This window comes from Limanda limanda, chromosome 16, assembly GCF_963576545.1.
Source record: "Limanda limanda chromosome 16, fLimLim1.1, whole genome shotgun sequence".
NCBI classification, from domain to species: Eukaryota; Metazoa; Chordata; class Actinopteri; order Pleuronectiformes; family Pleuronectidae; genus Limanda; species Limanda limanda.
Genome location: NC_083651.1, coordinates 7683044 through 7800409, shown reverse-complemented (window position 1 = coordinate 7800409; position 117366 = coordinate 7683044). Strand labels below are relative to the sequence as shown.

The 117366-nt window shown below is 40.7% G+C and overlaps 2 protein-coding genes across 2 annotated transcripts; both read left to right on the top strand.

Moving 5' to 3' along the window:
- The first annotated feature begins 35773 nt into the window (after positions 1 to 35773).
- On the top strand, positions 35774 to 60755 carry wars2 (tryptophanyl tRNA synthetase 2, mitochondrial). Its single transcript, XM_061088977.1, has 6 exons — positions 35774 to 35820; positions 49762 to 50022; positions 52857 to 52937; positions 54282 to 54364; positions 56825 to 56943; positions 59804 to 60755. Exons 2-6 carry the CDS (start codon positions 49957 to 49959, stop codon positions 60250 to 60252), a joined length of 798 nt encoding a protein of 265 aa, XP_060944960.1. The 5' UTR covers positions 35774 to 35820; positions 49762 to 49956; the 3' UTR covers positions 60253 to 60755.
- Positions 60756 to 66446: 5691 nt separating this feature from the next.
- On the top strand, positions 66447 to 101723 carry tbx15 (T-box transcription factor 15). The gene is made up of 8 exons (XM_061089067.1): positions 66447 to 66633; positions 72979 to 73189; positions 76406 to 76507; positions 84222 to 84393; positions 90427 to 90594; positions 91030 to 91094; positions 97460 to 97557; positions 100891 to 101723. The coding sequence occupies exons 1-8, from the start codon at positions 66447 to 66449 to the stop codon at positions 101721 to 101723; spliced, it is 1836 nt and encodes a 611-aa protein (XP_060945050.1).
- The last annotated feature ends 15643 nt before the right edge of the window (positions 101724 to 117366 follow it).

Here is a 117366-nt window from a genome sequence, read left to right as displayed (position 1 = left end):
GAAACAAACCGGGCACAACTTCCGGTTTTTAAAAAAAGTTTCCGGTTGTATTTTTTGTAACTAATAAGAGTTTTGCAGTTTGTGGTTGATACCTTTTTGTTTATAAAAGTCATTCGATTTGTTTAAACTTCAAAGATATTGGGTTGAAGTTATAAGTGAAATAGAGAGAATTTTTCATAATAATATAGGAATGGACCCCATATCCCTGATTCCAGGTCTCCCAAGTGACTGTTTAAAAATTGCAGTCAACAAAAGATTGTTTTTATGATATATTTTAACATTTGCGGCTAGGAAAAATATTCTTTTGCAGTGGATCAGTGACAAAGTCCCTTCTGTCTGTGGTTGGCGCAAAATAATTTTTGAACTGATCCCTTTAGAATATCTTACCAACGTCATACATCACAGTGTAGATCAGTTGTACAGAGTGTGGCGCCCATTTTTGGACTATATCGGTCCAGACCTTTCATCCACCCTATTAAAAGGACTGCTGTGGACTTGAACGACATTAGTGTACTGTGAGATTCAACACCTCTTGTATCATGCCACATGTTCATCCCTCATGTAAGAGCTGTCATGTATGTTTTGTGTTTGTTTTGTTTTGTGTCTAGTTTTGTAGACACTGTTTGTTTGTTGAATGGAAACAAAAAGAACTGCAATAAAAACAATGAAAAAAACAAAAAAAAAGTCATTCGATTTGTTTAAAGATGATTTATTTTGTGACATGTAAAGACGACATTGTAAACTTATTTTTGTTTCAAGCCCTGGTTTTGCAGATAAATTTGTATGAGTTAGTAATTAAGCCCAGTGGGAGGGGCTAAAGGTTTAAAAGGGCAGCTTCAAGCTCTTGAGGGGTGAGTCTGAATCCAGTTACGGAGAAGGTAACGTCAGAGCTCATGAGAGCATTAGACAAGAGTTTTTCCTCTCAGTTTGATTTAAAATGATTTTGTTTTGTAGTTCTTGTAAATGTCCACAAGCACCTTGGAGAGCCGGTTGAAAATAAATTGAAAACAACACTTTTTTGACTACGCCTGTGTTTTCACAATCTTTGAGGAGTTTTTAAGAGACACAATTGATACACCGATGGGTATAGTGTTCAATGGCTTTAGTGTCGTCACACCTGGCTGTGAGCGATTCGCAGCACAATAAGATAAGTGTGAGAACCAGTGAACAGTTTAGCAAGGGCTCGGGTCCGCTGGTATCTGATACGTCTGAAATTCACTCAACTATAGCTCCAGTGAATCAGTCCAGATTAAACACAAGAAAATAGAAAAATATAGATACTTTTTTTTGCTCTGTCTCCAAATGTCAGACTTGTCAAACAGACTTGTGAACTTGGACAGGTGTTTTGAGGGTCTTGACATATATATAACACCGATGTCCTGAGCTTTGATATCACAAGCTTGTTATGTTAGGGTTCCCATGCAAGTGATGGATAGATGGCGATGTCACAGTGTCTCCGCTCGCCGTGGACGCAACAAAACGCCCTGAGAAGTTGTTCAAGCGTTTTAAAACAGCAGTGGGGTGCAGTGATTCTAAATTAGATTCTCTCGCTCTTATTTCGTTACAGCGCTTGAATTGAATTTTCCCTTTGTAAATGCAATATCTTTGGTAACAAAACCTGGCTTCTTGAGAGACGTCTGTCTTTCAGTGTGTGTGTGTGTGTGTGTCTGAATTCATGTGTTTTATTTTGGCTTTCACACAAAGGGCTGTGAAGGTGGAGCCAAGGGCTAAATCTGACGAGCTGGACCTCCGCGGGGAGGTGTGGGTGTTACCTGGAACCGAAAGGAGGTGCAAATTGTGTTAATCCACAGCTGGCCTGGATGCCTGACACCACAGAGTTAGATCTGGCTCTGGGGCCGCCGTGTTGGATGTGCTGGACGTTCAGCTGAGTGGAAAACCTCTTCCACATGCCGGCCGAGGCTCTACCCTCGGGCAGCAGCCCAGCACGCCGCAGCACATGTGTGTTGAATTGCCAAGGTGTTATCATGCCCTGGCGAGGCTCTGAGCTCCTCCACCTCTGTCTTTCCCAGGTTTATTATCAGACTAAATACAGACTGGGACATGGGTCGCAAATCCACGCAGGCTTTCATTGGACTCTGCAGCGAGGCCCAGTCTGATGGCTGTCCATCATAGAGCTGCAGGTTTTTTTTTGTGGTTATGCAGGGTTTTTTTGCAGGAAAAACAGCAAAGGAATGTTAGGAGAAAAGGCGTTTGCTGCTGGGGGCCACACTCAATTTAAAACAGTTCTTAGCAGGTTTTCTCCCACAATAGTTAAAGCAAAGGAGCAATACAACTTCAGAGAAGAGTAAATAGGTTAAACAGCGAAAAACAATAGGTTGAAAGGGGCCAAAGATAAGAGCTGTTTGTTTCAGACACTGGATTATCTGACTCGAGGGTCTCAGGATAGATGGTGAGTTATTTTGACTCCCACAAGACAAAAAGCTAAATATTCTTCAATTGTGTTTAACGCAATCAAATTTTAGGACCTTCTTAATATTTTGAAGGCATTTTTTTTTTATCTGATGTGTTTAAAGATATGTAAATAATTAAATCAGATAGAAATCTAAAAAACATAACAATCTTAAATTAAACTAATGTGTATTCAAAATAAGAAACGAGAAGCAGTGAAAAACACCACACAGACTGGAGTTTCAATGGCTGATATAAAAATGATGGTTCGTTAAAAAACTGTTGAAGATTAGATAAATACAATTCTGAGGTAAAACATTTTAAATAGAAACTTCTGAGCTCTTTAAAAATTAGAGGTGAAATTAATTGTTGTGTCTGTGATAGCTTAAACACATAAACCTATTATATTTAAGTAAACTTATGTGGAGTTGTAAAGAAACAACAAGACGTTTGTTGTAATTATCAACTGGCTGTGTGGATTTTGTTCCAAAATTTACAATTTTGATATAAATATTGTCGTTATTTTATAATTTTGAGTTCCGATATTTCATTTTATTTTTGGATTTTTTTAAAATTTGAACTATATTGTGTCAGTATCTAATGTACATACAAGAACTCTAGATATGTTGTACAACTAAAAATCTTAAAAAAATATAAAAATAAAATAGTAAAATCCTGAAAATGCACATGTATTTCAGTGTGTATGTGTTTCTGTACTTTTTGGATTTTGAGTTATTTTTCTTTCAGATGAAATACTTAAAATGAGAAGAAAAAAGGCCAAGGACTTTCTGAAGCTACGATCGTAAATCCATTCAGGACATTTAATAAACTTTTATGGGTTTATGAGTTTCTATTTTCGGAGTGTGTATTTGCAGTTGTGTGTGTCAGTGCTCGGCTCCGAGCACCGAAACGAAGGCAAAGGAGTGAACACATCAGTGGCTGTAAATGTCATGTAGCAGCTGAGTGATGGATGTCCAGAGCATTTGATGTCTGGGAGAGATCTGAGCATAACTCACAGTTTGCAGTCACGCCATATCACACTCTTATGATTCAATCCATGGACGCTTTGCTCACATCTACCGAGGGGCGGTGGTGTTGTGTGAACGTTCTTTTTGTGCTCGGTTTGAACGAGGGAGGGGCACATCAGGATTTGAGTGAAGGATTCATTCCTCCCTGATGTGTGCTTGAAGCTGCGAAAACTCCACGGTGACGACTGTGAACTCTGTGGGAGCATTGAGACATTAAAACCTTCACTGCACATGCACACCACTTCCTCTACACTTTTCCTTTTTCTGTAGTTTGTTTAAGTTTGGCTTTTCTGCGGTGGGAGTCAGAGTGTTCTCTTCACTCAGGTGTGCTCTGATAGTTTGGAGTCCTGTCCGGTGACGTTACATTAGAGGAACTCGACTTCTTCAAAAATGCAAACGCACGTTCCCACGCACACGTCAGAGCACGAGTCACGTGTTATCCAGGAAACGGGTTAGTTGGACGTGACATGAGACAGGAAGTAGAACGACACGTGGAAAACCAGTTGGTGTGATGAGAGGAGACATTTAACTGATTTCAATCAACTTTTATTTCATTTTCAACATGTTTTCTCCGAGCACGACGAGAAACTTAACCCTGACTTTGTTATTTCAGTTGCTTAGATGTGAAGTTTTCGTGATCTCACCCAAAATGTGGCTGCGTTTGAAGACTGTGCACTAGGCTGTTCCATTTCAAAGGCTCTTCCAAATGCATCCTTCCAGCAACGAAGGCTCCCATGGACAGACCCTCCCTGGCCAGATCTCTCCTAGGATTTATTGAACTTTGTTGACAAACTAGCAGTGTCCCAATTCAAGTTTTTTCAGCCCCTTGGTTCGGTTGAGTTGAAGCTAGCAGTCGAGCACTGGACGTCTTGTTTCATGATAAATACTGGGAGATATTGGGCGGTGGAGGATCCTCCATTAGCCGCATGCCGCTGTGATGCAATCAATCCTCCAATGCAGCCTCCACAGGATGCAGACCCGGAATTGAGATACCGCGATTATTTTTCAAAAACGTTCTTGGTATGTCCCACTGCACCTCCTATGGTAGAGCATCTCAATTCGGTTTGGCCTCTGCTGCCCGTGATTTGTGGGTTGTCCAATTTCACCAGGCTGCATTTGACGTGTGATGAGGGCGTGAAGATGTGTTTATTGAAATGATACCTAAATGGAATTTGATGTTGAAGTTGGATTAGCATTTTATTTATTTATTTATTTGCCTTTATTTCAGATGCAACGATTCCACTAAAGGGAAACATCTGCTCTCGTCCGATCGGTGGATTTCAAATTTAAAACCACTTTTGAGGGAGAAAAGCCTTATTGTGAAAATAAGGGTCTATTTGACTCATTTTTAATTTTGACTGTATTTCGTCGCTGTAAATTGTTCAGCGGAGCAACAACCATGACGATGCAAATCTGTGTCTGATTATTTACTGTTGAAACTTCCCGAGAAGTTAAATTACATGTTGATCCCACAGTGGGAGATGTTTTATTATTATTATTATTATTATTATTATTATTATTATTATTATTATTATTATTATTATTATTATTATTATTATTATTATTATTATGTCAGAAAGATGCTATTAATTATTTTCTGATAATAATGTATTTTCATGTAAAGACATGTACCAACCTCATCTAAATAAAAAACGTATCTGAGAAAACTGCATGGTGTTGGCTTGTACTTCATATGTGTGTGTGTGTGTTTTTTTTTTCATCAATTGCCATAAAGTGTGAAATCGGATAAATTATCACTTAATCATTTTGCAAGAAAAAAACACTAACTGACATTCAAATACATTTTTTGTCAGCCACTGTTCATCATGAGAGGGAGATTAGTTTTGTCGTTTAACGTCCAGAGGAGCAGAGTTTTGAAAGGTTTGCAAATCTGTGGCGACAAACGGTGAAAAGTCGAGACAGTTGCCGGATCTTCATTTGTGTTGTTGGAGTTAACTGTCATTTCTAGTTGACAATGAAAGAGATTATTTTTTGTTAATCCCACTAGTGCACGGTAACATTATAGCCTGAGGGGGTTGTGTGTGCGTGTGTGTGTTTCACTCAGTGCTTTATTTGACTGACAGCAATTACCAATTATTTCAATTTCGACGGTCAACACATCAAACGTTATTAATTTGACAACTTAAGTGGCTTCGTCGTGATCTTATCTCTGGGTTTTCCTCACAAGAACATTCAAGACCAGTTGGTAGTAAACTATCAACACCCAGGGGATGTACTGTAAACGTGCATCTGCCAAACGTCCCAGATGAGGACCAGATCCAGTTGATATGTGTTGGCTTCAGTTTTAACCATAGAGCCAATTTAATAATGACTTCAAGTGGACAAAGATGGCAAGGTTTTATTTCTGCAGTTAATCGAGAGCTCCTTGTTTTTTCTTCATCAGATACTGTGCTGATGTTTTTCATGAGCAATAAATCTCCACTTCAGTTATAAAGATCTGTGACTGGTCCTCTTAGCAAGAGTTGGGACTTCATGTCGGGAGATAAAACAAGAACTAGAGATTCAAACTGTATATATAAGTAGGGTTTCAAAATTCCGGCAATATTCAAAGTTGGAAACTTTCCATGGGAATTAACGGGAATTAACAGGAATATACGGGAATTAACGGGAATTAACGGGAATAAACTGGAAATGTTGTGGGTAATTTATACTAACTGTATTTACCTTGTCATATACAGACATAAATATAAACATTTTGTTTTGTCATAGGATGATTTGAGCCCTGAGGAAACTTTGGGCACTTGACTATATGCTTCTGCATCGTTGTGTCATTCTTAACATAGGTCTTTGCACAGTATTTGCAAATGTACACAGCCTTTCCTTCTACATTGGATGGGGTGAAATGTCTCCACATGAGATAGTGCACGTGGCATTGTTCTGTAGAATAAGATGAGTAAAAAGTTTGTAAAAAAACACTAATGCAATGCCAGAGATATAAATAGTAAGCCAAACAATTGGAATAGTCTGTAAAAATATTTTACAATTGATGGATAAATGAATGGAAATAGGCTAGATGAACAGATGAACAATCCTCAATAAGCATGCTAATATATTTTCCCCAGTAAAATCATCGAAAACTTACCGGAAAGTTTCCGGAAATTTACCGGAATCTTTCCGCCCCTTTGCAACCCTATATATAAGTATAAGTAAGTATTTTATGAAATCTATCCGAATTGAGCAAATGCTATTTCTTGTTTTCCTGCCATGCTACAGTTTGTATTTAAACTTTCCTTGCTAATGCTTCGCCTATAAAATATTGTCCTATCTCCCATTAGAGGTTTGAATTGACAGGTAATAAGACATGAGCTGTTTTCAAACATACAAAGATTCCCATTTCCTGGGCATTTTCTAGAGTTTGTCTTCCACAAATGAAGAACGCAGCAGGAAACTGAGTGATACAGTGTTTTTATTGAGAATGGGTAGAATAGTTACTAACAATGGAATACAATGGAAATTGAAACGATTTTTAAACCAATGATAAATAGCACCTCTCGAAACACAAGCTGCTTTCCAAGTTAAATATGACAAATTGAAGGTGAACAAAAGCAAAGAATAACAAACCATTTAAAAGATCAAACAGAGGCACAGATAGAGATACAAAATAATAAAGACGTGAAAAGAGTAATCACAAGATAAAACAAAATACTTAAATTGTTCAAATAGATGAGAAGAACAGAACTGGGAAAAGCACAGCTATAAAAATGTGTCAGCCTTTATCATCAAAAGCTCTCGTATCTCTTTTTCTTTTCGCGTTTACATCTTCATCTGCCTCCATAACGTGTATGGCTCCACTTTTTCATCCCGGGATATTTGTTTAATTCCAGTTTCACGTCTATCGTGTGTTAGGAACGTCATCAACTCACCCACCTGCTTGTTTTCTGGACATTATCCTGATGGATATTTTACAAGGGGACTGGCAGGAAAAGTTCTGGAAAAGTCCAGAGCAACTGACTCAGACATTTGCATTCTCACATATACCCACAGATATGGAATCACTGTTGAAAGGAACGTGTCTGATAACAGATGCAGAGAGTGACTCTTGTCCTTCAGCTGCAGAGACTGTTTGCATGTGTGCTGTTGTCTCTATGTTTCTCTTCGACTTTCAGCAAAACACTCTGCAGAATAATCACTTGTGTTTTTCCTGAGAGGAAATAATGGATGATAAAAAGCAAACACTTTGAAGTTTGTGGGGGTTTCACTTGTGTCATATAACCCGCTTCAAACTTTGTATCCTCACGCCTGGATCTGTGAACCCCTTTACTGGGGTGAATGCTTGAACTTGCCTTGGGGACACAAAGACTTTATGAAAATAAAAAGACACATAAAAAACACATAAAACTCATGGTGTGCAGCTATTCTATTTAATAATATGTAATAAATACTCCGGAATGATTCTTTCTGATCATTGAAAATCTAGCGAGCTTTGATTTAATGCCTCTCTGAAATAAGAATGCTCTCCAGCCCGCCCTCTCAACCGCTTTCTTTTCTCTTCCCACATCTTCTCATTCATTCCATAGCCTGTTGCCTCAAGACTCTTCATGCGTCCTTGGGGCTCATTTGGAAAACTTCACGTCCAATCAGTCACTGCGGAAATGCGAATCCACTGTGACATTTTCTCTAATCAGCTCTCTCCGAGCCTCGCCATCCTGCTCTTGGACATTATGCAAATCACAACGCAATAACCTGGCCAATTAGAATCAAACCGAACTCCTCACTCATCCCCGTCGTCTTTTTTTGGTTCCTTCTCGAGGGGAAGAAGAGGATATCACAGTACAAGGGATGAAGCAATGCTGACATTCAAAGTGCTTGTGTGTATCTGGTACATACGTGTGGACTCTCTGACCTGCACCAGTGCTAGGCTGAAAACTGGGAAGGTGAATAGGGACAGGCAGGTACGCTCATCTGTTGGTGGACACCTGAAGGCATATTCCCGAAGGAACATGAACACAAATACAAATAACCCTTACACCAATGGATAAATATATAGTTCTTGCTGTTTTTCAGTTTTAAGATTTGCAGCTGCCAGAGATTAGGCTTTGGATACAAATGTTTTATAACGTCTATCTCAAAGTGGTCTGGGATTTAACAGTTGAAACCTACGTATAATTTTTATTTTATATTCTGAAGCACAAGTCGAAGGAACTGTCCATCATTTAAGGTCTGGTTTGTTTCAGGGGTTTTACAACACTGGGATTGGTTTCGTGATTTTAAATCCAAGGCTTAAGGATATGAGATAATTGAAAATTTGGACGAACAACCCTTTAGAAAAAAGGACACACAATTACATTCAGGTGAAAAATGACAGAATAATATGCATTGAAGTATTTTATAAGCAAGTTTGAACTTTCCCTGCCAGCTCCAACACTGTTTTAAAGCACATTTGGCAGGATGAGGTTTGATCTCTAGTGAAAATGTTTTCCAGTACCAAACTGAGAAGCCAATATTTGCTGATGTTGCTTAAACAAAGACGTTTATGTCATTTTTTTTTTTGCAATGTTTACATCTGGAGTTACGGAAAACCTTTGAAAAACTGAAACAAATCAATAAAATGGTAAATTCAGTGAGAAATCACAATTTAAACACTCAAATCTGATATGTTTGTTTTGACAAATGCCAAAATTAGCTGAAGCTTTTGGCAAGTTGTGAAACAGTTTCAACCCAAGTGTGTGGTTTGAATTTTACTAAATCATTTCTCTTTTAATTCTAATTATGTTGTATTATTACTAATACACTGTCTTTTTCCCAACACTGCCACATTGGGAGAATGACTTCCAGCAGACTGCAGGTCTATTAAAAAACTCAAACTCAAGCACTTTAATGCTGTTACTAATTATCTGTGGATGTAAGAGGGAAAAAACTATAAATATTACAGCTGAGAATATAATCAGTATAATCAATTCCTCGTGGAATCGCACACAACATTACTCAGTTGAGGGGAAAGAGTAAAACAGTTTGGCCAAATCCTCTCCATTACTGAAGTGATGGAGGAGCCACACGCCTCATTGAGGAGAATCAATTAAGGGTTTGTGGAAATTAGTCAAGAATGGTGGAAGCCACAACACGATGTGCGGAAAATTAGTCTGTAATATCAACACACATACGTGTCAGGCAGACAGAGAGTCGAGGAAGCTTAAGATTTCTAAACTCTGGAGCCTGCGTGTGTTAAACGGCAGAAGGCATTAATCTCCTCCCTGGTCCTCGCCTTCGTCGGACCGCCGCGCCGCTCTAATCTGTCGCAGGACGGACACGCTTGATGAAAATCAGACACCTGATTTGTGTCAGCTGCAAGCAAAGAGAGGCAGTCACCATCGCCATCTCTCAGAGTCCAATCAATCCGAAGACAACTGGAGAAGTATATTTAGCTCAAAGAGCCGAGCAGCAAGTAAATATTTTTACTGGATTTTTCCATCTAATGATATGCAGCAGATGTGGAACGAGGCGAGAGGGATGGGAATCACTTCACTGACTGACTGTGCCCCTGCCAATACGAAGGCAGCGAGAGACAATAGTAGACTTTCAAGTTCGCATTAAAGAGGTTAAAGGTTAAATATGTTTTACTGGGATTCTCGTCTGTATGAACTCAAGTTCCTTCATCCTCAAATAACTGGGTTTTACAAGTAAAAGTCCACAGTTGTTTGTTTCAAATCTGGGCTTTTGATTTTTTGGTTTGGCAGCAGGAACTGAGGATTTGTAATGGATTATAGTCCGTATGCTAAACTCTCATTTTCCCCCTCTGATGAAAACTGGACAAATTGTGGGCTTTTGGGGAAAGTTTGCATGAGCACACATGTGATTCTCTTTGCATGCATGTGTGTGTGTGTGTGTGTGTGTGTGTGTGTGTGTGTGTGTGTCAGTCAAAACAAGGTCTCTGAATCTCCCCTCCGGCCATCAGGAAAAGTTGTCAGTCACCTCGTCTTTTAATTCCAAAAAGATGAGTGCTCACATGCTAAGGCGACGCCCACCTAGCCACAGGCTCTGCCTCTGAAGCCTGTTGGTTTTCCCCTCGCCCCAAAATATGGAAACAGCGTGAAGGGCACAAAACGGCTTATCTACCAAATGAAAAGTGGCGCCACATTAGTTTTACACATTTTCAGTTTGATTCAACAAAGCATTAAATCCATAAATATAAGCTGTATCAGATATCATGTCAAACCATGATCGTAGTGTATTTTTAGTTTGATTGTGTGTGAGTGTGTGTGTGTGTGTGTGTGTGTGTGTGTGTGTGTGTGTGTGTGTGTGTGTGTGTGTGTGTGTGTGTGTGTGTGTGTGTGTGTGTGTGTGTGTGTGTGTGTGTGTGTGTGTGTGTGTGTGTGTGTGGGGGTGGCAACCCTCGAGGGATGAAGTGAGATGATGGTTGTGCTGTAACGACTCTGGGGTGTTTCATTTAAGAGTATCCACTATTAGAAACCGTTTAATCCAATACAGAGGGCTGGAATTTGACTTTATTGAAAACATCTAATGCAAAACAGATTTCTACACATTTTTTGCAGTGATTTGATCAAACCCTCCTGCTAACGTCGTCTAAAAATTCTGTTACAGGTAAAACAGGTCTGAAATAAAGTTATTTACATTATTTAACCTCATTGGCAGAATTTCTAGTTTCAAAATGAGACAAAATCTTTCGATAATATGATTTTCATTTTTTGCAGCATCAGGGAAAACATCCAAACCAGGAATTCGGACTCAGTCTCGCATATAAACGTTTGCTCCAGCGCCAGAACTACAACTGTGTGGGAACCAGCAGAGAGTGGAGGGCCCACTCTGCCACGTCGACCCCAGATTACTGATTCTCTTCTCTTCTCTACTCTTATCATCTCATTATTATATACCAACCAACTGTTCATCCCTTTACTGGCTATACTAGCCCCATGCACGGACTTTACCAACACATATTCTTATATATTTATATATTTATATATGTATATATTTTTTGTTGTTTTATATATATATATATATATATGTTTTATTGTACTTTCCACCCCAGCAGCACATGAACACTTCCCTACTGGACACTGACACTATCACATCATTGCATTCCATTCCTGTATCTGTAAATATGTTCTCCGTATGTGATTTTTGTATGTATGTCAGTGAGGTGTTTAAGTGTTAACTGTATAAGCTACTGGATGATCTGAATTTCCGTCGGGATTAATAAAGTATCCATCTATCTCTATCTATCTACAGTAAATTAAATCTAATTATCTTTTCATTTGAATATTAATCATCATCCCAACCTGGGTTTAAACCAAACTAGAAAAAGGTGAGATACATCCTTCTTTTACACGCTTCTCTTTACAATAAAAACCGAATATCTGACAACAAAACTGAAAAACCGAACCTCACTGACGCACTCAGATTTGAAGTTTGCCAAAACACTTTTCAGGAGGAGATAGAGAGTGAGAACAGGACGGTGCTGACAGATTTATATGCTCAAGAGGGATGTTGTAGACTCCTTCTCTTCCTGCCCGCTCTTATCTGATAGTACCTGTTACGTGGTCTTTGGTTTCCTCCTGCCATCTGCAGTAGGATGCCCCCAACTGGCCACCTGGTGTCTCCACTGACAGGTGAGGACAAAAACCCTGCAGAGAGAGAGGCTTTGCACGTGGCATCAGGTTTAACAAGCTGTCACCAGGGTTTAGAGGATGGAGGGATGATGGAGAGTTTAAATGCATGTGTGTGCGAGTGTACCCGAATGTACTGTAGCATGTGTATGAGTGTATGTGTGTGTGTGTGTGTGTGTTTGTGTGTGCGGGATGCAGCAGAAACACAGGAGGCGCCTGGACCTGTTTCCAGTTAAAAGCAGAAGCCCCCACAACAAAGGTTCTGGCCGGGGGAGTCGTAACGAGGAGAATATCATTTTTCTTTGGCCTCTCTGATCTGCCATTCTTACGTTTCACTTTCAAAGCTCTGCTTGCTGGCACAAGTCCTCAGCTCCGCATCTCTTGATGGAAAGAAGGAACATTGCCCTCCTCATGCCTCTTCCCTTATTCCAAAAAACGAGAGAGAAGAGGGAAAAAAAGGCCAAACAACCCGTCTTGCTTGGCACGGCTGATAAAAGCTGCACGGTTGTGTTGGGAGGAATAGTTCTCTGTCAGTCCGGCTCTGACGAGATCTCGCAGTAATCCTCCGACAGGCTGTTTAAGACTTGTGGTTTCCTGGTGAATCCCTCTTCAGGACTTCCCTTCCCTCTGCCCACGGAGAGAAAAAAACGCAGGAGATGCCCATGAGCAAGGTGGATCGTGCAGGAACTGCTTGTGAGGAGACTGTGGCTGCAATGAGGCGTGTTAACATTTAATGATTGTGAAATAAAACAATACAAGCAGTGCTCAGGACGATTTTGGCGATGGCTCATGTAAAAGAACAACTTCTGTCCCAAGACACCGTCCTGCTTAATAAAAGACAGATGCAACACAGAAATGACAGATCTGTCCACAGCCCTGCTCTTCAAAGATGTATTTAAAGTGCTCTAATCAAAATACAAAAATCGTAAAGAAGGATTTTTGCGAACTCTGGCTTTCTACCTTTATACGCAGAATTTTTGTTATTCTTTCATTTCCAAATCAACAGTTTGCTGGAAATCGCTCAGTCGCGACTCTACACGTACAAACGCCCCTTATTATGCCTTTAAAAAGTATTCACAAATCATCACGACTCCGCCACAATAAAAGCTTTGATCAATGCGTCTGTCAACGAGAAAATCTGGGTTACATGTTCCCAAAAAATGTTTTATTTGGGCCCAAACAGAAGAAGAAATTGTTCCGTTCATTTGGCTTCAGTTTGCCTCTGAGCAAAGCATTTAACCCAACGTGGTGCAGCAGCGTGATAGTGTGAGAAAACAACTGTAAAATGTATCTAGTGGGTGAAATGGCTGTTTATAATGTTGATATTGTAGCAATGACCCAATGGAGGTAGGGTTTTTTCTGATTGTTTTATGGATTATTCAAAACTGAACAGATTTCCACGAAAGTTGGTGGAAGGACGGCATTTGGGCCAAGAATGCATCACCCATTACGCTGTGAGCTACAGTTTGAAGCCTTGACTTTGGCGCCATCTTGGTTTTTTGAAACCAGAAGTAACCACATTTGGAGGAGCAGGGGGGTGGAGCCCTGACTGAGAGCTGAGGACAAGGCCTACCTACACATGCAACATGCAAGCATTGGATGGTATAGTAGCTGTCAATCACATTGTATCCATGTCACAATGCCTAAGGTGCTTTATGGTCTATTTGACACTAATTTGGACCATAATTTAAAAAAATGAACATCATGCATCATTCCTAAGAACTTTAAGAACTTTTAAAACCAGTAGAGTCACCCTCTGCTGGTCATTTGAGAGAGTAAAATGTAATTTTAGAAACGTGGAAAGAGCACAATACATCTTGGTGTCAATCGGGACAATATGTTTTTTTCTTTTTTTCTTGTTTTTTTACATAAACCATCAGGACAGATGTAACCAGCAGGTTTTGATGGAAACTTTGAGTCTCTTATTAACTATCAGGCCACCTTGTTGCAGTAAAACACCAGGCAGGCTCTGTAAGTACAGTTGTATCATACATAATGTGTGGGCCATTGAGCTTCTTTTGAATGTTCACGTCTCTCATGTGTTGACCAGATCCGTGAATTTGACTTGATGCCTGCGGCGTGGTGGGGGAGGGGCTCTATATTATTCATTGAGCTGATATTTATGGACGGAAGGAAAGCGGCTTTGATAGAGCGTCTCACAAGCGTTCTCAAGATGAAATGTACTCATGTCCCTGACCTCTCGCCGCCTCCCCTCTTCATCTCATCATCTTTGTTTCCCATCAAACAATGTGTATGCGCATGCGTGTGTGAGAACAGAGAGAGCGACGAAAAATCTCTGCTCCATTAAAATGTTAAGAGGCTAAAAGTCCCCATTGAACTGCCTTGTAAAATACTTATGGGACAGTGATTTAATTATCGTATACGTTCAAGAGGTGTGATGTGGATGTTTGCTCAAAAGGATCAACCAAGGGTGCAGAAAGCACAGAGTGGTTTTATTTTCATTTTAAGTTTACTTTTTCTGTCATATGGGAGCTTCCTGTAGGCTATTTCACATCATTGTAATGTTCTGTTGGACAATGTTTTGATGTGGAGACTAAGATTTGAAAAAGATTCAGCCATGTGCTGTTGTTATTGTTGAAGTCCTCACATATGTATGCCACAAAGAAGCCAGTGTTGCCTGTGTGCCAGGTGTCTGAGTGACGGGTCCTCCTCGACGGGAGCCGGTCCAGCCTCGGAGGCTTCAGGCAGAAGTGCTGTGGCTTTCTCTCTGTTTTATCCACAGATGTAGCCTTCAAACATGTTCCACATTTTACTGCTCCGCCAATGAGGAGCCAGGTATATAACCACAAAACTGTCCCCTAGAGGAAATGTTTGGAAGTTCTGCTGTAAGTCATTCGTTAGAAGATCGTAGAAATATATACAACACATTACTATCACATTTTTAACTTCTGCTCAGAAATGTTGACTTGTAGTGCTCTGCTGGCACGGCTAAATGGTGAAACTACAACCTCGGACTTTGCCACGATGCATTCTATAAGAACAGTTGTGCTGTCTAGTAACTGATTATTAACATTGATTAAGATACATTTATTTGTCCCAAACACATGCACAGACATGCACAAGCACACTCATGCAAGGAGGGAAATTTAACCTCTGCTTTTAACCCATCTGGTTCAGGACACACAGAGCAGTGGGCAGCCATGTACGGCACCCGGGGAGCAGATGTTGGGGGAGTAAGGTGCCTTGCTCAGGGGCACTAGACAGGGTAGGGAGAATCCCCTTGGATTTTTGGACAGATCAATCCAGGTTCGTCTTTTTGTTGTTTCTCCGTGGAGTCGAACCAGAGACCTTTTCTGCCCATAATCCAAGTTTCTGCCACTAGTCCACCGCCTCTCCAGCTTGACTGTAGCCTAAATAAAGATGGACTGCATGATAGCTACCCCAAAAACAACGGGCGAGTTGCAGAATAGATAAACTCCGGTAGGTAGTTCTTATCAGACTGAAAGAGACTTCATGATTGACATGTGAAATTGATTTCCAAATGGTTGGGTAGAACTTCGATATCGCGGCTACACTCCCTTACATCATGATTTACCATCCATCTTCATCTATAGTCATTGATCATTACCTGAAAATGCACAACACAGAATGCAGCTACTCCATCCATTGACAGGATAGGTATTTTTGAAAGTTTGGAAAAGCTTGTGAGTAGATTAGCCTTGTGTTAATGTTGCCTTATCAAACTGTAGTGGAGTCAAGTTTCTATCCAGCTAACCACCACATTTAATTAGTTTACTAATTACTCTCTTGTCATAGACAGAAATGCTTGAGGGGTCAATTGATTCCATTTCATATCAGTGCTTTAAGTGCAGAGATCAGAGTTTCATGTGGATATCTTAGTTAAACAAAATGACTGGATAAGGGTAAAGGGAAAAAAAGGAAGGCAATAAAACCTTGAAATTTGACTTATGTAATTAACCTGTAATTAAGAATTTGTTGGGGTATAGTGTAAGTTGCCAGATACAGTTGTTGTATTGGCCCCATTGTTCAAACTTGGCAACCATGAGGCCTCTTGTGGCCTTTAGAATCCGGCAGTTGTTTGCCAAGATAAAGTTCCCTTCTCTTAACTCCAAATGCAGCAATACATTATTTTTATTCTAATCATTTATATATTTTTCAAACAAGGTTTAGATCAGACAAGACTAGCTACAGTTTATTTTCTCACTCCCTTAAGAAAGGTTACGCTAACAACCTGAGTTAATACACAGAATTAAGGAAATTATCATTCTGGTCTATTAAAATCTTTTCACATCACTCTAAGAAAAACAAACACCAGTATATCCCACCATTAACATGGACGTCTGTACGGAATTCTCTGTCTGCCGAGTGAAACAAAATAAAACCAGCTGGTGCTGTGGACTTCAAAATGATGCTTTGTATCAACACACTGTTGCATATCACTCTGAGCTGCATGGTATAACACTGCTGTACACACTTACAGCTGAGTTTATGGTCGAGCCTTGTGATGTTATCCTGGCTTTTTTCTCCACATCATCTCTTTATCCACGTTTGCATCTCAGTTTGAGGTTTTTATAGCAGAGCTCGCAAAAGTGTCAGATGCTGCATCACCGCCCACCTCTCTCAAAAAAATCACACATCTTGACCTTTTTTCTTCTTCTGCAGTTCTTTTAGCTGCACAGACGCCCCGATATCCATCCATCTGTGGAGCAGGTTGAGATTCAGGGCACTGTGTTACATGAGGAACATCAATCTGCCTCAGAAGTCTGCTCCACATGTGCAGAAGATGTATTGGGTGCTGTTTATATGTGGGCATGCATTATGAATAATATTAGGTGAGTGTCGGTGTGTGAAAGAACGATATGATTTGATGCAAACTGCAACATGTGCAATCCCCACACACACATATTTACACCTGTAATAGGTTACTGACCAGAAACTCACAGATATTTCTCCTTAAAGCACAATTATCTTTCATAGTTTTTCTTCCCTCCAGTGTTTTTTTGTGAATGTAAAAGTCCTGCCTCAAACTACTTAAGACCCATTTGAATTGCATAATGCACGGCTAGCAAGTACTTTTAAATACCCCCCCCCCTCCCCCCGAACAATGAGAGTTAAGGCCGACATTTCCTGGACCTGTCAGAAGTGGTTGACCAATCACAACAGAGGGGATGGCCAATCAGAGCAGACTGGGCTTTATCAGGAGGAGGGCCTTAAAGAACCAGGATCTGAAACCAAGTGTTTGAGACAGAGGCTGAAAAGAGGAGCTGCAGCAATGGACAGTCCGAGGAAAGTGATGTGTTGAATATGGGCAGAATAAGTCTTTAACAACATTGATACTGAATAAATATAACTGGTAATGCAGTGATGGAAATTTTTCAAGTAGATAATTTTTAACAATGCCATTCATTGCTCATATCTATACACAATCATATCTTTTTTTATTTTATTGATTTAATTTCCCCTCAAATTGTGCTGTGAAGCTCATGTTATAACTGTATTTCTTATTATTTGTTTTTGATAGTAAGATGATTATGTTTGCCTGTTTTCTTAAGTAGCAGCGTTCAACACATTAGGCTTGGACTTCCAATCTCACAGGCTCTCAGTTACTTGGCCATCCAAACAGATGGACTAAATACAAAGAAAGTCCTGCAGCACACAAAGTTGGTAAAGAAACGTATTTTAACAGATGTCCAGAAGTCATTTGGATTTGATCCTTCAATATCTTATCCTGGTTCGTCTCCCTCCATTAAAAAAAAACAAATCCAAAATTCTTTGGATCATTAAAAGTCTTATAACAGTAGTAAAGTAAAATAACATCATCCTCCTTCACACCTTCTTCGTAACTCATTCAGACTCTTCCCAATAGCTTTTCAGTATAAATTCCCCCTGGACACAACAGTGAATGATTTACAGTAAGTATTATGCAATTATATTATGTCCAAAATGACCATAATTTTCTCCTTTTAATTCCAACTTGGCTTTACTGTGTGCACTGTGTTTGATATTAGCATGTCATTACAGAAACTTCGGCACATTGTTTCAAGAACCGGCATCTTCTTTCTCTCTGTCAGCATAAAGGCATCCAATTAACAAACTCGAGTATAATTCAAACCAGGAGGGAGGTCAATCCCAACTCATTTACGCTGCTAAGGAGCCAGTGTGAGAATTCCTGGTTCCCACCGGTAGGAGAAAAAAAAAATCTCGTCCTGGTCACTGAGAGATCAATGCAATTGAAGCTGGCACCTCGCACTCAGAGGGAGCTCCACGGGGAAGGAGGCCCAGCCCCGGGCGGTCCGCTGCCAGCCGAGGTGAGGGATCAGGAGGGAAAGGAGACATGGCAGCTCTACTTCCTCTTGGCTCGGCTGGGGCGGCCAAATTAGAGAGAAAGCAGAGCCTTGCATCATCTGTCATATACTCTTCTCATCTCTCACTCTTTTTGTCTTCTTTATCTCTCCATCTCTTCAATCCGTTGCAGCGGCACTCCCTCTTCCTCCTGTTCGCCTTCTACTGGATTACAGTGCCGAAATATAATCCAGATGATGGCTAACCACAGATCACTGGAGAGCAGAGGGAGCCAGCCAGAAATCAACATGCCTGATAATCAGTGTGTTTCTGCGTGTGTGTGTGTGTGTGTGTGTGTGTGTGTGTGTATGTGTGTGAGTGTCTTGATTACGCTGCTCTCCACAGATTGGTTTGATGATCATGGAGGAACTCTGACAGGTCGAACCTCTAGCACTGGGTTGCGGAGTCGTGGACAGTTTCCAGGTTTGTTTTTTCTCCCCTGACTCGAAACTTGATTTGTCTCCATTTCTTCTATTTATGACATTTCAGTTCAATTTTATTAATTGAATTTGTTGTTGACATTTTGTACCTATTCGATAGATGTGGTGTTCTCCCTTCTTTTATATTGTGGTTCTTACTTATAAAATTGGTTTTGAAGTGAATTGAAAGCAGAACGCGATTTGTCTGGCGATAGTCATTGTTTTATTATAATGTATTTTTTTTTATTCTGGAATTTGGTTTTAGATTTGTCACACACACACACACACACACACACACACACACACACACACACACACACACACACACACACACACACACACACACACACACACACACACACAGCTACAGTATAAAGATGGCAGCGTATAAGTGGTACATGAGTGGGTCTGACATGCAATCAGACTGAATTACTAAGTGAGAAAAGCAGGCAACTACTCAGGGGCCCCAAACCTCCCGGGGCCCTAAAAGCCAGCAGATTTTTTTGTAATTTGATTACTTGCAAATTTGTCAGGGACTGTGCACAACTAAAGTGCAATATTAACAGATCCCTGCATTATTATACTGTATGGTCAAAATGTTTTCCTAAAATACCCCTACATAATTTTCCAGACGAGACACATGTCGACCAATCACGAGTCAGTGTCAGTTGTCAATCATGACTTTTCTCCCTATTTCTATAGCATCAAATAACATATTATATACTAGAAAAATAAACACTTGAATCAGTGTGATAATGAAAATACCTTAAATGACAGAAGTTATCTTTGAGAAAAAATGTATTAAACGTGTACTTCAAAAGGGAATATGACCTATACTGCAGCCAGTCAGCTGTTTTGGGGAAACAGTGTCTATTTCACTAAACTAAAATATTTTTGAAGATTTTGTCTCCACCAGGAATCGGTAAGTTTGAGGCCGAAAGCCGCAGACAGTTTAAAAACATTTAGGAACAAATGAATGCATTTCTGGTTTTGCCATTTTCATTGGTTAGTTGACAAAAACAGAAACGCAAAATAGCAGCAGCTTGAAGCTTTATAGAAGCACGTTCTTCTGTCTTCCTTTCACTCTCTCTTCCTGCCACACAGGACCTTTAAGAGCTTTCACACAGAGGACAGTGCAGGCTCTCCCTCTTCCTCTCCTGCTGCAATATATACGTGTTTTAAAGCCTAATAAATACTGATCCGGCCTGTTTCCTCTCTCTCTCACTGCACACACAGCCGAGGAGCTCCTCTCTGCGGGTCTGGTTTCAATTTCTGGAAAATGAAGAGGTTGTGAGACGCAGAGAGGGGGGGAAAAAAATACTCCCTCCTTGTAAATCCATTATTGTTGAGGATATATCAGAAATCCAGCTTTAATAGCAGTGTTTGTGTAGGATCTGCTCACAATCCCCCACGACATAATCCTACTCGGTGACCGAGGCTTAGCTGCACAAATAAATACGGTAATGGATCCCCTCACATACAGCAACGAGAGGAGGCAAAGAATGAGGCACACTCCGGCCCAATCTTTTCCAGATGGCACCAATAGATCACATTATTTACATCGGCTGTGTTCAGGTTCCCAAGGCAACGCTCCTCTGTTTTACAATCGTTTGGTTCAATGACCCGAATCCTCTCTGTATTTATTCTTTTCTTATCCCGGGTCTTGATTAGCGCAGAAGATGGATCTCTTTCTTTGGAAGAGGACGCTACTGATGCACAGATGTGGTGTCACTCCAGAGCACCTTCTCCAGAGGATAAACCTACCGTCTCCCACCTCGCCCCATATGGGTTTCCTTATGATATTCAATCCTCGAGCTGGGTTTGCATTATGCACTGATCAACGCGCATCGTTTCCATTAGCGGTGCTCGCTCCCCTTCGTTCACCCGTGACCTGCGGTGCAGTATTTGGGACTCATTACTCCACGGCTCTCTCGGTGCGGTTATGGGTGGTTTGCTTCGTTCATGACCCTTAATTGTTTCTCCTTGTCTTTTCTGCTCAAAGATGAACAGCTGTGTGGATGAGGATGTTTGCTGCAAGATCTCCCCGGCAGGCGGAGACGTCTACACAAGAAAACAATAAACAATGCTTGTATACGCCAGTTTCGGTTTGTGAGTTTGTAACATCCTCTTTTCAGCCATTATGCTATCAAGAGACCAGGGAACGTATACGGACAAGCTGTGGTGACATAAAAACAGACCAATACTTCAGGGACAGCAGGATCTCACACTGAGCAAAAGAGGTCAAAGGACGTACGACAGACAGATACGTTTTCATTGCTGGTAGCAGGGAGGGGGTTCCGCTGAGGATTTCAGCTGCCAGAAGTATCTCTAGCTTGTTCATCAGCTGTGGAGTCTGGATACAGCATCTCTGAAGCCCTGGAAAAAAAAAACAGCTTGAATGTTTTTGCCCCTTTTTCTGACCTGTCTTGTAGTCGATTGCGTAGATCGCTTGCGTAGATCTCCCTGCGTCTGCCAAACGTCACTGTCTTCTTCATCTGGCCGGGAGTCAACTCTTCTTCAGGCCCGATTCTTTCCATTTCAGTGAGCACGGAAGAAAAAAAAACAACAAAGAGGTTGGAGGATGTTAAGATCTGGCAGTTCTCCATAGTCTGGGTTTGCCTAAGTACAGTTTGTTGCTGTGTTGCTGCCAGTTACACTGTGTGTGTGTGTGTGTGTGTGTGTGTGTGTGTCTGTGTGTTTTGGTTATAAACACACAAAGGATTTGACTGATATGGGTTTGTGAATAGTTCTTTTAAATCAACTTATTTGCCAAAATTACCGTTAATTGCAAGGAATCGTCCATATTTTGAAATTTGATAACACCAAAAATACTCTATGGTTCTTCCCAAGAGTTGTTTTCTAATCGAGGTCGATAATTCAGTATTTTTCTGTGCTATATTTATACCAATATTATCCAGTAGGATTGTTAAATGAAAATATTGTTTGCTTTTCTATTGCAGCAGATAACTCAGAACAGCATATACCTCTGCCAGGGCCTCTCATTCCCCTTAAATTTAATCAAGCAAATTTCACAAACACTTAGATACCAGATCACTTAATATTCCAGTTTTTTTTTCATCAGGTTCCATGATTTACTTTCTGAGAAATCTGAGAAAATGTGGAAAATAGCAATGTATTGAAGAAAGTGAACAAATTCCTGATCCAGGTCTGCACCTTTAAGTTATTGATAATCCATTCAGTAGTTTTTGTGTATCCTGCTGAACAACAACATGACCATTGAAACATTCTAATAAAAGGAAAACAGAGAGCATGAATGAAGCCATCATCAAAAAAACATTTAAGAAGCATGTGCCTCGTGTTTGGAAAGACAATATACAGTATTTATTAAAACAAATAATGACATGAGCATAATAAGCTTTAGTTGGGATAAACATTATTGATCCATGAAGAGTAAGACTGTACAATAAAGGATAATTAGCTTTCAACCTTCAAATATATTGAGCTCCTCTGGGCTCAGACCACACTCACCATGTTGACTGTTGATGAATTAACAGAAGGACATTTGTGTAGTTTGCAGATACACAAAATCACCGTCCAGCACACAAGCAAATATGCATCACTTGCCACCTTGCAGCTGGAACACACACATACTGAGTGATGAGCCAGTGATGAACTCCCCTAAACTGGACTTCCCCCCCCCCCCCCGCTCTCTCCTGGAGAAGTGTACTCTGACTGCATGTGTTCGATTCCCGGCCTCTGACCTGTGCTGTCATTTTTCTCCCCCACTGCACACATTCTTCTCTTTGTGGCGATAAAAACTGATCAAACGTTGCCAAGAAGTGGCTTCCCACAGTCCCCCACTTCCACAAGTACCTCAATTAAAACAACAACAAAGAGCAGTTGCTGCACATTGTTTGTTCTGGAGCTGCCTGACAGGAATAAATCTCTCGTCCTTCAGTGACAGATCGCTGCACGATTCAGGCAAATATATGAAGTGACTGCGAGCCGATGTAAGCAGAGGAAGACGAGGAGGAGGAAGCTGGAAATGTAATTATAATTAACGTGGGTGGGAGGCCGGTGAGTACGGACAGTAAGCAGAGGCACGTCAGTCGGCTCCTGGATGGTTATGGGTGTGAATCCCTTGTTGCAGAGGCAGCTGAATAAACCCGGCAGAGGAACATTATGTTGAAGCAGCAGAGTAACTCATTAACCTTTCGAATACTCCCGGTGTTCTTCTGTTTGCTGCACATGTAAACATTTATGGTCACAGTAGCTATTTGTCATGTAACCATTGGATTTGGTTACATCCTAGAATAGCTGCCGTACAACAGTCGCTGAGGGAGAAATGAAAAAGTACGACGCTGTAGCTCGGAGTTGAGCGTGAAGACCTGCAGTGGGAGTGTCGCTCGGGAGAGAAGAGAGACTGAAATAAGAGGAAGCTCCCGCTGGATGGTCTATAATTTCACAGATGAAGAGCGTCTCTGTGTCACACCATCTCTTCTTAATCATGTATCTGCTCATAAACATGTCTGCTGGGAAGCACTGGTGTCTCCTCTCGTGGCAGCGGGGCATTACTCAAGTCTTTTCACGTCGTAGGATGTTGTTTCCAGATGGAACCAGGAGGAAAATACGGCAAACTCAGAAATAACTTTATAATTTCACATCCCGTACAGCTAGTTGGCCCCCGCCTGAGGTACACACTGAGACGTGTCATTGTACGTAGATGCAAAAAGTTATTTAAGATGCAGCATTCAACCCTGCAGTGCAGACAACAGCTGATTCTCCAGTTTGGAGGTTGACATATCACTGGCTGAGCAAATGGCCTGTTTCAAACAAGACTGTTTAAAATAGGTGCTGCACTCGTAGAACAAAATACAGAGAGATTTGACTTAAAATTTATGTGATTCAATAAAGAGATAGATAGATGGATGGATGGATGGATGGTTTGATGGATGGATGGATGGATGGATGGATGGATGGATGGATGGATGGATGGATGGATGGATGGATGGATGGATGGATGGATGGTTTGATGGATGGATGGATGGATGGATGGATGGATGGATGGATGGTTTGATGGATGGATGGATGGATGGATGGATGGATGGATGGATGGATGGATAGATAGATAGATAGATAGATAGATAGATAGATAGATAGATAGATAGATAGATAGATAGATAGATAGATAGATAGATAGATAGATAGATAGATAGATAGATAGATAGATAGAAAGATAGATAGATAGATAGATAGATAGATAGATAGATAGATAGATAGATAGATAGATAGATAGATAGATAGATAGATAGATAGATAGATAGATAGATAGATAGATAGATAGATAGATAGATAGATAGATAGATAGATAGATAGATAGAAGGATAGATAGGTGCTGATTATCTGATGTGACCATGACTGTGTACTTACTATTGTACCTTCACTAGCCTCATGATTCCATTATGATTCAGAAGTCAACGATTCAAATGCACAACATTGCATCTCGATATAGACAGATATATAGATGGATGTACTTTATTAATCCCAAATTGAGAAATTATGTTGTTACAGCAGCACATCAAGGGCATTGCACATAGAGCGAAGTAGCAATAAAACAGATATGAAGAACTAAACTACTAAAATATACATATATATATATTTTCCATTGAAATGAGTTGTGAGTCTATGACCACAGTTGGTTTCTGTTCCGTTTTGGGCCTCCATGCCTCTTTATCAGTGCTCAGCTCTGCCTGTGTGCGGCTCAGGGTTTGGTGAACCTGATCCTGACTGTGTCTCTTCATGCTCGTTAGTGTGTTTGCTGCTCCAGCAGGACTCAACTCAACATCCATCTGGGACAGATCCCCTCGGCCTGGGCTGCAGCTGGGGAGACACACACAAGCACACAACATATAATATAGACACACACATTTATTGTTCATATCTGATATCTTATAACTGAAGCGCCATGATGGATAGACCTTGTTGCAGCCACCGGGACGGAATGTTTCTCCCCTCAGTGACACAGCCTTGGTGAGGGTGAGTGCCCTGCTAGTTTATAACTGTGTTGTTGTCCAGGGATCCCACAGGAACCTTAGGAGACCCCATTGGATGTTGGCCTCTCCTACACACCGTCAGAAACTCCACATACACTGATACATACTTTACTTTCCTCCTCACAGACACACACCTACACACTCCAGCAGACAATCAGACGTGGATTCACCATCGCACTCACAGGCGAACATGCACGCTGCTGTCACGCTGTTTTTCTGCAGTGATTGTGCCGTTGGGCAGGAGTGCAGATGAAAATGAGCGGGTTCGGCGGAGAGACGACGGCGGTTCCAGCTGTATGACTTCAGTAAAACAATCCTCCGTCACACACGCTGCAGATCTGACGTGCTGACAGCGGTGATGAGGCCTGGGAACAGATATTACACATCTATTACACATCCAGAGCAGATCCATACACACACACACTAAAACACACATATGTGCTATCTGTGTGCCAGGCTCTTCCTCACATGTGCACACACACATGGGTTAACACTGGATACTTTACAGAGAGGGATGGCTGAGTTTAGGGGCGAAAAGGAAAATAGTTTACTGTGCATACAGCCAGTGTAAAGGCATCTGATTAAAATAATTTCAAGTTTCAACTGCACCCAAATAAACATAAGAGACAAAAATATATGAAATATTTCACAACATGCTTTAGTTGGGTTAAGCTAGGTTACAATGATTTATTGTTTCAAATTTTCCAGTTTTTAAAAGTACACTTCACTAAATCCACTTATTTTCTGTTAAACTGTAAATCCCCACACCATTTATTTTTATTGATTCCAAACAAAAATGATGCTCTGCTGCTCCCAGCTCTTGTTTTGTTTTCTCTCACCACTAATTAATTGCAGTCAGTTCTACTTTGCACATCTTTCATTGAGTGTTAAGCTCCTGTCAATGAAATTACACATTTCCTGCACAGATGTTTCACATTAAAAGTCGTCCAGCTACTTATTACCTTGCATGCCGATATAGCTGTGCAATTGTTTTTCCCCCCGTCTGTGTGGGTTCGTCCAAAATAACTTAACAGAACATGGACGGATTTTCACCAAACGTGGTTTGATTACATATCATTTATCTGAGGCTTTTATCCAAAGTGATTTACAATAAGTGCAATCAACCATGAGGGTACAAACCCAGAACAACAAGGATCATAAGTACATTAGCTTAAAAAAAGCAAAACTACAAAGTACTTGATTTAAGTACAATAAATAAGTGCACCTTAACTTTATGTTTTAGTTATTTTTTTTAAATAATTTTTAAATTTTTATGATTATGAGACCATCATCTTCTTAACCAAAGTCTAGTTAGAAGAGACATGTTTCTAGTTTGCGGTAGAAAATGTGTAGACTTTCTGCTGTCCTGATGTCATTTGGGATCTTGTTCCACCATTTAGGAGACAGGACAGCAAACAGTCGTGATTTTGTTGAGCAGTTAGCTCTCAATGAGGAAGCAGTACCATGTCCTGGATGTAGAGCGGGCCCAATACATTCACAGCACAGTACGGAAGTACTAGTGTCTTGAAGTGGATACGGGCGGCCACAGGTAACCAGTGAAGGGAGCGGGGTAGTGGGAGTGAACTTAGCAAGGTTAAAGACCAGTCGAGCTGGTGCATTTTGGATGAGCTGCAGAGGTCGGATATCACTAGCAGGTAGACCTGCCAGGAGGGAGTTGCAAAAGTCTAAGCGTGAGATGACCAGAGCCACCAGAACCCGCGCCGCCTTCTGAGTGAGAAGGGGATGTATTCTCTTGACGTTGTGCCTGGAAATGTTGGAGAAGCCAACTCTGGGAATTTCACCATCGTCTCAAGGAGCTGCCGTTTGGCCGGGTTGATGAGCTGCTTGCTCGGATTCGGGGCCAGGATCTGTCTCCAGCGAGTTTAATTTCTCAAAGCTGATTGGCCTCCGAACCGTATTGTGTTGTGTCCTTCTAAGCACTTGAAATCAGAGTATATTACGCACCATAAAGCTACAATCAGAAAATGATTCCCCATCACAAAGAAGTACATCTGTATCATATATAGCACTGCAAGTTAGACATAAAGTTTGTATAGATCGAAACATATTTTATGATGGTAGGAATGACGTCACTACTAAGTCAGATGCATCTGTGCAGATGCATATGTCAGCTTGAAGCTCACATGGTGTGTGTTATTTGAGTGCACCACATGAAATGAAATCTGTATTATAGTGATAACTGATGGCTCACTGGTGAATGTCCCCTCTGATACTGGGAGGTGAGGGGTTTGACTCCCAGTGAGGTCACAGCAAATCAGGACATGAAGCCCCTACTTTCTCCACTATAAGCCCCTCTCAGCTCTCCATCCTGTGGGTGTGCAGCTTTAAAACCAGATGAAACCTTAGTTATCGCTGTGGGAAAAAATAGAGCAGAGAGCCTGTCCTATATAACCATCAGCATCCATCCATCTTGTCAGAGCGGCCTTCATCTCCTGCCTGTTACCTCCCTGCAAGCTGCTCTTGATTAAGCCGTCAGACGTCAAAAATGTCTCCTCCGGAAAAATCTGAATATCGGAGCCAGTGTTGCATCTACAGGCTCGCAGGTATAATTTTCTCAGCTGTTGTCGGCTTCATCTGAAGCCGTTTCCTGAAACAGAATACAGACTGTTTCACATTTGCATGGGGAGCAAATACCACCGACCTCTCGTTCACTCCTTCCTGCTATTAAATGAGAGTAAATTAGGTGTTACAATGTTGTGGCTGTTTTTAGTGCCTGCTGAGAACACACACACACACACACACAAACACACATGGACAAAGCTGTACGTTTATTCAGTGTTACAGCTCTTAATCCGTCATCAGTTTCTTCAAGGGGAAGTAGGCGATATGAGCAAACACACACACACTAACTGGATAACATAGATCAGGATTTTCTTTGGCCCATGTTGTGGGTCTTTAACGATTAAATCATTTATTGGTTCAGGCTTTCATTTCCCTGTGTTAGCACATATCTGAGGGTGAGAGAAGGCGCACATGTGTAGCCCAGTGTATTTAGTGCAGGTACAAACCGTACACATGCACATGAGTGTTCATTTATAGACTCACACAAGAAGATCTTATTTATGTTGCACACTTTTTAAAAGTTCTGTGTCTCTCTGTTACAGTTGGTGTTCCAGCTCAGCAGTTATGGAGTGTAAAGGGATTGTGTTTGTAGATTTACAATAGAAATGTTGCTCATTTGTATTTCTAGGAAGTAGATTAAAAAACGATTAACTTCAAAGCAGCTTTTGCGTCTGAAATGACAACTGACATTAGCCGCTTGATACCAGTGCTTTTAGATCTTTGGACCCTTTTCTTGCTGACTAATATGGAAATGTGAAGCCTGGCAAAATAATTTTAGAAATGCATTTAATGGCTTCGGTTTATTCAACACATATAGATATGCATTAAATAAATAAAGAAGGTGAGTAAAACATGTTGAAACCGTGAAAGTAATAGAAAAACAATGTCAGGGTAGCAGGTTAGCTATTACTGGGCATTATTATAAGAAATAGCTTGATATGAATTGGCTATAATGGAAAAATATACTTAAAAGCAAAACATACCCTATAATTTATTGGATCATAGTATTTCCAACATGCTTCCTCTGTTGTGGAGGCATTTATTACTGTAGGTAGTTAGATAAATAACAATCTGTCATCAACACACTTTGTGTTACAACTTCCTGTTGTGTTTTTGTTCTTGGAAAGGAAACACACATCCCTATTTCTTTTATATTCAAGTCAATTCTAGTTAATAGAATGAAATAAAGTAAGTAATTAAAAAATTCTGCATGATTCTATATCAATAACTGGATTTACAAATGATAATTTGTCTGTGTGTATAAGTGACTAGTAAGTTTACATGCACAGTAACACATTGAATCAATGCAGTGTGTGTGTTTGTACTGCACAAGTCAAATGTCAAAATGTAACAATACTTTCTCTGTCCTTCTATTTAACAGAAAACTCAAATTAAAACAGAAACTCAATGACGTTACGTAAAAACATTGAATTAAGAAGAAGATTAATCAAAAAAAAAATCAAATTCTTTAATGAAAACAGTGTTTGTTCGGATAACTGTTTTGATGGAGGCTTCTGCTTTAAAGTGACAGACATTATTCATACTCCACATTAATGAAAGAAGGAAAATGTGACCAACTCTGGAGGCATCTGACTGTGGGATCACTGCAGTCTGGAGGAATTACACTACGGGGAAAACAAGGGAAAACTGTCGTCCAAATCGAGTTTGTCTGCTAGTTTCTTTGGTGGGCGGCTGCGGGGGAGGAGGGGGGAGATGGAGGGCGAGTTCACATCCAAAGAGACAGTCATTATTCTTCACTTCACACGGAATAAATGAGAGTTGTCAGGCTGACTAATGACCGGCTCTGCAGCATTGGAACCAAGAGAGAGCTTCCATCTTTCGACGTCAGTCATTTTCTGATGGACCCTGGCACTGATGGATTGTGGGATCTGGCTCTGATTACACGCTACGCTGGCATCCACTCATCCCCCGATCCCTTTGTTATTTTGGAAATGTGTAATAAACACTCTTACAGGAGACATGCATGCATCCACAGACACACACACACACACAGTTGTGTATGTATGCAGATACACACACATTTCCTCCCGCTCTGTAGTCTTCATCGGTTTTGACACTTCACTGTGGCCTCGGCTCAGTCAGAGGCTTCGTGGTGGAAACCCAAGAACTCACAAATGAAGCAGGAGTCTGGTTTCCAGAAAAATGCACGGAACACTCTCAGTTACACTTCCTTCATTGTGCTAAATAGCTAATAATGACACAAAAGAACACTTAATGGTATGAAGTCTTTCTCTGACCCGTTTTTGGTGTCTGTACTCGATACCTGATCAGATTTTGGGGAAACACATCCGTCTCGTAATAGGAAGCAACTAAGCATATGAGAAATGTGGCTGTAACTTTGAGAAACACATTGAATGCATTTATTCTGCACGTTGGTAAAAACATAAACTAAAGTTCACCTGTTGCTTTAAAAACACAATTCTCAACTTGAGATGGAAACTGACACGGTTTTTATTGCAATTTGTGTGACCTTTCTCTGACTTCATGGTCGAGTCAAGCTTTTTACATGAGCAACAAAAAGACCCACATGTAGAGGTTAAGTTTAGAATTTTGTGTAAGAGAAAATACAAAACAATTGTTAATCCACTTCCTTCCAGGTTGTGCGACCTCCAGTATCAGTGTCGTTGGTATTAATGTCTGATTTTCATACAGAGGCTGAGGAAGTGTCTATTTGATCTCTTGTAATTCAGTGTTTCACCCTGTCTAACCTCCGACTCTCGTCCTGTCAACGCTACAACAGGCAACGAGACAAGGTGCTGAAAGTGACTGCCTCCATGAGGGGACCCCAAGACCCCGACCCTGAACCCCCGATCACACACACACACACACACACACACACACACACGCACACACACGCACACACACACACACACACACACACACACACACACACACACATTGCAGCTGATTGACAGCACTCACAGGAATGTGTTTACATGATGAATTGCTGTTTACAATAAAGATTTATTAATGATTAATTTGATGTAGATGTTTTTCACATGTTGAACTTTTATTAAAGTCAATAATTTTTCACTTTATCTCTTTTATTTTCAAAACACACGTTACACAAGCAATGCACTCAGAAATATAAAATGAGAGCGGGAAATAATGATGCATTATTATCAAGTCTATATATTCAATTAAGGTTTTGATTTATCATAATTTTACAGGTAATGCAATTGTCGGTTATTTCTTGTGAATAATCAAATTATCTATAAATAATAATAATCATACAGTGTAAATTAAATATATTGTCAAACCAACAGTCATGAACTAAAAGGTATTTATTTTTTAGGATTACATAAGTTAAACAACAGTAAATCTTCACATTGAGATGTTGAAACCTGATGATATAAATGTAATATAGAAATCATACATTTTTAAATAATTTAATAAAACTTGTCTGTCATGCAAATATTTTTGATTAATTTTAAACGACACACTAATTTTTTCCACTTGTTGATTCAGCTTCATTCACAGCATGTGTAGTTTTATGCCTCCGAATATTCATATAAATTTGGAAAAACGTTTTTCAAGCCAGTTGTGAAGCCATTATTAGATGAAATATTTCAGTAGGAATTTCCATATGTGCCAAAATACAGAATATTTTACAGCAAGGGCCAAAATGCCTAAACCAGCAAAAGATAATAAAATGATAGTAACATCTGTAAAAATAACATTAAAGTAAAAGATATATATTATTTTCAATTCTTTCATGCTATATAATCTTATATCACCCAACCTACATACAGACATGCATACAGAAACCCTCTGTGCACAGTCACACACACATTAGTAATGAAATCCAGATCCTCCTCGGGGATGAAAACATCGTTTTACACAAAATACTTTGTCCTGAGTGTTTATTATGATTTCTGAGGCTTCCCACTCTGAGAACAGCGGGCCAGTGAAGGGGCAGCGCTGCAGGCTGTGTGCGGTCGGCCCGGCAATTCAATCACTGACACATTCTCTGCTCTGCACTATCACACTTTATTGTTATTTCTATCCATTCATCCAAATTCTATCTTTCCATCCATAGACTCATCTGTGTCTCTGTCTGCTCGCTTGTCCATGCGTCGATATGTTGTTCTGTTTGTCTTGTCTATCCGTCCGTCCCTGTGTCCATCTGTCCATCCATCCATCCATCCATCCATCTATACATCTGTCTGTCCACCCATCTATCCATCCATCGGTCCATCCACTTGGGTGGTGTAGTCTTGTCGGCTCGAATGTCAGTGGGGAGATCCTGTCTTTCAGCATCAGGATCCAGAGTCTAGGGAACACACACACTCACGCTCACACACACACTCACACACTCTGACACACACATTTACACATCTTTGGTTCCTCACTCAGCAGCCCATCCACCCCCCCCCACCACCCTCCCATCATGCCTTGCCTGGCTGTATTTTGACAGGTGGAGCGTCGGTCGCCACCAGCCGGTCTTTTCCTACCAACATCTCTCCTCAGCTCAGGAGGGCTGCTGCAGGGTGTGTGTGTGTGTGTGTGTGTGTGTGTGTGTGTGTGTGTGTGTGTGTGTGTGTGTGTGTGTGTGTGTTTGTGTGTGTGTGTTGGTTAGAAGTTAGACTCATTATGTGTGTCTATATTTGCATCATTTGATTTAATGTATATTGCAAATCTTCATACAAATAATTTGCATTTATTAGAAATTACAGGTTTTAAATATGAGCTGTAGTAAATTAATGAGAAGGAGAGATAAGAAATGAGGAGAGAAAGACGAAAGATGAAGATGTAAGCAACAAAACAGAAAGAGGAGGAGAAAGAGCAGGACAGAGCAAAGGGAGAAGACAATGATGACAATGATGAAGATGAAGGTGAGAATGGAAGGATTGAAGGGTGGAGAAGGAGGAGCAGAGCGTCTGATGAGGATGAAAAATGAACGAGTCTGACGGTGAAAGGAGAGAGGGTTCGTGATGAAAACACAACGTCTTCACTCATCACCTGGACGGCCTCTCCCTCCTCCCCGGAGGTCAGACTGCTGACTTTCTGTTTCTGCTTCTCAAACTGACTGACGGACACTTTTTAACACTTGAATTCCCACTGAAGAAGAAGAAGACGACGCCTGAAATAACCTCAGCGTATTTACTTCCTTAAAACAGCATAAGGATCAGTGTCGGTGCTGTATAATAAAACACAGTGTATGTTATGATTTAGAACTTTAATACAACTGAATTAAATATACAAAAGTTTTAATTTGGATTTAAAGTTGTATAACTATATGACTATAACATTTTCTTTACTTTCTTTCTTTATTAAAATAATAAATGGTATGTGACGTAAAAAGCATTATATAAATGAACATGACTCAAGGCAATGCAGTTTTATTTATAAAGCACTGGTCGAGTCAAGTTGCACAGAGACAATAATAAACAATACAGAGACCAAATTAAACCAATTTGTTTTTGTGCAAATTCCTTTATTTATATGTGAGGATTTCTTATAGATACTATTTATAATTCTTTAAACAGTCCGTATCCGTTTGTTAAATAGTATTTTTACTTTATATTTTTATGGCTGATGCTCAAAGTGTTTCTCTTTTTATGTTTGCATCTGTTTGAAGAAAAATTAACTTTCATTTCAAACCCTTTAATTTAGAAAACACATGTTTGCAAACAATACACTCAGGATAACAAAAGACGGGCTGGAAATAAAAAAGCATCAGTTTATATATTCTGATTCATCATAATTCCCCCTGTGATTTATTACTTACTCAGTTGTTTCTTACGATCAAACAAATTGTTTATAAAACATTACTGCAACTGTAATTTTAATATATTGTCCAACCAATCCAATGTTTTTTAATTTTACATTTACATATCATTTACTACTTAAAGTAAATCTTCACATTGAGATGTTGAAACCGGATGATATATATATATTTATATTATAAAAATCTTTTTTTTTTTAAATTACTTAAATAATCCAAATTGTCAATCATCCAAATATAAGACATTGAGTATTTTGGTATTGTACTTTTACTGCATATCCAATATTCCGTATATGTATACCATCAAATCCCCACGCAGCAAGCATGCAGCTCTTTTTCACACTAGGCCCCTGAGTAGGTTAATACAACCATGACCTTCCTCACACCACCATGTTGTGTATGCTTAAAGTTAAATTACTGGTGACCTCAGTAGGAAATTTACAGTATTAGAAATCTTTACCATGCTGACCTCACAGTTGTGGTATTAGCCAGATAATTTATCATGTGACTCAAAACAGCAAAACTTTTATAAAAGTAAGGTATAGAGAGAAAGGAGAGAGTAAATGAAGCACAGGAGGACCAACGTCTTCAGGGTGGCCAGGAAACAGGAGCTGAAGGCACACACACACACACACACACACGCACACGCACACACACACACACACACACACACACACACACACACACACACACACACACACACACACACACACACACACACACACAGACCCATCTTTGCTCAACCGACCCCATCTCCCATCACCCAGGCGTGAGAGAACACACCAGCTCAGGTCTCTAAAAATCGGACACACCAAAGAGCCGAGTCCCAGGGCCTCGGGAAATAATAATGAATATGGAATGATAGTCTGTATTTTGTGCTGCAAATGCAACCAGATGCAGAAGGTGGAGGGGAAAAGAATCAGTTGCAGATGTGTGAGAAAAACAAGAGGTCTCGTGTACTGTGAGCAGCCAGCGTGCCCTGCAAACATATTGTAACCTTAGCCAGTGTGAGGAATAATCACTTGTAGTCTGTATATCGCCACTTTGTAATGAGGGGAGGTATGGAGTAGTTCTGCAGCTGCTCCCTGGGAAAGTTCGCTCGCTGAGGAAGCGGCTGAGCTAGACACAACACCGCCCAATTAACATGGAGACCTCTGACAAGCAGTGTCTGACACATTTCTGCAGCCTACTGTACATGTGGTGGTGGGAGAGTGAGTGATCGCATATCTTCCTCCTCCATAGGCTCGGATGTACACATGAGAACTGTGCAGCTGGTTGAAAGCAGGAGATCCTGAGCAGTTTACTGTTGGTTTTAAACTTTCAAAAAGATTCATTTAAGCTACCTTCTGCAAGATTCTTGCTTCTTTTCCATTCCGACTCCATTTTATCGGTGCTGAGAAGAACAGATTCTGGTAAATCTGCACATTTCTTAATAGAGAGGACTTGGGCTTGAAGTCACCAGGCAACTGGAATTCAAGACCTATTATCACTGTTAAATCAACTAGGGATCCAGAATCTGTAGCTGAAATGCATGAGACAACACATTGGTTCTTAAAACTTAAACCTGAAACGGTCTGCATGTTTTAATCTCCTCAGACTTAGAGGAGACAACAAGGAAGCATGTGTATTCAGAGCTGGCAGCTGCCAATTGAACCTGTCAATGAGAAACCTGTGTTCTCTCATCGTGTTGTGGAAACTCAAAGTGTTCACCATTTAATGGCCAAACAAGAACTAAATCAGTAAATCTTTGTGATAGGTGATAACCAATCACATCTCTGTCTTGCTTGTTTTGATGCACACACAAACACTTGGTGATGAAAAGTAGCTTCATGAAATACAAAAAGTTTACTGAATAAAAAAATGAAAAAGATTTTAGCAATTACACAACGTTTTTTTTTAAAAAACAGACAAAAATTGACAAAACGTTCTGATTTATCATGCCTGTTTGATTCATTCACAAAATCTCATCATGAAATATTTGAAGCGACATATTGAGAGGTTTGATAAAAGTTTTGACACTTTTTGACATGAAGTCATTGACCGCGGACATTTAATCTCTCAGGCTACCAAGAGCCTCTTCGCTCTGACTGAATATATGACGGGCGACCTGCAGCTACAACTGTTCAGGAAAACACAGAAAACTCCTCTGTACACGTTTACTGTCTTAGCATTATTTAAGATTTTTTGGGGAAAAATCTATCAAACAATACTGTGAAATGAAAAGAGAGAAGACAAAAACAAAAACAATGATGGTCACACCATACATTGATTAGATTTATTGATTATTCTGTCTCAGCCATGTATCTCAATAACCTTTGCACTTTGTCTGGCCAATTATAACACTCTGGTTTTAAGGTTTTAATGTCATTTTTTGTTTTTCATCTTTTATGTGTTATATCCTTTTAGTGTGTTATAATTTTAAGCATTTTCATGGCAGATGCAATATTAAACTTGTCGTTGTTATTTGATTTGATATCTTTTTACATATCAGGTTAATTGTGAGTAAATAAATGCTGCCTGTCAGCTTCATTTACTTCCACCGCTTGTTCGCATTTGTTCCTTTTTGTCCTCCCGAAGCCACCGTACCGTGACGTCACAGTAAAGATGGCGCTGCCCGTACGGACAAACTTGAGAAATGTCTCTAGATTCATCCGGTCCAGTTTCTCTTCTGTCAGATCCTTGTGCGCTAGAACCAGGAGCCCGGATAACCAGGTACGATCTGCGGGTCAAAGTGTTTCATTCACCGAGGGAGTTAGTTCCAAGCTGGAAGGAAACATTGCATTCTGACTGCACGACCACAGACACACACATTCACAAACACACAACCACACACTCTGGAATACCACTGTGTGTTAAACAGTCTCACCCTGTTAACACCGTTTCACCAGCTTCATATGTTTCCTATTTCTTTAATCCTCATAAGGTTTCATTCAAACTCTGGCTGTTGAATCCAGGTCTCACCTTCAGATCACAGGTTCAAAACCTGCAGCAAACATGTTCATGATCTGCTACTTTTATTCCAAGAGCTTAAAGAAGACCCACAAACAGCAGGTGTGTCATTTGCAAAAGTTTGGGTCAGATTTGTAAAAAATTGTAAAAAAGGATTAAGGAATAAAAAGAAAGTACTGTAAGAACAAGGAGAAAGATAAAGACATGGACCAATAGAATAAAATAAGAAATATAATTCATTGCATACAATGTAAAATAAAAAGTAGGAAAAATGAAAATAGGTTACATATTCTGCAGAAGAAGTGCAAGTTATCGATGGTGTGTTCAAATGTCAATGAGGTACAAATTGTAAATGTAGTGAAGTCTGTTCTACCTTTTAAGATTTTTTCTCTATTTGAAAATTATCCTGACATCATTTGAAAGTATTAAAGACAACATCTGGAACACTATGAGACATGACTGCACGTCAGTACGGAGACCGTGAAGAACCAAAAGATGATATTTGTTATCTGGTGCTCACAAGTTATTATCTTGTAGGAACAAGTTACCGTCTTATCCCTGTGATCATGGAACATAGATCATGATGCTGGACCGTGGATCAGAGATGTGATCGTGGATCCTGGTTGTTGTTGATCCTGATCGAGGACATTTATTAGAACTGCTTGATACAGGGTTCCCACGGTCATGGAAAACCTGGAAAAGTCATGGAATTTTAAAATGTGTTTTTCCAGGCCTCCCAAAAGTTTTGGAAAAGTCATGGAAATTTGTTATATTCATATTTTCATTAAGACAATTTAATCGAATGCCCATCCCGCTGAGTTTTAAATAATTCATATGCTTTTAAAGAAATACGCTCAAAATATAATCAGGCATACTTGGGTTTGTGTCATTTAAGGTATTCTGTATGCCTTGGAATTCTCATTGTGAGTTTGAATACTACATTTTGTCACTTTTTCACGTATACACTGAGATTTCACAAAATGTTCGGTCATAGAAATTTGGTTTAAAGTTATTGAAAAGTCATGAAAAAGTCACGGAAATCCATTGGTCAAAATGTGTATGAACCCTGTTGATATAAAAAATGTCTGCTCACATATTCTACTCTTACTGACAATAACAGCTCCCTTCATCTCCATCAGACATTTTATTATGCATAAATACTTTAAACTTTGACACACGTTTTCATTACGTCGTAAATACGGTTGTTTTGTTGATGTTCTCAGCTAAACGTGACATCTATAGTACTTCTGTCCATCCTGGGAGAGAGATCCTCACATGTGGTTCTCTCTGAGTTGTCTTTGGTAGTTTTACTTTTGTTGAGGGTTAAAAGCAGAGGAAGTCCCACCTTGATCAGATCTAAGGGACAAATTGTGATTTGTGAATATGGGCTATACAAATGAAAGTTGATTGATTGAGTCACAGGAGTTGTGCACACAGAGTTCATCTATCTATCTGCGTTGTAAAGACATGATGCTTTGAAGACTACACCAGTTGCGTTAATATCTTTTAAGAGTTAGTTAATTTCTCAGGTATGCTATTTGAAAAATAGTCCTTCCTTCAGCTGAGCACGATTTCCTTCAGTACAGTAAATGATTCCCGACAATCCTGTGTCCCTGTGCAAGGGCAACAAGAATTTCAGTGTATGACATTCCCAGCTGAAAATAAAACTAGATCAGCTGAGTCTCTCCATCTACTATGGTACAAACCTGGTGGCTGTGTACGTGAGCGATTAAAACACAAACATCTTCTTAAAATAATGAACTTGTTAATCTTATAGCCGAGCAGACTTGAGGAGCCAGGGATCGAACCACCGTTCCTCTGGTTAGTGGACAACCCTTTCACCTGAGGCCAACTGTCCAAAACTTAGAGAATATGCAAACCGTCACATTTTAGAAGCTGTAACTGATCACTACTTTGCATTTTTGCTTGAATTGACTGCCCACGATTTTTATTCTCTTCACCACATATAGTTAATTCTAGAGCTAGGCCGATAAATCCTATGTCATATATTTGAAAGTAAAAGAAACAGGTTTATGTGTTCATTGTAATTTTGTGTGTATGTATGTATATATATACTCATTATGTGATATGAATTTCTCATTACATTTTCATTTGTGTTAAAAAACAAGAGGACAATCATGTTCTCTGGTCCTTAAAGGAATAAAGTGCTGCTCTTGCAGTTTTATTTCCGAATGACAATAATTCAGTCATCCTGCTTCTTGCTGAAATTAGTACTTTCTGAATGAGTCTGTAACTTTCAACTGTAACAGTCTCCTCAACCTGTCACTGTTTTTGTCATACTATTAATTTAAACAAATGTAGGTATATAGAGAATACTTGTGGAGTTGCTCTAGGAACCTTTGTTATTTCCAGCAGCTGCATTTAGTTTGACAGCACACAGTGTTTTCAGACACTGGAAAGCAGAACAGTCCCTGTCAGGTTTGTTATCAGTCGAGTCAAAGAGTGAAGGTGTTTTTTGTCTTCGATACAGATTCAAGCAAACATGGTTACACCCAATCCCTGGGGCAGTTGAATTCTGGGAAATGGAGGGAATCAGAATCTGAAGTTGAATGAAACGAGTCATGTTGAAGTAGAAGGTGGTTCTACGTATAAAACAAGTCATCACATGAATTAAATGTCATTAACGGCTTTGTTATTCCTTATGGAGGATGTTTTTAATGCCTTCTGCTTGACTTTGAGACGATATTCTGTTTTGGGCTGTTCCCTCATCGCTGAACGACACACCTTGTTCATCCTCGACTCTCGCAGCTTCCTTTTGCAACTAAAAGGTTTCTCTTCGTCTAATTGAGTTTATTTTGTGCTGTTTGTCTTCGTGGTCTGGCACCTGGCATGATGTCTGCTGTAGTACGCCTTGAGTGTGACTTCTACTGTGAATTCAAGAAACCTGCCTCCTATAACTCAGCTTAGGGTTTTTCCTATTATTGCTTGGCTGCCTTGGAGAAGCAAATGGGGTGTTAAGGCAAACAACGAGTCCCCTGGCTCACGCAGGAATCACCCGTGTGTTTCAGTGTGACAAAGATCCCAATTACTGAGCCCAGCTGAAAACCTCACCCATCTGCCCACGTAGCACTGTTGCCGGTTGATGTACGAGCTGTAATACAGTATGTGTGTTCACCGCTGTCCAGTCTGTGTTTTGCTAGGACGTAGTCTCGGGAGAGGCCAGAGAGTTGAGCAACTAGACGGGACGACAGGGTGGAAAAGGGGAGGGGGGAATCACAGCAGTGCTTCATTACCAGCAATAACATCAGAAATGAAGTGTTGGTTTTCATTTGTTTTAATTTTCTCCAAATGTGGCCGGGCGAGTGCAAACACCGGCACGCTCACAATGCCCCGAGGTGTGATGTGCGTCAAACAACACGCTTTTCTGCAGGTTTTTTTTTTTTTTTCTTGCCCTGGAAAACTGGAAAATGTGTTTTTAAAAGGTCGCTGAACCTCAACGGGCTCAAAGATGAAGTGTGACCTTCTTCACGCTTTGACTTTTGTTTACGAGAGGGCTTCGCCTTTGCCACTTGTGGTTCAAATTTGCTGTTAATATCTACTCATATTCGCAAATGTCGGTGAGATAACCTGCGGTAATTCGATAAAGAGGGAAGAAAGGAAGAGAGGGAAACACGAGCAGATGTAGGGCTTCACGACTGCAGTGAAGCCGGCTGCTTTTTTTCAGCTGGTTTTCATAAAGAGGCAGACGGTACATAATCCGTGTTTCTATGCGTTTTTTAAAAACAGCTTTACCAACTATTAATGGAAGTTGTATAATGTGATATAGTTCAGTTTAAAAGTAATGAAGACTTGTAATAACTCTGTTCATGTTTGATGCCAATCCTCTTAGAAATTACTTGGAGTCTACATATTTGAAATGGAAGCAAAGTGAGGGTGTGGATTCTGGAAGACATGGGTGTTGAATCTAATCAAATAAAAAATGGTATTTAGTTAGATAATTAGAACATTAGGATCCATTACTTCTTGATCCATCTCCTCAACTTCTCTGTAATATAGGATTTACTGGAGCAACACAAATAGTTAACAAGCTACGTGAGCTAAGGGATATATTTTCAAATAATTTTTCAACTCAACCTTCCATAATGGCTAAAATAATCAACGATAATAGTAGTAGTTTTATTATAATATTAATTATCTTATCATCAGGGGCCCAATGTGTGATTAACTGAAGTATTTTTTTGTCTTACAGAAGAATTTATTACGTTTTATTGCCAAGAAGGTTAGCATAACAAACATAAGGAGAATTGTAAAAAAGGATAAAGGAATAAAAAGAAAATACTGTAAGAACAAGGAGAAAGATAAAGACATGGACCAATAGAATAAAATAAGAAATAGAATTCATTGCATACAATGTAAAATAAACAGTAGGGAATATGAAAATAGGTTACATATTCTGCAGAAGAAGTGAAAGGTATCGATGGTGTTTTCAAATGTAAATGTCAATGAAGTACAAATTGTAAATGTAGTGAAGTCTGTTCTACGTTTTAAGATTTTTTCTCTATTTGAAAATTATCCTGACCTCATTTGAAATTATTAACAGATAAAGCTACAATGCTTAAATATGAAAAAATTGTATTTCTTTGGAAAACAAGCAGATATTTGGGAGTTAATATTTTACTATTGCTAATCATTTCTAAATGGTAGAGTCGTTTCATGAGAGGCGGTGGACTAGTGGCAGAAACTTGGACTATGGGCAGAAAAGGTCTCTTATTCGTCTCTGGTTCGACTCCACGGAGAAACAACAAAAAGACGAACCTGGATTGATCTGTCCAAAAATCCAAGAGGATTCTCCCTTCCCTGTCTAGTGCCCCTGAGCAAGGCACCTTACTCCCCCAACATCTGCTCCCCGGGCGCCGTACATGGCTGCTCACTGCTCTGTGTGTCTGGCACCAGATGGGTTAAAAGCAGAGGTTAAATTTCCCTCCTTGCATGAGTGTGCTTGTGCATGTCTGTGCATGTGTTTGGGACAAATAAATGTATCTTATCTTAATCTGAATTACTTTAACCTGCGTGGTGAAATTTAGCTGTTCTAGTCGCTGGTTGGAGCTGCAATCTGTCTGTGCAGCTCTGCAGCCCCTTCAGCCTCACGTCAGCTGTAAATACTGGGCTCCCTGTCCAGGGGTCCCTCGCCTGTGGTCCTGTTATTGGCTGATATCACTCATGTCAGCCCCGGGCTCCAGGAAAGAGGAAGTGACTTCTAATTCGCCTCTCTGTTCTCCTCAGCTCCAAATTCACTTACTCGGGTGTCAGCTAAAACCATTAGAGCTGCTCCCGCACCACATGGGAGCGGCCGGCGAGAGCGAGGAAACATGGCCTCCCCTTCGAGGATGTTCATTAACTGCCCTATTTATTTTCAACTGTCAGAAAAGCCCGCTAATTCTCAGCAGTCCGCTCTGCGTAATTAGGTCTGTCGTAGTCATTCTCCTGCCAGAGCCCTCACTCAGGCTCTGTGCACATTACCTGCTTCTTCAAACTATGCCATATGTCAACATATTCCTCTTTTTGGAAATGCATGTAAAGCTAAGTTGAATTACAGAATGGCTCTGTAGACATTTACCCACAGTGGTGCCTGGGGACTCTTAGTCGTTTTACCATGTTTTAGTTTTTGCCTGATCCGTAGCTTTAAGCCGAGCATCTGACATTTCTAATTAAAACGCACCAAGTATCTGGTGTCAGGGCTTTGAGCTGCACTCAAGTAAATAGCCGCTGCTTTTACAGGAGGGAAAGAGCGGACTCTTCAGAGAAGCTGCCGGTGGAGATTTGCCCTGAGTGTTACCATAATTACATATTGATACATTTATGAAGTGTATGTCGCTTGTTTTCTGCTGCGTTGTGTTTTGTGTGTGTGTTTCTGATGTTATTAGCTCTCCTGTCAGTCACTTGTTTCCTGCCAATGAAATGAAATGAAACATGCCCCATTGTCAACACAGACGAAGGAGGAAGTGGTTAAAAATGAAAGTATTTGAAAATGTGTAAGTAAAAAGTAGCTCTGGCATGAATGTGTTTATCCAACGGTGAAAAAAGCTGCAGAGAAATTAAGCTAGCCTTGACTTTTCCAGCTGCACACAGCTGCTCTACATGTGATCATGGACAGAAAAACTGCATAAGTCTGAACTCGAGCTGAACTTAGTTTTATTCGGAGACACTGGTTTTAAGCAGATTTAGTTCATAACACAGCTATCAGGCCTGACTTATACGTTGTTGGTGACAGTCAATAGTTCTCGTGGGACGTGTGATGGAGAACTTTGTTGAAACTGCAGAAATGCTATTTGCATATTTGTCTGATAAATCCTCTTCAGGTTCACAGTGATGTCATTATAATTCTTAAATATTAATGACGATGGTTAGCTCTTTACACCGTCCATAAGTCTCTGGAGTTTTTGAGCCCCTTTTAAATTAAGGACTACTTTGCAAGTGTTGCTGACATTTTTGGAAACATTTTGAAATAATAATGATGTCCCCTGCATTTTTCTCCTTGTTCATTTTAAAGAGTTGCTGAAACTTAGCGTCAGGATGGATGTTGGAAATTACTTTAAACTTCAGGAAATATTTTAATGTGTTCAGACTTATTTTAGCCAGACCACTTTGTTGGCCAAGCAGGACAGCTTGACCCAAAAAATAAGATCCCGAGTCGTCTGCAGAAAAAGGCTGATCTGTGGCTGGATGATTTGGCAGAAACACGCTGCTTTGACCAATCAAATACATGCAAACTTAACTTATTGATATGTCTGCTGTGATAGTTAGAAATTTCGTTTTCTGAGTTGCAAACTCCTGTCACATAGTATTATAATGACCATGCAGTGCTTTGGAAACTGTCAATAACAAATGGATCTGAAACGGATATCTTTTTTTATCCTAACACAGTCTTCCTCAGCAGATAGAGATTTTACACATTGGTTATGTTACTCAAGATGTTAAAATGTATTTTCCTCTGAAGTGCTTCAGCTCTGGATTCTCAACTCGACTATCAGTAAAGAAAGTTTTTCTTCAATAGTTTCTAAACCTGTTTCTATTGAGATATTGTATTATGGGCCTTGCTGCCAGATGATGTAAAGTTTGTACTTCTTTGGGTTTAACGTTGCACATTTTACACTTGTGTAATATAATTATATCAACAGGTAGTGTAATACTGTTATTGATGCAATATCAGTTGTCAGTGTTTGTCACTTCTCATAAACTAGAGCAGTCGTTAAATGTTATGTTTCTAATGAGCCAGATTACAGTTTCCTGTCTCGAGTATGTGCTGCTTCTTTTGGTTCTGCACCCCCCCCCCCCCGCCCCCTCCACCCTCAGACTGTATTGAAGTCTGGATCCGTCAGAAGCTGCAGCCTGTTAGGGCTGGAGTCTGGGGCTGCCTGGTTATTTTTGGAGCTCTGTCGGGCCCTGTCTGCGGGGAGTGCTGTTTTTGAAGGGCCTCCAGTCCCATTAATCAGCCCAGGGACCCCACGGCGCGAGCGGGCCCCGAGCCCCGGTCCGCCACACTGCAGCGTTCTGTTCCTGTACCCCTGCTCTCTGCACAGTGGGAAGCTCAGAGGAACCTCATCAATCTCACCTGTCCCACACGTCAACCGCAGATTTAATCAAACGCTCCTTTTGGGCCTTCGCATCCAACACCCCCCCCCTCCAGGAGGAAGAAAAAAAACCCTACCCAAGTCCTGACTGAACTCAGTCACACTTTTATTCTTATTTATTTAGTTTAGTTTTTATCACATTGCCTTCTCCATCACATTCTTTTCTCTTTTTTCCTCCTGCTTTGTCCACGGCTGCATTCCTGAATTTTCCCGTTCTTTTTGTTCATATGCATTCGTTCATCTGTTTCTCTCCTCCGTGGATGATGCACTTTGTTTCAAGCTGTGGTGTGTTCTCACACTGGTCAAACGCACACACAAACACACACATTTTAGGATAAGGGGAGGGGGGTGTTATACAGTAAACCCCATTTCCTATTCGATACCTCACTGAAGTGCGGCTCTGTTGGTCGCCCGCGTTAACAGGTCCCAAAGTGGGAGGAAGACAGAGATGAAGAAAGATATGGAGGGAATGGTATGTCATGGTGCATGTCAGCAGGATGCCGGTGTTAATGGGGTGCATGGGGCGCTCGGGACAGAAGAAGAACACTGGATCCTGTGTGTCGGGCAGCCTCCATCTGCAGGCCCGTCTCGATGCTCTGCAGCCACTGTCAGATCTGGAGCTCCTTACCCGGGCCGCAAAGAGCTGACGGTAATTCACAGCGGGGCAAGCGGTGACGATCCCAGAGGTGGTTTTTGAGACTTGTTGAAATTGGCGCGGTAAAATGGAGGCGACTGTCGGCTCCGCTCATCAGCCCCTCGGTGAGAGAGATGTCAGTGGTCCACTCCAGGACTCCTGGGCTCTGATATGATGTATGAGCCCTGAAAAGCAGCCCAGAACAGATCGGAGAAGAGAAGTCCACTGTTGGAAAGTCTTTGCTCGACCAAATGGATGTGATTAATAACATTGAGCAGACTGAGGCTGTAGACTTGGGCTGGATGAGCTGCAACTGTTCAATAATAACAAATGTAATAATAATAATGGTGAATCTCAGGTCTCTTTCCCCCCCATAAGCAGGCAACACTTTGAATTCCACCATTTATTAAAGTTACAGCTGGAAGTTTACAGTCCAATAAGCAAAAAATAAAAAACAATACTGAATGGAGACAAAGAATAAAACTAAGATTCTCCAGTCATGATGTTATTCATCAAATTAAATAAAACATAAGATGATAAGGAATCTAATATGCAATAATTCACAATTTGCAGTTAATAAAATTACACAACTTTAAGTCATATCATCTCTATACCATTTAACTATTTAGTGTGAGCATATGTTGTGACCAACAAGGTAAAATGTGAGCCAATTCAGTACCATCCCAGTCTTGAGTCCCTGTTGGAGAAATGCATTGCTTTATGAATCTGTCAAATAGAATTTTGCATCTGGTCCCAGCCGCCTATTTGTCATCGCTGCACAATCCTCTGTCAAGATGTAGTTTAATTTTATCTTGCTCTAACTCAAATTGCAATTCAACATTTTTCCTCTATTGCCCGCTGTGCAGTTGTTTCCATGGCTCTGGAAAGATGCTGGAGAGAAAAGGGAAATGTTTCCTGGAACTGGACTTACTCTAGAGTTGTGGGAAACCTGGTGTTGATCCCTTTTTGTCCTTAAATGAAGTGAATCCGCTCTAATTGCCTGCTGTTTTCCATCTAATGACGCCGTTTGTGATCAAATTACTGCTTTTTACTGGACTGTGCGATTGTTTTCTTTCCACCAGTGTTGTTTCTGATCCAAGCTGTCAAATTCACATGGACAGACACCTTCACAGCTTCGATGATGTTGATGTAGGCAAAGACTACAACACTTGCGGACATATGTCTGTGTTTGCACATGACCTCTACCCCCATGAATAGTACCACACACACTGACAAATGAACACTATTCCAGGAAAGGCAGTGAAAGCGTGAAAACCAGGCCTTTTAGTGTACGTAACCTTCTAGCTGCTGCTGTAATGTATTCAACATATGGCAGACGTGGATGAGGAAAGCTTTCGTCACATTAGCGACGATATAGTAGGACAACGCCGTGCCTGTCAGTGTAAAATATGAGGGGGAGAACCAACAGAATTTCCCTCCTTGCCTGTGTGTACAGGCATGCAACGACAGTGAGGCAAGAGATGGAAATTGGCTTCATCATTAAACCTGACGGTCAGAGATTGTATTTTTGTTCTTATTGCTTCTTTTAAGTTTGACGTTCCTGTTGCACATGTTTTTATCTCAAAAATTGTTCTTCAAATCAGAAACATTGTTTTTCATAGCTGTCTTTCAAGGGATGGCAATGTTTGTCTCTGAACTGTATGAACCACAGGGAATATAATATTTGAAGCCTGGCATTGCTAGATGAATCTGCATGTGGGATTGGGTCTGGAACCTCTGCTAACGACCGTTGATGACCAAAATCCACCAGCAACCATTTTTAACGAAGCTTTTCTGCAGCATTTACCATTTTAGTTAAGTGGTGGTGACTTTCTTAATCAGGTTTAAGACGGATGGAAATCTGTCTGAACCGCAGGCGCCAGAGCATCTGTGACAGCTGATAAACATTGGCCCGCTAATTCGTCTGATTTCCTGGTTAATTGTGGATTTGAGTGAAGTGTCTGGATTATTTGATGGATTTCCATGATTCAGCACAGACATCCATGACTCCCTCAGGATAAAATATAATAAGATTTGATCTAAAGCCATCATCAGTTCAAATTTTGAATGTGTCCCAATTGTTTTTGAACATACCTGCAAAACTGATAGTCCCATTACTAAAGGGTCCTTCAATTTTAGTGCAAGTTCAAATTATACTTTTAATTATCCCTGTATGGGTTTAGTTTTCAATTAACATGTTTAAATCTGGGTTAAAAAATGTATTAATCTGAACTCCCAATGCTACAAACTCTACCAGTGAAATTCATTTGGTTTATTTTACTCGATGCATCCTACTGACCACAAGGTGTCATTTCACCTTTTAAGATATGAAGTCGAGAACTAATGTTGACACAAATTCACTTGCACAGGTTTAATATAGTCCATGGCAAAAGTAAGCTGGATGATATTTTATTACTGTTGGCTTTGCAGCGCAGTATACATTACAACCATTAATTGCTTTGCAACATTTACTGTCTCCACTGTCGTCATGCGCTAGTTGATTTAGTTCCTTGTGTGAGCAACTTTCTCCTCCAAGGTTCCTAGAGGCACATCCTTGAAGAGGCTTTCCTCTAACTAAAGGTAACATGGAGGTGTCGTGGTAACCCTCGATTGCCCAGTGGCTAGTTAGCTGTGCTGTTGACTCTCATTTAACACTCGATTGGCTCAAATGACACCATTACCATGTCTGCATGGCTAATGGCTTCCCCTGGGGGTTGGTGCAGAAGGGGAACATGCGTTTGGCGTGTCAGCTCGAGGTGAGAACACACATGAGCCAGACCCAGGGCCCCGTCCACACCCAAATCAACCCTGACACTTCTTAAGAGGCTCTCGGCATCAATGGCACTCCAGTGCAATTACCCTGTCGGTAATGACATAAGCACCCAGTTCCTTCCTGCTTCTCTCTTGCCGAGCAGTGACCAGCTCCCTCAGGCCAGTAGACAGAGACTTTGTGGACCATGCTGGCCTCAGAGCAGTCGTTATTTGATCCCTTAGGGCTGAGAGAGGGAGAAGTGCTGGGCCACGCCGGTGACCGAGCAGCTGTTATCTGATCTCAGACGCTGTGCTGAGCCCGTCCCTCAGTCAGATTGAATGTGATGCAGTTCAGCAAGCTGTCAAGATAACCGATTTCCCAGCAGTGAGCGAAGAGGATATCCTCTGAAAGCGTCAGGTTTTAATGAATAGTTGTGATAACCTTGAAAAGTGCAGCCGGGGAACATATGATCGCCAGTCATCTTTGAGGTGATAACACGGAGATCTCAGGGGTTTTGCGGGGCTTAGGTTTAAAAATGAGCTCCACTGCTGAAATGTCCAGGTGTTGGTGGTTGAAACACATCTCACGTCGAGCTAAAACAAACTTAACCTCACTGTTATCGTAAGATCATGACAGTATCAACTTTGACGTTAAGATCTGGACAGGTTGTTGAGTCAGAGAATGTAAATTAAGTTTAGTTTTAATGGGTTATTGATGGACGAAACTTTGATCATATGCAGTTCATGACAAACAGGAAAAACTCGATCTGCTGAAGAGTATCTTGTGATTCAGCAGAAATCTCCAGAACAGCTTGTTGCAGTAAGATTATTTAGTCAATTATAAAACTTTGATTCTTTTTTTAAGGGCCAATTCCGAGGGTGTAACGCCACTGTTTCCACTTTATGCGATGGATAACAATGGATGATACATTTCCAGAGTTGTTCCATCTCATTGTATTTTTATAATTCTACATGCAACATTTAGAAAACAATTCATCATTGACACCGGTGGCCAATAAGTGAACTGAAGTCATCACTCTGTAGGTTGGCGCAAGCAAGAATCTTTGGCATCACCCAAAGTGGTGATTTTACGTGCGCTAGACTGAACATAATTGACTGGGAACCGATTGATAGATGAGAAATAGATTTTTTTTATATATATTGGACACTAAAGACTGTATTTGACCGTCCAGCTCGGGCACAGTACCAAAAGAAGTGTGGAGGAAAGTTTGACGAATGGGGAGTGTGTGTTGGAGCCTATGTTGTGCTGAAGGAGCAGATTGTTTGTTGACGTTAGCAGACTCCATTTCTAGGCTAACATAAGGGCTAACATTAGTCATTGAGGCAAGGCACTCAAGCATAAACGTCACGTCCTTAGGAATTTTCGCGGAAAATTTGACGCCAGCTCTTTTATAGAAACCGATCCTCGAGCTCTTATAGGCGGCCGCGAAAGTGCAGGAGGTTTATTTATACCTGTGAATTTCTTCAAGTGCTCACATATAACATGAATATGTTGATGTATGCAAATCCTCAAATTTGTGGATTTAATTTATTACTGAGAGCTGAACCTTGTGTTTTTATTTCACCATCTTGTTGGTACCTGTGGCCACACCTGTTACATCACATACGAAGGACCCTGGCATTGTTGGCCCCGATTTAGTTCTTGCGGTTGTTGACCTCATTGTAGACCAAAACCTAGTGAAGCTTTGTTCTCACCCACATATTCCATCTACCCATCACAACAAAGACATGCATGTTCCCTCACCACATTCTCTTTTTTGAGCTGGTAAGAACTCACTCGTGGTGTTGTAGTGGGATCTCCATGTGTGTTACCCAGGCAAACACTTTGTATTTCTAACTGCCCAAGGAAAACCCAACTTCCAGTCTCCGTCTTTTTGTTTTCTGCCCCGTTAAAGCCCTAATCCACTGTGTAACGGCCATAGATCTTGGATACCATATGTCATTGCGGTTTCGCGTCTCATGACAGGTGCCGCCCTGCTTACTCTCTAATTGTATCATGTGGTGCCACCACAAGCAGTGGTAAAGACTTCTCTAACCAAGTGCCAAGTGAAAGCCAAGGTTCAGTTGTGAAGGCCAATGCCAGAAGAAATGAGGCAGTCTCAGGTTCTGCAGAAAGAGAAACACAATGTTTGCCCAACGCTACAAACTCTACCAGTGATCTCCCTCTCTCTTTACGAGTCTCAGCTCCAACTCTATTAGATTTGTTTCTTGTTATAATGTTGGTGACATTGTGGGCTACTACGCTATATTTGACATTTTACTAGTCTCCTACCTTCCTCTCTTCTTCTTTAAGTGTCCTTCCTTCCCTGTTGCGGTATTGGAGGCCTTGGAGTTGGTTGGTTGGATGTTAAATGTTTTTGTTGGCTGGTGAGGTGATGCATTCTTCCTGCTGGATGTGTATGAGAGAGAACAGAGGTGCTAGCCATGGAGTTAGCATCCCAGTAATACAAGCGTGACCGCAGCTGGCCCTCCAACCTGCCAATACTTTACTACTGACACTTCAGTCTCTGCAGACTTCTCTCGAGTTGTGACTTTCTCACCTTTTCACCTTGAGTCTCACTCTCCAAAGATGAGTCTCTTGTACTGTTGCAGGTTTTGAAGGCACTGAAGACAAAAGCCGTTTACAGACATAACCTGCCGGTAAAATGTGGAGAATTGGCTACAAACATATTAAACTAAACCAAGCAAATCCTGCTATTTCTCCAGGGGCCTCCAGGAGGTGGGCGTGTATTTTCTGGGATCCAGCCCACTGGGGTGCCCCACCTGGGCAACTACCTGGGTGCCTTGGAGAACTGGGTGGCCCTGCAGAACCAGTATCCGTTGGTGCTCTACAGCATTGTGGACCTGCACTCCATTACCCAGCCCCAGGACCCGAAGAAGCTGAGGACCAACATACTGGACATGGCAGCCAGCCTGTTGGCATGTGGCATCGACCCAGAGAGGGCAATACTCTTCCAGCAGTCTAAGGTGAGCAGGGGATGGAAGGATGGATGGAGGGATGGATGGTGTAGTAGCTTACTAATAGAAGTACAGAATTCCCTGACCTTGGTACAGTTAAAAAATGACAACATCGACATTAAGTAGGAAATTAGCTTAGAATATCATGTATCTGTTCATAACATTATCAGTGCATCTTTAGACTAGTGTGAAAGTTTGAATGAATTAATTAAGAGTGAACAGTTTATTAGGTACACCAACTAGAAATAACTAGCATAAATAATCCTTCATTAGATTGAGATGTTCAGTTTAGCTGAAATGTCTGTTACTTAGCTCACATGGCTTGAATGGGACAACAGGGACACCTGCCAACACAAAAAAAGTCCAGTACAGTTCAAATTATGATAAATTGAATCAACACCTCTTAAACAGAATTTATACAGAAGCTTTACATTCTTAGTGAAGGAACTGTTCATGTTTATTTCACTTCTGCTGAAGCTGCAGTGTTTATCCACCGACATGCTGGCCAGCTATGATGGCTCCTGATCGTTATCTTAACTGTATGAAAACCCATCACGTTTTGCTTCGGGCAGCTGAGAAGGATAATGACAGATTCAGGGTTAGAAGCAAACAGCTGATCCCACGTTTTAGGTTTAAATTCTTCACTGTGTCGACAGAAAGAGATCACAGCTGTTTGGGTTTTCCCATGATAATGTGAGTGTTTTATTTTCTTACTCGCATAGGTTTAAAAGTTGAAGTGTGTGTTTGTGCGTCGGAGAGTGTGTGATAGTTCAGTCCATCTGTGTTTCTCTGCCACCTCTTCCCCTGCACGCGCGCACACACACACACACACACACACACACACACACACACACACACACACACACACACACACACACACACACACACACACACACACACACACACACACACACACACACACACACACACACACACACACACACACACACACACACACACACACACACACACACACACACACACACACACACACACACACACACACACACACACACACACACACACACACACACACACACACACACACACACACACACACACACACACACACACACACACACACACACACACACACATCCAGTCTTATATTTGTTCCCGTTTAGCTTCATGCCACATAACTTGGCAGCTTGTCGAACACGCCTGCTCCACATGTAAAAATACGACAGCCGCCCAAAGAAAATACTCGACTTTGATGCATACAAAAAAAGAGCAGAACTAGCGTCCAGCAGGGCTTGGTGGTATCAAAAATGAATCTACAGATCCACAAATCCTTTGGGTTTTATAAAAGTATCAGGGAGAAAAGTGGCGTTACTGTGTGGGACCAACTGTTTGCTGATCTCTAAAACCCATTCATAATCTGAAGGAGCTGCTGTGATTGCCGTACGATAAGTCACAATGGGTGTAATGCCCATTTGATCCGTAACATTAGCATGCCTCTTGTCGCAGTGCATTCTTGCCGTGCACCATGAATAGACGCCTTGTTTTTCCCAAGCCTTTAAATATCAAACTTTTTTTCCTCCATTGCACTTCAAATCGTATCCATCAGTTCCTGCGGTGTCATCGACATCTGTCCCATCTCTTGTCTGTGTGCAGCGTGTAATGAACACCGACCCCCTGCATGTTCGCCCGAAATCCTGCTTTATGTCCTCGCTGTCTGGCGCTGACGTCACGCTCCCCAGAATGCTTTTCAAGCAGCAAGAGAAAGAGAGGATGGCAATATAGCCAGTGTCCATAAACTTTAATTTGCTGAAGCAGAGGGCTATTTCCTGCATACACACACTTTATCTCTCTCTCACACACACTAGCACGTTTTTTTCACATCCACCACAGCCTCCATGAAAGCAGATACGTTGGAGCTAATTTAACGCAGCCAGATGCACGGGCTACGCCGCTTTTACGTTTACCTCCTCGTTCCTCCACAACATGTTATTATTTGACCACATGCACAACAGTTTTTTTTTAATTAACTAATTCAATAAACAAATTGCCAACAAACCTGTAAAAGCAGATGGTGCGTAAAAAGTTAGGGGGAAGTTTGAGTTGCGTCCTGCTGAGAGATTTGAAAAGCAGCTGTTTACTATTGCACACACACACACACACACACACACACACACACACACACACACACACACACACACACACACACTAGGAAACCCTGGTTAAATAAAGGTTCAGTAACATTATGCTGAAACCTGTATTTATGTCTGAACTGCATGGATCAGTGTTTATTAGCTGATATCATACATGTTTCATTGGACGCACATGAGTTGATGCACCTGTCTGTGTCAGGAGTGGTGAAGTGAGGTGTAGATAGGCAGTACACTTCTCTGCCACTTGGAGGCGCTAGGGAGTTACACTCCTCTTTCTCCTTCCCAACCCAGATCTCTCCATCCATGAATCTGTGTTTCATCTCCCTGCTTAATTCCATTTAGAATAGTAATAGTTTGCATGTGTGTTGATTATTTGTCTGTTGAGTAATTTACCTTCCATTGATTTTTCAATACCTATATTCATTCCCTAATCCTTGCCATGTCTTAATTCATGATTTTTAAATGCTTGTAAGTTAATTACAATAAGTTATGTTTTTGACTACAGTAAAATATGAAAGATTCAGAATGAATAAACCAGAAGAAATGACCCAGTGAATCCAAGTTATGGCCTCAAGAACAAAGGATTCGATTCAAGATATAATTTGTTGTTGCTGTCAGATCTTTAGCTGCAGAGAGATGCTTTGTTAACGTGTGTGTGTGTGTGTCGTGTGTGTGGGCTTTTGTTTTGAAGCAGAATATAACACTCATATTGCATTTGTCTGAATCCTGCAGGTGTCTGAACACGCTGAGCTCTCCTGGATCCTCGGCTGTCTGACCAGCATGCCCCGCCTCCGACACCTGCCGCAGTGGAAGGTAACTCTATCTTTCCTGCTGCCAATGCTCACATATGCATGTACACAAAAAAAAAATCAAGAATTATGATGGAACAGTTGCAGAAACAGCTAAGGTAGTTTTTTTAAGTGATTCTGACCCTGGTAAATATTGAACTTAAAATGAGTATTCAGTAATATTGGTGATTGTATGATTAATGTTATTGACATTTGTAATTATCTGAGTTCGAAAATTAAAGTGTTAAGGTAGTAATTAGCACACTGCTGAGTAAAGGTACCACATCATATTTTAACAACCCTCTAATGACCAATGAAAAGTGGCCTAATAACCAAACCTATAAAACATAGAAAATGATTGTTTAAAAGAATATTAATATAGTATTGTGAAAAGACTATTCTGAAAGACAAAATACAAATCTGTTTCTTATTTTTATTTGTCTGGCCAATAATTACAGGTTGTTGTTTTATCCTATTAACTACAATAGTTTCCAAATCATAAACATTAATAAAATCTGATGCCAAATACTATAAATAATCAGCTGTTGTGACATCAAATTAATCCAAGCTCTCATCATACGTTACATGTCGGTTAGATCGATTTTGACTTATCGACTATTATACTCAGAGTATTAATTTTATAGCTGAACACAATTAAATTATTATATATTTAAATACAGCTTGAATTTCTGTGAAATTTTATAAATGCAAATCAACTAATGTAAACATTTAGATGATAATTTTATGATTATTTTTATATTAAATAACATATATAGGGATCATTATTGAGATTATTATGTTTATTAAATGTTTGACCTCCTCATCCTCCCTCACTAGTTTAGCATCAAACAGATTTAATTATCACCACTTGTGCATTTAACTTCAGTTTGATCATCACAAATTAAGATTGTTCCTCTTCCCTCTGAATATCCGGCAGTTACTCAACATCCCTGTTGTCTGTTTGATGGTTTTGTTTCTCCTGTTCCACCTGCCACGGTTTTTATAAGTCTCAATGTTATATAATTTTCTCCAGCCACATGTTGTATGTGATGAGAGGAACCCAGAGCAAGAGACAGCGGTTCCCTGTTCTCCGTCTCTGTTGCTTCATAGAAAACACCTTTTTGTTTACCCAACAGATGAGTTGATCTCAAACATGGTGGAAAATGTCATGTGAACTCATCCGCATCCCGTTTGTCTGAGAACCGATGAGTCGTAAACGTGAAAATGGCTCTTCCAGGGGGCAGAGGAAAGGTCCACATGACTCAGTCTTTCCCTCTCTCTTTTACATATGTTTAGTTTTTTTTCTTTCCTCCTTTTCATTTCCTTGTTTCCTCTGTCTCAACCTGATTCTCTCCATCGTTTCCTCCAGATTAAGAGCAAACAGAAGAACGAAGGCAGCGTCGGCCTCTACACGTATCCTGTTCTCCAGGCTGCAGATATTCTCCTTTACAAGTAAGATTCAATGCAATTTTATTTGTATAGCACCAAATCATAACATTATCTCATGGCACTTTATATAGAAGGTGGAGACCTTAAAAAATACAGAGAGCACAGATCTCTGTGAGTGTTTTTAAAATGAGCTATTACACATGTTTAAATGTGGGTAACAAACGTCCATTGACCCCTTTTCCCCCATTGCCAGTACACGACATGAACTGCAAACCGGGAGGCTCTCTCTCCCCTTTGCACGTTGCTCCTCAGATGCAAAAAACAATAATAAAAGTACACAAACGTCGGTGGCTATTTGAATGCCACTGCCCAAAGGTTCAATGTGCATCATAATGCTGGGCCGAAAAAGTTGCAACTTCTAGCCAAAATAAGAAAGGAAAAATTAGCGTTTTGACCCGGGTGTAACTTTCCAATCCCTGCCATTGGGAGACGATTAAAACCTGTGTCATTTCAACCAGAGAGTGAATGCAGATTGTATCCATTCCCATAGCAGACAATAGCCAGATGTTAGTGGGTCTTTAAAAGACATTTCCAGCACCAGAAAATCGGAGTCCTGTTAAAAGATTAGTTCACTAGTAAATTAAATTATTTAGTTTTTTTGGATCATTTCTATATTCTCTCCTTCTAAAAGACGGGTCACCGTTTTCTCCTTGGCCTTACTTTGCCTCTGATGAAACTGAGAAGAAATACAGTTCATACATCCAGGTTGAAATCATGATTTACAGCCGTTCAGATTGTTGGAACCATCCTGTGCTCTAGAGTTTTCAAAAAGATTAATCTTCGTATTTGAGGAGCGATTGAGCGATTGCTTGTATTTAATCTCAAAGAGCAGCTGGGGAGATGTCGACTGCATGATTTTAAACTGAAATCTGGATTTAATAAAGTGTGAGTTCATCTTTTTTAATAATACGGTTTCTAAGTCTAACGTCCATTTAATTTAATTTACAACCCTTTATTGATGATGTGTATTAAACCTTGCCACGTGTTAGCAGTGTGTTCAACAGCTTGTCAGGAGGAAGAGGAAGTTTTTCATATGAAATACATTCAAATTAAAGTTATCAACTGAATCAACTTCTTGAAATTACTTTTTTTCTTTGTGGGGTAAATGCCACATATTTTGTGACGATTGTTTTGGTCGTCGTTCACTGACTAAACTGATTAAAACAAGAGAGGCGTCTGTTTGTGGTTCTCGACCTTGGCTGAGATATTTCCTGGGGCAAAGCTTGAATAGCCAAGAATATCATTCTATTGAATTCAGTTGAATCTATTCCCACATTTAATGGTGAATTCCCCGTGCAGCTACTTTTCTTCTGGTCTGCTTCTGTCCCCATACAAGAAACACTTCTTGATCATGTCTGGCACATGCAACATAAACAAAAATTCCTCAGCATGATCTTCCACCATCAAGGTTCCCGTTACTATTAATAAACTGTTAAGGGTTTCTTGTGGTTTATCCAGAATAATGTTTTAGTTTACAGTTTTTAGTGACCAAAAGTTCCTAACTTATCTGGAGCCTTCATATCAACTCCCAGGTTCGAATGACGACTGTGGAATGGTTCATATGTATAGCAGAAATGTATTCTGGTAAAAAGCCGACTAAAAGTGATAAGTTAATAAGTCCCAAATTAACTCAGGATAGAATTCTTGTTTTTGACCCATTCATCCACAACAGCCTACATTAAATTCTGTTACTCATTACGCTATCTCACCTGACATCCGGAATCCGATTTATCGATTCAAATTAATTTCTAGCAAATGGAAAATCATGACAGTAACGTAACATAACTTGCCAACAGAAAAAACTAGTACCTTGAGTTTGGAGTGCACAAAAAAATGAAATATCATGTGCTCCGTCTCAACTGGGGTGGTGGTGCACTTCAGCCTCTTGTGGCCAAAACAAGACAAACAACAAACTTCACTTGCCTCCCGGGGCTTTTGCTGGTTATTTTATTAATTTGGTTTTCACAGGTTGTTTTACCTGGGTTCCACCATCTTCCTTTAAAAGAACATTTGTGTGAGATTTTAAATCTGGAAAAACTGTCTGATGATCTGCAAGGGAAAATGTGCCGGCGGTGCATCAGTAGATTTAGATTTGAGCCCAGTTGGTGGTCGGATCATTGTAACTTAGTGTTTCCTCAGTGAAAATTAATCCTTCAGCCACATGTTTCTGAACAATTTACAATTTATCTTCAGCCGTTTCTTTTTGAACCATCAAACAGCCAAAACCTTAATTTCCTGTGATGCAGCAGATAAAACCTCATCTCTATTGCTCTGTGGATTTTATTAAAGGGGAAATTAATGGACCGCTTCCTCCCGAGTGACTGCTGTAAAGTTGTGAACCCATTGCTGTAGACGGCTCCAGCGGTGACACAGATTGTCTCCAATATGTTGCTCCCATCTCGCTGTGTTTTCAGCATGTGCAGTTGTTCAGGAAGCTCACGTTGTTTTCTGTGCTCGTCTCAGGTCCACTCACGTCCCCGTTGGAGAGGATCAGGTCCAGCATTTAGAGCTGGCTCAGGATCTCGCTCGCATCTTCAACAATTGTTACGGAGACGTGTTCCCTGAACCCTGCGCCCTGCTCAGTAAGAACACACACTGGACTCCACTTGTGGTGGCACACACATACACAAGTTCCAGATACAGGCCATAAAAGGAAAGCTACCAATAATCAGATGGATGTCGCCAAAACATGAGTGGTGCCAGCATTCCGTAGTTTTATTTTCATGCACAAGATTTATTCAGTGGTTTCATCAGTTTCCTATTAAAAGACTGGAGCAAACAAATGGCATTGAAAAGGATACTTCCTCAAATGTTCTGAGTCTTTAGATCTTTGCACTTTTATTTTATTATGTATATTTAAATAAAAAGAGGGCATTGGTGATTTTAGAATATTCATGGAGCTTGGATTTTAATTGAGCTTTTAAAAAATAGGGGAAATGGCAGCTTAGTAAAAATTAATATACAAATTCCTTGTATTTCAGTCCAGACACTTGTCACTGAAATACTTTATATCATCAAACCCTGTTGCAGTTACAGGAAATATCTGGATGATATAGCATAAACTGAGTAATAAATAGCTATAACTGTGTTTTCAGTATTTTTAAGCTACTTCGTATTTGTAAACATGGCTGATATTTTCATAGTGTTGCAGTATTTATTTCAATTTTATGTTTTTATGAGATATTGACAGTCGCAGAGAGATCAGAGGAAAAACAAAAACAGAGAGAGAATCACATGCAACAAAGTTCTGCAGCTGGATTTCAGATGCGGCCACAGTATCTTTCTTTTTCAAACTTATTTCACAGAGTTCATTTTACAGGCTATTCCGTAGTTTCAGGATATATATACTTGATGTTGCCAACATTTGGATTGAGATGAATAGGAACAGCGTCATGTTTTCTGCTTCAGTCACAGGAAGGATATTAAATAGGGGGAACTCTCACCCTTGGCCAATTTCAAGACTATTGCAAATTAATTTCTCATTTTTATGACTTTTTCTTTGCCTTAGATGTGTTGATTGTTTTTTCTCTAACTGACTTTGTATCATTTTGTCTGCAACATTGAACCGTTTCCAGCCAAGTCTCCATCCTCAAACAGGCGATGTAAATGCAATTAAAAAGAATACATTTAAAGCAAAGTGACACACCACATGTTACATTAAAAGGCAGTTGAGGCCTTAACGTGCGATAAAAATGTATTGTTTTATCTTGAAAAAGACACATGTACACTCTCATAGACGGCCCACCCCCCAGCCCACCGCCAACTTTCTCCTTGATTATCATCAGCATCATACAAGCACAAGATGGAGTCAGTCAAGTGTGCAGAGCAGCTTTGATTAAAGAAATATTCTCTTCCTCTTGTATCAAAATAATAACAGTGATAATAGATGGGGGGAGGGGGGGGGGTTGTCCTCAGGATGACTTCAGGGGGCTCAGGTTTGCGTTTGCGTGTGTGTGTGTGTGTGTAGACAGGACACCAACAGTATTTGGCTCCAACTGGTGGATCCCTTCTTTATTTGTCCTCTTTGGCGAAGCTCAGCTGCCAGTCACCACCTTCCTTTTGAAACCACACCAAAGATTTTCTCTTTAATTTGCCTGAAATAAAGTCGTCTCAGGATGATTAACAACATGTGACACGATGGATGTGGACTGTTAGTATGAGGCGGGAGAGAGCTGCAGATTGTGAGATGGTGGAAGGATGGGGTTCATAAATAAGGACGGGAAGGAAATCTCAGCTCCTGCTCATCACTTCAGGCTCCAGTAATGAAACTAAGCCTCTTCACTCTTCATTGCTCTGATTTGATCATTTAACGTCCTCTGACATTAAAGGGACTCAGATCCACATCTGTGCCGCAACACGTTAAACCAGCAGGTCATCCACATCTGGAAACATGTCTCATCGGAGTTTATAAATTTAAATAATATTAATAAAACCAAACTAAAATTTACTATCCCCCATTTTTTTGCCCTGACAAGTTCATTGATAGAAAAATAATCAACATCAATTTTGATAGTCATGTAATTAATCATCAAATTAATAAAAAAAACAAAAACGTTTCAAATTCCTGTTGTATTCCTATTCCCCACCTTCTATTTGTGTTAGGTGATTATGTGTTTGTCCTTCTTCTTTATTTTGTCATCACGATTGCCCCAAAACTACTGATTAGATTTCCATAAACTAAGTGGACAGATGGTCCGAGAAAAATCAGACCTACTGACCAAGTAACAAGTTAAAGTTACTGACCAAGGGCTGACTAGTATAATCCTACTATTATACTAAGTTTTTTTTTTTTTTTTTACATTTTCACCAGTTTCCTATGAAACTATTCATGGACGCTGATGCATAAAATCAGACATATTCAGGGGATTGATCCATGGTTGTGTGTAATTTAGTGCAGGTTTATTGAATTTAAACGGATTGTTGGGCCTAGGCTGAGGTTTGTGCTCTACTGAGATTTTTTTTATTTGATTTATTTACTAAAATATCTAGAATTTTAACTTAAGGTCCATGTTTCAAAATCACAAAGAAGGAAACTGATTAAATTTGCTTTGTTCTTACACCTTCAGCTGTTGAAGCTTTGTGGGCTCTTTTTATTTATCAGGCTAAATCAGGCTGTTATCTCAATAACAAGATTTGAAAACACTTTTAATGACTCTGCAGCTACATTTTATTATTTATTATTATTATCATGAATATTCTTAAACAAAGGTTCTTGAATTAAATATGAAAGATAAAGGGACTTAGCTCAGTGGTCTTTTTGGAAAACTACAAATGCATTAATATAAGTTTTGGGGGGATTACCAATAACTAGTTCTTCACTAGTTTTGTGAGTTTTATAAACTAAGCAGGTATCGTTTTCAATCCGATCACGTTTTTGATGTCAGATGTTTTATTTCATATATTTTGTTATTGATAATAGTTTTCTCTATCTTCCTTCCACAGGCTCCACACGAAAGGTCAAGTCCCTCCGCGACCCCTCCGCCAAAATGTCCAAGTCCGACCCCCAAGTGATGGCGACGATCACCATCACAGACTCTAATGACGACATCGCCCTCAAAATCCGCCGTGCCGTCACAGACTTCACCTCCGAGGTCACCTTTGACCCAGAGACACGTCCAGGAGTGTCCAACCTAGTGACGATCCACGCTGCCATGGCGATGATCAGCGTGGAGGAGGCGGTGTCCCAGGCCAGAGGGTTGGACACGGGAGCCTATAAGAATCTGGTTACTGAGGCGGTGATCCAGAGGTTGACGCCCATCAGAGAGGAAATCGAGAGGCTGAAGTCGGACCAGGCTCACCTGGAGGGAGTGCTGGCTCGGGGGAACCACCGGGCGCAGGAACTGGCTGCACCGGTTCTCACAGAGGTCCGGCAGCGAGTGGGATTCTGCTGAGATGCAGCCCGGCTGGAAAATAAAGCCACATTTATACTGCGGGCCCGCTCAGTGCTTAACGGCTGCTGATGTAACATTTTATTCCAATGACTGTTTACATTTCCAGAATAGTCAAGGATGTAACATATTTATTAGAAAGGGTGTTGAAAGCAAAGGTGGAAAAGACTCGACAGCAGACTCCTGTCATGTTTAGACTAAAGACTCATTGGTGGGCAAGCTTTTAAAGACTTTGACCTCTGTGTTGGTCTCATTGAAATGAATAAGGAGGCTGTTTCTAATGATGCAGACATGTAAATGCATCAAAATGAGAACGCGACAATGAGAGCATCTACTGTAAGAGACCATAAGACATTGCATCTTATTTATTTGTGACCACACAAGCTCTGTTTTGTCTTCTTGTCCTCACTCGCTAACAGTTGCACAGCCAAACCAAACCAGCAAAACTCTGTAACCTACTTTCTTTCAAAGATGCAATATTTACTCATTAAATTACACTGACTTGATTTCATTCTTCGAATACGAGCTTATTTTATGATCACAGGTGTTGAGATCTGATGTTGTAACACTTGTCTGTGGTTCTGTTCAGTCAGGTTTGTCTGGCGATGTTGGAAGAAGATTAGATTTAGGAAATCTGAACCCAGAAAAGCAGTTTATCAGAAGTGATTTTCAAGGGAGAAGAACTTTGAAAATACAATTAAATAGACAAATGTAAGAAAATGAACCAGAACTCACTGAAATACAAAGGTGAGAGTTAGAGTGGCTGCAGGATGTTGTGTTTCTCCTGCACTGCAGACGGAGAGAGATGACTTCAGAGGTTCTTTGGTGCAATGAATGAAATAAATATTAATAACCAGAGTCACATTATCAGGTTTCTGATACAACACACAAACAAAGTTCCTCCTGTTTGCTGAGCAATTATCCATCTGCTGATTTTCAACTCTGCTGCAGGACATGGTTTCAGCTCCACTGCTTCCAGACCCGTCATCGCAATCCAGAGGTAAAGAACTGAACTTGAACACTACGGTGATAAAAGAGAAGATGATTGGGAGTCACCTTGAATTCAGTTTGTTAGGAGGAGGCTGTGTTTTCACCCCTGGTTGGTTGGATGATTTGTTTGGATTATGCAAAACGTACTTTACGGATTTCCATGAAACTTGGTGAAAGGACCGAACATGGGCCAAGAGAGAAATCGTTAAATTTGGGGGCAGATCCTCACAAAGGGGCAGTTGTGAGATGAGGGAATTCCCCTCACATTTTTACCAAATTCCCAGGGAATAGTTAATGGATCTTGATGAATACAACCCAACATATTTACGAGACTGATACTGTGAGTGTGTATTTATCTCAAAGTTTAAGGGGACTGTTGTGTCCCTCTGAGTATTTGGGAAAACATTCGACTAGATATTAATTTGTTCCCTTTCTATCATTTGTCCTTTCACCCCTTCATCTTTCAATTATTCTCCTCTTCCTCACCCCCACTCTCCTTGCAGCTCATCCCCCTCCTGAAGTTTCTTCCTTGCACAGTTATAACTCTGCTCTGTGCCACCACATTTTCTCTAATTGAAAATGCATCTCTGTGTTCCTGTTATAATCCTGCAGGGACTTGCACACACACACGCACACATACTTTGGATATGGACCACGCTGTGGTTTTTCCATCTCGGTGTTTACCTGGGAACAGAGCGTATCCTCACTCGATTTATTTCCCTCTGGCCTGTGCAGCTGACAGAATATAAATATAAATATATAGACTACATATACACGGAGAAGCGGGCTGTAAATCCCAGGCCCGCAGCATTATGACAAATACGTGTCTCTGTGTAGAGACAGACACGCAGCAGAGATACCGGTCCGCGGGAACGAGTTGGTTTTAAAATGAAAGCGCCACTGCAACTGACCCGTTTTACGCGCAGGAGTAAAAGGTTTAATAGAGCGGTGATAAATTTCACTTTTTAAAGACACCGTGGTAAATGGATGGAAACGGTGTGCATGGAAACAGCTTCAGTTCGGGTGGAGACTAAATAAATACATTTATATGAATAGAATTAAAAAAAATTCTGTGTTTTACTGATCCTGAAATTAGACTGTGCCGAGCAGAGAAGGAAAATTGTAAACCTGAAGCCTCTTAACCTTCACACTTTATTATTTTTGTTATTATTATTTTTTATTGCACTATTACCCAAAGAGATGCAATTAATTTAATTCATGGTGAAATCATAGGAAACCTTTGTCTGTGTGTATGTGCGTGGTTGTGCGTGTGTGTGTGTGTCTGAAAGAAGGAAAGGGGGACGGGATATTTGTTTGTTTGAATTTTTCTTTGCAATCTATGGCTATAATATCTTAAATATTATTTTTTATTTTCTTCTAGAACCATGGTGTACACACTATAGAGACACAGGCACATCTTTACAAATAATATTATTAATATTACTTGGGCTATTGCTCTTAAAAAGTTACAAAATGCTTTACACGTTAAAAACAACATTAAAACGGATGAAACAAGCAGTTAAACGAATACATGGCATTTAATTAAATTTAATAAGTCACAACCTTTTATCAAATCCTTACATTCTAGTAATTAACCAAAATTAGTGTGGCTGCATTATATATTTTTTCAATTTCATAATTACATCTTTAAAATATGACTTTTTTTTCAAAAATGTTATGTTCGATTTCCCAAAACAAAAACATGCGCAATTTGGAACTTTCATGTTGTATCGACATATAAGTTAACAAAAGCTCAAGAGGACAGGCCAGCTCGGCTGTAAGAGCAATGTTATAAGAAATATAAGGTAAGAATAAATAGAGAAAAAATACATGAAAGTTATACTGTATATATACGCTACTATGCGTGTATAGTAAAAAATACAATATTATTGTCAATACTATGAGTATGTTTAGACATTATTGGACATTTTTAAGCAAACGATTATTGTAAACTTATTATACTTCTATTCCATTATGTGGCTGATCTGGGAGCTTAAACTTTATTAAATATAATATATATAATTATTGGGAAATGTAAATCAGGAATATCCTAAAGGATGAGCCAAAGTATCCTCGACTCCTCAATACGCATCAGTTCACATGATCACAATATTTATCTTTTTAATTCACTGGGGTCTTCGTCTCAGAAGGAAATGATCTCGGTGAAGCAAAGCGGCCTCTTCATCCTTCATGCGTCCTCTGGTATATTGGCCACGTGTGAAACTTAAAAGCGTGAACTCTGACCTTGTTGCTTGTGGTCATCACGGTCACACACTTTCTCATTAAATGCACAATTTCACACCGGATGCAGCTGAGTTTGTGTTTTTCGCGCAGCGGCATCAGGGGAATGGAGCGTCTTCACCCTGCGGCCAAATCCCTCCAACCGGGCGTAATCCTCCCATCTCTACCCGCAGTTTCTCTCCACACCACTCCTCTTGCGCTCAGTTATCAGTCTCTGACCCGGGGCAGAAGGAGCCGGAGAGCTTCTGTCTGTCTGTCTGTCTGTCTGTCTGTCTGTCTGTCTGTCTGTCTGTCTGTCTGTCTGTCTGTCTGTCTGTCTGTCTGTTTGGGTGTTTTACTGCTTTATCCTCCGGGGTCAGGCAAGGTTAGACGCTTTCTTTCGCTAATTGAATATTAACGACACGTCTGAGCGTGTCCGCCCACCTTCCACGTGTCTGAGGTCAAAACAACAAACGGGACTTCGGGTTTTTTACCAAGTGTTTATGCGTAAAGATTCCAACGAGCCTCCAGTTTACTTTAAAAATGCAAAAAGAAAACCAAACAGGAAATACTGGTGCGTTAACAAGTGCTTACATGAGAGAGAAATTGAGGAATTGTTCAAACTTGAATCATGAATCATGAATTTAAAATGTTCCACGCAAACCTCTGGACACATCTGGTTCAGTGAGGATCAGCCCGTTTAGATGTGGCGCTCTTGTTTAAGTTCTGGATGGCTCGGATGCCACCGGGGCTATAATTTGGATCTCAACAGCAAACAGTTGGTTTTAGTTTTTACTGTGGGTGTTTAACGAGTTTCCCCCTGCAGGGGATTCAACACCACTCCCTCCGACACATGCGCGCACCCAGAATATTTACTTGTTCGCTTTGATATGACTTTACGCACAAGCTTTTACGCGCAAAAAGCAGGAAATGTGTCCAAATAAACGATGCACGGAATACAGTTGCTTTAATTTTAATAAAATATTTGTTTCCCTATGTTTTTCGGCTTTTGTTCTCGATAGTTAGTTTTGTTCTCAAACCAAATAGCGTGCTCTATTTCCATCCTGTTTGTCCTGTGCGTCAGAAATGTTAAATTGGTCTCTCTTTATAAAGCACTTTATTAGTCTCACTCATGGGCGTCAAGCTGTTAATGAAAGCAACGTTCAATATAATGATATTTTATAATATTTCCGCATACTGGCTAAAACATGCCGGTAAAAAAAACGTTTATCCAAAGAATTTAATTAATTCATATTATATTTTATATATTTCACACTCACTTGTAAATATATATTTTAACATCCTTTAAAATCTTATTTAACATTTATTTCAACCTTTTCCGTAGTTTTCCTTGCGTCATAATCCAGTTCTGCAATATCATATCCAGATTCGAATGTCGAATGCGCAGCGGTGACCTTTGGAAAGTTGCGTCCCGGAGCCGAAGGTTGCAAACAGCCGCTCTCCTCTGGCGGATCTTGAACCTTCTTCCTCTGCTCGTCTCGGCTTTTTTTCTCCACGTTGGAACGAGATCTGTCTCTTCTCTCTTTTCTGTCCTGTGCGTATTTTCCCGATCATCAGGCCCGCAGTCTCTATATATGTGTTTTTAAAAAGCGATTTCTGCTCCCTAACACATAATCTAATACGAGTTGGACATGTCTGCGTTATTTTAAGTATTGTAATTGTTACTATGATTATTATTGTAATTATTAGCTAAATTGTAATATAGGCAAATTTAGGCTATTGCCACTATTTTATTTAAATATTCTGTCGTAACAGTTTTACTTAAATCAAATTCGAATAAGTCTCCCTTGCATTAGCCAAACATTTTGAAAACTGTATTCCTCTCTAATTTGTTATTTACCTAATTAATTAAGAGACAGGTGATTTTAGAGGTGGGCTTGAGCCACGTTTATTTGGATTTGGCAGCGATATGTAAATAAATTAGCCTAATAATTAATAGACTAGTAGAATAAACAGGCGATGGGCCTTCTGGGGAAACCCTGAAACCTAAAATCTAAAATCATTACATCAGCTCCGGAGTTGTTAGCCTCTAATCTGACCTTAAATCAAACCGGTTCATTGCCCCCCCTCAGATCTGCGGATCCAGAGAAACCAGTGACACCATTTCACCCGCTAATCTTCTCTGTTCCTTTGTGTGTCCGAGCGCGCAGCCCTGAGATCAGCCCACCTGTCCCGCTGCAGCTCAGCTGTCGACCCACACAATGAAGCTGTAATGTGACTGTTCCTGCAGGCCCCAGTAATGGTGGAATCTAAATGACTGTGGGATGTGAGGGGGCCTCGCGTCAGCCTCATGGTTCCAAACCTTGTGGATCAGTGATCTGAGGGACAGGATGACAGAGGTCACTCAAACACACACACAGTTTAATTATTTAAATGCTTTGTTTGCAGCTTGATTAGTGTTAGAACGAAGAGAAGCGATAATAAACAAAAGTATTTTTCCACAGTCAACATGATGGAGTCTGTCCATTAAGCTGCTTCAGTCCGGATCACGGTTCCTCTCCTAAGACGCGCGTCTCCCTCAGCTGTCATTGGCCGGAACACTTTGTGGAGCTGTCTGTTCTTACTTCTCATTGGACGCGCGGGTTTGACAGGACGCTGGAGGGCCGCCCTCTGCGCCTGGAGAAAAAAACTCCTCCAGAAGTGAGTATCAATCAGAGAGAAGTTAGGGGGACAGAAAGAGAAAAGAAAGAAGCGGAGTGGCAGGAGCGAGAGACGCTCAAAGCGGAACACCGCATTGAACCGAACCTTCCAACCCTCCCGGACTCAGGATGGCCCAGTCTGCCTTCACAACTTTGAGGCGGCGTTTCTAGTCACAGTTGGATTTACTTTGGACTCTCGGTGAGTCTGCGCTGCACTGAAAACACTGACGTGTGCATTTTTTGATAGTTCTGCTTCTCTGCGTTTTGGACGGACGGACGGAGAGGCTTTTACCGCCGCGTCCTCCCCTTCGGGTGGATTTGAGAGAAATGAGTGAGAGGAGGCGATCTGCCGCAGCTCTGAGCTCTAGAGCCCACGCTTTTTCCGTGGAAGCCCTGATCGGCTCCAACAAGAAGAGGAAGCTCCGGGGCTGGGAGGAGAAGGAGCTGGAGTTGTCCATGGAGAGCCTCGCCACGGACGGAGAGGACCCGGCGCACTGTCTGGATATGGACCCGGGTCAGTGCTGCAGACACGCACCACACCGCTCACACGTCCGGATCTCCGTTAGAATCACTGCAGCGCAAAGCAGAACCACGAGTCCCGAGTCCAAACATGGCTACACGTTCAGTGGCCCAACCCAAGACATGTAGCTGAAAGCGGAGTCTCTCTTCTTTAGATCAGAGATTCCGCTCTGCTGCACACAGAACAATCAGTTTTATTAGGTGTATCTTATAGACCTGGTGGGTGCATACCTGCAGAGTCACGTTGGTCTGATCTGAATCAGACGCACAAACCAAACCATCAAAACAACCTAAAGCGCAGTTTAGGACTTAACTTATATGACAAAGAGATAAGATTTTGTCACGGAGGGTTGGCCTGTCCATGTTTTGACTCTGGTGGCTGGTGGATTACACTGATGTCAAAACACTTCATCAACAATAATGAGCCAGAACACAAAGTTGCGTCTCTGTTTGGACGCTGTTTGCTTTCAGTATAAACGTGGCTGCAGGCCTGGAGGGAGGCCTCGGCTCGTTGCACTCACATGAAGTCAGTGGCCCGATGCGCAAAAGAGAGAAAACAAACTGGAGATAGTTTTTATTAGATTGTCCTCCACAGCAAAACCCTGCATGCTCCTGCGCAAAATTGCTATTACGCAATGGCAGCGTCCGTTTTGCGTCATACAGAGAACCTCCAATATTTTCCAGGTACTGCAGGAGAGCGCTCAGAGAATTGAGAAGGTATCAATTGGTTTAACTCCTCGATTATTGGAGAAAAAGTGTTATTGGTTTGAATATGTAGCGAAAAATATCATCCGTCATCCAAAGGGAAATTAATTGTACCCTAAACTCAGGAACATGCACAAATGTTAAAAATAATCACACAAAACAATATTTCGGCTTTATGATATCAAATAATAAAAAATCAAATAAAAATGAACAAGGCAGGTAAGAGGTTATTTTTTAATTAATATTAATATTAATATAAATGCCGCAAAAGAAAATCCTTATTATGGGAATCAAGATAAAAACCCGGTAACATTTTGTATTTTAAAGTTTGTTTCTTGAAACCATAGCACACACGTCAGTTTTGAAAGCGAGACATTTTTTGCAACAACTGCAATTTCTGTGTGAGTAATTAATTTATATAAATGTTCCTCGTGGCTCTTTTGCTTCAATTCAAACGCTGGTTACATATTTTAGCAGGAAACCTATTTATTAGACCATTTAGTGTATTTGTGTATTAGGCTCATTAAAAACAACTCAGATTTTGGTGTTTGAAGATGAACTGATTCGATATCAACCTCGAAACTTCGCTCTGAGCTTGTATTTTCAAACTGACCTTTTACAGAGCTGAGATTCTACTTTAGTCACAAATTAAGAAATAACGTTGCTTGGAAATTTAAGGTCATTCAATCTAAACTGTGTATAAATTAAAATTAAAGCCGCCTTTCCACAAAAATCTCGATTAGGTGAAAAGGAAAAAACCTCTTGACGCTTGGGGATCCAAAAGAGGCCCACTCTTGATTATTTAATACTTGATTTAGCTTGAGATAAACCAATCGTGTTTTCTAATATGCAATTCACTGTTAATAAAATCTGTGTAGAAGTATAGAGACATGCAGAAGTGAAGCTTTTCCATGTGTGTGTGCTGCTCAGGCAGCTACAGCCGAGTCCCGCTGCTGAAGCCTGACCTCCGGGGCGCAGCGCCTTTACGCACGGCTCCTCTCCGGTGTGAAACTGCTGCCACTGATTCAAATGCATAACATAAAAAAAAAAACGGTGAAAGAAAAGGAAATCATTGCGATGACTGTTTTAGGAGAGAAGTTTGGTCATAGGAATTCTCATGGGAGGTGTGTTGTAACTGCTGATATTATATCTGTGTTAAACGAGGACGATGAAACTAAAAACGCCCATTACACGGTTCCCAGTGGTAAACAACTTGTTTATGTGCATTTAAAAGGTCATAGATAATCTTCAAAAAAGAAACCTTAGACATCATTGAGCTGATTTTTCTATTTTTAAGTCTATGACGAAGAGACGTTTCTCTGTTCGTCTTCTCCCTGCTTTTTGTTCCGGGTAATTTCAGGATCTGTGCCTGAATGGATAACCCAGTTCCCAGTCCTTGCCTCCCACACGGTCGGACTCATTAGCAGGCCTGGTTCCTGGCAGGTTCCGCTGCTCGGGTCCTTAAGCCTCCGCGTTGGCACGTCGGGCAGCGGTGACCGAGAACAGCGAGTCTCTGTGGTCAGATTATGCGGTTTAGTGGAATCCTTAACGGAGTGATTTTATTTTTATTAAAGCCTGGGCGAGACTGGAAGCTGTATGGTCGTGTAGAACGTTTATTAAGCCTCAATGACAAGCGATTGACTGAGAAATGCACAAATTCTGACACAGGCGCACATTTAACAGTTTGCTGAAAATAAGGAGTTTTGTTAGACCTCACAAATACAACGACAACCACATCTCCATAACATATCACAGTTACCCTTAAGACGTCAGTTAACAAGTTCAACATCATCAAGAATACCTTAAAATGTAATGCCACGTATGAAAGGCCTGACCCAAACTATGTGCTTTACAAGGTGACAATTTTAACGTTTACGCACAAATTACGCACAGAACAAATCCGCCACAAACATCGAGTTTTCCCCCTGCTAATTAAAATCTATCCAGATTTCTGTCTCATAATAGCCAACACTAATACCAAATGATCCAAACATTGCTAATTGCGTTCAGTTATTTTCTAAAGAGTAATTTCTTCGAGGCTGATAAAAGGGCTGCGTGTATGATTGAAGTGTCCATCAGTGTTGAAACAGGTGCTCTCACGTTTGGATTGGGTTACTCAGTAATTTCAGGGTTGGCAGTTTGCTACCATGCTCTTCAGAAATCTGATGCAACTTCATTTAATATATCAACATCATAAACATAATTTCAACATAAATACAGTACTTCAATGTAGTAGCCATATCCAGATGTGTTAACCTCACACCTTCAAAATGGAAAAATACAAATCCAGTTTACTGTGCATGTTGCATTTTCTTGAAAGGTGTTATTGAATGTCTGAGGCGCGGAAAACCAAGATGGGATACTACTTAATTTCTGCACCATCAATGAATATATATCATATTGAATATGAAATTACTTTATTCAAAATGCCAACCTGTCTGAAACATTTTAACGATTTTGTTTTAATACGTTGTGTGTGAGAACAGTGTCTGTGCAAAATGTTTGGAAAGATGGAGACAAAGGTTTGATTATTTAATCTTCTTAATTAGAGACCTTTCTACCTGAAAACAATTAACTCATACTAATGGTACACATGATTCCCCTAATGACATAATTATTCCCATGTACATGTGTAGTACATAAAACATCTATCCGCATTGCCAATTTCTAGCTCTTCCATGGCGTAAATAAATCCATTACCTCACTGAGCTATATACGTAAAAATAAATAATTTGTAATGTATAAATCAGAATTAAATTAAAATAGTTGTACATTTTATTCATTTAATTTCCTTACCAAAGTCTTAAACAATTCAAATTCTAAGCTACTTCCTCCTCCTGTAATCAAAGGTATTAGGGAAATATTCTGCTCCTCTGAATGAAGCTGGTGTGAGGGACCAATTCAGACCAATTAGTTGCCCACAACGAATGTACTAATTTTAATGAAGTCCTTGTGAGAGCTGATTGGAACCTCTTAACCACAGGCCCCATATGTGAGTGTGTGTGTGTGTGTGAGAGAGAGAGAGAGAGAGAGGGAGAGTGTGTGTGTTAACCACAGGAGATATCAGGGCGGTTCTTCTGTGAGCAAATTCTTACCAGTTTTTATTCATTCAGCATAAAAAAACAAGTGAATCTTACATTTGGAAACCCAACCATGATATTCATAGTGATTATTGATATTGATTTGACTTTGATATAAACCCAAAGCTGTGAGTACTGGACTTAATATATGGTTCTGTGTAATTAGTTTTTATACTTTTGGACAGTTTCATTCTAAGTGTTTGAATTATGGCAATGACGCTTGGTGTTGAACTCCATGAACACCTGTGTGTGTGTGTGTGTGTGTGTGTGTGTGTGTGTGTGTGTGTGTGTGTGTGTGTGTGTGTGTGTGTGTGTGTGTGTGTGTGTGTGTGTGTGTGTGTGTGTGTGTGTGTGTGTGTGTGTGTGTGTGTGTGTGTGTGTGTGTGTGTGTGTGTGTGTGTGTGTGTGTGTGTGTGTGTGTGTGTGTGTGTGTGTGACTGGTGAGTGGGGGAGGACAGGTCCTTCAGCCTGATGACAGGGCGGCCAGGCACAGTCAGCCGACCCCCGCTCGGCTTGAGCCGCTTTTGCCGTTTCCTCTGAACACCTGCATTTCACACACCAACATCCAGTAGATATGAGGGTTTGCTCAATGTGGCTTCTCAGCCTGTGTCTGTAGTTTTCAGTTCCTATGCCAGAAACATCACATTCATTTAAATGTAGCGTCAAATTTTCTTACAACCACTGTGAAAAAGCAACATTTAGTTCACGATAAAACCACATTTTTGCTGAAACCACACTGACATTATTTAATCAGTTGGTGGAGAAGGATTTTTAGAGGCCTTAAAAGATGCAATTATTTTCTATTGGTTTGATCAAGCCTCCATTACACAACTAACCTTTTGTAGTAAGGTCAGATATAAGCCAGATATTTATACAAATTATGCAACACTCTTAAGTGTTAGTTGCAACATAAAAACAACACATGTTTTTAATAATATAGAGACTAATTCCCCTTAATATGTGTACAATATGAGTACATATACTTTGTGTGTGTAGTATGTGAAATATTTGGCAAACTGTCCAGAACAAATCAGTTACCCCTGATCTCCCCACTCATATTAAATATCTTCGTTTGCATGATCTAATCTCCTGGCCCTGAATGAGAACACTGCAGTGTGTGTAGTAATAAGTATTTTTATAGAGAGCCAGGAGGCAGCTGAACGTATAAATGTGTGTGTGGACAGTTGAGATGAGAAGATGTGGGAGCGTAATCCTGTGTGACAGTCCTCTCCGGCTGCAGTGACATTGGAAATCTCTCCTGAGGAGATGATGGAAAGTGTTCTCCTCTCTACGCCCCTCCACTCCTCTCCTCCCTCTGCTCCTCCTATCTCCATCTCTCCTCTGTGTTTCCAGTGGGGTTGGCTCAGCATGCACTCCGGCGGTTTCGCCTGGGAAGCCGTCCAGTCCTCTCAGCAGCTCGGCATTTGCATAATCATATTTGGGTGCCCTTGGTCTGCCAAGTCGACCTCCTCATGTCAGGGTCCTCAATAAATAATAAATGATTCGATTTTCTTCTTCTTTTTTGGGGGTGGTGGTTGTGGTGGTGTGGAAGACTCCACTGTAAACTGTTTCTGAGACTAAATAAAAGTTTGCATATGATGATTTCATGAGAACTTCATCTGCTGCTCTGAGGTTAGGAGGAATAAAGATTTGACATCAAGGCTGGAAAAAATATAAAACATCTTCACATTTAACCCCAAAGGTTCTTGTTCTATTTTGAAATTGCACCACACATGTATTGAGTGTCTTTTAAAGGTTAAAGTCAAGTGCAATAATTCTTTGTGGAAAAATTCTGCATTTCTCTTTAAGTGGAAGTGGATTGTCGATGGTTGACAGTTTCATTTAACTAAATACCTTGAGAGTAGGGAAATATTTGTATGTGATTGACACAATTATGCAAATATCCTCTGATGTCTTTGGTAATCCAAACTAATCGTTTTAACTCCACTTCAAAACATAGAGGATTGTGGATGTTGTATTTTCAAGGGTTCCTGTTATTTTCTCCACTCCATCGTGCACAGGCAGTTTGGGCATCTGCTTTGAAATACAGTGAATTAGTCAAATTTAAAAAAGTCTGGGGTCTTGCTGGAGTCTGGGGCTTCAGCCGGATGGAAACTTCTCCTGTAGGTCTGGATGTGTTTCAGGTTTATTAATCTGCTCTATACGTTGTTACAGCGTTGATGACCCTGACTGGTCAGTCTGTTAAACTCGCTTCTGAAGGAACTCTTGAGGGGAAACTTCGAACGTTTCCCATCGGAATCCTTCATTGTGTGGCCCAATTTAAAATTTAATATTCCCTACATCGCATTTCAAACGGCTTTACGCAACATTTATTCTGCTTTTGACATCAACCCAGAACTCCATGACGAGCCGAGCCAACGAGCCAGACTCGGCCGCTTCTGTCCAAGTTGCAGACGGCAGGTGATTTGGAGTCAGTGGAGAGAACTGCTGCGCTCTCCTCCCCTCGCCAAGTTTCCTGCGTAAAAACCCCCAAAGCGCATTAATCCGACTGTTTCAGTGCCGCTTTCTCATCATCTTCCTCATTTCCCCCTCAGACTCGGAGGCGAGTCCCGGCTCGGACGGAGAGGGTCTGGCCGAGAGGACGTCGTGCTCATTTGGCTCCCCCGCCGACCTGGCCCCCGGCCCCTGCAGTGACCCGTCGCCCCCGGCCTCCATGGAGGAGATCCAGGTGGAGCTGCAGTGCGCAGACCTGTGGAAGCGCTTCCATGACATCGGCACAGAGATGATCATCACTAAGGCCGGCAGGTAGGACCCACACGCACGCGCACACACACACAAACAGACACACACGCAAACACTGAGATGCTGAAGAGGGCGGTTTTTACGTGCAGCCCTGCGGTGCTTGTGGTGGAGGCACACAACTCCAGCTGTGCGTAAAAGGCGATTTAGGATTTTTTTTTAAATTATTTAGTAAAAATAAACTGCCAACCGTCTTCCTCATTGCATTGTCAGTTAAAATAATTAAAATAATTTCTAATGAGGTAAGTTTGTGACAGCTCAGACTGAAGTCAATCGAACATTTTACAGATTTAGACCCACAAACACATGCGTCATTTAAAGAAACACAGGGCGGTTCTGCACCCAAACACACACACGCACGCACACGCTGGCACGCACACACACACGAACACACACACACACACACACTGGAGGGTGTTAACGTGTTGCACATGCAGGCCGCTCCGCTGTGCTCAGGCCTTCATGAAGCTGCAGGTTCTTCCTGATGTCGGAGCAACAGGCAACACCCAGGCCGAGCGCAGGAGCTGACCTGCGGGTACACAGGAAGGACAAATCCTCCTTTAAGAACATATTTGTTATCATTCAGAGCCCTTGAAGCGCGTACATGTTTACATAACTGAATGAAAGTAGCCAGAGGGTTGACGATATAAGTATTTACATTTTAAACATCAGCTTGTAAATATTTCATGGATCAAGGGTTTCTCTTTTATGGCGAGGTGTTGGAACCTCTTCAAGACTGAGCGTATTTTAAAGTGAAGCAGTAATATAATGTAATTCATTAGTTTTGGTACTTGATAAATCAACGTTGTGTTTTTGTTTTGATTGACTTCCTTTATTCATAAAAAAAACTCTTTATATTTTGGTTTATTTGTGCGATAGGTTTTTCCTGCAGAGCTGGTGCATTATCTGAATCCGTCAAAGGAGGATATAGCCTTTATAAAGGCTTTCAGTCTAGAAATGATTGTAACCTAAACTATTTTATTTAGTTTAGCAGCAAATATATATTATTAGGAACTTTGTAATTGAGTTGGATTGTGTAGTCTGATACTTGAAGGAATGATTGTTTAAGTGGATGAAAAAAAAATATAATCCATTATAACTTCGCTGTGACGTTAATTTTAAATTAATTGAGCTTATTAGTGGATAAAGGAAATTTATTAAAAATACCAGTGGTAGATGCTTTATCCAGAGTTTTAAACCTAATATTATTTTCTGATGTAGAAATTTTAAAACCAGACCTTTTTTTCTCTTTTTTTCAAATGAAACCAAAACCTGTTTTTAATATCTGACTTCAGATTGAATCAACCTTTCTCCCTCTTCTCCATATATATGTTTAAAACAAAATAAAGAATTAGTTTTAAATTGGTCGATCAGCTCATAAACAGTGAGTTTGCGCTGAAGCAAAGTGCAGGAGGACGGGGACGCGCACGTCTCCGTGTGCGTTTCACGGCCTGTTCATAATAAGATCATAAATCCAGACGAGGAGGGAAGCAAGAAAACAGCCCTCTGTTCTCATTAGGCAGGCCCGGATTTACGAGCTCCAAATCAAAAGGGAAAAATGCAGCTTTTGAAGTGAAAAACGAGGAATTAAGTTGAAATGTCTCACGCTGCATACACACACACCGTTATTTAACATGGATGGTCGTGTCATTATTCCTTTTTTCTTTTCAGTTTGTTGGTTTTCATGAGGTTTGAGCCTCAAACGTTGGTCTGAAGCTTAAAAAACGTTTGGGGACTGGTTTCTGAAAATATCTTATCCATAAATATCAAGTTCTGCTGATTTATATAAAAGCACATGAAACGAATTTTACGATTTGGACTTGAACACAACAGCAGAGCTATAATCAATTCCTGCAAAGGTCAGAGGTCACAGTGGCACGGAACAAATATTCACTTTACTGAAAATGGAAATTATTAAAAAAAAATGATAAGAGACTGGAAATTTGTCTTGTTTTTTGGGATAAACAAATGATGATGGATTTCAATTGAAGGAGGTTTTGAATCAGGATTCACGACGCTTTTGAGATAAACTTGATTTATGTTGTAGATTTAAAAAATACTAATAATTTGAAGAGCACACGTCCTCAAAGCACTGAACTGTTATTGACCAGAGTTCCAGTTTCAAAATTGCAAACTGACTTTTTTGAATGCGATTCATCTGTTAGTTAGAAGAGTAAATTATGACATAGAAAAAATGGACATGTACCTAAATATAAAAAAAACTAACAGAGAGGCAACATTTTCTACAATGTTTTAAAACTATTTTCAGCATATTCTCGAAGTATTTTTATTTGAATCATCTAAATAAACTTGTTTCATAGGTTTAATCTGTATCTTTACAGATTGTCATTTGTTTACATTAATTGGGAGGGAGATAAAAACGATCTCACATCATCCCTCTCAAATAAAAGTCAGTTTTCTGTGTCTCACTGGTTTGAGCAGAGAACCTGTCCAGTGGATTCAGTGAAGGAGACACAGCTAGTTTTGTCCTTTTCAGTTTTATGATGATGTAACAGGCTGTGTGTCTTCATGCTGGATTACATCATTATGAAAATCAGGAGCACTCAGAGATATAAAAAAATGATAAAGACACTTTATGCTGCATCATTTTTGTTATGTCCTGCTTCATTTAGAGTCATCTGATATACAATAGACAGTTGGAAGTGCTTTTGATTTCACAGACAATCCTTTAGTTTAAATTTGAACAAAATGTAAATTGTGCAATTTAGGGTTCAGCATCTTGCCAAAGGACACTCTGGCACATGGAATGAAGGAGCTGGGGATTGAACCAACAACCTTCTGTTTTGTCGATGACCCGTTCTGCCTCCTGAGTTGGAGCCGACAGAAAAAATACACGTAGGATGTGTACATTTGCTAAATGTTTGTTTTCATAGTTAATTATAATAATCCCAGTGTCAGCTGAAGCTCACCTCAGCTTCCTGTGGCAACAGAAAACCCACATGAAATCACAACTTTTATGTAAATGGTCTTTTCTCCGTCTCTAAAACACAGTTTGAATGTGTTTATGCTGGTCGACCAGCAGCTGCTGACACTGACACGGTGTCGGCAGCTGACTGACTTCATCCGTCTGGTTTCAGTGGTAGTGGTGTGTTTTGGGACACTTGTTATTTTGAGAGGTATTTTTAACATTGTCGTCTCTTTAGACGGAAAAGGGCAGAGACTTCATCCTTACCTCATCGTGTTTTGTTTTGTCTTCATCAGGAGGATGTTCCCTGCCATGAGGGTAAAGATCGCAGGACTGGACCCTCATCAGCAGTATTACATCGCCATGGACATTGTGCCTGTGGACAACAAGAGATACAGGTATCTTCCTCACACACAAATAACATGACTGGAGAGGAATGACTGTGACATGCAACATAGCAGACATCAGATATTGAATCAAATTGTCTTGGCATTCTTTATGGATGGTTCTTTCCATTTACTCGCCTCCCAAATACAAAAATGTGTCCGACTGTTTCTTTACCAAACTGCTGTTAAAAACCAAAATGATTTTGTTCCTTTTGGTTTCACTGGGGAATTTAATGTCCTGTGATGGTCTGAAAGCTGTTTCAGATGCTTCTCAGCCACGACAACAATTAAGCTGCGGTGAAAACGCTGAGTAATAGTGTTTTCTTCTTTGAAAAAAGTCAAATTTACAGATGCTCCACACCAGCCTGAAATGACAGCTTCGCTCTGAAAATAGCTGCATCCAGCTTCAGAACTCCTTTTAATAAATGCACAGCTGTGCACAATAAGCACAAGCACGGTCATATATGCATGAGCAAGGATTAAACTCTATTTTCCTGGACAATTTTCAAATGTCAGACCAACATTTTGACCCAGTTGGATTGTTCTCATCTTTACGCCATTTCTCATGTCAGACCCGTACATAACAAGGACTTGAACCGAGCAAAGATGTCCTAGCTTTTCTTTTCATTTTTATGATTTCTCACACAACTGCTGCAGGGCTGCAGCGTTTTTCTCTCGCAATCCATTGAAAGTAGTTATTCCCATCATTTGCATCCGTGACGTAAAGCGAAAGTGATTAAAGTGTGCATGTGCTGGAGGAGAGCTTGTATATGATGGATCTCTCTGGATATGCAATAAGACTGATATCCCCGGCCAACGCTCCCAGTGCCTGAAGTTGGAGCCAGAGAGAGAAGATTGAAATGTATTCATCATCCCACAGGCCGAGCCGCAGAGCCAGAGGCTGCCTGCAAATAGGATAACTCTCAGTGTTCAGGTCTAATGACGGATATGACAAAAAAAAACAGGTTGAGATGGAAAGAAAATTTGTGATACTGAAAAGGCTTTGGAGCTGCTGTTGTAGAGGGTGAGTGTAGTAGTTTTATTCGGTTACTTTCATAGCTCAGTATCATCATTCTTCAGGTATTATGGCAGAAATGAGGAAGTATAAGATGCAGATGGTGAAATCATGAGGTTTTCCTGTGTATTTGATGCAGATACAGGCTGTTACTTTGTGTTATGAAGTGATAATTTGGCAAATAACCCAGAGTCTGCCTCATTTCATTCACAACAGTTTGACCAGTTAAGACTTCTACAAGCTGTTGCTGTTTTTCTTGTATCAAAGCTGCCAGTAGATGGATTTCTGAACTGGAATGGATGGTTTAATTTGTGGTTTTACGAGATTTAGACTAAATGACCTCAGAAACAACATTCAGATCAAATGAGATGGTGAAACAAGCTGGTGATATTCTTTGATCCTGCAAAATGAAAACACACACAAACCAATAATGTGTTGGTCTGAATAAAATCCACATTACTTCCATGTAATTTCCCAAGAAGAGCCCGGCACTGTAGGTTATAGCAGACCTTATTCAAACCAAGATAAAAAGTGGATTTGTTGGGGACTATTTTCCCCTGTGGATTGATACGTATGTAGTGAGTGTATATAAAGCACCAGGACAGTGTATGCGGGTGTGACCAGAAGAATTTATTGGCTTTCTTTTTACAGCCATAATGAAGAATTGACCACAAATATCACACTAACTTCTCTAAAACAATGGATGGAACTGCTTCCCTGAGGTGTGGCATCTGATGTCAGATGGATGTGATGATGATGCTACTATGGGCTGGTTTTCCAGGTTTGGGTGTGTCAGTGTTGAGTGGACCCCTGCAGTCTTTGCAAGAGTCTTTTTTAAAACAACTCCTCAGAGCAGCAGGTTGTCATAAATGCAGAGATGCAAACTTCACCACATGTTTGAAAATCCTCAGGATGAAAATAGAGTTTATAGACCTTGAGCAGAAGAAGCATGAGGTTAGAACTCATTGATCTGTGTTACGGTGTTTTATTTTCATGTGTTGCTATGCAGGAGTGAGTATTTGATTGAAGATGTGGGTGTGCCACACGAATATTCCCTCCATCTGCAAGACAAAATCATGTCATCTCACAGGGAGACGGAGAGCCCTTCCTGTCAAATCAGATGAAAAACAGGCTAGGCGGAGAGAAATTAAGACACTAGTCTGCATTAGAAAACAATCGATTAATAAAAACACTTCTGCAGTGTGTGGGTTGGATCCGGGTTTCCTTCCTCTGTCATTTCATATCGTTGTGCATTAATGTAAAGTTTTCCAGCAGAGCACAGCAGACGTTCTCTGAACAGCGAACCAAGACATCATGGAGGATTTTTAGAGGCTATAAGATCTTGTAAAATTAAATAGGATTTTCTTCCTGGCTGGGGAATTTACCACAGGGCTTTGCAAACTGAGCTGGAGGCTGTCGTGGTGGGTCTCACAGTCATGGAGAGTTTGGGCTCTGGAAATCCGGTCTTTATTGGAATCAACTCACTTCACTTGGGCCTCCTGCCCCTCTTTAGGAACGTCTCATTAAATCTCCATATATTACAGTTCTTTCATGTGGACAGTCGCTCGGTTTGCTCTGAGCTCAGGACGCTGAACACAGCTTACCTCATTCTTTCAACTGTGCATCAGAGACACACATAAACATATTGAAAATGAATGAAACATACAAGGTGATGTCTTGTTGTGTATTTCTAATCTGTATCCAATAAACCCAGGTCCATAAAACTGCATCAAAGTAAAAGATTAGACATTTAAATCTATCTTCATGGGGACATTTGGTACTTGTAAGTCCAAAAACACACACACACAAACACATAAAAGTAAGCACATGACACACACCAGTACACACAAAAAGAATTAATGTTGCTATACATGTGAGGTCAGTCACTGAATTCAACCCGACCCAAACCTAAATCTGATTTTAAACCCACATTGTTAAAGTTAAATGAAGTTAATCTAAACCAAAAGCTAATCTTTAATCTAATGTTACTCTCATTTGATGTTATCAAGTTTGTTTCTGGCTCATACACTTGACCTGATATAAGTATAGAAATAAAAGAACACACACATGCACACGTACACACACTCACACACACCCGATACCCTTACAAAATTAGAAACACGTTCTTAAGGGATAAAACACACACCAAGGACAGCTGTGGAACTATACTTGTGAGGACAATCATTCAAAACAAACTCTTGTTAACCCTTAACTGACTTTATTCGACCAAAACATAAGTCAAATATGAACTGTAACTAAAACTGTAACTAATAAACACAAGGCCAAATATTAAACTGGTCTTTTTAAGTCTTTATTTTCCTATATTTACAAGGGCATTTGGTTTCACAAAACAATATTATATATAAATACACACACACATACACACACACACACACACACACACACACACACACACACACACACACACACACACACACACACACACACACACACACACACACACACACACACACACACACACACACACACACACATATACACACACACATACACGCATACACTTTTACAAACAGAACCTTAATCTAATTTGGAACTGACCCGGTGAAGATGTGAAGATTTGCAAAATATTGTTGTATTTTTGGTGCTGACACCTGGTTCTCATAAGTATAGAAACAAAAGAACACACACACACACACAATCAAATTTAAAACACATACAAATACCCACAGGCCTCTACGTTGCTATTTCTGGGGACAGTCAATTGATCCATGTTGAAAATCCTCAATTTTTCATGCTAAATTCAAAATCTAATCTCATACTTTAAGTGTAAGAGACAACTGGCAAAATATTACTGATGATGTATTCTAGTGAGGACATTTGGTGGTTCTTAAGCAGGATAAAAGACACAAAAACACAGAGGCGTCTTTGTTACTATCCTCATGAGGACAGTCTTTGCACATGGTCATTACACCTATCCCCGACCTAATCGGAATCCTATAGCCTAAATGTGATTTTAAACAACGTTACCTAATCTCCACTTTAATCTCTCATTTTATCCAATCTGGTCCTCATAAGTATATAAATAGAAGACACCTGGATACAGAATGAATAACCCTAACAGGGAATAGCCAGGGGCCTTGTTATAATTTGGAGGACTGTAAAAAAAATATTTTTCTCATTTAACTATCTTTGTGAGGACATCTGGTCTTTGAATGTATAGAACAATACGAGCACACACACACACATACATAGGTACCTATTTAAAATTAGAAACACATTCAAAGCCACAGAGACACACCTACAGGAACTTTTGTCGCCATCCTACCCTGACACCCTACAACAACTTGATCCTATCAATCATTCTAACGTTTATCTAATAAAGACGTATGTGAGTGTGAAACAGATTCAGTGTGAAAATTGGCAAAATGTCATAGTTTATCTGTCTCTGTGAGGACATTTGGTCTTCATAAGCATGAGAATTCCATCATGGACACGTGTACACACAAAGCCGACTCTCTTACAAACAGAACACACACACACACACACACACACACACACACACACACACACACACACACACACACACGCACGTCAGTCAACCCTGAATGGGAATTCAATAGCAATATTCTCTCAGTACAGTAACCTAATATACAGGCTAGGTTTGGCAAGTGTGTAAATGTGTGTTTTTATGTGCATGCCTGCGTTGGAGTGTGTGTGTGTGTGTGATGAGCTCAGCACACACACCTACACACATAGACACACACACACACGCTGATGAGTGTAATTGTGCGTTTGTGAGAGAAAGACGGAGAATCGGGGTGTGCGCTGCCATTCAGTTTTGTCAGCTGTACATTTCGGTGTCGGCTGGGAAGGGAAACAACCCCCCCCCCACCCGACACCCCCAACCACACACCCACCTCCTCCCTCCCCCCGTCCGTCCAGTAAGAGTGTCACATAAAGTCCAGTCTTTATTGATCGTGCCGGTGCCAGATGGCAGATTTATGGAAGATGAAAGCGGGCGGACTAATCAGATTTCCAGTCCTGTTTGGGGCTAAAGTTTCCTCGTTCCTTAACACTCTCCCTGCTATGCCGAGCGTGACCCTAAACAGGGCTCCAAACAGGAAATTACAGACACGCCCGGCACCCTTTGTGACTGTATACGTCCGGTGTGTGTGGAGGTGTGTGCTTCGGATTACTGAGACCTGTAGAGATGTTGGTTTTTCCTCATTGAATGTTTATTTGAGGAATGTGTCGTTGTCTGGATAGCGAATTGAATGATAGAAGTTGCCTATATGTCATTAAGAAACGAGTTATGAGGAGCTTCATCCCGGATATTTTCCGGTCTGGCTCATAACTAATGAGTTGATTAATGAGTTGAATCTCACGTCCCATTTTCGGCTGAAGTAGGCAGCTCTTTATAGAAGCTCTAAAAAACACTTGGCACAATCTGATCAGCAGGAAGCAGACACAACATTATGAGGTTAAAAAGTTATCATGTTACTGCTGGATTTGTACACACAAGCTGTTTGCTAACAAGTTCTCAGTTTCAACCTAAAATGTCATGAGCATAGGAGTCCTGCATACGACACATCTCCTAAAATGTAATTTAGTCAATTTGGTTTGGTGTTCAGACTCTACACTGAGCCAAAGTCAAGTCAAACCGAGCTAATGAGTGGAAATTGTGGACATGATTAGTTGCGTGTCTAATCCTTGGATTTTGGGTGGGCCAGTTGGAACTACTGCAAAAACATTCATGCAAAACAAAATGCAACAGAGAGGGACTCGGTGAATAAATCATGACGTACATGGTGCATTCGACCTGAATCAGCAGATCTGTGTGGAGCGATAATGAGACTGTTGCAATGCATGAAACCCATAGAGAATCTGTCTTCGTACCAAATGTGCATCTGATAAGACGAACGATCCTCGAGATATGTGAGACACATAAAGACACATAGAGGCACCAGCCTGAAGAATAACAGCTCCAACTGAGCTCCCTAAAATTAAAATTTGCACTAAATCCTCCCTGTTAATCCGTAGAGTCTGTAATAATGTAGATCTGTGCATGAATGTAATGTTGAAAACATCCGTTCAGACCTCCAATATGGCCGCCAGCGGGTGTGTTTGCCAACATCCCGCGAAACGCCCCCCCCGATGCATTTTAAATCTGTGCATGTATTTGTGTTCTCTGCGGCAGAAAGAGGCTGAGTATGTATTTTTGTGTGTATTGGAATGTACTTAAATTTGATGTGTGCGTGCGTGCCTGCGCGTGTGTGCCTGTGTGTGTGTGTGTGTGTGTGTAATGGGGTGGTGCAGCCCTTTGTGGCAATAACAAAAGGACCAAATGAGAGTTTTGTCCATGTTTCAGGAGTGAGTGATGACTTTGGCAGAGACGCTGCAGATAAAACACTTTGGACTGAGCGCCCGGCCAGAACTAAAGGCAAACAGCTGTGCTTCACACTCTCTCTCTCTCTTCCCCTCTCACTCACTACCTCTCTCTCCCCTTCAGTGCTCCTCTCTCTCCTGCCATTCCTCCCCTCTTTTATCCCTCTGTCCTTCGACTGTCTCTCTCTTCATCTTTCTTGCTGATTTTTCTTCACCGTCTCTGTCTGTGCATTTCTGTCTTTTCTTCTTTTCTTTTGCATTCGCCCACTGCCCCCAGCCTTTCCCTCTTGTCGTTTGTTTTTTAAATGGTGCATACTACAGCGACTGGTGGTTTCTGGCAGTTTACAAAGGAGGGTAAAAGTCGTTTTCTTTTTCTCTCTTTCTTTCTTTCTTTCTCTCTTTCTTTCTTACTTCCTTTTCTCTTTCTTCTCTCTCCCTGCTGTTTAATGGCTGGGACGCCCCACAGTACCAAAACTCACACACAACATCATCAAATATTATGGCTTAGCTAAATTGAAAGTGCACAGCTGAGTGTGTGTGTGTGTGTGTGTGTTCATTTGGAATATTTTATGACGGCGTTGTTAGAAATTTCAAGCACAATGAAGAAACAACAGATGAGGTTTAAAAGTCGGCGCCGTGGCAACATGTTTCCAGTGTTTGGAAGTTGTTTTCCAGCGTAGTGAAAGAAGCAGAGGCGTTCAACCCTGAAGTAACCTCAGAGATTTAAATAAAGGGATTAACGATTATAAGAGAGATGGAGATTTGATTTAACTTCTGCAGACCAACAACCTGATGTGTGATGCATGAAAACAGATGAAAATGGAAATTGTAGTTTCAGAATAATGTTGTGCTCAGTTCTCCTCCAACACGCAGGAAACAATTGAGCCCGATCTTCCTGCAAACTGTTCAAGAAGAAACATCCAGTGTTTATATGATATTTGAAAATCAAACTAAAACGTCTCGAACAGGCTGGTTTTAACATGAAATTATCAAGCAAAATCCCAGCTATGGTTTACAGTGAAACATTTTATATTAAATATTACCAGGAACAATTTACACAAACTGAAAACTCAATGAAATAGCCATTACAAAAACTTTTGTTGTTTTAAGATATTTCACATTTGTGAACAAATTCGGTACAAAAAGAAACCTTTTATATGTTTCATAATATAACCGTTTATAATGTGACCACAATATTTATCTTCGCTTTCTGTGTCTGAAAAGAAACAAAAAAAAGAATTCTGCCATAGTGTGAAGCACAATTTCACTTGTCAAACTTTGTGTGAAGACAAATAGCCCAAAATAAAATCATCTGTGACTGGATATTTGTGACATCTGCTGTTCCTCCCTCCTCTTGTCTTGCAGGTATGTGTACCACAGCTCGAAGTGGATGGTGGCAGGAAACGCCGACTCCCCGGTGCCTCCGCGGGTCTACATCCACCCAGACTCCCTGGCCTCAGGAGACACCTGGATGAGGCAGGTGGTCAGCTTCGACAAGCTCAAACTCACCAACAACGAACTGGACGACCAGGGACACGTAAGCAAACCACTCTTCATCTTCACAGCTTCTCTGTCGCTCATTGGTTTTACATGTTGTCACGAAACATCTGCAAAGGACTCAAGACGATATAAAAGATATTTAGAGCATCCTACAAGACCTGTATATGCATGGGAAATATGTTAATGTTACATCGTGTTAGGATGTCAGTATTTAAAAATAGTGCTGACTATGGGCTGAAATTGCATCGATGCATTTGCTTATAAAGGAAAACTGAGGAGGTTCTTTGTGGAACTTTTGGTTTCATGACTCACATGAGCTATGATGCTTGTTCAGAACAGATTTTCTGCAATACACGACTCACACATGTCGAAGATTTGTCCGTTCTGATTATTAACTTTCTAAATTAGCATGGAAAGGTATTGGATGTGTTTGAGGGATATGAACTCATGCCCTTGTTTTAATAGGCTATGTAATGGTCATTTCCTTCATGGGTCTGTCAAGCATTTTCTAATGAAGCGGTTTCGTTATATGCACCTAATGACTGCGTTTGATTTGTAGTTTGCTCCAGCAGCCACAGCACTACTGAGCTTAAATTTAGGTCCGACCACAATTGGTTTAATTTACTGCCGAGCTTGTTTCCAGTCAGTATCAGAGGTGGGGGGGTAAAGCAGTCTGATGCTGGACTCGGCTGCTCTGAATGTGAACTGTGGGTTTCCTAGGTGAAAATATTGAATTGTGTTGCAACAAGTTCCTCCACAATTTGTTTGATTTACTGTTTTTCTTTAAGTATCATTAGCAAGCAGGCAGCAAGTGAGAGCCTGACTTTATAACTCTGTATAGTTATAAACGGAGAAGGGACATGTTCCTTTGATTAATTACTCTGACTGGCCTCTTATAGCTCAAAGCTGCAAGAAAGATGAGAAAATGCTAAAAAGAACATTATAAAATGACCAAATTGTACAATAAGAAACATTTGTGCAGCTGCATTGCTGCAAAGCTTTGATAAAGTTAAAGAATAGACATAAACATGATCCACATTGGAAGTTATTTTTGTCTGGAGTTAGCTGATATCACGCAAGTGCAAAAAAGAAATAAAATGAATAATAATTCTTAATGTCCGACAGATGTCTAAAGAAGCAACAAGCTTAAAAAGCCAAGATATGTCTGTCAGCTTGTCTTCATGTTTCTCTTCCAGTGAGACCAGGGATTACTTAATGGATCCTTAAAGAGAACTGCTAAATGTATTTTATCTCAAAAATCCACATTTTTATCACCAAACTCAAACACAACACGTTCCCCAGTGAAAATACACTGATCAAATTTAACCCTCTGGAGTCACTGGTCACACGGGCGTGATCAAATCACATGACCGGTTCAAGACGTCACTGTGTAAACACAGAGCCACATGAAGCGCTGGCTTCAACTTGTTGTTTGGTGTTGGCTTTGGTGTAGCCAGCTAAAACCAGAGATGGTAGGAATTGAATGTAAAAAGACGTGAAAGTAAACATGTGCAAGATAGGAAGGTGCAGGCGTTGCATTTAATTTCAAATGCTTCCCACAAAATAACATTATCCTCTTGGAAGGTGAATGAGTTAAAGATCATGAAATCCTGAGTGAAATTAAGGCTTAAAACTCAGAGCGTTCTTCTGACAATCTTACCATGAAACGTATAAAACCACTCAGGGTAAGAATTTCAGTTTCATTCTAGACTTTTTGTGGAAATTAAAAGATTGAATCAATGGCAAATCCACGTCTGTATTAAAAACCAAGTGCTTTTATAAACTGATAAAATACTGGTGCAAGCAGGTGATGGAGCGATTAAAAAAGAGTAGTGACGGCACCAGGAGAGAGATGTTTACAGCCCTGTGACAAAATGGCCACGGCCAGTTTGTCTCAGTGAGCTGTGTGGGGCTGTCACAGCTCTGCACATCATCTCTGTGGTGACAAATGAAAAAAACATATGGGCGTTGGTGCGCGAGGATTCACATGCTGTGTTCTCTCAGAGCGAGAGGGAGGTCGACTCTCCTCTGTTTTTGCTCAGATTTAGTTCTTTGTTTCCCCGGGGGAGGGTGTTGGAGGCCAAAGGAAATTAATTTTTCAGCTTCCTGTGTGGGAAAACCTCTCCACTTCTTGCTCATCCTCCTGCCTGGAGTTGTCATGAATCGTCTGCCTCATCAGAAACAGACACAGCGCTGCATGTCGTGAATCATCAGGCGTCCCAGTGCACAACAGAAGCAGATTCTTACGTGAGAAACAATATTTATTGCGTCTCAGACAGCGCATCCTCCTCCAGACTGATAAACTGTGCCTCTACTAGTTAGTGATGATGAGATCTGCAGGTTTAACTGCATTTGGACCAAAGAATTCCAAAGAATTCCAGAAGAAACGACACAATCTTTACTGGTTAAAAATGTTGTGATCAAAGCATCTGCAGGAAACAAAACAAAAACACAAAAATAAACATGAAAGCTGCATGAATTTGTATTTATCTCTAATCTCTACTTCTTGAGTATTTCCATATTATTTAGGAAATTCCCTACAAGCTTTTAAAACATAAAAAATCCATTGGCTTAACATACAAAATTATCATATAATCACCTCATAAAACATGATTTTGATTATGATTGATCGTGTGATTTAATTTGCTGATTTAAAAGAAAAACACTAACTCTTCACTGGAGTGTTTCCAATCATAGAAAATGCAAACCAATAAAGTACAATGGCTTATTTCTACTGTGGCGACCACTAGAAGATCAAAATAAAAATGACATTGTAACTGCTTTTAAATATAATCATAGAGAAATAAACAATTATTACAAAAAGTTAGGGTTTTAAAGGAAAATTACTCGTGCAGAAAAATGGCTCCTTTGACTGTTTTTATCATCCATCCATCCATCCATCCATCCATCCATTGAGGATCGAGTTGGGTCTGGATCCAATCCCAGCTGACTATTATTAATACCACATTCTTAATTACTTCGTAAGTGTCATTATAGCAACTGGTCATGATGACGCTTATCTTAAATACTTATTATATCTTACGTTTTTCATGATCCGAAGTTAAATATTTAACTACTTTGACCATAGAGTTCAAGTAGAAGTAAATTAGAAAGTGAAGTAAAATGAACATTTTCCCTCTGCAGCGTAGAAGAGTTCACTGTTACATCACTGACTGTGGTCCAATGTTTATATAACAAATATTATTTGCTTCTAGTAAACATGAACTACTTTGACTGCAGCGATCAGTGAAGTAAAATGAGAATATTCCCTCGGTAGTGTAGAAGAGTTTGAAGTATAAAACATATTAGGTCATATTAGGAGACGTAAAGTATCATAATATATAGTATGTAATATTGGAGGCATGTGTTCTTTCTCATGCATCAACATAAAGTCGGGATTAGATCATAACAACTTGACCAAAGTTCACAGCTCAGCGTTCTGGTGTCATCTGTATAAATAGAGCAGATCACAATGTAAGCTAACAGTGCAGGTCTTTGTCCTTGGGACACCCTGTGCCCGACTGGACCGGTTCCTCTCCGTCCTCCTGGGTTCACATCGGCCTCATGCTGTCTCTCTGGCCTGTCGTCTATTTCCTGTCTCTCCCCGCCGCTCTATGGGAAAATCTAATAAAACGCTGAAGCAGCCTGGAACGGCCAATAGAGGCTGTTTTTTTCATTGCGTACCATTTTGCTTTGTTGCTCATGATTGATAGCATTGTAATGTGTCACTGCTGTTGCTCAAGATCGCTCAAAACACGGTGGAGACAACACAGGCCGCTTGGAGCACTTGTTTTCAGAGGCTTTTCACATGACAGCAGTGTTATTGTGGCCCTGCTCATGTTCTGTCGCTGCTGGTGAGCGTCCAACTGAGAGTCCGCATTGTTCCAGTGTGTAATGAGTAATTTCACAGGGGACACGATGAGTTTAACCGAAGGCTGTGATGACTCTCTTTGATTCCTCATCGGTTATGGACTTTAAAGTGTTTCTTATCTATGTTTGAAAACTGAAAATAAGCTAAATTTGACGTGAGCTGATTTCCTCGGGAGATACACACGACATCTGCAGGATGTGTCGGTGTCTCTCCGGTGTGAACGGCCAGATGACTTTCAAAGGGGGATTAAAACAACGTCATTACCGACCATGAAAAAGAAAACATCGCTTATTTAGCGTAATTGCATTTGAACGGGGACAACTGTGGGCCGAGGTCCTCTGGCCGCTCTCTGGGTTGATGTTGTGAGTTCAGCCTGTTGATGTGCGATCAGATTTGACTTTACATCACCTCGGGCTGGCCTGAGACTAAAAGCATGACTCCTCTGGGCCGTAAGGCATCTGAGGCAGCGTGTATCAAATGTGAAATCTTTATTGCTAAAACACGACTGCGATTCCGCCTGTACTCGCTTCACGAGAGCAGGCGATGGGGTTTTGCTTGAGCACCAATTGCCACAAACAGACGTTGGAAATCTGTATCCTCTAAAAACGTGTTTACCGTCCCTTGCAGAATGAATCATCACGGTCAAAAGAACATAAAGAGACAAATACATATAAACAGTTTGGCCGGATTTGCAGTCATTTAATGCTTATTGAGAGAACAGCTGCAGGAAAACGCAGCCAGGAGACACTTGTTCCTTGTGGGAGACGCGATTTGCACTTTTTACTCGAGGGAAAAAGACACGGCTCCACCCACATGCTTTGATTGACGTGTGATCTGAGCAGAATGTGCCAGAACACTAAAGAAATGAACTCAGCGCAGCTCTAATGAACACAACGCGCTGCAGATCAGAGCGTGCATCTGTGTGTTACGACTCCGCAGCCCCACTCCTAATGTGCATGTGCGTTTGATGTCGCGTGTGTTAGCCGAAGTGTGCGACTCGAGGTCTGGAACGTTGCATGTAGTGTTTCTGATACTCTCCGAGCTGTTTTCCCCCTCTAACGGGCCTGGGTTTGAAGTGACCCCCCTCTGTTGTAGAAGGGAGCGGAGTTCTGGAGGTTGCTCGGCTCTGGGGAGGTTTTCTCACTCTCGGATTAATCAAGAGCAGACGGAGGCCCCGAGGCCCCGAGGCGAGGCTGGGGCCGACACCGTCTGACGCCTCCGCTCCTCGGTGAAATAATCCTCGGCCATCCTCCGAGCGTCATCTCAGTGTGAACTCAGTGCCGAGGCGCTCTGATAGGGAATCTGTGGAGCTAATTGATGTTATGAAGGAAGTGCATGTTCTGTGTGTTTGCACTCGGAGAAAATGAAAGGCAGAGAGGAAGGGTTTTGTGTTTTGCCTTGAACTGCAAAGTTCACAAGCTCATATCGCACATGCTTGTAGAGACACTTTCCTGTAGGTGTGAAGGCCGTCACTCAACAAATTCACCTTCAGCACAACTACAAGCCAAGATCTTCTCATATTAGAATCGGCACTTTTCTCTTTCTTTATTTCTATTCAGTTATTTCTTATGGCTGTACGTCTTATTACGAGACCAAACTAATTAGAATTGGCCATTATCAGTGTTTCACAGCCATATCAGTATCGGTTTTTATAATTGTTGATATGAAAACTTTTATTTTACAGAATAAGCAATACAGACATTACACATACATTTAAAACATTTTTTTTCTTAAATCAATTTCTATATATTTGGTTATATTTGTTTAATTTATAGTTATTTACAAAAAAGTTTATGCTTAAACTGAAAAATATCAAGGGTTTGATTACAACATTATCGCCAATATATCGTTACAATAAATGTCTTACTCCCTAATATTGGCATCAGCTCCTAAAAGTCTATATCGGTCAGGCTCTACTTACTTCAGGTGACGCAGGCGACTGATCAAATATTCTCAAGTTGGAAGATGTTCAACCTAATTTTTGCTTTTTTTTGACTCACAACTTCGACTCACACATAGATTCAAACCGGGAGATAATAATTTCTGGACTAGTGTTTTTTTCTTCTTTCTTTCCTTTAAACGTCAAACACCTTTCTCCTGTGCTACCTATATGATTGAGCTGAGCCTTCTCAGACACCATCAGTCCTATTAATATTGACAGTGTCTGCACTTCTCCTTTTTCCCTTCTCATACTTCCAGATCATCCTCCACTCCATGCACAAGTACCAGCCTCGTGTTCACGTCATCAGGAAGGACTTCAGCAGCGAGCTCTCTCCAAACAAGCCGGTGCCGAGCGGCGAGGGAGTGAAGACCTTCAGCTTCCCCGAGACCGTCTTCACCACCGTCACCGCCTACCAGAACCAACAGGTCTGCACCTCGGGTTTTATTTACCAACACGAAAATGCATCATTCATCATTTGCTACACAAATTTGAACCATCCTGCAAATGCCAAAATGAATGAAAAGTAATCCTTCAAAATCTGCATTCTGTTTTTAAGTCATACAACTCTTCGTGCACAGAAATTGAGGTTGAATTTTTGGAATGTTAGTTAGTTTCATCAATCACCAGTTTTCTGTGTAAATATGATACAATTCAGAAATAACTTGATAAGTTAAAGTTAAATAAATTGAACTAGGATCAGTTAAATTCTTCTTTTAACTACAGTGGGGAAGGATTATTGAACTTAAAAACTTTTTTTGTTTTTACTTTAAATTCTGGAACCAACCATTTGTATTATGGAACCAATTACAAATATTACACAATACAATGCAGTAATCAAAACAATCTCTTCTTGTTTGCAGATCACCAGACTAAAGATCGATCGCAACCCGTTCGCCAAAGGATTTCGGGACTCCGGCAGAAACAGGTACAATATGACAGCATCTGTCACACAATTCGTCCTGTTACAGCCTTTTCCACGCTGCCAGCAAGAGTCAGATCTTTTTTTTTCTCTGTGTGACTTTTCATATGGAAATGATCCTCTGAAGTTAGCACTTAGCACCATATGCTGTTCTATATAAAAACAGCTGCTTCGTCTGCTGCCAAGAAGGAGTGGGATCTGCAGGACAGAGAGTGATTGGTGGACGTGTCGCTCTCTCTCTTTGTTTCTGTTATTGTCTCATTCATCTGATAAAATGCCCTTTAATAACAATTCTCAAAGTAATGGTGTGTTTGTGGTATGATTCATCGTGATGAGGGCTTAAAATATTTGATGTCGCTTCACTCCAAACCTTCTTAATTTTCATTAAAGATATGTCGGAGAAGGAATAAAAGCAGATCTGTCACAGATGTTGTCATCCCATGGTCTCTGTGTAGCTGCTGCTGACCTTCTATTGATTATTTGATTTTATAAAGTAGGTTAGAGAATAAAGTTAAGTTGGGAAGCAATTAGAAACCAAACAAATGTAAAACCATTAAACTCACATATACACAGTAAAAGGATGAATGTGGTAAAGTGCACAAACACACAGACTGAAGTCCCTGTCACCACATGTGTTTGGACGGGAGCAGGTGATATGTGTAGAAGATTTAAAGGACTGAAGGTCACGAGTCCTGCATATGATATTTTATTAATAGTTTTAGAATCAGGGGACAGCTGTGGATTAGGAGGTGGAGATGGTCACCCACTTATCAGAAGGTCGGCGGTGTGATCCCCGGGTCCAGTCTGCATGTTAACGTGTTCAAGAACAAGTGCTATATGAATGGAATCCATTTACCAAATTGTAGTTACAGTTTTGACAGTACACAGTTCAGCTCCAGCAATTCATGGAGCTTCTCACCACTGCTACGCCGCAGCCATCTGAAATATCCACCTTTAATCTGAACTGTTTCTTCACATTTTCAAAAGTCCTGTTGAATTGGAGGTTTCACGGTTGAAGATTAGATTCATGCTTTTTCTGTGTCTACGTCCCAGTAAGGTGGATATGTCCACCAAGGCCGAACAGTTTCCTTACATTCAATCACGCGGCACTAAATTGCTGGTAGATATCAGTCAAATATTTCTCATTTATTTCATCAAGATCCGTTAATTATTCTCTGAGAAATTAATGGGATTTTATCAAAAATGCCCCAGGTCACAATTTCAATGTTTGATCCAGATCTGCACGCAAATTGAATTGGTTCTCTCCCATTCCGTATCCTATTATCTGTCCAGTAGTGTTTGTGTAATGCTCCTTAGTGGAGGCACTGATTAGTTCCTGGATCAGATTTCAGGATTTGTTCATACATATTGAGGATATCAATACGTTTGTGTTGCATCTCCATGACCCCTTTTCTGTTAGAGGTGGGCTGAATATTTTGCAGACCCTTTTTTTCGACACAGGAACATAAAACTATTGAATTTTTTTCAACACATACTTAGAACGTGTTTCAGTCTGAAATGTACTGTAGTCGTAAAATGCTGCTGGAACAATGGTTTGAATGTAATTTGGGCTTTTTTAACCGAGACGTCTAGACATCTTTTAAACCTGCAAATCACCAAATCCATGCCTACGAGTTTATTAACGCTCGGTCTGAGGTAATGGCTTTTTATTCCACATTCCCACACACTCGGTGAGTCATGCAACATCACACATTTTAAGACTCCAGCAGGATTCTGTAAGAAATGTTGACTCTTAGCTCCACTCGTCCTGTCACAACCTTAAATGTCACAAAGACAGAGCACACGCACACACACTTGCTGATGCTGTAGAGTCCAAACTGGACTAACTTGATTGTATTTATCTGGCAAAGGCCGTCTGGGGCAATTTGGGGGTTCAATATCTTGCCCAAGGACACTTAGGAATGCAATATGGAGGAGCCGGGGATCCAACTACCGAATGTCCCTATACCTCCTGAGCCACAGCCATCCCCCCAAAAACCACGTCACCATCACAGATGCACCTTTTGATTTAATAAGCTAATTATATGAATACATTAGCTTAATGTTTCTCACTAAAAACTCTTTAATTTCCTTTCCTCAAGTTTCCTCCTCACTTCATCCGTACCTTTTCCCTTCTCTCCTTCACCTCTCCCGGTCTCTCTTCCCTCTCGATTCCTGAATTATCATATGTAGCGTTTGAGGAGGAGAGAGAGGCGGGAGTGCACTGAGCCACCAGACCCCTCTGCACATGAAAGCAGGCCCCCTCATCTGGTCCGCATTATTGGCACGCAGATATTTGAGACATCTTTTTTCATTTTTCAAACAATAGACCGTTTGATTTATGGAGTGGCATTAGAATTTCATTGCAGAAAAAGGCTACAGATGAAAAGATAAGGAGAATGAGATATTTGTCCGCGGAGAGAGAAAATGAATTTACGCTCACGTATCGCTTGTGATTCAGTCCCTTCAGTCCTGGTGGGAATTATTTAGCTCTGATTCAAGTCAGAGCTTCAGAGCATTTTGGGAGAGTGTCCGCCACTCTGAGATTCTGTCACCTTAAAAACCCTCTGAGTCATTTTGAATTATACGCCTCATGGCTCGAGCTGCTTTTTGATCTTTGATCGTTCTTGGATGTTGTTGGCGAGCTGCGGACCCTCGATACTTCATTCTGCTTCTTTTGCAGAATTCTGGTGACGTAGGGTTTGATTGGATAAGGGTGTCTACTGCTCATGAGAAAAAAACTGCGGACAATATAATTTGTTGTTCACTTTTATTAATTGTAACACCAAAGCTGGAAGGTTTTAAGAGCTGTTTTTGTAAAGTGTTACTGATGACATTTTAAATTTGGAAAAACTTCTGGAATTCCAACGATGAGCGTTAACTATAATAATAACTAAGCTGTATGTATAAGGAAAAATATCATGTTGTTTATAGTAGAGGAAAACTACAGAAAGAAAGGCACTTGCAATAATTGTAAGAAGAGGGAAAGAAAAAGTTTAGTTAGATTAAAATCTACATTAAAGAGAAGCCCTCTGTGACTCATCATTATCCCAGGGATGGATACATGTCAGTGTGAGAGATGCAGCCAATCAATAAGTTTAAGAAAGAATAATCTGATTTGTGATTGGCTGATGTGAACAGTAGATTGCACATTTGCTTTTTCGTTTTACTGAGGAAAGGGGCCGAGTCGCCTCCAGTTCCTGTATCAAATGTATCCTCCGTCTTCTGACACACACACACACACACACACACACACACACACACACACACACACACACACACACACACACACACACACACACACACACACACACACACACACACACACACACACACACACACACACACACACACACACACACACACACACACACACACACACACACACACACAGAGACTCTCCAGTGTCTGGCCAGTTTCAAAGCGCGTGTGGGTTTAACAGTTATTTCTTAATGCTGACATGCTGACACAATAAAACCTATAGATAATATAATAATAATCATGTTGGTACCAGTAAATTTTATTATAATCGATTATAAACTAACATGAACATGAAGATACTCCCCACAAATGCTGTCTACTGATATTCTGTCATCGCTGTGTCTCACAGAGCTCAGTTTCTGATTCAAATTGCAGTTGCTTCAGAATCAGCTTTCAGAGTTTGGAAATGACACGTGACATTTCCAATAATTTTTATTTTTTTGTTGGATAATAAGGTTTTCCAAAGTGTCTTTCAGTACAACATGAAATTTGTATCTGTATAATGCACAAAAATGTTAACATTTAAAGTCTAAATACTGAAATATTTAAAACCAATAAACCTTTGGATTACAAAAAAAAAAGATTTGCTCAAATTGAAAGTGGGATTGAGCGACACTTGTTACACAGGATCAGATGTTATGATGGACTTACTGACGAGAATAAGAAAAGGTTAAAGGTCACACAACACAGGACTGAGCCTTAAACAACGCTGCACACTAAAGATAAGGTATTCTTGTTATTTTATTATTATATTGAAAGTTTTGCTTTAAAAAATCATGGATAAGGCTTAATAACCATTAACCCTTTAATATTTCGCAGTAATTTCAGCTCATATACAGAAGTTGAAGGCTGGTGGTGGAAACGTATTTGAAGTGGCGTGACATCTTCTGTTATTGTTGCTTATATTAGTATCGGATATGAACCACATTAACAGTCACAGTTTATTTTCTTTGGTTTATTGGCAGAACCTCACTGTGAATGTGGAAAATTACCAAGTAATTCCACATCGAGGGGAAATTTAAAATGAACAGAAAGGGAAAATCTGCGCTGCTAATTCTCACACTAAGCAGCAGCTTGTTTTCTTGATGTTCCTAATAGCTCCTTAATATAGAAGCCTCCCCGGGTGTTATGGTGGTGCAGTGGTTTGTGTCTGGTGACCGGCCTTTATGGCCTAGCAGAGGGATACGGCTCATTTGTTGGATTTTGGTCCAGCAGCAGTGTGTCTGTATGAATGACTGCAGTGATGGCGAGGGCCGGCCCGATTAGCACGGCACGCTAACGAGCTGCCACGGACTGGGAGTCAGTGGCCCTAAAATAACACGGCGAGCAAGCGGCGACCGGCGCTGGTTTGCCTGGGACGGGGCCGAGTGGGGCGCAGGGAAGTAAATCAAGCAGGAAGGAGAACCGTGTACAGATTCAAGATGAAACGTCACCTAGATTTATGTGCCCAGTAAAAGCCTGCTCCTTTTTAATGGCTCCAGTTTCCTCCGAGCAGGACTCCAGTTTCTCCCGCCCCCTCGCTCTCTCTCTCTCTCTGTTCATTCTAATGCTCTCTCAACCAGTCTGATTCATTTACCTCAGGCCTCTCTCAATATGCCTTTTCTTATTTATCCACATTTATTCTCACTCTGTTACTCAGGTCCAGCTCTCTCCTCTCGTGTATAAACACACACAAACTCACACCAAACACACAAACACACACACACACATAAACACACATGCACGTGTCCCGTCGACTTCAGAGGATATTACATTGACTTACTTTCAGTTCCTGGATACTTTAACCTTAACCATTGCTACTACCGGTCTAACGTTAACCTTAACCTAACCTTTCAACATGTTTTCAACCTAAAATTTAACGATTTATTTCTGGGGACCTGCTTTTTGTCCCCATAATGTCACAGATTTCAGTTCCTATCAGTACACGTCTGTAACATATTTTGTCTATTGATAAAATCAATAACTTTCACTCAGTGATATACAATATTTTAAATTTAAAACAGCTCTGGTATCTTAAATATAGTTTATTATTTATTATTATTATTATTATTATTATTATTATTATTATTATTATTATTATTATTATTATTATTATTATTATCATGTTTAGTTTTTCATCACATCGTTTGAAATGTGTAAATAGTGTAGTTTAAAAAAAATTATGTTGTGAGGTTCTCCCCATTGACATAGATGAAGATGACAGAATATAAAATTAACCTTTAAATAAAATAATGATATAATATTGTGTCACACCTTGTTAGGCCCTATGAGGCAAATTCTGATTTGTGAATATGGGTTGTATGAATACAATTTTAGTGAGTACGACTTAGTGTTAAAATATATAATTACATCACTACTTCTATGACAGTGTGAAAACAATCTAAACATTATAGATATCATATGCTTTGACTTTATAACAGAAGGGTCCGAGGGTCAGGAGATGGAGCGGGTCGTCCACTAGCCAGAGGGTGGGTTTGATCCCCCGGCTTCAGTGAATGATAGAAAAAAGTGTTATAGTAGCACTGTGTGAATGAGTGAATGTGGCTCATAGAGCTTTGAGTAGTCGATAAGACCAGAGAAGTGTTGAATAAATAATCCAGTTACGTTTCAGTAAAAGCAACTTTAGATCACACGTGACTCAATCTACAGGACGACATCAATGATAGAAAAAATCGACACATTTTTCTTCTTTGTTATGATTAATTTGGGAGTAAGTCGGAAATAATACAACACTGACATTAGAAGGTTTATTGATGAATAAAATCCAGTTGATGAAAATGATAAATCAAACAAAACGGATGTGAGTCTTTGCCTCTTCGAGGACTTGAGGGAGCTGAGGGTCTGAACAGCAGCGTCACCGGCGACATGTTGAGATTTTGGAACATCTCATCGTGGCTCCGTCTGCCAGAGGAGCTCAGATGTTAAACAGCTCAGATATAAGTGGGAGTGCGGCCATGTCAGGCTTAAAATCATGCAATAAACTCTTAAAAATCAATCACCATCCACTCTAAGGCCAATAACGTTAAAGCTTCCCCTCTTTTATTTCTGCCGTGGTTGTTTTGTGCTCTGAATCTTCCCTCTCTCTCTCTCTCTCTCTCTCTCTCTGTCAGGACCGGCCTGGAGGCCATCATGGAGACTTATGCTTTCTGGAGACCTCCTGTGAGGACCCTGACCTTTGAAGACTTCACCAACATGCAGAAACAACAAGGTGCGACAGAAATAACCCTCCAGTCCTACTCATCTACTTCATATTCTCACTTGCCCAATTGTCTTTGTAGACACAGGTTTTAGATTAACGACAAAGGACAAACATATTTTCAGTTTCCTCAAAGTAAAAACCGCTCTCTGTGTCTTCATTTTAATGGACTTTTCATTATTTTATTGGTGCAGCAAGTTGCCAATTCTCTGGAAAGATTCCTTTGTTTTATTCTGAATGGCCGACATTCAGAGTTGATTAATTATTTATTTTATTCTCATTTCCTGACTTTGTAGAGAGGCCTTGGAGTATCTTGAAAGGCGCCATATATATCAAAGTTATTATTAATAATATTGTAGCTTTTGTGTTAGTTAAGTTAAGTGCTCACTGTCAAACACCTGATAGAGTTTTCTGACCTTTTCTATCAAACACAACTGTGGTGAATCTTCATCCTCGAGTTAAAGCTCAGTCTGATCTTAAAACAGAGAAACTAATTCAAACTGAAACCTGAGAGAAATTAAATGATTCCTCATTTCATATGTGCTCTGAATCCTCAGAGGCCACTTTGACATCTACTCTGGTTACACACATAATGTTCATTGTTGGAGTTGATGCATTTTTATTAACACATATCTGCCAAGAAGGCAGTTTGTTTATTGTTATTTTGAAGGAGTATGCAAAAACTACTGAATGGATTACTACAGAACTTGGGGGAGGGATGCTGTATGGGTCAGGATCCGGATCAGGGGGCAGATCCAGGATTCTTTATTTATCACTTTCTTCGACATTTTGAGATTTGTCAGAATTTTAGGGATTTCCTAAAAAAAAATCATGGATCTTGGTAAAAAAGTCCTACATGTTTAGGGGACTGATGTTAATGAGTGTGTGCAATTTGTTGTATTTAAATATGGTTTCATAAGGGGCACTGTTTGGGCCCTGGTGGAGATATGTTTAGTTCTAGTTTTGCCCCATATTATTATCTTTTGTCCAGTGAGTAGACACATGTACATAATTCTACTCATTGACTATAAGGTCTTAATTGTTTAATAGTAAAGTTTATTTAATCAAATCTTCAACAATCTCAACAATCTCTGCAACAGCAATCATTGTCCTCCATGTGAGCTTGGCCTTACACGTTGTGACTCCTGCAGGTCGGCCTTCACCTCCTGAGCCGTTCACACCTCGACCAGCCCTCGACAGTTAAACAAAATGTAACGAATCGTTAAACAAACCCTGCAGCTCCGCGACACACCTCACTCTGTGTGACTCCCAGCGTCAGCACACGTCTTAGTCATGGCTTTTATCAAGGGTCCTGAAGCCCCTCTGCTTCCTCACTGACCTTATCACAGGTCAGCATGACGTGACACTGCGTATTTTGTCTGAGCAGGCAAACATGTGTTTGTTATTATTAAACTCCTCCTGAGTGATTCGGGTCCCTGCGCCGGTGGTGAACCCTGCGTCACGCTGTGAGGACACTGTGGAGTCCGGGCGATGCGTTCAGGGACCGTGTGTGAATGTGTTGCTCCGCCCTGAAAGTCCTGGACCCTTTCCCCTTCAAGTAATCAATTATTCCACTGAAGCACCTTTACCCTTCTAACCAGAGGAAAACATGACATCACCAAACTAGCGTCCTCTCTTCCCTCCTCTCTCTTTTTTCCTCATGTATATCTACCTTCCTCTCTTCCCTCGGTGCACCCCCCTCCTCTGTCTCTCTGAGCTGCGGCAATATTATCGAAGGCATATGGTGCAAAATCAGAACTCCAGCCAAGCGAGTCCTGGATCATTTAGTTATGCCTCCTCATGGTTTCAAACCGAATTTCTCCAACAGCAAGATGAACCCGGGCCAAATTCTCATTAATCGAGAAATATGCAATTGATATCCCACAGCTATCAATTCGCTATGAAAGGGTTGGGTTAGTGGAGCCGCTTTGTGCCAACTGGGGATGTGGGGTGGGGTGGGATGGAAGGGGGCTCTGTTGACCAGACATGGTCAAAACTGAATCCATATTTCTCTCTGCATACCAGCAGTATATATTTTATGATATGGTCCATGATCCTCGTACCAAGCACAGGATGAAAGAATCTGAAATCAGTCCAAAGGTATAGGTGTTTGAGCGAGTCCACATGGATCTATAAGGTTATTTATGAAATTGGCGACAGGTGATTTGATAATGTGGCTCTCTGCTCGTTTTATTTATCGGACTCGGTGCATGAAGACAATACTCAAACTGTAGCTGCTTTCAGATACATGCACTCAACTCCAGATATTCTCCTGAAATGATCCAAAGGGGCTGAATGACAGAACGCAAATGTCCGACTCAGCTGCTCTTGACTTTTTTCGCAGTTTTTCCCGCCAGGTCCCAAGTATGAACCCCTCAGAATTTCAGAATAAGGCAATGAGAATCTACATATTTTAGTGATAAGGGCGGTGTCGATGCGACGGCTTCATAAGAGACACCTCTATAAAAACTAGATTTCTTGGTTCATTATTCAACATGTAAGTGTATATTAAAAAACAAAATCTGTAGAACACATTCTTCCTGCACATGGTAGAGAGGATGTGGAGGTCTGGAAATGAGAGACGAATACTAACACCTCCCCACAGGGAAATCCTGTTTGTTTCTCGCTCCTCTCCACAGGGAGGTCAGAGGTAGATGGGTTCGGATTCAAGTCACTTTCCCATCATATCAAATTTTCTTGTAAGAAAAAAAAGGGGGGGGGGGACATGTGGCGGAATACGGCAGCTAAACACATTTCTTATCACCAGGATGTAAAATCCGTACATAAAGGAAGAGATAACTTGAATTATGATCTCAACATTAACGTGGAAGACTCTTGCCAACACGGGGAAATGATAGATGCTCCTGTAACTGTTCAAGAAATTAGATTGTTCTTTTACAATTATTGATTTAACTTTATGAAACCTTGAATCTGAATATGAACAATGCCCCACATCATGGTATCTGTTGTCAAATCAGGACAACAGACTGGTAGTCCAATTTTCTATTTATCCTTATGAAAATATTTTTCTTTTTTGCGCGTTTGCACTGGTCCTGATTCACACTTAAAATATTAAACACTCATCGATACGAATCCACTAAATATATGTTTTTCACCAAGATCCATGAATTGTCTCTGGGAAAACTTAAAGGGTTTGACAAACACTCTAAAGCTAGTTAAAAACAAATCTTCCTGGATCCGTCCTTTGATTTGGAAATGCTTTCAGTTGTATTTGTGTAATTTTAATTTCAAACGAAAAACCAGACACATATGAAAACACACCTCCATGGCGTCAGTGGTCAAAGTCACTGTATTTCATTCTGTTTGCATTTGTGTGTTTTCCAGGTGGAAGCACAGGAACTTCTCCCACCACCTCCAGCACAGGAACCCCCTCCCCTTCTGGAGCGGCGCACCTCCTGTCCCCCTCCTGCTCCCCTCCCACCTTCCACCTGGCTCCCAACACCTTCAATGTGGGCTGCAGGGAAAGCCAGCTCTGCAACCTGGGCCTGTCTGAGTACCCGGCCTGTGCCCGCAGCAACATGGCCGCCCTGCAGGGCTACGGAGGCCTGGCCGACAGTTCCTACGGACGCCTCCAGGCTGCAGGGGCCGCTGTGGCCTCTGCTCAGTCCTCTGAATCCTTCCTGCCACAGAGGACTTCCTCCATGATTGCCGCTGGTATGCAAGGGAGCTCTCATCCATCCCTGACCGGTGGCAGCGGCGGCAGTGGCTCCGGAGGCAAGATGGACGCCTACGGAGGTCAGCTCGGCTCCTTCCCAGCCTCGCAGCTTCAGTACGTGATGCAAGCCGGAGGCGGCTCGAGCGGCGCCTCGTCCTCCTCATCCGGCTCCTCCCCATCCTCCGCCCACATGTTCAGCGGGGGCCACCACCACGTGCAGCAGGGCTCCTACAATGCTTTCTCCCTGCACAACCCTTACAACCTGTACGGATACAACTTCCCCACCTCTCCTCGCCTGGCCGCCAGCCCGGAGAAGCCTCAGGGAGGTTTGCTCTGCTCCTCCTCGTCCGCCGGGGCCTTCGCCGAGCGCCAGTACCTGTCCAACGGAGGCATGGACACGATGCACATGATTGGCAACCCCACCGGTGGCCAGCAGGGCGGCGGCTCCTGTGACGGTCGTCAGTATGGCTCCTCCTCTCAGATGTCCATGCACATGGTGTAGAGATCGACATCGAACGTCACAGTCCGCCCATGTTTCTAAAGTATTTTCAGGTGAGAAGCAAATCCCTCATCGATGAACCCAGTTTGGCGTCAAAGTCAAACAGGTGTTTTCACATGAAATGTTAACGTACTGAAGTACAAAACAAACCTTTCAGAAAAGGATTTCATCTCATGTTTTTTGTTTTTAAAGACCCCCCGCCACTTACAAAGCAATATAGTGGGAGTCAAAGTATTATTAAATTATCTATGTATTAATAAAGTGAAAAAATTGGGGGAGCAACTTAATGCTCTTACAGTTTCTGACGGGAAACCAACAACAAACGGTGCGAGGAGAGAGAGGAGCCCACACGCTCTGCTGCAGGAGGATTATCAGTTGTGAATCTGTAGCGGTGCAATAGCAGCAGTAGCCTCTTCAAGTGACTCACTCTGGATTTTGGGGACTCAAAGGCCATCGGGTCACGACATCCTGTAACCAAAGAGTCTTCACTGGGATCCAGAAGTTTTGGACTTCACGCAGCACTCGAGTCGTATCATTTTAGAAATGTCAAAGGGTCAGCGCTGCGTCCGTCATGGTCTGAAGTTTGGGCCGGAATGAAAGGGACAACTGGACAAGATTACAGAGTGACTCACTGCTCTACATATACGCAGGAGCGTGCACGGGGAGGTATCTGTGCGCCGCGGCGGCCCGGGTCCATGTGCCAAACACGCTGAACACAACACATGGACGCAGTAAGTCAAAGAAGTGTAGGTCAGGTCGACAGAGGGATTACGGCTTCATCCTGGAAACTCCCAGCGGCGTGTCCACGAGGACTCCACCACATCAACCTGCTCTCCTCATAGACTGGAATGGTTTCACTAGGTTTGAGTGGATTATGTTTTAAAGCATATTATATATAAATAAGATGGCAAATGCAATCAATAACATAAGCTTAAAGGTTGTTGTGTGAAAAGTTGTAAAAGAAGCAATAGCAGAACAGAGTTTTTTGTTTTTGGTGTGTGGTAGAGATGTGTATTTAAGTGCTGAGCAATATAACGATTTTACAGGCCCGTCGGTGATACAAATGTGTGAAAAAAAGGGAAATAGCTAAATGATTCTTTTTTGAGGCATTTAAAAAATGTAAATACAGGTGCCAAGCACACAAAAAGCTCAATAAACGTTTTAATTCATGTACATGGCTTTGATTACCAGCTGCGTGTGTGTGTCTGTGTGTGTGTGTACTTCAGCTTAGACTTTGTGTAGTGAAGACATTTTGGACAGTCCTCACTTTTTCAAAGGGTTCTTAGATTTAGGTGTAGGGATTTACTCACGTGGTTGGAACCTCTCTGTGAGGATTAACAAAATATCACAAAACTTTTAATAAAAAGAAGGAAATTTACATGACTAGAAGCTTCAGTAAAAGAATGTATTGCCGTAGAATTGTATCAAGCACAAGTGCCTTCCTCAGAATAAAAGCAAGTCCTTTCATGTAAGTTCCAATACAGTTCCAATATCATAAAGTAATATTATAGAAATTCAAAATTCAAGTCAGCATGACGTTCTCAGGTGCTGTGCAGACACAACTCTTTGTGTGTGTTTGTGTGTCATCATGACAAACTGTCTCTCTGGCAGGTGTTTACTCTCTCACTGCACTGTCATCACAGCTGTTCAGGTGTGAGTCCAAGAACTGGAAGAACATCTTGGATCCTCATTAGTTACTTCTGAAAACTGTCTATACTGTAAAAATCCTTACTGAGTACTCTGGGTCACCACGTCACCATGATGACAGATTTTCTCGTCTTCATTAGTAGTAGATTTTCAGAAACCCTGACGATGAATATGATAACTCCGCAAAAATTAAAACATACTAGTTTTATTTGAGTGATTAACTGGGGACACATTTATCCCCAAATTCAGAAGAAACAGGAGTCGCTCATACAAAATAATTTGGAGCACAAAATCCAAAACATTTATTGTGTTTATTATAGGCAATCAACTAAATATTGTTGCTTTTATGGCTATTTACTAATTAACTTTTTGGAAAATGATTCCTTTATAAAAACATTTTCCCTTTAGAATAATATAGATTCTAATGGTGGAAGTTAACGTACCACGAGTCACAGCCTGAAGGCTTCAATACCAACAACTGACATGATTATTAATCACATGAGAGGTTGCTGCTTATAAAACTCACACATCTGCTCTGCTCCACATCACAGGCCCGGGCTTCAAACGCTGATGCAATGTGTCGATCATAAACCAAACTTGGAGAAATAGACCCAAAAAAACACACATTTTCTCCCTGCTGGTTCTGTTTATTAAGAGAATGAAGAACGAAGCCAGGGGCACGGCTGTCGTCCTCCACACACACAAACATGGCACCTGTTTAAAGAGACAGACAAATCCCCCTTGTAATCATTTGAACCTCCCAGAAAAGGAAAACATGCAGCATCTAGGGTCGTTCCTGCAGCTTTGTGGTTCCCCACTTGTTACACAAACTCGGGAGGGGCCAATCAGCATCCATTACACGGACGTCTTCTGAGCGGCTCCCCCCCCAATCACTTCCTATCATGTGTAGGGCTCCAGCCATGAAATATCATATCTGAACCATCAGGAGGAAACCAAGGGGTTGCAGCACCGTGGAGACAACCACTCGCTATTGGAAACACCTGTTTTTCCAAGCATGACTCCAAATAATGAGCAGCGGAGAGAAGCGCATGATTTCATAATTTGGCTCCGCTCCATCTATCTGGACAATATTTCCAATAATTATTCACATTATACGTCTGATACACTCGCTCTCTTGTTCCAGCAGAATCCAAAATCATCCCACCCCACCCCCAATCCTCCGTCTTCACCACAAATTTACTTCAGGGCCTGTACGATTAGGAGCCGTATTTGTAAAGAGGAGCCGTGCACATGGATCCACAGAGCGACTGTGTGACATAATGCACATCAGGTCTGTTTTTATACCGTAAACCGTCCATCAGGTCCCTAAGTGGAAAAGAATGGCTGGGCTTGAGTAACAGCCACTCGCTGCCTTTCATCGTCTTTCATTAGAAACAAAATATGCAAACAATCCCATCGACTGATTAACTGCAGAGAGCAGCCGGCTCGCCGCAAAACAAGAAACTGCAACAATGTGCGATACAGGACCGGGTTATTTTAACGAGACGCTCTGACAGAGATGAGAGGGATCCGGTGCCTGGTCTGCTGCTCCGGGCCCAGGGTGAGTGACAGCACGCTGACTGGAGGGTATCCCATAATCCCCCCAGCCCGTTTCAACCATTGATCTTTCTCTCCGAACACATTTGAGACGTTTTTAACAGACTCAGAATCACTCTCTGGAGAACTCTTCCGGGTGCAAGTCCAGCCCCGGGGGGGTTCAGTGACCACATGCAAAAAAACAAAAGAGGGGAAATATTGTTTTAATTCCTTGGATGTGAGGATCTGGTTTTGATACGACAGCGTGAGCTTAGAGGAGACGCTCCAATCAGAAATTCCTGGTAAACTATTGCCCTCTTGTGTTTATTCCTCTCTTATGCTTGAGATTCCTCGGCTCGACTCATCTTCACCATAAATTATTGCTGACAGGAGACGTGGACCCACTTTTCGGAGGTGTTACAGTGCGCCTGACATGTGTAGCCTATTGAAGCACTAAATCACGGCTCTTTCACAAAGGGCTTTCACATACCTTCAGCCGCCGTACACCAGTGCTTTTCTTTTTTTCCCTCCTTCAAGGAACATCTTGAAACTATTTCCAGACTGATAAAGTCATGATTCAGATGTCAGGCTTAAAAACAGACAGACGCTGGTTATGTGGCCAGTGTTTTGTACTAAAAACTATCTGTACTGAGTGAATTAGCTCATCCGGTAGAAAACACAATTATTCCAAATATGAGCTGCTTAAAATATGACTATTATTATTCTGATAAAAGTAAGTTACAGTTTTTCAGATGATCATAGAGTTTCTGACAGATTGAGACAATCTTTATTCCTTTAACCATCAAAATAACAAAGATAATCTGCTTGTGATCTTCACACAGAACAGTTTAGGTCTGTAACAGTTACTTTCTTCTTTCTGCTGATTGTGAATTTTAATTTAGCTAAAACATTTTATTAAATGGTCAAATGATGACAGTTCAGGCGATGCTGAAATGTATCATCCAAAATTATAACCTGATGTTGAATAATTACATTTTTCTGCAAAACAACATGACATTTAATCCCATAAATGCTGCGACTATGTTTTTCTTTATATTTTACACTTTTACTCAGAAGATATATTTAGTTTTAAAATACAATAATGTAAAGCAAAATAAAATGGGATAATGTTGGATGTATTTTGTCACAGTAAGAGTAACCTCTCTTTGTGTAGTTAATATTGTTATATATATATATATTATATTACTCCAGGCCTTGGCACTTCATCCGAGACGTATGAATGAATGGCACCAAATAGTGAATAATTCAGAGGCAAGTTTTGACCCGCCTGACTAATCACATTAAGCACAACGCTATTTAGTGAGTAAATTAACAAAATTTTTTGAAAAATCACACCTTGGGAATAGAAAGATTCAAGTGGAAACATTTGTCTTTGGCTCGTTACTCGTTACCCACGCTGCAGCCATAAAAAACACATAAACATGAGCACATGCACAAAATCCTCATTATACAATAAACAACCTAGTAATTACCCTAAAGATGTGTTGATGCATAACATTAGGGCTACTGTACTGTGAGTACCTGACCATATTTTAAACACAAGTTACGTTTACAAGTACCAAGTTTCAAAGGGTTAAAGTCAGCAAAAAAGAAAAATCCACAAATTTATTGAATTAGAAATCATCCTCCAGTGCCTGGCTTCATTTAAAAGTTTTATAGACACAGGGATAAATTACTTTTTAAATCTATTCAATCCCCAGCGAGGAACTCTAAACCTCTAACCAGAGGCAGCTCATGCTCAGGCAGAATGTGAGATGTGTCATTTACAATCGTCTTGATGGAATCAACAACAAGCAATGATTCTCTGCTCTGCTCTGATGTGGAGGAAATACCTGAGTTCATCCAAGACTGACACAGACATGAGAAACTGGTGATGATCACTGGTTTAGAAGCTTTAACTGGACCAGCTGCTTCATGACAGATTTTTAATGTGGTGTTTACTTTAATGACAGATTTGGCTAAGATAGCGGACGTTAGCATTTCTGACTGTCCCTAAATGCACCGACATTCCTTTGAAGATGTCAGAGGAAATTTAGGCTTTAAAACTTGGTGTAAAGAAGCCATTTCGAGTCAAATATAAATGTCTTGGCTCCCGGACACTTAGATGACACAGCAGAAGCAGTATGGAGGCATGTTGTGTTTTTCTCTGTTGTTTTTTAACATCTGAAGATAGTTCACTAATATATTCAGTTGTGTTGGATTCGTCTGCTACACTGTGGACTCAAATTCTTCACCCAACCCTCCATCGGCATAGTGGTTAGTAGATAATGAGTGAACTATCCCTTTAATTCTTAACTCAAATTTTAAACTATACCAAGTGCTATGAACAACAGCAACACGAAACTGTGAACCTGAAATAGAATCAAACAAATAGAACTGGGTAAAACGATCATTTTAGAGGTTTATTAGACTCACAGACACACACACATGAAAAGTAGGAGTAAAACACACAAACATTCCCACACTCTCAGAAAAAAAGGCCTCAGCGATGGCATGCAGGTCAACAGGAAACCGGCTAAATGATTTTTCTTCTTCCTCAGGAGGGAAAAAGAGATGTTTGAGATAGTTGACCCCCACAGGCAGGTGGTTCTGATAAACCCAGATGGAGAGAGGCCCGTCCCAGGCTGTCCCATGGTTCCGTGCCTGCTGTGTACAAAGACTCCCCACTGGGAAGCCCCTGTGTCTAAATGAGAGAGGTCCGGTAACGTGCAGCACTTTGCAGGCAGTTCCTCAGAGATCCAGCGGATAGTGTGGCTGACTGGGCAGGTGACCTGGATATTGAGACCCCGGTGGAGGGTTGGTGTTAGAGTGTGAGATCCAGAGAGGTGGAGAGTGAGAAGGATGTGCAGCGGTGAAGGTTAAAAAAATGGAATTTTGCTTAAACACAGCTGATTAATTGACAATGGAGCATCAAGTTATTCATCAAGCCAAATATTGTATGCATTAATTAATTTGAACAACTCAAATATCAGAAAAACCACTTTTCTTTGTTTCTCCTAACATCACCATCAGAAATGATTATTTGTTTAAAAGTTGTTTGAGTCTCCTGATTGTGGAATGGACACAATCCTTTTATTTCTCCACTTATAAGGTTTTCTCCTCGTATATTCCTCGCATTATTATATTTTTTCAACATTTCAGTTCTGTTTTTTAGTTTTTCATTTTCAATTAAATGGGTTTTGTTGTTTAGTTCTGTAAGTAACTGATGGTTAGATGTCTCTGTGTAAACTGAAAACATATTTTCTGAGGACGTGTGTCATTCTGTAGCAGGAAACTTTATTATAAATGTCAGTGCACACCACGTACTGTACATTTTATGTGTATCCTCTGGTATGAATAAAGTTAACAAACACTGAATGTAAGTGCAGTCGGACTTTGTCCTTTCCTAACTCTTTACGTTTTCTCCTTCACTGCTTTCCATGACCTTGTGACGTATTCCATCTGGGTCGAGGAGTAGTGGTTAGGAAAAGAGGTTATTTGGACTTTCCGAACGCAGCCGCTGTATAAATGCTGCGGAGCAGATGAGACTGAGAGTAATGAGTAACAGGTGATGGTAGGCAGGGACGTTTCAGTGATTGGAAATGGAAAACAGACGAGCAGGTGGATCTGGTGACAGACAGAGAATCCGGGGCTGTCTGGTGGGCGGGTGGAGTGAAACTGACGACCAATGACTGGAGCTGAGAGAGAAATCAGGACCGACGGCTTGTTTTCTGGCATTGGACATGATCTGTGTCTGATGACTGCTGGCATTAAAACGTAAGAGCTCTGCATTTCCAGACGTCCACTATTTGTACCAGAGAGTAGATGTCGAATCATGTTCAACACAGACGAGTCCTGCACTTTATTTTTCTGCTCCGTTAAAGCAGAGGTGACATCACCCAAAACCACCCAGGTTTTACAAATTAGCAACGGTTTTGGACTGTTTTCTCTTTCTTGTACCGATAGCCGATGGCTTCAAGTTTCTATACTGGACTTATTAGTATTTAAAGGAACATTGTACATATTTTTTGATCTACTGCATCTTCAGTGGAAGCAACAATGGGAATACCACTTTGCAATAGAGCAAATGTGTAAGAGATTATGGAGAAAAATATGTTTTCTTATTGGTGCATGTCGTTATCTTAGAATGAGAAGTTTTAAAAAGGTAAATACAAGAGTGCATTATTTGGAAATCTGTGTAAAAGAACTTCTAACATACAGTCTGGTCGGGTTAGGTGTGTGCAGAGAGGAAGGGAACAGGAAGTCCAGGAACTCGGATAAATGGGCGGAGTCTATAAAAGGGGGTGGGTAGCTCACCTGGGCCTTTCTTCCTGTTTGGAGTCACACCCGAGAGAGAGAGAGCGAGAGAGCACGAGGCCAGCGTTTGTCTGGTGTTTTCGATTCGACAGGATCCCTTTTAAAAATCTTTTATAAATCACATTTTTGATAGTGAAGCTGTGGAACATGTGAGTCATCTTTAAGCTTGTTGCATCAAACTAAAGACTTATATATTAAAAATATTAAAAATCTGTTTTGTTTCACGATTCTTCGTGTTTGGTGGGGGACTGTGACTTGGAGTGAATGACTCAGTCGTTCCTCCAAGTAACTAGCTTAAACTTAAAGAAAATGCTTTTAAGTTGATGTTTAGTCCTTTTAATCAAAAATGAACATGGCTATTTATAAATGTAGATTCCAGTCACCTGCATGCTTCTAAAGCTGCTGTCAGACCTTCACTGAACTCCAGAGCTCTTTTGGAGTTTCTCAGGAAGGGCTGTATATGTGAACACAAATAACCTAATGAGTTCTGTATATATCGGTTAGAGTAGTCTAGTTTATTCTGGATTATGTGCACTGAGTATCACCGGGGTCACGATCATGGTGTGTCTAATGCATTTATCTTTATGCGTTGTGAGCTACAATTTTTTCCTTGGTGTTTTTTCACAGTAGAGTGACATGGTTTATTTCCCTTTTGCATTAAAATGTTAAATGTTCTTAAGATATTCAGGCCCATATGCTCTGCAGCATTTTTACCCAAAATCAGAACATTTGCTGCAGAAAACTGATGTAATAGACTTTGTACTAGGCTTTTCCACCTCAGGCCATCAGAGGTCGCAATGCTGGATCCAGTATGGCGGATTCTATATTGTGCGGGCTGATCGTAGAGGGAATGGCGGATCCTTTGTCGCATTGGCATCGGATGGCGGTGGACCAGGACTGAGGCGGCAGCCCATGATGGATCCTAATAAGCGGCAGTGGACAATGACTGTGGACTAAAGTGGCCTCTGATCGGGATGGCGGATCATGATCCTGCTGGTTGCTGTTCATAGACTATGATTGCAGCAGGACTGCTTGACATACCGTATTGAAGTTATCCTTCAAAATGTTTACCCTATCCATGCTGCTAAAAAACTTTAATCTTGATGAAGTTTTCCTACACTTGACATCTATTGCACGTCTGTCCGTCCTGGGAGAGGGATCCTCACATGTGTCTCTCTGAGGTTTCTACATATTTTTACCCTGTAATAAGGGTTTTTAGTAGTTTTTCCTTACTCTTGTTGAGGGTTAATGACAGAGGATGTCACACCATGTTAAAGCCCTATGAGACGAATTGTGATTTGTGAATATGGGCTATACAAATAAAATTTGATTGATTGATTGAATGAGAAAGGATTTTTCCTTGTTTTTTTTTTCACAGAAGAATGATTTGGTTTATTTACCCTTTGCATTAAAATGTTAAATGTTCTTAAGAGATTCAGGTCCACATACTCTGCAGCATTTTTACCCAAAATCTGAACATTTGCTGTAGAAAACTGATGTAATATTCTTTGTACCAGGGTTTTCCACCTCAGGCCAACAAATGAAACCTCTAAGTACAAACTATCATGACAGTATTTGAAAGTCACCTTTTTGTATGATTTACCGCTGGAGCTCTCTTAACTGTCCCCTGCACTAAGCTCCACTCACCTGGTCCCACGTGCATTTTACATCAATGCTCTGAACTATTTGCCGGCACCGTCTGTGCCGGGATCCAGGTCAGCTCCGACTGAACGAGTACAAAAGAGAACGAGCCAGAGGTGAGTGCCATACATGACGGGCCAGCCCATAAAAACAACAATGCTTATAAGCGTGTGCCTGCAGCGGCGGCGTGCCTGGCTTGTCCTTGTCCGGCCCTCAGAGGTCACTCACAGTTTTCCATTTGCTGCGCTCGTTATTTTCACAGGAAGTTTGTTTAAGCGGTTAATGTTTGGATGATGCAAACAAGCAGGCAGATTTGAAAATGCAGCCCTGATACCCCCCGACCGAAATATTCTGAAGACCACATGCGTTCTATAAATCACCTTTTATAATGCTTGTCTCATAAAATGTTACTATACGAGTGTGGGCTTGAGAGCATGTCCGCTGTGTTAAAGCTGGCCAGTGCAGCTACACAGCTCCTGCACCCCCCCCTGCCATCATCAATCTATCTATGGGGGCCATACATGCCTGCTGGTGCGTGTCTGAATGCGAGTTTGAGCGTGGCAGCTGCGCTCTCCCCTGCACCTCACCTGCACCGGCTGGGCAGAGGCCAGGGACAGATTCGCAGAAATTTCACGGTGACATTTCTGAGGCCTTCAGTTGAGCAAAGTGTCTGACTTATTACTCTGATAAAACAACATTCTATTGTCCCCCGGATGACACTATTAAACAACGGTGGGTAATCCCTGGTAACAGGCCTGCTGAAAGCTAAATCACACCCGCGCTCATTCTGCAGCCCGGCCGGGGTCGAATTGCGACGTGTGCGGAGAGGGGGAAAACAGGAAGCCGGGGTCCTCTCTCTTTTCCCTGGTGGAATTTGGAGTGGCTGCACATGTTCAGCAAGTGCATGAAACCCGTGTGTCAAAAACACACACTAGCCAACTGCTTGAACTCTGCCAAACCCTCTTTTAAGTCCCTGAAATGCACAGCTGGAAGACAAAAGCAGCCTGTGGTTGTGTGTGTGTGTGTGTGTGTCTGTGTGTGTGTGTGTGCTCTGTGAGAGGCTTACTGTGGAAGTTACAAATACAGTAGCCTAGAAGATCATTCACAGAAGTTGTGTGTTTGTGTAAAGTTGGGTAACCTCATTAGTCACTCCATTAGAATACATGTGTGCACATCATGGATATATAGTTGGCTCGTCATTATTTAAGGACATATTAATGTACTCTGTAATTAGACGATCAAGGATAATGAAACCATCCAATATTTAATAAAAGGAATGTTGGCAATAAAACAAAACAAATATTGAGATTAATCAAAAGCAGGACAATGAAATAGATTTTGAGCAGTTTCTTAAACACATAAATCAAGGTTGTTTTTCTTGAACTACAGAAAGTTTGCATGTGGATTCAGTGAAGCAGCTCAGAGCAACCTCAGCAAAATAGTTAAAGTGTTACCTGGCCAATAGAGAGATTTAAAATCTATCCTCAGCATTACAGACAGCCAGCGATGCTAACACTGTGATGCTAACACTGACGTGATGTGTGTCCTGTTCTTTTCCTGGTTTTGGTTTCGACTCTGGCTGCAGCGTTCTGAACAAGTTTCCAGAAAACACCATCATGCTCATCACTGCTTCCAGAACTTATTTTTCAGGATGTCTTCATGCTAGACCCATATTTCTGGATTTGGTCAAATAACTTTTATGCTGAAACTTGTTTAAAATGTGAGGTGTTTGAGAGACCAAGGATGTGAATGACTTTTATGTGTTATGGGTTTGGACACAGCTCTTTTGTCACTTGTTCTTTTACTCACCCATGTCGTTCTTGTGCTGCAATTTATCTCCACATGTCTTTTAATATCTGCATGTTGATACTGGTTAATTTATGCACAACCTACTCTTCACACACACACACACACACACACACACACACACACACACACACACACACACACACACACACACACACACACACACACACACACACACACACACACACACACACACACACACACACACACACACACACACACACACACACACACACACATCAGGAGTGTGTGAAACAGTTCAGACGTCGCACAACATGTTCAGTTTGTGAACGCCTCCCTCGGCCTAATCCCTCGCACCTGCTCCATAAAGGAATGTAAAGTTAAATTTACAACCACGACTAAAGACCCAGTGGAAAGAAGATTTTAAACCTTAGCTGACGTTGGGACTTCATAACACAGTTGTTTGAATTGCTTTGACAGTTTATTGCAGTAATCTATCTGCCCAGTTCAAATGAAGTCTTAATTGCGGGAGGTAGATTTAAAATAAGCTGAAAACTGCTGTGAAGACTCAACAAGTGGGTTAAAGGTCTTTGCAGTTGCAGCCTGTGATTCTATGTCGGTGCCTGAGTGAAGAAAGTTAAAGGATCAATAAAAACAGTAAATTAAATAGTTTAGACATTGTAAGGAAACATGTGGTTTAGCTTATTGTCACACTGTCTGTAGTAGTAGAAATATAAAATTAGTACTGCTGTCAAACAAGGTCTTGTTTTACCTTTGTTGATGAATCTTAAAATAGCAGAGGCCATGGAAGTATATAATATGTGTGATGGTAAATTATTATATTTTCATTTGAGTCAATAGTTTATAATTGTGTTACATGTTTAAGGAAAATGTTGATATTCCTAATCCTGCATTGTATTAGCTGTGTGATAACATCCTGGCTTCTCACCTCACTAATAGTCCCATTACAAATTTGTACTCTTATTCACATCTGATAAATGATTGGTGAAAGTTGTTTTATTACTATTTGTTCGTGCATGTTTTTAATTTCAATGAATTTTGTATTTCTGTACAATCAGGTCTCTATTTCAAGAGATTGATAGCTGAATGGGTATTAATTAAGGTTATAATTATTGGGTAAAAAGTACCTAACATAATGGTGCCTCTGGTGCAGTAGGTAGAGTGGGTGGGTTCGATTCCCGGGAACCTCCAGTTTGTATTAAGTGTACTTGCAATATACTGAACCACAAGTTGCCCCTGTGCCGCCAGTTCATGAATGGTGGGAGAAGAGTATATGTGAATGTTAATGTTTTTAAGTACAGGTAAAGGCAACTTCTACAGTAACGCGTTTGACTGCAAGAGCTCTATAAATACATGACCTATATTTACTATATTTACTGATCCATATATTATATTATATATTTTACTTTGCTTTGTTCCTCTGTCACACACTGTTGTTCTTCAACAGCATCCTAAACAAAGGGGTTGCTATGTGAAACCTTAATGCTGGTGTGTATAAAGTTTTGTGGTCACAGGTGCCATTTTACAAAGTCTTCAAATGTGACTCAGCCAATCAGAGGTGTGGACTGGAGCGACGCTTCCTAACGAGCAGCGAGTGGGATGTGCGTTACGAGCGCAGCAGCCATGTCTGTTGTCCAGATTGAGACCTCACGCTCACTCGCAGCCCGGACAACAGGTTGTGGTTTGGACCACACATCTCTGGCCACAGCTACTCGGCCCCGTCTGACACCTAATCCACTTAAAGCCAATCACAACACCATTACTGTGATCGCCTTCCAGAAAATGACAATGGAGTCTGTGGTGGAGGGAAGCAGATGGCAGGACACGCCCTGAGCTCTGGACTCAGTTCTGTCCCTCACACTTCACTGTTATGTTCATTAGTCGCAGTCGAGATTGATATGATCACTGTTTTGGCAAGAGAAGTAAAAAGGTGTTGATGGGTCGGACAAATGAGATTTAGAAAGTGTTTCAGAAAGGTCCCAGGGCACCTGCTGCACTTTGACGCTCTAATTTTACCAACATTTCATAAAACATTAGGTTTGTGTTAAGCTGCTTTTACAGGATTTCAAGTGTTTTCACATAGTCTGTAAAATAATGAACACCCTCCTGAACTGTTCAGTTCTCGTTGCTCAACCTGATAGAACAAAGCATTTACCAACTATATTTATCACTGAGGTGGAAATCTGTCAACGATCTGGTTTCATATTTCATATTCAGAACAATGCAACCATAAACATGAAAGTGAGTTACAGAATGGCTCCATTAGGATCACAATGAATCATCTCAATATGTGCAGGATTTGTGGTCTTCCTAAAGTGTGTGTGTGTGTGTGTGTGTGTAGGGTTTTTGAAGACATATTAGCTAAAATTTAACATAATATTCATGACTATTTAAGGTAGAGTCCTCAGACATAGCACAACCTTTCTGAAAAGTAAAATAAACATCAGGTTATTGTTGCAGTTCATAAACAATTACATGTTTTGTTACTCATTAATACCCCAGACTTGCTGCAGTGTTAAATACATGATTAGATTAGACCAGAATTCAAGATAATTGTTTTTGCATTGAAGCTCGGCTCGCTGATGAGTGAAAACCAATCTGTCAGCTCAGTAAAGACACAACATCTTGTGTTTTTTTTGATGGAGAGATGGAGTTGTACGCTATGAAGAAAATTGTGATCTGATAAATAAAATGTTCATATATCTAAAACTGCTAAATAAAGTTTTGGTAACAGCTTTCATAAAAGTGGGGACAGTCAAAGTTGATATTTTCCACGTTGTCACTCTTGAAGAATGTCTCCATCTAAAAATCCAACTGCAAACGACCACGGAGACGCTTCCCGAAATTACTGAAGGTCTTTAAATCCAGCAGCTGCATGTGAAGTCTCAGTGTCTGTTAAGAGGAATGAAAACTGTTTCATACTCAGTCATACATACAGATTTGATGTGTATGTGTGTGTGTGTCATTGTACATATGGCGAACACACGCACACGCTCTCCAGCATCACATACAGTACAACATGTTGATTTAATTACACAGGAAGTCGGCCCGGCAACATATTTCTTTTTATTTATGATGTGTTGCGGCCATTTACGTCTAAACCAACTGAGAGGGGGAAACCCAGGGCAACAGTTAGTCAGGAATTCGAACCGCTTGTGACGGGAAAACACTCATGTAACAGTAATAGGAAAACTATCAAAACAAAAACAACGGCAGGGAGAAGTGAATGATTATAGGTACAGTGATGTTTTTATTTACAGGTGCAGTAAAGCCCCATGAGGCGTCTTGATGTAGGAGAACAATGAGCAGGACATCATGGAGAGCATTAATACACATATGGCTGCTCAACCACAGGCATAAAAGAAGCTGTGTTTAAATAATTTGTGTTACCTCTGCTAAGGAGATTCCCGGTTTCTCATTCTATTTCAGAGCTGAACTAGATAAATGGCTGCATCCAGTGACGCTTTTTTTTACTTCCTTTTACATGGAGAGATAGAGCTTAGCCGCGGTGGAGGTATGTTTCCTCTGATATGTCACATTTTTTATATCTTGAGTCAGAGTTACGGAAAAGAAGCCTCTGTTTTCCACAGTTTAATTTAATATTCCTTGTGTACAGGTTTAGAATGGTGGTTATTAGAGGTGCAACAGATCCATAAACTCTCGCTTTTGGTTCAGATCATCGTTTTAAGTCATCAGTTGGATAATTTTTCAACAAATTGCTTTCTATGAATTAAAGAGCTTAAAGAAAAATTATGACCTTTGCAGCATTTCAGGTTTTCAAAGTTTAAACAAAGTCAAATATGTACAATATGAACAATAGTGGATAAAAAAATACCCTTTATCATTTTGTGCTGCAAGATAATACAGAATGATGTGTGGTTTTCTGGTGGCACAATGCTTACATACAGTGGTGGGAAGTAACAAAGTAGAAATACTTTGTTACTGTACTTAAGTAGATTTTTCACGTATCTGTACTTTACTTGAGTTTTTATTTTCTTGACGACATTTTACTTTTACTCGTTACATTTGTTTGTACAATATTTCATATTGTTGTTATAATTTTTCAGTCAGTTGAGATAAATCTTGAGGAGAAACATTTTGGATTGTTTTGTGTCTGTATAGGACTACTATAAAAAGCACTTTGTATTTTTACTTTTGATACTTAAGTACATTTCAACACCAGATACTTTTGATACTTAAGTACTTTAAATATTAGCTACTTTAACACTTTTACTCAAGTCATTTTCTGACGGGTGACTTTTACTTTTACCAAAGTCACTTTCAGGTAAGATAACTGTACTTTTACTCAAGTATGGCTTTCAAGTACTTTATACACCACTGCTTACATACCATTATGGATTTGTCCATCACTCTTCCATCATCAGTATATTTACCCAGGACGCCAAAATGATGACGTACATGTGACTTAAATGAAGCAGGAGGCTTCTCCAATACTTCTGCTTCTCCCGTAGCCAGGTTTTTTTAACAGCTTTTAACGCTGGATCTCAAATTTATGCAATATTACTTTAAAAAGTGACAGTGAGCGTAAAACTGTATTAAACACCAATATGTAAACGGTTCTGGAAATTACTTGGGTAACCAGAACAACTATTTCTTGGAGAGCAGCTTTCTTCATGTCACAAAACTTGGGAATCAACCATCATCATCAGTAGAAATCAGGAGACATTCTGTTTATACGTCTATATCAGCAGAACTC

Excerpts from the sequence above, each read along its gene's own strand:
- wars2 (XM_061088977.1), top strand. The coding sequence starts at position 49,957 with ATGGCAGCCAGCCTGTTGGCATGTGGCATCGACCCAGAGAGGGCAATA. Across the intron at positions 50,023-52,856 it reads TACTCTTCCAGCAGTCTAAG|GTGTCTGAACACGCTGAGCT; the intron begins GTGAGCAGGGGA and ends TGAATCCTGCAG. Across the intron at positions 54,365-56,824 it reads GCAGATATTCTCCTTTACAA|GTCCACTCACGTCCCCGTTG; the intron begins GTAAGATTCAAT and ends TGCTCGTCTCAG.
- tbx15 (XM_061089067.1), top strand. The coding sequence starts at position 66,447 with ATGAGTGAGAGGAGGCGATCTGCCGCAGCTCTGAGCTCTAGAGCCCAC. Across the intron at positions 66,634-72,978 it reads CTGTCTGGATATGGACCCGG|ACTCGGAGGCGAGTCCCGGC; the intron begins GTCAGTGCTGCA and ends TTTCCCCCTCAG. Across the intron at positions 90,595-91,029 it reads CCGCCTACCAGAACCAACAG|ATCACCAGACTAAAGATCGA; the intron begins GTCTGCACCTCG and ends TCTTGTTTGCAG.